General features: G+C 55.2%; 5 protein-coding genes and 1 long non-coding RNA gene across 24 annotated transcripts in view; 2 read left to right on the forward strand and 4 right to left on the reverse strand.

Annotated features, from left to right (window-relative positions):
• Positions 1 to 2,798: 2,798 nt before the first annotated feature.
• DRC7 (dynein regulatory complex subunit 7) lies at positions 2,799 to 21,049 on the reverse strand. 4 transcript variants are annotated; one of them, XM_036117521.2, is made up of 18 exons: positions 21,007 to 21,049; positions 19,583 to 19,786; positions 18,991 to 19,165; positions 17,757 to 17,882; positions 16,556 to 16,708; positions 14,064 to 14,222; positions 12,887 to 13,105; positions 11,853 to 11,981; positions 9,718 to 9,790; positions 8,670 to 8,798; positions 8,351 to 8,479; positions 6,899 to 7,119; positions 5,984 to 6,199; positions 5,262 to 5,372; positions 5,067 to 5,177; positions 3,926 to 4,120; positions 3,163 to 3,302; positions 2,799 to 3,067 (listed from the first exon to the last, which is right to left on the reverse strand). In XM_036117521.2, the coding sequence occupies exons 2-18, from the start codon at positions 19,768 to 19,770 to the stop codon at positions 2,974 to 2,976; spliced, it is 2,568 nt and encodes an 855-aa protein (XP_035973414.1). In that variant the 5' UTR covers positions 19,771 to 19,786; positions 21,007 to 21,049; the 3' UTR covers positions 2,799 to 2,973. The 4 variants fall into 4 exon arrangements, with proteins under 4 accessions (XP_035973414.1, XP_035973413.1, XP_035973416.1 ...); XM_036117520.2 differs by having other exon boundaries at positions 16,556 to 16,750; XM_036117523.2 differs by lacking the exon at positions 16,556 to 16,708.
• Positions 21,050 to 25,296: 4,247 nt separating this feature from the next.
• On the forward strand, positions 25,297 to 28,942 carry LOC144380228 (uncharacterized). The gene is made up of 2 exons (XR_013444170.1): positions 25,297 to 26,340; positions 26,709 to 28,942. It is a non-coding gene; the product is annotated as an uncharacterized LOC144380228 (long non-coding RNA).
• Positions 26,914 to 46,461, reverse strand: ADGRG3 (adhesion G protein-coupled receptor G3). Its single transcript, XM_036117532.2, has 12 exons — positions 46,292 to 46,461; positions 42,326 to 42,488; positions 36,203 to 36,338; positions 34,603 to 34,749; positions 33,659 to 33,793; positions 33,072 to 33,111; positions 32,873 to 32,973; positions 32,628 to 32,740; positions 30,295 to 30,575; positions 30,000 to 30,093; positions 28,361 to 28,644; positions 26,914 to 27,026 (listed from the first exon to the last, which is right to left on the reverse strand). Exons 1-12 carry the CDS (start codon positions 46,350 to 46,352, stop codon positions 26,914 to 26,916), a joined length of 1,668 nt encoding a protein of 555 aa, XP_035973425.2. The 5' UTR covers positions 46,353 to 46,461.
• A 2,673-nt stretch (positions 46,462 to 49,134) lies between these two features.
• On the reverse strand, positions 49,135 to 86,348 carry ADGRG1 (adhesion G protein-coupled receptor G1). 4 transcript variants are annotated; one of them, XM_078062801.1, is made up of 14 exons: positions 86,236 to 86,348; positions 60,597 to 60,694; positions 59,617 to 60,039; positions 58,834 to 58,966; positions 58,089 to 58,236; positions 57,392 to 57,523; positions 56,944 to 57,060; positions 56,684 to 56,729; positions 56,329 to 56,432; positions 55,173 to 55,291; positions 53,444 to 53,712; positions 52,309 to 52,417; positions 51,645 to 51,913; positions 49,135 to 50,467 (listed from the first exon to the last, which is right to left on the reverse strand). In XM_078062801.1, the coding sequence occupies exons 2-14, from the start codon at positions 60,658 to 60,660 to the stop codon at positions 50,337 to 50,339; spliced, it is 2,064 nt and encodes a 687-aa protein (XP_077918927.1). In that variant the 5' UTR covers positions 60,661 to 60,694; positions 86,236 to 86,348; the 3' UTR covers positions 49,135 to 50,336. The 4 variants fall into 4 exon arrangements, with proteins under 4 accessions (XP_077918927.1, XP_035973421.1, XP_035973422.1 ...); XM_036117528.2 differs by lacking the exon at positions 86,236 to 86,348 and adding an exon at positions 79,208 to 79,444; XM_036117529.2 differs by lacking the exon at positions 86,236 to 86,348 and adding an exon at positions 69,344 to 69,571.
• A 26,246-nt stretch (positions 86,349 to 112,594) lies between these two features.
• ADGRG5 (adhesion G protein-coupled receptor G5) lies at positions 112,595 to 130,986 on the reverse strand. 12 transcript variants are annotated; one of them, XM_036117537.2, is made up of 16 exons: positions 130,839 to 130,983; positions 130,681 to 130,724; positions 129,903 to 129,985; positions 129,037 to 129,411; positions 124,427 to 124,528; positions 124,159 to 124,237; positions 123,692 to 123,757; positions 123,347 to 123,518; positions 122,594 to 122,704; positions 121,746 to 121,859; positions 120,103 to 120,255; positions 119,245 to 119,366; positions 118,729 to 118,997; positions 116,673 to 116,790; positions 114,122 to 114,399; positions 112,595 to 113,726 (listed from the first exon to the last, which is right to left on the reverse strand). In XM_036117537.2, the coding sequence occupies exons 5-16, from the start codon at positions 124,488 to 124,490 to the stop codon at positions 113,626 to 113,628; spliced, it is 1,647 nt and encodes a 548-aa protein (XP_035973430.1). In that variant the 5' UTR covers positions 124,491 to 124,528; positions 129,037 to 129,411; positions 129,903 to 129,985; positions 130,681 to 130,724; positions 130,839 to 130,983; the 3' UTR covers positions 112,595 to 113,625. The 12 variants fall into 12 exon arrangements, with proteins under 12 accessions (XP_035973430.1, XP_077919206.1, XP_077919205.1 ...); XM_078063080.1 differs by having other exon boundaries at positions 130,826 to 130,983; XM_078063079.1 differs by having other exon boundaries at positions 130,808 to 130,983.
• A 4,199-nt stretch (positions 130,987 to 135,185) lies between these two features.
• Positions 135,186 to 138,250, forward strand: part of CCDC102A (coiled-coil domain containing 102A) — a 22,007-nt gene continuing 18,942 nt past the window's right edge. The window contains exon 1 of one of the 2 annotated variants that reach the window (XM_078063663.1): positions 135,186 to 135,386. The gene's annotated coding sequence lies outside the window, so the exon portion shown is untranslated. Of the gene's footprint in view, positions 135,387 to 135,767; positions 135,881 to 138,250 lie in introns of those variants that run through there. The other variant, XM_036117551.2, reaches the window with a different exon arrangement.

The following is a 138,250-nucleotide window of genomic DNA, read 5'->3' on the forward strand; positions in this document are numbered from 1 at the left end:
ATAGTTCGTACTTCTTCCCTTTAGTCGGGAGGGGTGCTGCAGTGGCCTCAGGACCTTGCCCCTCTTCTTTGGCTCAGACAGGAGACCTACAGGGAGACGGAGACTGATCCCGGGTCCGAGCCGCGAGCGGAGCCCCGGAGCGCTGCACCACGGCTGCGGTGTCGGTGAAGGGATGCGTGGGCTGCTCCCTTAAAAGGACCACCAACTAGAAATCCGAGAAAGTCCGGCTTTATTGGACTCGTGGGTAGGGTGGGCTTAGGGAAGGGCCGTAACTGGCTGGAGCCTGGGCCCCACACGTGGTTGGGCCGCTCGGGAGCCGCTTAGGAGGGACTGGACCCCACAGGAGGTGCCCAGGGCCTGGTGCCTAAAGACCCCCGAAGCTCCCCGTTTATCCGCCAGCCTATCACTGCAGCTCGGGGCAGCCTGAGCTCTCGTAACGCCTCCGACAACTCTAAGAGTAGGAATCCTGTTCCCATTTACGGATAAGGAAACTGAGGCCTGGATTAAGGCGCTTGTAATAGGCCACACGACCAAAAAGAATGGTGTCGGACTTGAACCCTTGGTGTTAAAGCAAAGTCTGTGGGTTTCTCCACTGAACTGCACTCACTCCCAGAGAGGCAGAAGGTCCACCCCTCACGTTGTGCTTTTGGGGAGTGGGTTGAGAGACGTATATGGGCACTATCAGAAGAGAACTAGATTAGCAGAATAAAATCCGATCAAGCCTGTCCACTCTGTATTTCCCCCTCAACTTTTTATTGTGAAAAGCTCCACAGAGAAACTTGAAAGAATTCTACGATGATGTATAATAGTTTAATAGTACAGTCCACCTGGTGGATAACCCAACACTTGCTAAGGTTTTCCGTATTTGCTTTGCACCATGTAGGTGTTTTCTCTGAGCGATTTGAAAGTTGTCGACATCAAGACATTTTACCCCTAAATGACACGAAATACTGAGCATGTACCTCTTAAAAATAAGGCCCTTGTCCTACACAACCATTGTATCCCCACACCAAAGAAAACAGAATTCTCTGAAATCCAGTCCAGATTTCCCCAATCATCCCCAAAAGCTATATAAAGTTTTTTTTTTCCTAACTCGGAAATAAACAAGATTCACCACACTTGGCTCTTTTAAGCTCATTCTGTTTCAGTCCCTCATTTTTTTTTTTTTTTAAATGACATTGATCTTTTGAAGAGATTGATTGGGCCTTTTACCTTGTAGATTGCTCTATGTTATGATTTTTGTCTCACTGTTTCCTGCTAGTGTCATTTACCTTGTTTCTTTCCCTCTGAATTTTTTGCTAAATGGAAGTTAAAGCTTGATTAGGTTCAGGATCAGCATTTTAAAACACTTCATATTGAAGTATAATATACCTACCCCACAGGGCATGTACTATAAGTGTAAAAGTGAGTTTTCACAAACTGAACATGCTCAGGTCCAGAAGACCATTCCTAGCATCCCAGAAGCCCCCATTGTGTTCCCTTACACCCCAAGAGAGACAACTATTCTGATGCCATCAATTAATTAATTTGCCTGCTTTTTTTTTTCTATATAAATGGAATCATGCAGCATGTACTTTTTTGTATCTGGGATCTTTTGATATTGCATATGAGGAATCCAATGTGTTATTCCTTGTGGTTATAGTTCATTCATGTTTTGTAACCTATTACTGATATTTTAGGCTAGATCACTCTTTTTTTCAGGGAGCTGTCCTGTGCCTTGTAGATGTTTGCAGGATGTTGAGCAGCATGCCCAGCCTCTACACACTAGCTGCCAGTACCACTCTCATACCAGTTGTGACAACCAAATAGGTCTCAAGACCACAATTTATGTCTCCATTCTACTACTGATGGGCATCTGGGTCGTTTCCAGCTTGGTACTAATACTGCTGCTGCCATGAACATTCTAGTACCTGCCTTTTAGTGGATGTATATGTGTATCTTGATTGAGTTGTTCATCATTCTTGGTCACTGAATGGATGGATGAATAAATGGATGGGGGAGGGTGGATGGGTGGGTGGATGGAGCAGAACCTAGGAGCAGAATTGTTGAGCCAAAGTTTAGTTTTACTAGATACGGCCAGTTTTCCAAAGTGGTTGTATAGATTGACCCTTCCACTGGGAAAGCTATTTGAGAGTTCCAGTTGCTTCTCATCCTCCCAACTCTTACTCATTTTATGCATACTAGTGGGTGTGTGGTGGCATTTCATATCCCGGTTGACTAATGAATTTGACCCTTTCATGTGTTTATTGGCCACTTTTTAAGCTAACATTGAGTGCTTTCTACGTGCCACTTCCAGTCCTGCCTGCTTTACAAGTCTTATTTAAGACAACAGTGCCATCCCATTTCACAGATGGCTACAGAGTGGCTGGTAAGATGCGGAGCTGGGATGCTGTTCTTTGCGGTCTAATGTGGAACTCCCGAGTTCTGGAGCACGCACCTTGGCCTTGCCACTCGCACTCTGTCATCTGGGCCACCCTGGCCACGTTGTTGAGATCTAACCAGTCGTTTGAAGGTGGCCGTGGGACCATCTGCAGAGGTGCCGCAAAGACTCAACATTCCGATGGTGGGAAGGAGAGGGAGCAATTGAGGAAAGGGGCCAAGGTGGGTGGGGAAGGGCGGGGGGAGGCTCAGGCTATAGACAGAGAAGAGAAGGAGAAGCCTCCGCTGGAACTTGTGAAACATGAGGTACGGACGGCAAATGAAAAGTGTGTTTATACGCAACTAATGAATCGTTGAACACTACATCAAAAACTAATGATGTACCATATGTTGGCTAACTGAACATAATTAGAAAGAAAGAAAGAAAAGTGTGTTTATTTACAGGAAAGTCCTAAGAAGCAGGAGAGACAGGGCTGCTGGGAGGCGGGGTGGCGGTGAGGTCGGGCGCCGGAGGGAAAGGTCATGGCTGGCTGTAGAGCGCACAGGGGCCAGGCCGTGGGGGCGGGTCCTTGCTCTGGCAGCTTCGGCCAAGCATCAGACGAAGACTTTCAGGAACTCCACCAGGCGTGGGTCCTTGTGGAGCTTTTCCTCCAGAGCCAGGTACTTGAGCGGGGCCAGCTCCTTGTGGCTGAAATCAGAGGGAGGAACGGGAGGTGGTGAGGGCTCACGAAGCTCCAGCCCAGCCTCCCGAGGGTCCTCTCCCGGCTCCCCGCCCCCCCTCACCGGTTGAGCCGCTGCTCCAGGATGCGGATGCGGAACATGGCCTGAGAGCAGTAACTCAGGTACCAGTCCTCGTCCTCGGCCGTCAAGGTCACCTGGTTCTCCTGGTACCACTGCTGCTGCTTCTGCAGCTCCTGGGTCTCCTGCGGATGCAGAGAGGAGAGCGCAGGTGGGGTTGGAGAGGGCTGGCCCTCACCCAGGCTGCCCACCGAAATCCCGCTGGTCCCCGGGCAGCCTCAGGAGGGCTGGCCCCGCCGCCACCACCCACAGAAGCCAGAGCGGCGGAGGCGGGGGCCACCAAATGTCTCGCGTGGGAGCCAGTGGGGACATGTTTAGAGGGATATCGTGTCCAGGAGGAGCAAGGCTCAAGACAGAGACTGCCTTGTGAACAAGTTTCCAACGTTTTCAGAGCTTGTCTGCAAATGAAGGGCATTACACGCCCCTGGTGCACAGCATAGAGCTTGTTGTGAAGATTAAGTGGGATAATGCATGCAAATCACATGGTGTGTAGCAGAAAGAAGTGGGACAAAGACTAGGAGTTGTTGTAATGCATCCCCCTTCCATCCACCCACCCATGTCACCCACCCCTCCATCCACCTTTCCACCCAACAAGCAAGAACGAGGAAGGACAACTCCGCCTTTTGGCAACTCTGAGCACTGATAATATTCATCCCCTCACCAGTCCCTCCCAAGTGTTGGGGATGGTGAGCAGACAGCCCCGGGTCCATTTTCTGGATGCGGACCCGGAGGGGGGCCCAGGCCGCACCTTCTCAAAACGGGCCTGGATGAGGTTGGCCTTGTCGATGAGCCGCTGCTTGAAGTCACTGAGGCACTCGTCCTTGACCCGCATGGCCTGCCAGCGCGTCAGCTTCTCTCCCGGCGGGAGCTGGGCCAGGAACGGGGCCAGGTAGTCCAGCTGGGCCTCCACCTGCCGCAGGTGCTCCTCGTGCATCACACGCTCCTGTGGGCGGTGTTGGCGGAGTCAGGGCGCCAGCGCGGGCTGCAGAAAGCCCCGGACCAGCTCCGCAACACGTGACGACCCCCCACGAGGCCTTAAATCCAGATCCCGGAGCCTGGCGCCTCTGGGACTGAGGCATCAGAGGGGACCTCTGTGCTGTCCCTCATAGCCAACTCTGTCTGACGTGTCACGTCTCTCTGCCTGAGCCTCAGCGCGTCACTCACGCTCGGCACATGCTTGCGCAATAAATGGTAATAAATGGTGGTTATAGCAATGTTAAATCGAAAGCTGCTAATAACCCCCTCCCTTTTCACCCGGGGCCTTATGGCCTGTGTTGGCAGATAGGGGTCAGTGAGGTTGGAGATGTGGGGCTCAGCCCCCATCCCCCGAAGTCTGAGAACCAGTTATCTAATGCCCTGTCCTGCCTCGCCAACCCCAAACTATTTTTAGAAATCTCTACTTGGTTGGTGTAGGGGATTTAGAAGCTGGCCCTGAAAACCCCAGCTGCGACTTGCAGCCTGAGGGTGTAACCCAGATGTCCTGTGCGGCAGGTGCCCGAGAACCCAGGCTGTGGCCAGAGTCTGCTCGCTGGGGTTATGGGCCCAGGTCCTGACCTTGAGGGGAGGCCTAGGTGGAGGTGGGTACAGGATTTTCCTTCTGTCCCCATGCAGTAGAGGCCTCAGCTTGGCCATAACCCCTGGGGGTGGCAGGGGTGTGGGGGAGACCTGATCTGGATCCTGCATGCTCTTTGGTGTTCATCAGAGAAATGGCCGCTCAGCAAGGATGACCACAAGGATGACCTTGTGGATGGATGACCACACTGACATCAGGAGCGTCATCCCCTATAAAGGGCTTCCTGGTAGAGTCCCTAATCATCCTCACCACCCTGGAGACCTGGGGGGGGGGGGTCCAGGAAAAGCCAAGGCCGGGGCCAGGGAGTAAGGCTCACCATGGCCTCCCGATACTCTTTGCTCTTCTCATTGCGCTTGGTGTCATAGATGGAGATGGTCAGGGCGTGCACCTCCTCCTCCTCCTCTCGAAGCTTCAGGATCTCCAGCACCTGAATCAGGAAGTGGGGGAGAGCATGGTTAAGACACCCTCCACCCTCGCCACCTCCCACCTGCCCACACTCCCATGGGACCACCTCCAGCTCCGACTCCCAGGCCTGATGTCTGGACAACTTCTCCTCGTTCTTCAGCTTCATCATGGCCTCATACTGGTAGAGCAGCTTCTTGGTGTGCTCCATGGGTTCCACCTGGGACGACAACAAGCACAGTGACACAGTGATGGGGGTCACAGCAATGGCTAAGGTGATAGGCAGACTCTGGAGCCAGACTACTTGGGTTCAAATCTTCCTCTGCCATTTTCTAGCTGTGTGACAACAAGCAACTAGCTTAACCTCTCTAGGCCTCTATAGTTTCTTCATCTATAAAAACACAGATAATAAAAGACGACGAACTGGGGGCTCAGAGGGACTAAGGAACGTGGCAGGAGGGGGAGGGTTTAAATGAGGAAAGCCAGCCCCGCAGAGGTGGTAGGACTAGGACCCTCTCCTACTCCAGTGTTGGTCCCGGGATCTGGGGACGGCTCTGTCCAGGCCTGGGGGGGAAGGGACAATAAGGAGTAGTGTTGGCCTGCTGGGTGGTCTTTCTTGGTAGGAAAGGGGAAGATTTTCAGAGGAGCTGCAGAGACCAGGGGCCCCAGATGGGAGCTCATGATTTTCCCAAGGAGCGGAGATGAACTTCCGGGCTGGGAAGCATGCATTCCCATCCCAGTGTTCCCAAGTGGCGGGGCGGCACAGAGGGCCCCGGGACCTTCTCCTCGCCCACCCCAGCCCGCCCTGCCAGGCACAGCCCCCAGACACACCTCAAAGCTGATACACATGTCCGGCGTCATGATGATCTTGTTGCCCTTGCTGTCCACCTCCGCGCGCCGCAGGAACTCGCGCTTGGAGGCCGTGATGCGGTCGTCCCAGCAGTGGTAGCGCACCTGGATGCGCTCCTCCGGGGTCAGAAACACGCGCTCGGCCACGTCCTCATCCGCGGGCTTCTCGGGGTTGCGCGAGAACCGCTCCGTGATTTTCTGGGAGGCCAGAACATCACAGGATGGGAGGTAGGAAAGGGGATTTCTGTGCGCACCCCTGAGGGCGGAAGTAAAGGACACTCAGGGACACTGGGCTCCGGGGTCTTTGGGGGAGTTTATGTGGAGCAGCGCTTCCTAGCCAGACAACAGCCTCCCATGGCCCGGCCACCTCAGCCCTGTGTGGGGCTGCATTTCTTCTCTAGCTCTCTCCACAGGAGTCTATTTGCTCACCTCCAGAGATGGGGAGCTCACCACCTCTCCAGGCACCCTGCTTTATCACTAAACATTCCTTACTGCTAGGAAGAGCTCCTTTGGTATACAGGAACCATGAAACACAGTTGCCAAACCATCCATTTGTAATGATGTGGACAAAAAAGTGCACAATTTAATGTTAAGGGAGTGATACAGGGATTCTACCTTCATACACACACACACACACACACACACTTCAAATAAGTTAAAGACTCCCCGAACCAAACCTATTAAGACATGATAATATCTGAGAGACACCCTTCTGAGTGTGCCTTATTATAATAGTAAGGAAATAACACACTCCTGGCCCAGTGGCGGAGGGCGCAGTCTGGCATCAGGCAGCCTCAGGACTGTAAAACAGGACAGGGCCCTTGGGAAAGATGCGGCTCCAGAGTTGGAGCTGTCCCCATCCCAGGGTGACCTTAGCCTGCCGGAGAGAGAGCTCACCACCATTGGCCGGGGGTTTGACTCTGCGCTGTTCAGAGCCAACTTCTTGACCCTGTCCCCGAAATCCACGTGGCGGTAGGAGAGGAAGTCAGTCCGTCCCTGGTAGTACTCCGTCATTGTCTTGGGCGTCTCCTCCCGCTTTATCAGGCCGTCCACACGGGCCGTTTCGTAAAACTCCATGACGCGGTCCATCTCAGGTTGCATGGACTTGTACGAGTGCACTGTGGTGGGAGGCGGGGTCCCGAAAGTCAGCGCAGTGAGACCAGGCGCACTGGCCACTGGCTGGAGAACCCGACCCCAGGCCCCAGGTTCTGGTACCACTCCTTTATCTCCAAAGTCTTGGTACCTGTGGGGCCCGATCGGTGCTTGCTGCAGCCAGGCCGGCTCCCCCAGCCCCCATCCCCCCCCTTCCCAGCACACACAGGCCAGCGGGGCTCACACTCGCCACTCACTCATTGTCCATGAATGCTCATGGATGAGCAGGAGTTATGTAACCAATGCTCCACTGCTGGGTGTTTAGGTTGTTCCTAACCTTTTTGTTATTATAAACAACACCATGGTGAACATTTGGAGCATGCATTTTTAAATTCTTGCCCACTATTTGCTCGGGACAAATTCTCAGCAGTAGCGCTGCTGGTCAAAAAGCGTACTTTTTTTTTTTTTAAGATTTTATTTATTTATTTGAGAGAGAGAGAGAGAGAGAGAGGGAGAGCATGAGTGGGGTGAGGGGCAGAGGGAGAAGCAGACTCTCTGCTGAGCAGGGAACCCAATGTGGGGCTCGATCCCAGGACTCCGGGATCATAACCTGAGCCACCCGGACTCCCCAAAGTGTACATATTTTAAAGCTATTATTATTTTGCCCAACTGCTTTCCGGAAAAGTTGCGCCAATTTGCTGTCCCATCAGTAGGGACAGGGAGCAGCTCTCTGCTGCTTTGCTCATGCCTTGTGGGACCATTTTTGTCATCTTTGCAACATGAGGCTTGTGAGACGGTCCCTTATTGATTTCCTTCCTTCCTTCCTTATATTTCAACCACCAAGTGAGATTGATCATTTTTTAAGATATATATTGACCCTATGTTTTTCTTTTGTGCATCCTTGGTTAAGGCTGTTGATTCTCTCTCAAGACATGTCCTTCCCTCACTTCCCCGCCTCTTGGGCTCATGGCCACACCTCTGCCCTCTGCATCGCCCTTGTGGGGACATTTGTTGGTTTTGTTACTCAGCATTCTGACCCCTTCAAATGTGGCCCCTACTGTGTGCCCAGCCCTAACCACAGAATGGGCATGTGGCCCTGGTTTTTGACTTTCCTGGAGGGACATTTGTCACATTTCCCTGGATTTTCTGCGCTTCCCCTCACCTCCCACACATCTGATTTGCTTAGGCAGGAGGGGCGGTTTCTGTTGCTTGCCACATCCTGGGCTCCCCGCTGGACTGGCAGTGGGGTCCACTCACCACGCAGAGCCTGGGGATGACCTGGCTTGAAGTAGTCGATATTCAGGCCTGTGCTCTTGTTGATGTGTTTCAGCTCTAGCATGTCCTCCCGGTTCTGGTACCACTCCTTTATCTCCAAAGTCTTGGTACCTGTGGGGCCCGATCGGTGCTTGCTGCAGCCAGGCCAGCTCCCCCAGCCCCCATCCCCCCCCTTCCCAGCACACACAGGCCAGCGGGGCTCACACTCACACCAAGAGACCGGCAGTGACGTGCCCAAGGTCACACAGCACGCTGGGGAACCCAGCTCTCCTGCCCCCGCAGCCGGGGCTGCCCGCCTTACACTCCAAGTCCTCGTAGGTGGTGAGGCGGCACACGAGGCCGTTGCTGTTGAGATATGGCGCCCACTTCTCCAGCTTCGCCCTCTTGTACTGGATCACCTTCTTCCCATTTGGGCAGCGGGTCTCGAACACTGCAGACACAGAGTGGGCTGGGGTCCCTCCTCCCCAGATCGGGGGACCAGAGGGCCGACTCCGCCCAGCCGCTCCTCTGGTCACTGCGCTAAACTCCTCCGGGCCCCAGGCCCGCTCCAGGGCGGCAGAGGGAGGTGGTCAGCAGGGTAGCTCCTGCCCTGGGGCAGTTCTCAGGTTTGAACCTGAGCACGGGAGCAGTGCCCGACGACGCCACTCACTCACTGCCCGGCTTCTGCCCGGGTAGCTCTCTCGGCCGGAAACACCATCCCCTCCTGCCCTTATTGGGCTGACTTCTGATCCCTCAGAACTTAGCTCTGGCTCCTCCTCCTCCTGGAAGCCCTTCCTGCCCACCTACTCCCAGCTTCCGAAACCAGGGGCCTGGGCTGGGTGCTCCTCCCCTGGTTCCCATGATGCCCTCTCTAGCCCTTCCCACTCTGTTGGAATAGCCTGTGCCCTCCCTGTGGGCCAAGGCACTCCCAGACAGGAGCCTCAACGGCCACTATATGCTGGCATGGAACTCCAGTGTCCCTGCCCTGCTGCTTTCTCGGCCCGCTCCTCCCTGGTCCTGACACCTCCACACCCTTGTGCCATCTGGGTACTATGCTGCTTGGCCTCCTCCTTGGGGAGGGGGGTGAGGGGAATGACCGTGTCCTGATCCTCCCTCCTTTATTACCCACACTCCATCACCCAGCTCAGGTTAACCGAGCCCCCTCCTGCACGCCAGACCCATGTCAGGCCCTCAGCCACAGGGCTGAGTGCCTGAGGCAGGAAGGAGGTGGAACAGAGTCCCTGCTCAGACCGGGGTGCACCCGGGTGCAACAGAAGGCAGGAGTGGTGGAAATGAGGGGCTGGGGCAGCCTCTGCTGACTCCCCCTGAACTGGTCCTGGGGAGGCGGGGGAATACAAATGCTCAAATACCTTCCGGAGAGATCTCAATCTTCTCCACCCATGAGGACGGCATGTCAAAACTCTTATCCTCATCCTCCTTGCCCTGTTGGGAGAGGTGGGGAGGGGGCAGGCTCTTGTCAGGGCTGGGCCTTGGAGCGGAAGCTAGAGGCAGAGCCTCTGTCTTGTGCCCCAGGGCCAAGCCACAGTGGCTGTCAGCTCCCCCAGGGGAGCCAGAGGTCCCGGGCGGTTCTGACCTGGTAGAGAGGAAGAGGAGGTGGTTCAGGAGCCCTCCCTCGACTCACCCGGCTAGGACAGCAATCCCCCGCCCTGTGTGCCCAATCTTCAGTCAGTCAGCATGGGCACCGGGCACAGCCACAGGTCCTTCCTTAAGACAGAGGCTTCTGGAGTCAGGTGCCCCCAAGCCCCACCCTCCAGGACCCAGCCCACACCAGCTAGGGGTTCTGGGCAAGTAAGTCCCTTAACCGCCCTGAGCCTGTTTCCTACCTGTTAACCAGACCCAGGGGAGGATTAACGGATAGAATGTATATAAACCACTTGAGACACTGCCTTTCTACTGTTTTTTTGTTTTTGTTTTCCTTTTCGAGCCTTAGTTTGCCTGTCTGTAAAATAAGGCCCTCTTTACACAAATGGTCCTCAAGCTGGGTAACCACAGAAACCTCAAAGAGTTTTTCCCAATTTAAAACTCTTCCACAAACATTGCTCACATCTGGGGGCCAGCAGGGGGCGCCTGTGCCCGGAGATTTACTGCCAAGGAGGCTCTCCGGTCTCCAGAAGTGAGGATGCTCTATCAAGCTCCTCACAGCAACGGTCTCATTTTATCCCCGAGCTGTCCGGAGGATAGAGAACAGAGTCACTGTTCAGAACCCACCCTTGGGAGCCAGTCAGATCTCCGGTTCAAGCCCTAGCTCTGCCACTCACTGGCCATTGACCTTTGGGTAAGTTACTTCCCCCCTCTGTAAGTCTTCCCATCTGTAAAACGGGATGATGATAATCATAAACAATAACACTAACACCCCCCTCACCAGGTGGTTGTAAAGATTTGGACAAGTTAATTCAGGCTAAGCTCCTGCTAATTCAGGTTAAGTGCCTACTGGGCTGAATTTTGTCCACCCAATCATGTCCTGAGCCGCAGGACCGCAGAAGGTAACTGTATTTGGAGATAGGATCTTTCAAGAGGTAGTTAAGTTAAAATGAGGTCATTAGGGTAGGCCATAATCCAATGTGACTGGTGTCCTTGCTTAAAGAGGAGATGAAGACAGACATACAGAAAGATCACGTGAAGAAACAAAGACCGCCATCTACAAGCTAAGGAGAGGTGCCTCAGAAGAAGCTAGCAGGCTGACACCTTGATCTTGGAGCTCCAGCCTCCAGAACTATGAGAAAATTAATTTCTGTTGTTTAAGCCCCTCAGTGTGTGGTACTTGGTTAAGGCAAACTCTAACCACCTGATAGCCCTAGTCCTGTTTCTGTGGATATCATTGATCCCATTTGCCCCCCCCCACCCATTTTACATACAGATGATGTATGATGAAGCTCTCCATGATTGGGAAGTTTGCCCAAGATGTCACAGCCAAGAGCTAAGGCCTCTGGGCCCCTGACCCCCAGGCACAGGTCCTCGAGGGGACCTCCTAGAAGGGCTCCCGACTAGGAGATGGGAGAAGGATGCTGATGCCATGGGGAAGGCCCCAGACCAATGAAGGGCTGAGAGGAGAGACAAGAAAAGCCTGGAAGCATGTGAGGGGGATCATGGTGGCTATGCAGGAAGGCCTGGAAGTGAGCCCAGGGCTTGTGGTCAAGGTCTTATCACCCCTATTGCTGGGGACATGCCCTTTACAGAAACAGGGCAACCATCAACCAGGGTGGACTCTATGTGGGCCAGGAGACCCAGATGCAAGTCCCAGCCCTTCCCTACCCCACTGGGGGGTCCTGGGCAGGTCAGTGGACCTGTCTGGGTCTTAGTTTGCCCATCTATATAAAATGAGAGCATGGTCCAGGCCCCTCTGCTTTAGGGAATCAGTCTCTCTGGCCCATCCCCCCATCCCCCAGTACACATACACGGGGTGGGGAATTGGTCAGGTTGGCCTGAAACGAGACAGGGTATGAAGCCCCATCCCACCGCCCAGCCCCACGCCGCTGAGACCCACCAGGTTCTCCACATCTTCATCATCATTCATCCCGTCCTCCTCGTCCTCAGCCACAGACAGGTGGGCCTTATCAGTCCCCAGGAGCAGGTACTCCCACCTCACAGGGTCTCCCAGGTCAAAGACCAAGTCCTGATGGGGGAAGGACCGGCTGAGCACGCCCCAGGGCCAGCACGCCCCCTCCTGTTCCACAGGGAACAGCTGCACCCGAGTAGAGGAGGGACCCGGGCCTGGGGCTCAGAGGAGCAGAATGTCGGCTCCCGGCAGCCTCCGAGAGCGCACGCCCACCTCATTTCAACAGGGAAACTGAGGCCCACCCCATCGCCCAGACTCCCCGTGAAGAAATCCCGCTGTTGGTCTCCGTGAGACTTGACAACCCTCTGGCCTGGGATAGGCCTGGGTGTGGAGGTTATCCCGCACGGTCAGGGGAGCGTCCCAAGCAGTGTTCGGAGCAGATGGAAGCCAGCAGGATTTTACGGGACAGGGAAATGGAGGGTTTGAGAACGGGCCGCCTCACGGTTTTTACCCGTGCCGGGGAGGAGGGAACTGGGTAGGCACACGAGGAATTGCACGGAGGCAGCAGGTGGGAATTTCTCTTCGGTGGGGTGGGGCTCCCACCTGCTTTTCATCCAGCCTACCTGAACTCAATGAATTTCCGTAAATTGGACACACCCTGGTTGCCTGCACCCAGATCAAGAAATAACACATTGCCCACATTCCAGAAAGCCCTCTTGTGTCCAGTTATGACCCTCCCCCAAACGTGTGCATGTATTTCTAATTTATGTTAAGTGGCACTGAGTTTTATATATATGTATACACACAGACACATGCATATACGTATGTGTATATGCATATATATATTTATGGGAATTCATTGAAATGTACACTTAGGATGAGTGCACTTTTCTGCATGTATGTTGCACTTCAATACATTGTTTTTTAAAAAAATCATTCATATAAACTAACAATCTACATTTTATAAGGCTACCCCCATCCCAGGACTGCCTGTCTCACCCGCCCCGCCCCGGGCCCAGTACCTTGCAGCCGTTCCAGCAGTCCTGCATGTTGACCCAGTAGTTCTTATGGTTCCAGAGGCTCTCAATGCCCAGGAAGTGGTCATCCCGGGTGCTGTAGCTGCGCCCCGTGAATGGGTCGATGAAAAAGCTCTCAGGCACCTCACGCTTCCCCGACAGCACCAGGACCCAGGCGTGTACCCGTAGGCCATGCAGGGGGTCGATCTTTGCTTTCTCCACCTCCTGCACAGGAAAGGTAGGTGACCAGGGGCCGATGGGTGGGAAGGGGGTGTCAGGGGCCCAAACATCTCCCCAGGGCTGGGGAACCAGCAGGAGAGCTGAGTTCTGGTCCAGGGTGCAGGTTTGGCTGGCTGCATGACCTTGAGGACATCACCCCACTTCTGAGCCTGTCTTCTTATTGATACAGTGGGAGAGTCTGAGTTTATCTGTAGTTTACAAACTGGGCCCTTTGGAGCCCTAGAGTATCTGGGATTTACTGGCTTTCTGCGTTGCCATTCTGGGTGAGATTTCATCCAAAGGAAGGTAGGGGGCACTGTGTGGCTTCCTTGTCTGCTTCCCTCTGGAAGAAGGGTGACTGTGTCATGTTCATTATTACATCCACAGAGCCTGGACGAGAGGAGATGCTCAGCAAATACTACATGGAAGGAAAGGAAAGGGAGGGAGGGAGGGAGGAAAAGAGTGGGAGAGGGGGAGAGATGAGAGTATGGATGGATGAAATGAGAGCCGGGAGAATGGATGGGAGGATGCATGGGAGGATGAAGAACAAGGATGGATGGATGGGAGGATGCAGCAGGAAGGATAGATGGGAGGATGGATAGGAGGATGCAGAGCTGGGAGGATGGATGGGAGGATGCAGAGTTGGGAGGATGGATGGGGAGTGTTTGCAGGTAGGTCTTTAGGGAAAGAGTCTGGAACCAGGAGAATATCAGAGCCCAGCATAGAATGAATGGGCGGCCTCACGCAACAGAGCTCTCTGATATTAGAAATCCATCGCAGAAGCTGGCTGACCACCAATGAGAGATCCCCACATTGCTGGGCAGAGTTGGGGGATGGCAGGGTATGGAGGAGGGGATTTGACCTGGGGTCCACGAACACATCCCCTCCCCGACCTGTGTCCGTTCTCAGTCGCTAGCCGCCTCTCCTGGAGAGCTGAGCACGGGGGCTGAGGATGTGGACCCACCAGGAGGCGCTGTTCCTCCTCCTTCCGCCGCTTCTCCTCCTCCACTTTGATCTCCTGCTGCTTCTTCATCTCCTGCTCCTGCTCAAACCTGCTGCTCAGGTCTCTGGGCGGTTTAATGGCGTACTTCTTAGGTGGTACCTTTTCTTCCTCCTGGATCACCTGTCACCCAACGAGAGAAAAAGGATCAGCTGCCCTGCATCGCCTGCCCCTCGGACCAGGAGGTCACAGCTGCTCTGGAGCAACCCCCACCCCCCACAGGCTTTCTGGCCCTAAATGCAGGAGTCTCAGCTCCCACGTCCCTAACTTCAGGCCCTTCTGTAGAATGGGATGGGACCAGTAAGAACCTTCTCCCCAGGCTTGTTCTGAGAAGCAAAGACAGGAACACGCCCATGTGAGGTGCAAGGCACAGCAGAGATTGGGAGATGTGATTTGCTCCCCTTCGTTGCCCACGGCCCTTACAGACTACGATCTGGATCCGACCTAGAAAGCGGGCGAATTGTCGGGAGTTGGATTTCCCAGATTCTGTCATTGGAGGGTTTCACATGCTGACTTAGAGTTTGCTGGGCTAGGAAGGAGAAGAAAGCCTGTGTGCATGTGTGCGTGCGTGCATGTGCGTACGAATGTGTGCTGGGTGGCAAGAAAAGTGCTCAGGGCAGAACATCGCAGAGGCTGCAGATGTCACGGGGGCCTGTGACAGTGAGGAGGGGAAAATGGTGAATCTCTGCAGCTTAGAGTCAGCCAGAGGGGGCTCAGCCCATGGCTCCATCGACCAGCCAGGCAGTGTCGGCCACGTTGTCCCATCTCTCTGTCAATCTCTACATACTTGTCTGCAAAATAGGAGTGATAATGCCCACCACACAGCGCTATTGGGAGGAGCAACCAAGTCAATGGACACAAAAGTGGTTTATAGACCCGAAAGTTCTCGGCATCTAGTGGCTATTATATCATTTGAGTTATTAAAGTTTTGGCTGATGTAAGAGGCCCATGTGTGAGCTTACAGGACTGTGCAGCCAAACGCAATGAGGTTTTGTTCCATCTTCCTGGGGGAGGCGGACCTGAGGGAGCAAGACTCCCACCTGGTGCCTCCCTCCCCCGGAGCACCTGCGCCAGGCCCCCGTGGTGCTCACCCACGTGTGACACGGTGCACCTGCAAGCTGCCGGATGCCCCAGGCCCCTGGGTCATCTGCCCCGAGATGCAGACACCCCCGGGGGCTTGACTCTGATCACAGAGTCCCAGAGTCAGTCCAGTCCACAAACAGCATTTTTGTCTGTACTGTGGCTATTTCTCAAATGCAAAAAGTTGCTTTTTGATTCCTAAAATTAAATTAATTTAAGAGTGCTTTTTGGAGCACCTGGATGGCTCAGATGGTTAAGCATCTGCCTTCGGCTCAGGCCATGATCTCCAGGTCCTGGGATCAAGCCCCCCTCAGGAGGGAGTCTGCTTCTCCTTCTCCCTCTGCCTCTCCCCCTGCTTATGCGTGCTCTCTCTCTCTCAAATGAATAAATAAAATCTTTAAAAAAAAAAAGTGTTTCCTGTGTCCACAGCAGCCTCTGGCCATTTGGGGGCTGTCGGTCAGCAGAGAGAAAAACACGACCCGCACCTGCTGGAGGGTTGGTGATAATTTTTTGCTGTTAAAAAGGGGCCTTTTGAGGGCGCCTGGGTGGCTCAGTTGGTTAAGCGACTGCCTTCGGCTCAGGTCATGATCCTGGAGTCCCTGGATCGAGTCCCGCTTCGGGCTCCCTGCTCGGCAGGGAGTCTGCTTCTCCCTCTGACCCTTCCCCCCTCTCATGTGCTCTCTCTCATTCTCTCTCTCTCAAATAAATAAATAAAATCTTTAAAAAAAAGGGGGGGGCCTTTTGAGGGGGTGCCTGGGTAGGTTAAGCGTCCAACTCTTGTTTTTGGCTCAGGTCATGATCTCAGGGTCTTGAGATTGAGCCTCGCATCAGGCTCCGTGCTCAGTGCGGAGTCCGCTTGGGATTCTCTCTCTCCCTCTGCCCCTCTCCCCCACCCCCACTCTCTCTCAGATAAATAAATAAATCTCTTTAAAAGTGAGGGGGGCTTTTAAATTGAGGGGGTGGAGGGAAAAAAGAGCAAACAAAAATGTCCATTTGTCTGGTTTTTCCTTACATGAAAGCGGCTGCGTGGATTTTTATCCCACGAGTCGGGTAAATCTGACAGAAGTAAGACAAGCCATGCAGCACTCACAGCATTCACCCCGTGGGGAACGGTAGCTGAAAGTGAGGTACGACAAGGGAAGGGGGGACAGCGGTTTGGAGAGCTGGGCTGTGTGTGCCTAGGTGCCGGGGACAGACTCACCGCGGCAGCCTGCAGCTGCTCGGTGCGTGGCCGGGCGGGGCCGGGAGCCGAGGGGACGCACTGCGTTAATGGGACAGGAGTTGGGACAATGGACCTGAGGGAGCAAGACTCCCACCTGGTGCCTCCGTCCAGCAGAGCACCTGCGCCCTCCCAGGGCAGCACGAGCGCCGCGTACCTCCTCGTGCTTCATGGTGAGCGGGCACACGTCCCGCGTCAGGTCCATTCGGCACAGGTCCTGCGAGCCGTAGCCGTTGACGCAGTAGGCATCGTAGCCGGCGCCGAGGAGCAGGGAGCAGAGCAGCGTGCTGAAGTCGAAGCAGTTCCCCTTCTGCTGCGTGAGCACCGCGCTCGAGGAGTACAGGTGCGAGGGCTGGCCGCAGACGGCCGCTCAGTTCGGCCAGCCCCGTGGCCCCCACCCGCCCTCCCCACCGGCCAGCAGCTGGGCATTAGGGCCAGTGCGCAGGCTGGACCCCCCATCCCTCCCCGGGCTCCCCTGCTTTGTCAGGTTGGGGAGCCTGCTAAGAATGGGAGGGGAGCCACGGCCCGTGTGTAGAAAATACATTCCACATTTGCCTGTCATTTTAAGTGGCCGTGGACTTCCTGATAGGAAAGACCCTCTGGATGATGGAAGCTTCTCGTCTAATGCTCTCTGATTGGTCATTTAATGGTTTTTATTCCAAAGTCCTCCTCACCTTCTCTTCTGATCCTTTCCTTCTCTTCCCTTTTCTCAGTTCTCCACTGTGTACCTATCCCTTTCTCCCTTGCTCCCTCCATTCTCAGTTGGGAAACAGACTGAGCTGGACAGAAGCCCAAAGATGGGGCCGGGGGTCACAGGCAGCAGGGCCCTCCCCCTCTCTCCTTTCTCCATCTCCTGAAGTCTTGAAAGGAAGACTCTGGGGGCGCCTGGGTGGCTCAGTCGTTAAGCGTCTGCCTTCGGCTCAGGTCATGATCCCAGGGTCCTGGGATCGAGCCCCGCATCGGGCTCCCTGCTTGGCGGGAAGCCTCCTTCTCCCTCTCCCACTCCCCCTGCTTGTGTTCCCTCTCTAGCTGTCTCTATCTCTGTCAAATAAATAAATAAAATCTTTAAAAAAAAAAAAAAAAAAAGAAAGGAAGACTCTGAAGGCAGAAGGAAGCAAAGGAGGCAAAGAGGTAGGAGCCAGGAGACCAGGCTTGCTGTGTGACCTCAGGCAAGTGGCCATCCCTCTCTGGGCCATTTCCCCACTCCCCACCCCGGTGGGAGGGTGAGCTCTGAGGGACTCAGACCAGATAGACTATGGGCTTTGGCCTGAGCCTCACTGAGCCCCCTTCTCCCTACCTCCCTGGCTTCTCATCCTAAGCCTCAAGGGCCTAAGGCTGCAGCCTGGGGTGGCACTTACCGGCTGAAGGGGATCAGGCAGGGGCACCATGGAGAGGAAGTCTGAGACAAACTGGGCACAGCTGTCCCAGTTGTAGAGCTCGGGGTAGGGCATCAGCGTGGGCCGGATGGTTGTGCTCACGAACTTCTGCGAGGGGAGAGATCACAAGCCCCAGAGAGGGCATTCTACCTGGGGGAGGCCGGCGCTCCCTGGAAGCCAGAGCCCTGGGTTGGGGGGGGGGAGTGGAGAAGGCTCTCTAGGCCTCTCTGGGCCTCAGGCTCCACTCAGTGCCTCAGGAGTTGGAGAAAGGGTTCCCTCAACACCCTCCAACTTATTCATATTCTTATTCATATAGAATGAGCTTGCACCCCACTGAGCGCTGCCGGACCAGGCACCACCTCCTCACACCCCAACGGCCCTGTATGTCAGGCCCACTGGCAGGTGGGGAAACTGAGGCTCTGGGAGGTGAGCTGACTTGCTCAGGTTCACAGGCAATAGCAGCGCTGGTCTGTCTGGCTCTCGACCGCCACCCAGGGTGGGAGAACGAGTGCTACCAGGGCCCTCGAGGGGCTTCTGTCCCCCCGGGCCCCGTGGTCTGGGGTCCCAAACGGCACCTCCAGGGTCTCCCTGTAGATGTGAGGAAGGCCTGCCAGCACGGGATCTCCCATGGCCCCACCCGGGCAGGCTGGCTGACTGCAGCAGCGGAAACGCATGCGGGATTACCGGCTCAAGAGAAGGGGGGAGCAGGGACCTGTATGGTCGCTGAATTTCACATGCTGGCAGCTCATACAAATGTTCAACATCACCATGTGGACCAAGTAAAACAGCCTGTGAGTCCCCGTCAGCCTATGGGCGGCTGTTTTGCAAACCTTGCTTTTATCCTCTGCCATTCCATCTACTGATGGAGAAACTGAGGCCCGGAGAGACTCAGGACGTGCCTGGGTCACAGGGCTGGAAGGAAGGAGGCCAGTGCTCAGGTCCCGGTCCATTTCATCTTATTTCTCTGCCCTTCCCGGGACAGAGCTGGTGTCGGGGGTTGGAAACTGCGCCAGGGGTCCAGCCGCCCCTTAGTTGGGCGTGGGGTCTCCAGGCCACCACCAGCCCCCCGGGGTGATTCACATCGAGCCTGCTGGGGCCCACTGGCATTTGAGTTTACGCTGTCCCCAGATATAAGCTCTGACCCACGAGCTTTGGCCCACCTCCCTCCGCCCTCCACCCTGCAGCCCCTGCCCGCCCCTCCACAAGCCTGCCTTACGGGCACTTCGCACTCGTTCAGCGGGTGCAGGAAGAGGGGCACGCGGTCCGGGCACAGGTGGCTGTACTGACGGGCGAAATTGTCTGCCACCTGCAGCAGGTGCTCCTCCCTGAGCGTGTTGCTTTGGTAGGAGAGGGGGAGCTTGGAGATGTCGAAAGTGTCCTTGGCAATGATCCTGTGCCCACAAGAGGGGAGGCATTAGCCCGGGTGAGGCTAGGCCTGGCCCACGGGGAGCCAACCATCCACCCACCGTAGCTGGCTCTATCCCTTCCTCCTGTACTCCTCACAACTGCCCAGGACGGATATCACTATTATCATGTGCCCGTTTAAATAGAGAAGGGAACGGAGGCCCAGAGAGGCTGAGTGACTTGCCCAGGGTCACACAGCTCCTGAGGGGCAGAGAGGGGACTCAGCCCAGGCGGACAGAAAGCAGAGCCCTCACTCGAATCTGCTTCCCTCTACATCCGGTCCTGCCTCCCAACCCTGGCGCCGCTATTCTGTCTGGCTCTTCTTTTGCCCGGCCCTGGTCTGACCCTCGCCAGGGCTGCCCGGCCCGGAGCCCCCCACCCCCACCCCCACCCCCGACACGCACGAGGGCTGCTCTGGGATGACGATCTCAATCTCTGACAGCTTCTTCTCCAGGTCTCTGAGCATCTCCTGCGTCATGGGCGGTTCCTCCCTCCGCATCTCCACGGGCCTCATCATCTTCTCGCCCCTCTCGGCTGCCTCTTCCCGCTCGGCCTCCTCCTCCTCCTCCACTTTCTCCTTCAGGACCTCCATCCCGGCACGTCCCTGGCTGTCTCGAGACAGAGTCCCCGTGGGAAGGATAAATGCACTCAGAATGGGCCCCTTCTGCCACCAAGACCACCTGTGTGTCTGGGAGGTGGTTTAGAGGGGGGAAGCGAGCCCCTCTGAAACTCTCCATCAGGCAGAAAGTCTTGCTTGGTGCCAGCAGGTCTGTGACACCTTTCTGACCTTTGTAGATCTCCCGCTAAGACAAAGACAGAGCAGGCGGCCGGTTGAAAGCTATGGTCAGGGCTGGAGCAGGTGGCCCAAACTTACCAACACTGCTTTATTTATTTTATTCATTCAACAGTATTTTCTCTTTATGGCAAGTGACGCTAATGCGGTAGGGATTAGAGAAAAAAGGAAGGAAAGAGAGGTAACATCACCAAACTTGGAGCTGAGACATGGAGAAGGCAAGGGCAGGCTGTCACCAGGCACCTGGACAAGGGGCAGGTGTGTCGGGGGGCTTAGTCAGGCCAAGCCCTGTGTCGGCCCACAGATGGAGGTCACAGAGAATGGCTTGGTGTGGGGAGAAACCCGCACACATTTGGTGACCAGAAGTGTCAGGGCTGAAGTAAAGGAGATAAGACACTGAATTGGGTTCTTCCATTACAGACTCTAAGAGGCAGTCACTGCTTCGGTACCCACTTTGCAGATGAGAAAACTGAGACCTAGAGAGGTTAAGTGCAGTGCCTAAGGTCTCAGAGCTAGTAAGTAGCAGGTCTGGGGTTTGAGCCCATATATTTATGGCTCTGGAAACCACACACTTCAGGGCCTACTGACATAGGGAAGCCCTACAAGGGGGGGGGGAGGGGAGAGGTAAGTAAAGAAGATGTGGGGAGAAGGCCAAGGTGTCTGTGGGCAGCAGGGGTTACAGCTGTGACAGGCACTGAGACGGGCCCCGAGCCCAAGGTCACAGAACATCTTTATCAGAGGTGGAGCTGGGCCAGAACCTGCCACACGTATTCCCCACACCCGGCTGCCCTGTCTGCTATGGCCCAGTTTGGGGAGGGCAGACCCTGCCCAGAGACCCTCCCCACCCCACAGGCCCTTTTCTGCACCCCTCCTTAGCAGCAATCCCACACACACACACACACAAACACACACACACACACACACACACACACACACACACACACACACACACACACACCCCTTCCTCAGAAAGATCAGGGCTAGAAGCCCCCAATCAGAAAAAAGAACCCTTCCCACCTCCACCCTACTTCTTACCCTGCCACCAGCTACCTCAGGTCCTCTGCTCCCTCCTCACCCCTCTGAGGACAGCCGGTGCCATCTGTTAGCCCATCTCCATGGCAACAGCTTTCGAAGCGAGGGCGGGTTCTGGGAGAGGAGGCTTCTGGGAAATGTAGTCTTCTGTCACTGTCCAGGTCTGGCCCCAGCAGACCACCTGTGGTAGGTCCCTCAGCAAGTGACTGGCCGGAGGCAGTTTGTGCCCGCTTGCAAGAGCTGATTGTTAAAATTTCAGAAATGTCTGCGAGCCAGTTGACAAACTGCCATGATCACTCATTAAATTATAAAAAACATAAATAAATAGATGATGTTAAAAGCAAAGTTAATTAAAACTCATCACTTTTTAATTATTTGACTATTTTACCAGCGTGTATGTTCTTGAAGTTTCCTATGACTAGTGTATCTGTATTCTCCCAGTGGAAATGTTATATAATGGCGAGCTACTCTGAATTTCCTCCCAGCTTCTCTTCAGTGATGTCATGTCGATAACTTAAAATTAGCAAATGTTGGGATGCCTGGGTGGCTCAGTTGGTTGGGGGTCCGACTCTTGATCTCAGGGTTGTGAGTTCAGGCCCCACGTTGGGCTCCACGCTAGGCATAGAGCCTACTTAAAAAATTAAATTAAATTAAAATAAAATAAAATAGGCAAATGTTATAGACCAGGGATTTTCCCCCCACTGAGCCCGTTGTTAAGCACTTACCAGGACATGCCTCGGCCTCTGCCCCATGCATTGTCCGTGTGGCCTTCATCAAGACGGATGGAAACCAGTGTGGGTCCTAGCGTGTCTGCTTATCATGGTGGAGCCTTGTGTTCTCCTCCAGGCTGGGCCTCTGATTTCATTTATAACTCACGAGACAGGGAAAACTTACCCAGAAGGTTAGTGGCCCATGGAAATTAATTTTAATCTTTCAAATTCAGAAGAAAAAATGAATAAACTAATGATAAGTATATAATTATGAGTCCACCCTGGGTTATATTCATCATTGTACCAACGCAGTCAAAAAAATATATTTTTACTTTTTTGTTCCTGGGGGAAGGGGCCCGTGAACGTCGTAAAGCAGCCCTGTGGGGCGTGGTGGGAGGGGGAGTCTGGAGAAACACCATCCTGCAAGGTTGGACAGTTGCTGCTACTTGGGGGAGACATAGCAATCGCCTCAATTCTCAAGAGTAAATAATGATTTTAAATTCTGGCCAGAATATTACTCAGTCATGAAAAATACAGTGTGAAGGCTAAATTAAGCTGAGGGAAAGGTCATGGGGCAGTGTGTCCTACGATTACTTCTGAGGATTTCCCTTGGGGTGAGGGTGAACAAGGAGGAGGGAAAGGTAAACAGCTGGTGCGTCAGGCTGATCTCATTTCTTCTCTATATTTATTTATTCCCTTTTATCCCTATACCCATTCCCATTCTCTGACCTTCACAGGCACCCATTCTGATCCATTTTTTTCCCCCAAATGAGCACTATTTTGCATGCTGCTGTTTTTAACTCGTGTACATGATATTGTGTTAATACCGCCTCTGTTTCTTTTATTTTCACTAAGAACTGTGTTTTTAGATCCATCCATGTTGCTGTGTGTCCACAGTAGGGATCCACTCTATTCTCCCAGTGATGGACCCCACCCCCAACCCCCTTTGCCACCAACGCCTTCTTTTCCACTGCAGATAATTCCACACATGTCATCGGCCATGTCCCTTTTAGACCTGTAAGAGTGTTCCTCTGGGAGGGGCTCCTGGGTGGCTCAGTCGTTAAGCGTTTGCCTTTGGCTCAGGTCATGGTCCCAGGGTCCTGGGATCGAGCCCTGCATCGGGCTCCCTGCTCAACGGGTAGCCTGCTTCTCCCTCTCCCACTCCCACTGCTTATGTTCCCTCTCTCGCTCTCTCTCTCTCTCTCTCTCTGTCAAATAAATAAATAAAATCTTAAAAAAAAAAAATGTTCCTCTGGGGTAAAGAACCAGGAGCGGGATTGCTAAGTGAGTGGCTGCACCCGGTTTTTCTCCAGGCCATGAAAGCTACACTCTACCCAACTTCCACAAGCCCTGAGACAGCCTAGTACCCTCGCCCCACACCCAGCAGTTGACATTATCCAGCTTCCTATCCTGCCCTTTGCCAGTTTCATACAATGAAGATACAGTGGGGTTCCCCTGCCATCTTAAAGTGCAACTCTGTGATTGCTGATGATTTTAAATGTGTCTTCATGGGCTAGCTTTTTACATTTAGATAGTTCATTCTGTGAAATTGCCATTTAAAACCTCAGCCCATTTTTCTCTATTAGGGAAGTACCCCTGTTTTGATTTGCAGGCCTTCCAGATGTTAATCCCCGGTTTCAGATGTTGCAAATACCTTCCCGCATTCTGTCCCCTGCCTCCTAACATTGCCTATGGTGTCTTCCATGGAACAGAAAACTTTAATTTTGATGTAATTAAATGTACTGGCTTTTGGTCTGATGTTTTGTGCTTGTGATTTTTTGTTTGAGAAGTCTTTCCTTGTCCTTAGGTCACAAAAATATTTTACTACATTAACTTTATCATTTTGCCATTCCATCGAGAACCTTTACTCTGCCTGGAGCCCATCTCTGGATGAGGAGTTAGGTAGGGATCCTGTTTTATTTTTCTTCATATAATGAGCCAGTTTTCCACCATCATCATCAGACTATCTGTCCCTTATTGCTGATGCCACTATTGTTGTGCCGTAAGACCCCCAGTGTGCATAACTCTGCCTCTGAGCCCTTTGTTCTGTTCCACTGGTCTTCTTGCCTATCCCTGCTCAGACCCCATGTTGGATTTACCACTATGGCCTCATAATATCTTTATATCTGCAGGTCAAGTCTTCTTTCTACTCCTTTCATTAAGGTTGACTTAGCTGTTTGAGGCCGATATGCCTCCGTATGAAAGTTAAAGTGCATTTTGGGGAAATCTAAAAAAAAAAAATCATTTGAAATCTTTATTGGAACTGCATTATAGTCATAGGTTAATTTGTGAAGAATTGTTGTCTTTTGATATTAAGTTATCCATCTGGGAGCACAGAGCCAGTAAGTCCTCTTATTTCCTGTACATTTGTTATAACGTAATGAAAAATACAAGGAATGAAGAAGGTGGGGCAGAGCGGGAAGAACCAGGCGGGGAGGCATGGCGGGGGGTCCTCCTTGCAGATGACCACGGTAGTCTGGAGCAAAGCTGTGGCTCAGTCAGTTTCACGCTGGGCCGGGGGTCCAGACACCAGGCAGCCCTCCCGGCCAGGATCTCCTGGAAGCCTTCATCCATTCTGTGGGGCAGTTACTGCTATGTCTGCTTTCTGGGCTCAGTAGGTGAGGAATTGGCCCAATGCAAGTTGCAGAGGAAGAACGTGGTCCAGACGGGCCGACCTCAGAGTTCGTGCCTTTAGGCTGGCGCTGCCCACCTCTTAGATTGCTGCTATGGTCGTGCGGTGCTAGTGGAACCCCATCCATCCGCACTGGGCCTTGGGGTGCTTTTTTGCCAGAGCTCCACCTGGCCCTAGCACGTGCTCAGCTTGGCACTCGGAGCCACTTATAGGGTGACCCCAGGTAATGAGGGACCCCAGCCCCTCTGCCCCTGCCTGGTCCTGGGCTAAACAGCCAGTGGAAATGGACACATCCCCACCATTAACCACATCTCCCCATCTTCCCTCTCCATCAGCACCAGGAAACCCAGGCCATTCAGCCATTGTGGTTTTGTGCCTCTGCATCCAACTGGGAAAGCCGGAGCCCAGCGTTTCCCTGGAGACTCAGGGATCGGGGCTGAGGCAATAATTCTAGAACCCAGGAAATGCTCTGGGAGGAAGCATGGGCAGCCCAGGGAAGCCCAGCTCTGCAGCAGCCCCGCGTGCAGAATCGCCTTGGGCAAGTTGCTGGACCTCTCCAGGCCTCCATTTCCTCCTCCCACACAGGGCTGGCCCACTTGGCAGGGCTGCAGAAGGAATCTGGAAGGGAGCTTTAACCCTTCATACCCCTCCCATGTTACACACAGGTCTCAAAGGTTCATGGTTCACACAAAGGTGCCACCTACTCTTTCTTTAAGCCATGGGGGTCTCTAATACTAGGCTCTTTACTTGTGTCACCTCACTTAATGCTCTCAGGTCGAGGCAAGAACTTGATGATCCCCATTTTATGGACGGAGCTACTGAGACTCAGAGAGGTGAGGAGACATGCCCAGCATCTCACAGCCCCTAAGTAGCAGAGTCAGGATTTGAACCCAGGCCTGTCAGACACAGAAGCAGCTGTGGACCACACAGGTTTGTGTTCAAAAACTCTGAGACTTTGGGGTAAGGGAGCCCAGCCCTCCAGCGTGAGAAATAGATGTCTGTAAAAGTAAGTCCCCAAACCCACCAAGCTTGTCCACAAAACCTGATATAATGTGGCTCCACTCTTGCAATTGTCCACACCCTAGAATTTCTCTTCGACTTGCATAAAGCAGGGGCCTCTGCCTTCCTGTCTTGCATCCGTTTGCTGGGTGGGAGGAGGGAGAAGAGAGGGCATTCACTCGGCACCGGCATCGGGGAGCAGGAGGACGGCTGGAAGCCCAGGGGCTGTGGGGGACGGTCTCATAATAGTGGTTTCTCACCTCTAGCAGGTGCTTGACTTCGGCAAAGCACACTGGCAAGGACAGGGGTGAGTAGGGAAGGTGAGATGTCCCCAGTGGTGGGGAACTTAAGGCTAGAGGTGGGGCATGATCGTGTGGGGCGGGGCCAGCCAGGGGGCTGCTGTCTTTCTGTCCCCTCCACTCTTTTTTTCTTTCTTTGTGTTGGTTTATCTATTCATTCCGTCTCTCTGTCTCTCTCTCTTATCTCTGCCTCTTCTGTTTCCTACTGAGGAAACCAGCACGATGTTGCGAAACGGAGGCCCAGCCGCAAGAGGTGACACATAGCCACGCCGGGTCTGGCCTGAGACACTCCCCTGGCTCAGAACCCTGCCCGGCCGATGCTAAACTCACTCCTCCAGCTATTTAGCCAACAGGTGTTTACTCGGGGCCTGAACCGTGCCAGGCTCGGGCTGGGCTGAACTGGTGAGTGAGGCCGACGTGCCTCCTCAATTGGAGCTCAGATCCCGGGGGAAAGCCTGCCCTCTCTCTGCTCAGCCCCGCCCGCTGCGCCCCTGCCCTGCCCCTCGGCCCTTGTGTGTGCAGAGCTCTGGAACATTTGCCCTCCAGCCTACGGCGACGGTGACGGCAGATGAGAGGTCAGGCCACACAGGCGGCCGTCAGAGAGGGGAGGGGGCTGCTAGTCCCCACTACTGAAGAAGTGGCATTCTCTGAAATTCCGTGTCCCGGGACAGCCGGAGTGTTGGCAGCCCCCTGAACGGTAGGGGCTCACGCGTGAAGACAGGCCCAAAGCTCTAGTCCACAGCTGCCCCATTGCCTGAGCGGATGAGGGCAGGCAGCCAGAGGGTGGGGGTGTGGGAGGGCAGTGGCCAGAGGGACGAAGGGGAGAGGCTGGGCTCCTTCAAGGGGCAGCGCTAGCAACAGACTCCACGGGTACTGAGACCAGAAGGTGGCCAATGGCAGACATGAGCTGCTTTGCTATGAAGGCAGGAGGTGGGGGTGGGGAAAGGGGGCGGTTCTGGCAGGGGTCTTCTGGTGGGGGTAGGGGTGGGGCGGGGCCACCGCTCTGCACTGGCAGGGCTCTTAGGGGTTTCAGAACCTTAGACTCCTGCCCTCCTGGATTTGTAGACTTTAGCACCCATCAAAGTATCTGGATGGAACCTTCGAGCCTGGCGGTCCAGCCTGTTCCCCATCTCCTCCCTCCCCAACCACATTGTACAAACACGGAAACTGAAGCCCAGAGGGAGACGGGGAGCAGCCTGAGGTCACACGGGGAGTCAGAGCTGAGTCTGGAATGTGCGGCCGGCTCCCAGCCTGACCCCACGGAGGCCTCCTATTCGTGAGACGTGGTGTGGACCTGGTTGACTCGGCCCGTGCCAGAAGAGGAGGCTCCGGCGCTCCGGCTGGGGAAGTAGAGCGTGGTGAACCAGCAGAAGATGAAGACACCTGTTGGGAAGGAGAGGGTTATTACGGGACGCACACCAGCAGGGAGAAGTGGGAAGGTGGCAGGTAGAAAAATTATAGTAAGCACAGAAATCGATAGAAAAGTCAAATGCCGTGTGGGCTTAAAAGGAATTTACAACTCAAACCTGAAGCAACCATAGAACTATTGAGACACATTCAAGGGCAGTTCAAGTGTACTAAGGACTGTTGGGTTTAGGAGGACTCACACTCAGTTGAGACAACTCAGTAGAGTGAAGAAGTGTTCAGGCTTAAATATTAAGGGTGACCTCTGGAAGAATAATGACACCGTCTAGTTTCAAGGTGCGTTCCTCCCCAGCCCCGGGATGTCCTGAATGTGGACTCATGATTCTTCCCCGGGGGACTGTCTATGTCCCCCACAACCATTAGCTTGGTTACTCATCACAAAATCTGGTGAGAAAAATAACAGCGTTGTCCCAGCTTTAAAGATGATCAGAGGGGCTGAGCGATTTGCTGAGGTGGTAAGTGGAACCAGGGTTCAGGTCTGGGTCTGCTTATCCCCAGGGCTACCAAACCACGATGCCACATAGCCTCACGAGGCTCTGGGAGCCAGCCCTGTTTGGGTGGGCCCCCACCCACTGGCTGTGAGACTTTGACTCAAAGGCAAAAGCACATCTTGTCCCTGCCTTCTCAGCGGTTTCTCTTAGTCAGGCTGTGATGCTTCTTAAGGCAGTGTGTACGACACAGGAAGTGAAGAGGAGCGAAGAGGAAGGGGGAGCCGTCACCACACCCCTGCGGGGGTCAGGGAGGACCCCTGTCGATCATTTCCTCCACTAATCATGTCCTTCTGCAATCACAACTCCTTACAGACTGTCCATGTCATGTGCCCATCATGTCACATGCCCCCGCCCTCCTGGTCACAGCTGATTGGACCAGAGATGGACACCTTGCCCACGATGGCCTGATCCGATTCTTGACTCTCCTAAGAACATGGACCAGGCTGAATCAGACCACCCTCCCCAGCTAGAGAAGGTCATGTCGAATGGAAGAAGCCATTTGGGAGCCTGGGTAGGAAGGGGCCAGCGGAGAGAAGGAAGGAGAGTCCACAGAGAGAAGAAGGTGAGAGAATACACACAGCTCCAGAGCAAAGATAGAGAAAGTATCTGCTTTGGTTTGGGTGGCTTTTCCTGGCCCTCGTACCAGCCTTCCCGCCCTGGGGTCCTTGGGACAGCCCTGGATATTTGAAACCAGTGCCCTTGATTTGAGCCAGGCTGAGTGGAATTCTGTTTCTTGCCATCCACCAAAACACCCCCTCGCAGATGAGGCAACCCATCACCTCCCTGGCCCAGGAGCCTCACCTTGCAGGGAGTTGAAGAGCGCAAAGACATAGATGGTGGACCGGCCCAGGGGCGTGAGGATGGCCAGCCACCAGGTCGCACCCACCAGGCTCGAGAGGCCCAGCACGGTGAAGACCCCCTTCCAGTTCGGTCCCTGCCCCTTCTGTGCTGTGGCACTCGGCAGAGTGAAGATCTTCCAGGCCACCAGGCCCAGGACCACGGCGCTGAAGAGGAAGGTGACAAGGAAGTAGCCGTGGACGGTGATGTAGAGGACGGAGACAGTTGCCTTCTCCCGGAACCAGCACCTGGCGGAGGCAGATGGCTGCCGGGGCTGGAGACGTGCCCCCGCCCAGCTAGCCCCCGGCAGTCTTCCCTAACCGACCTTCTGTGACCAAAAAGACCCCTTCCCCCCACTGCCACCCACCTACCCCCCATTGTCCTGCGAAGGGGCTGTCATGAGGCTCCAGGCCGCCATCTCTTTAGACCGGGGAGTGCAAAGCAGCCAATTTAGCCCCCAAGACATGTTGTGTTTACCCCACATTATGTTGTAAAACAATTGAATTAATGACCACCCTTTAAAAAGTGGGAGATTTGGCATAAGCATCCAGATTTATGCTTGCTTTTTTTTTTTTTTAAGTTTTTATTTATTTGAGAGAGTGAGTGAGCAAGCATGAGCAGCGGGAGGTGGAGGTGGGGGGTGGGGGGTGGGGGAATGGAGAGGCAGAGGGAGAAGCAGACTCCCCGCTGAGCAGGGAGCAGGATGCAGGACTTGATCCCAGGATCCCAGGATCAAGCCCCGCATCTGAGCCAAAGGCAGACGCTTAAACACTGAGCCACCCAGGTGTCCCTCTGCTTTTCTTATAAAAGCATACACCTGGCAGCTCTGTGGATGCCCTCCCGAGGGACATTAGATGGGTATGTGACTGCCCGTCTATTACAGTCCCCACCTGGGCCACCGCATGCATTTATGTTACCTCCCCAGCCCCTGTGGTCCCTGCACTTGAGGCCCAAGGGCCAGGACCAAGACTCCACCAGCTTCTCTCAGCACAGAGCCATGGGCCCGGGGCAGGCACCCTGGGAGAGGCTCAGCTCAGCTCCATGCTTCCTGCGTTGCAGGGCGAAAGGCCTGAAAGAGTATGTCCATCACCCCCCATTGTACAGATGAGGAGACTGAGGCCCTGCGAGAGGCCAGGCTAGCCCACGCAGCAAACTCAGAGGCAAAGCCTAGCTAGAACCAGGCCTGCCACCAATGGTGAGCAGATTTTGTCCTGCACAAGGACCTGGCTGAGGGGATGGGTGAGGCTAAAATCCAGCTCACCCTCCACTCCCCAGGCTGAGCCCCTGGCATGGCAGGTTGGCAGAGTGGGGGTGAGGGTACCTTTTAAAATTTGCCCAAAGGTGCCATATGGGCTGGTGGTGGCCCAGGCTAGAGCAAGGCATCCTGCCTCAGCTCGCTCTCTCCCTTCTCAGACCCCCTGTCTCATTGCACCTTTTTCTTCTGGTCCTCAGTTTATCCCTCCAGACCATGAGCTAGCTGGAGGATCCTTTGCCTTGATGTAGTCTCTCTTCCCAGCTTTCCCTCCTCTCCCCACATCCCACTGACCCCGATCTGTGCAGCCAGGAGCCTGACATCACCGCTGCTCCCCCAGCCCCCACTCACAGCTCCAGCACGGTGGCGTTGCTCTTGTCGCGGATGGTATAGCGGCCGTAGCTGTCCACGCTCCCGGTGCCAAAGACAATGAGGGCAGGCAGGCCTGGGCGCAACGGGAGGACCTATGGCATCGCTGGGGCTCCCTTGGCATGTCCTCCTCCAAAATCCCCTCCAGCTGCCCGCCCCTCAAGCCCTGAGCCCGTGTGAGAGAGGGAGACCCCTCTGGGCCTTGGCAGCTCCCCACGGGCCCCTCCCGCCCCTCCCGCAGCCAGCCATGCTCCCCGCCCGCCCGAGCTGCACCTACCCCAGCCCACGAAGCTCAGCTTCAGGAAGTAGTGCCCTAAGTAGGTGTTGAAGACCTTGATGACGAGCAGGTAGAGGTGGAAGGCTTCCAGGCCCATCCAGGTGAAGGTGCAGAGTAGGAAGTAGTGGAAGACGGCCCCCCAGGTCCGGCAGGTGGCGTCTGACTGCTCGGGGCTGTGCCCCACATTGAAGAAGAAGGCAAGATTCAGGAGAAACAAGGTCATGCTCAGGGCCACATGGATCTTGGGGGCATCTTCCGACTTGAACCTCTGTCGGTAGAACCTGCAGTGGGAAGGGCCGATGAGAGGCGGCAAGAGGCCGGGCCGCAGCTCCTCTCGGGGAGGACCTGCACCCCAGCGTCCCCACCCCACCTCCCCTGGTCCACCCCTGCCAGCAGCCAGAGCGTGAGTGCCGTCAGGCTCGGGGTTAGGAGCACTCTCTCTTCTGGCCCACACGGCCCCGGGGGGCCCACATGCTGCCGGCCTCATCCCTCCACTCCATGCTCTGGCCAACCCGCATACTTTGCAAGTCCCCGAATGCATTCTGCTTTTCTACCCCTCCCAGACTTGTCCTCTACTCTTCTCTCTGCTCTCAATGCCTTTTCCTACGCTTCCTTCAAAACTTCCCTGGGCACTTCCTTCTCAGGAAGCTGTCTCTGAATGCCACTTAGCCAGGCTGATTTGGAAGTTTCCTGCAGCGCAGGGTAGCCCCCTCCCCTCCCCTCTGGCTGTGACCTCGGGCTAGCACAATAGGCAGCAGGGGGCCCTGTGTGCATTGGTTGAGTGAGTGGACGAACCTATCTACTGGGCAGAGATACAGGAGGCCGGGACGTATGTCAGAATTCCTAGCAAATCGGATCCCGAGGGCTCTCACTGGAGGGATGGGAGCCCCGGGTGCCTGGACAGGAGCAGAGGCCTCCTGTCCACCTCACCTGAGATGCCAGGGCCCACCCGTGACAGTCGGTGACGAGTCCTCCTGGCGCGCCAAGCCCGGCTCACGAGGTCCAGCAATGCGGCCGGCTGGCAAGGCATGCTCAGCTTGTTGGGGGTGGGGGCTCTGCTCCAGGCCTGGGCTTGGTGGGGGGCAGGGGTGGCACTGCTCATACTCATGCTTTAGTCTGAGATGGAGGGGGTGAGGCTAGAGGGGGCTGCAGCCCAGGACCGGATGGGGACAGAGGCAAAGAGGCACGTGGAGAAAGGCCATGGGAGGGCCCCAGACTGACGCAGGAGATCCCAGGGCTGCTCTGTTCAGCCCCGGGTCAGAAGCCTGGGGTCCAGGGCAGCCTAGGGCATGGGGCTGCTCGCACAGGCTCCTTCAAGCAGGCCGTTCCTGTGGGTCCCTCAGCCCTTGCCGGGACCCAGACAGCCTGAGCACAGGCCACACTGATCTCTGCCTGTCCTGCCCCTGCTCCTCCTTCTGGAAACAGACCTGGGTCTCCCCGAGGAGCACGCTTTCCTGCTCACAGTCCTGATGTTTGGGTGAGGCCGGCCCTCTGTTAGCTCAAACCCAAAAGCAGGCACACGACCTGGCCTGGCCAGTCAGTGTAATCCATCCCTTGACCACAGCGGCCTGTGCAGTCATGGGCACACGACCCAAGTTAGACCAGCAAAACTCCGCTCTGGTATACACGGGATAAAATTGCATAGAACCACACACACACACACACACACACACACACAAATGCATGTAAAAAATTATGGAAGTTGTATTCTAGTTACTAGCACTGTACCGATGTCAATTTCCTGGTTTTGATACGATACTACAGTTATAGAAAATGTTATCACCAGGAAAAGCTGGATAAAGGAACCAGGGGACTCTATACAGTAATTTTGTAATTTCCTGTAGGTCTATAATTATTTCAAAATAAAATGCTGAAAGAAAAAGGCTTCAATGTTGGAATTTCATTTAGAAAATTCGCTGCCTAGGCAGCTAAGAAGCTGTGAGGCAAGCCCGGGGCTCCCCAAGGCCCCTGAGGGTGAAGAAGCTGCTTGACATGGCTGACAAAGGAGAAAGCAAAGTTGGGAGAAGCAGAGGGAGAGCAAGGCCTGGGGGCATGTTTTGAGCCCCTGGATCCAACCATGCGTGAAGGGCGCGCCATTCCATGAACCACATATTCCCCATTGTGTTTCAGTGAATTTGAGTTGAGTTTCTGCCACTTCCAACTGAAATAGCTCGGACACATTTCAATCCCCAACCCCATCTTATAGATGAGGAAAGTAAGGTTTGGAGAGGATATCAGTATAAAGCTGCACAAGCAGGGGGCTTTCCGGCCTGTTCTGCTCCCACCCTTGAGGAAAAGAGGGAGACGCGGGGTGGGGGTGGGGGATCACCCACCTTAGGACAGCGTAGAGGACAATGGTAAAGGCCAGGAAGATCAGAGAGGCTCCACAGCCAGCCTGGGAAATGCGAACGAGGGACTGCACGGTGGCCCGGTCCAAGATCGGCTTCTGTGGGCGACCCCCCCGAACCGGGACCCCATCAGTGGGAGGCCAGGCCCCACACATCCCAGAGGCCCTGGCCCCTGCCAGGAAGCCTCAGTGCCTCCAGAACTGCTGGGATCAGGGTGGGTGGGCTGTTACCAGCAGCAAAGCGAAGAAGGTCAGATGGTCACAGCGACAGACAGTCCTCTTGGCTCTGAGCTCCGTGGAGCAGCCCGTGGAAGACCAGTCTCCTGCTGACCCTAGAGAGGAAGGGAGGGGAACATAGGAGAGTATATGGGAATATGGGGGAGCGGAGGGGACCAGAGAGGAAGGAAGGGAGGGGAGAGGCTCTGCCTACCTTTAGTCACATCCCAGAACACGCAGCTGAGGGCCATGTTCTGAAACCAGAGAGTGGGAGTCAGGGTGGAAGCAGGGGGAGGTAGGGAGAGAGGAGAGGAGGGTGGGGGGAGGGGAAGGGAGAGGACAGCGCGCCCCCCCCGCCCCAAGTGTGCACTGGGTAGAAAGCAAGGCTCACCCCGTGGATCACGCAGGAACATCAGGTGCCCCACTTGGTGTGCATGGATCAGCATGTGAGAGGTGTGGACACGGTGGGGGGCTGCAGGGGGGTGGGTAGCATGTCTGTGTACGCGCACCTTTAGGGGAGCACGTATGTGGGTGTGTGTGATCCCGTGTGCGCACTCATGGGTTTGCCAGGTCCTCGGTGCACCTCGGTAAGCACAAGTGGGAGGGTGTCTGGAGGTCGAGTGGACATTCGTGCGCAGGTGGCATGTGTCCCTGGGTGCACCTGTGTGTATGGTCTTAATGGCCGGGGGGATGTGGAAGACTGGGAGGTGCAGAGCCCTACACCTGTCTGCCCATATGCTTGTGGGTGACCACCCGCCTGTCTGCCCCTCAGTAGCTGCCAGACTTGGGTCGGGGGCTCACGGTGGGTAGGCGCTGGTGGGAGAAGGTGATCTCCAAAGGCTCAACCAGCCTGCTGACAGGTATTCTGCCCAAACTCAAGCCCACCAGGCGATTGTTCAACACGTGGCTGCCATTCTCCAGGCTGAGCTGGGTGCCCTGTGGAGGGAGATGGGGGGTCAGGCTTCAGAAGGGGCTGTCCCAACCCAGCCCTGTTGGGAGTTCCTAGGAACCTCCAGGACCCATGGCCCTTGCCTGGAGAGTAAAGTCTGTGGCTAGGGGACCAGGGGACCAAGGGGTCATGAGCAACCTTCTTCCTGCTGCCCCCTGCAGTCTCCTGCCCGGGCTGGATCACTGTGGGCCCTACACCCCAGGCCAACTGGTTGCAAAGCCATGCACCCAACAGCTCTCCTTTGCTGGCCCCAGAGCTCCTCTGCCCTCTTAGCTGGAGGAGTACAGGGCTGGAAGAAAGATCAGCCCCAAATGGAGGGCAGTGAGTGCCTACACCAGCATTCATGGTGCACTGGATCTACACCTGAGTGGATCACACACCTCTGGGGATGCATGCCTGGGACACATTTGCAAGGTCACGGTCATACAGGAACACACATGACTGCATGTACTCCAGGACTATGAAAGAATATGCATGTTTGTCCATGCACAAGGACACACACAAGGGGACACGAACGCTTGGGATACACATACAAGTCCAAGGACACTGGTGTGTGGGATCCAAACATCTGAGTGTGTGTGACCAGTGTGAGTCTGCAATGCACAGACTCCAGAGACAGAAGTCCGGGGTGACCTCGGGCTGATTTAGAAACGCTCTCCGCAGGCTCATCACCTCTTCCATCCCCATGGGGACCCACAGCGAAGACTCCAGAGAAGGCAAGCTGGGGCACAGGGCCCTGGTGAACTGAGCATTGACCCACTGAGCTGCCCTGAGCCTCCTCCAGTCCTCTCCTCACCTTGAAGAGATTCCCCGGACTGATGTCCAGGACAGTGATGGCCAGCGAGACCTCCGACCTGTTGCTCTGCAGGGATTCAAAGAGGCTCCTGGGCAGCCGGACTCTGTCGGGGTGTTCACGCTCATCCTCTGTCACCTGCCCTGGAACCTGGGAACCACAGACCCCGGAGCTCCCATCTTACCCAAGGGTTCCAGCCCCCAACACAAGGTTCTTGCCATTCCCCCACTTGGGAGGGGAAACTGAGGCACTGGGTGGAGGGGCAGCACCTGAGAGCATCACTCTGAGAGGCAGGACACTCGGGGGCACACTGCAAGCTCAGCTCTCTCCAGGCTGTGAGCCCCCAGACAAGCCACAGCGCTCATGGACCCTCAGTTTTCCCACTAAGGAGAATGGGGCTAACCAGGTGCCTGCATGACCACGTATCGGGGTCAGGCTCAAAGTGGGCTGTGAAGGTCAGTTTGCAAGTGTGGGGGGAGGGTCTGCTGTGGTGCACTTTAGGCCAGCATCCTGACAGCCCCTCTGCTTACACAGGGCTTTAGGGTCATGGTGTCTGGGTTCTGACCTGGGAATAACTGGAAAGAATAAAGCTCCCAGGAAGAGAGACCGCGAGAGCAGAGGCGGAAATGACAAAACTTCACACGGAATGTGATTTCCACCCCCGCCCAACAGCAAATTTTGTAAAAGCTAAGAATGGTGAAAATAGTAAAATAAATCTCACTGGTGATTTGTTCGTTCTTGACCTCGCTGCTACACTGGGGCTGCAGCCTGGTCCCACCGGGTCCTGCCTCAAAGGCATCCCATGGGCGCTGGAACAGGGGGAGCTAAGGGTTGGAGGCAAGGGACCCAGCTTCCTCCTTCCCAGTCTGGGCCCTTGTCAAAGGACGTGGGACGGTCTCTGCGGCCAGCGGGTGCCCCCACGCAGAGGGCTCAGCCTCTTGGGTCACATCAATAAAGGCCCTATCTTTCATGTCCCCTTTTCCAGACAGACCTAGAAGGACCTCGATGAGAGCCAACATGCCTGCCGCCTGAACTTCCACGCTCAGCTTCACCCCTTAAGGGGGGCTGCACCCTCCCTGCACCCAGCACTCCCTGTACATTATCTCCCATAACCTTGAAAGTGGGCAACACCGGCACCATTTTACAGAAGGGGCAACCGAGGCTCAGAAAATTTCGGTCGTGCACCCAACGTCACATTAGCTGGTAAGGAGCAGAGCTGGGACTTGAATCCAGACCTGTGTAAATCTAGAGCTCATCTTACAGATGAGGGCTCTGGGGCCCAGCGAGGGGAAGGGGTTTCCTGGAAGACACCTAGTGAGGGGGTGGGGAGTCCAGGACTGGAATCCAGATCCCCTGACTCTCAATTTGGTGATCTTCCAAATTGTACCAGCCTCATGCCCTGGGTCATCTGTCACCCGGATCCACCCATCCAAGCAACTCAGTAGCATCTGTTAGCAAAGTGGCAGAGCACTATCAAATGGGACATGCGAGGGATAAATTTTGGTGGGCACCAAGCGCAGACCAGGAGTCTCTCAGAATTCTGAAAAATATGTCTGAAGGAAATGGAGCCAGAACCAGCCAACAGGGATGGGGAACTCTTCACCTGGGAGGGCGTCAGAGAGAAGAACAGGTCTTCTGAGATGTTGGTGCTGACATTGTGGACAGCAGCCTTCAAAAAAGACATATTCACTATGCCCGACTGACTCTCCAGCAGATGGTACTCGAATTTCAGCCAGTACCTGCAAAGGGCCAGGGATTAGGGGGCAGGTGGGGTCTTGCAGGCTGAGTTACCCATTCCCCTGGCCCCCAGCCTGGATGATGGGAGAAGAGATGCCATGGGCAGCCACCATCAGGCTCTTGGGGTAGGAGGGGTGACTCAGAATATCAAAGGAAGGACGCTAGGATCACTGCAGAAGGGTGGCATGGGAGCAAGCCAGGCTGGTTTGGAGGGATTCCAGCCAGGGGTCCCTCTGAATAGTGTATGTGTTTGTCTTTTTTTGTAACAAAATATATATAACATAAAGTTTACCATTTTAGCCATTCTAAACTGTACAATGCAGTTGTACAGTTTACAATGTTGAATACACATTGTAATACATTCACAATGTTGGGTGACCACCACCACTATCTAATTGCAGAATATTCTCATCACCCCTGTCCCCATGAAGCAGTCACCCTTCCTCTCCTCCCCCAGCCCCTGGCAAACACTGAGCTATGAATCTGCCTATTCTAGAAGTTTCATATAAATGGAATTGTACGGTCTCTGGTCTTTGTGTCTGGCTTCTTGCACTTAGCATGGTCTCAAGATTCATCTCTGTTGCATAAGCATGTGTGAGTATTCCATTCCTTGTTAGGGATGAATAATACGCCGTTGCGTGGATAGACCACATTTTGTGAACACATTTATCCACTGATGGGCATTTGGGTTGTTTCCGCTTTTTGGCTGTCATGAACAGGGCTGCTTATATGTAAGTCCAAGCTTTTGCTTGAAGACTTTTTTGGAATTCTTTGGGCCATATACTTAGGAGTGGAATTGCTGGGTCACACAGTCATTCTATGCTTAACTTCTCGAGGAACTGTCGAACTGCCTTCCACAGCAGCTGTACCAATTGATATTGTCACCACCCACGTTTGAGGGTGCCCATTTCCCCACATCCACACAAACGCTTGACATTCCCCATTTTGTCTTGTTTTGTTTGCAATTGCCGCCATCTTAGTAATTGTGAAGTGGTATCTCATTGTGGTTTGAATTTGCATTTCCCTAATGACTCATGATATTGAGCATCTTTTCATGTACTGATTGGCCTTTATATACCTTTATATATTCCTCTGAGTATCTCCAACTGTGGGATGATAATTGTGTGGCATGAGTGCCAACCCGCACTTATTGAGTGCTAACTGCATACTGGGAATTCGCTCTTTGAAGGCTGAACTCTGCAGCAAATGACTTATGGCAACTGAACTGGTGTTGGAAGCACAGGGAACACAAAAGTTAATTGCCATTTATTTTATCACGGCCCCTGTGCCATCAGCTAAAAGCAACACTCCCCTTCCCCCACCCTCCACCACCTGCTTTCCATGGTATTGAAACTTCTCCGTGGCCAGAGTTCCTTTTCTCAAGCTAGGATCCTAAGATGTACTGCCTACCTTTCCTTAGCAATTCTCAACAGGTGAGGGCTGAGGTAGAAATGGGAAAGAAGGGGAAGAAAGCAGATACAGCCAGATCAAGGTTGTTGGAAAGGAGTAGCTACGGAGGGCTTGACAGGGAGACAAAAGGGAGGCTTGTATTTTCATGTATTTTTGAACAGTCGCAGTTACCAAGGGAAGAAACCCAAAGAAACCACAGAAAAAATATTGTACAGTATAAAGAGTAAACCATGCAAATATGTGCAAATGTGCTTCGGTGGGGTGGACCATTAGAACACCATCCAGCCAGAAACAGCGGGATGAGATTGTTGAAATCTGTTGATTGAGCTACATGAAGAGTCTAGCTTTTATTTACCTTTTAAAAATCTAAACAAAGTATTGTGACTTTCACTGTCACCAAATATAATAGTGAATTATAACTGCATATACATGTACTTAATTGTATTTCTCTCTATATATAGATACACACACACACATATATATACACATAGATATATGCACTTAAAAAATTCTTTGGCCTCACAAAACAACACAATTACCTTTCTTGAGGGAAGATTTCTTGATCTGGTTCTCAGAGCACTTAAAAAAATTATTTTAGTTGTGAAATGTAAGATATAGTCAGAAAGTCTAAGGCATAGATGTAAAGTTGAATTTTCAATGACAAATTTGACACCTGCTTAAACATCATCTTCTTTGTCTGATATAGTTACGCAGATATGTTTGGTTCCTGTTTGCATGATACGTGTTTGTCCACACTGTCCCTTTTTTTTACATTGTAAGTGGTGTGAGATCCAACAACTTGCCTTCTACCTAGGAGGGGATATCTTGATGTTCTCCAGATCTCTGAACACCCAGAAAATTCCCTGAGGTGATGGGCCCCTGAACTCTTGTGGGGTTTATTTCTCATCCTCTAGGTCACATTTGTTGTCCTAAGGCATCTTAACTATTTGCCACTTTCTGCTCATCAGCTCCAATCCACATGATGTTGCCAATATAGTGGACCAGAGTGATGCTATGTAGAGTGTCAAGATTAATAAGGTCTCTGTGGACTAAGTGATGACAGAGATCAGGAGAATTGACAGAGCCCACAGGAAACCGTGACAGTCTATTGTTGACTCTGCCAGGTCAAAGTAAATCATTTCCAGGAGCCCTTGAAAACTGGTATAGAGAACAATGCATTAGCCATGGAACGTATCGATTGCCGGGGGTTGTGTTGATTTCCTCTGGGACAGCAGCCGCAATTGGACTCACCACCTGATTAAGTGTAGGCTAGTTCACAGCCATTCCCCAACATCTGCCTAACTTCTGGTGAGTTAAGATAGGCAGTCATGGAGTTATGATAGGCATCACCACCCCTGAATCTCTCAAGTCCTTTATTGGTGGCGTTATTCTCTGCAGTTGTCCCCAGGGGATGTACTTTGGTTTCTGTTTACTATCTTGGTAAGAAGACATTCCAGGAGCTTCCATTTAGCCCATCAATGGAATGCCCTCCCAGAGGCAATTAAATGGAGAAAGCATTCTTTTCAATAAATGGTGCTGAAACAATTAGACACCCAAATGCAAATAATAATAATAATAATATAGTTAGACATCTACCTCACACTGTGTATAAAAAATTAACTCCAAATGTATAACCTAATTATAAGAGCTAAAACCACATACACTTATAGAAGAAAACTTAGAAAATCTGTAGCTGGATGAACATTTCTTTGATATGATATTAAACACAAACACACATTTAAATTTGACTTCCTCAAAATTAAGGGCTTTTGATCTTCAAAACAAAGGAAACAAAGAGGAAACAAAGAGACAAGACATACACTGAGAGAAAATATTTGCAAATTGACATCTGATAAAAGACTTGCGTCCAGAATACATAAAGAATTCTTAAAACTTGGGGCACCTGGGTGGCTCAGTCTGTTAAGCATCTGCCTTCAGCTCAGGTCATGATCTTAGGGTCCTGGGATTGAGCCCCGCATCGGGCTCCCTGCTCAACGAGGAGTCTGCTTCTCCCTCTCCCTCTGCCCCCCTCCACCTGCTTGTGCTCTCGCTCTCTCAAATAAATAAATAAAATCTTTTAAAAAAAAGAATTCTTAAAACTCAGTAGTGAGAAGACAAAACTCAATTCAAAAGAAGAGGGAAAGATTTGAGTAGTCATTTCACCAAAGAAAAGATACAAATGGCTCATCAGCACATGAAAAGATACTCAACATCACTGGTCATTTGTGAAACACAAATTAAAACCGCAGTGAGCTACCACTTACACTCGGGGGAGGGCTTTAATAGCCAAAAGACTGACAGTGTTGCAAAAATGTAATAGAACTACAGTCGTTTTTCATGCTGATGGGAAAGCAAATGATACACTTTGAGGAACAGTTGGGCGTTATTTATAAAGCGAAGCATATCAGATATCCCAGCAATTCTGCTCCTAGGCATTTACCCAAAAGAAATGAAAACACACGTCTCCAAAGATTTGAAGTCAAATGTTCATGGCAGCATTATTCACAATCACCAAACTGGAAACGATCCAAATGTCCATCGATCGATGAATGAATAAACAAAATGCAGTATGTCCACACAATGGAATATTACTCAGTAATAAAAAAGGACAAACTATTGATACATGGTAATGTATGAATATAACTCAAAAACATGGTAAGTGAAGGAAACAAGACTCAAGAGACAGTATGTTGTATGATTCCCTTATAGAAAATACCCAGAAAAGGCAAATCTATAGAGTAGAAAGGAAATCAGTGCTTGACTGTGGCTGGGTATGTGAGCAGGGATTGCTTGCACACAGGCATGAGGGTCCTTTGGGGGCTGATGTAAGTGTTTTTAAAATGATTGTCTTAATGGTTCCATACACCGTATCATATACCATAAATTATTCAACTGTCCTCTAACAATGTATAGACTGGATAGTATGTAAATTGCACCTTCATAAAGCTATCAAAGTTAATAAAAAGAAATGAGATACCACTATATCCTTTACAGAATGGCGAAAATTAAATGACTGATAATACCAAGCTTCGCAAGGATGTGCGGTACCTGGGACTCTCACAGGTTGCCAGTGAGAGTATTAAGATTCATCATACGTCTCCCTTTGACATCAATACCACCTCTAGGTATTTACCCAAGAGAAATGAACATGTGTGTTCATGAAAAGACATGTACAGAGATGTTCATGGCAACTTTATTCATAAGAGCGCCTATTAGGGACGAAATATATGTGCCCTCCCCGCAAATTCATATGTTGAAATGGGTTGAAGCCCAGACCGGCCTCATGGGGTTGTGAAGGTAAAGAAGGTAACTTGGTTAAGTGTTCGATTTGGGAACAGAATCCACATCTCCTGACCCCAGAGCCTCACTTTTCCCAAAGTGCTTATCCCCACCGTAAGGCAGCAGAGAGAGGAGCTCCCAGAACAGCCTCCCAGAGCTAAGAAGCCTACTGAAGCAGTTTCAGGTGGGGAGAGCAGTGTTTTCAGGCCACGGACATGATGTAGCTCAATCAGATTGCTGTCCTAACACTGAGCCTGAGAACACAGGGTTTTCATTCATTTTTTTCAACAAACATGCATCGAGTGCCAACTATGAGTTTGTCCCGAGTATCTTGGAATGATGGCCAGCTTTGATTCAAAGGGAGAGGAGGAGAGAGGCAAAAATATTTTTGGAGCTGATTCTTCGAGATGTTGTATTCTAAACCCCTTCTTCTCCCTCATCCCCTGTCTCTTAACCTTTTGGTCTTATCAGTCTCTTGGTCTTATTGATTCTACATCATACGATATTTCTAATCCATCCCTCCTTACCAGATGTACAGTGCCCATTGGTGGTGATGGTGGTGGTTCAGCCTTCACTCCTACCCAGACCACTGTGGTTGCATCCTATCTGGTCACGTCTCTGGCATCACCACCCTTGTACCCTTCCCTGAAACCTGAGCAAACTTTCTCAAATGCAAAATTGACCACGTTCTTCCTCTGTTTAAAATGTGTCCTTGCTCTGCCCCCTCCCAAATTGGTATAGCTTACCTGACCCTTTACACTTTGGTCCCTGCTTATATTTCTAGCCTATCCCCTACCCAACCCACCTCCCCATTGTTGCCTCCATCCCCAGCACTTCACCTTTTCACATTTCAAAGCACTGTCATTCTCCCCCAATACTCCCTGAAGTTCTGATGCCTGTAGCCCCTAACATTGCTTGGATCCAACTAGAAAACTCCTATGCAGTCTTCAAAGCCTTTTCGTGAGTCACCTCCTCTGTGAAGCCTTGGCGGTCTTCCTTTCTTTGAGCTAACTTGGCACCTTATCCACCCTTTTCTATGATCGCACTCTAGAATCATCATCATTTGGGCCCATGTCTGACCTTCCACAATGGTAGGGATGGGGGCTGATTCATCTCTGCATCCCCTGGATCAGAAAATTCTCAGTGAGTGGATGCGAGGGAATGTGGGTGTCAAACAAGAGGGTGGAAAGATGAGTTAGGAGCAGCATTTTCAGAAGCCACAGGGGCTGAGAGCTTGGTCCCTTCCTAACAGCCTCCCTACCACCCTCGATTCCTGTTCTAGCTCTGAGGGCCCTCTTACCTCTGCAAGTTTTCCAGGTCACAGGGTTCATTCCTTGACTGTGTGCACTTTGTGAAGCAGTCAGCAGTGTTCTCCAGGTGGAAAGATTCATACTGGTCCTCATTGATGAGCCCCAGGCAGACGTTTCTCGGTTGCTCATGTTTGTTGCTAAAATTTTCCATACCTGAAGGAGGGATGCAGAAGGTGTGAATGGGCTGGGTGGGGAGGCAGCAAGGGCAGGGTGTTGGGGGTAAGATGCTCAGGCTACAGGGTCTGGCGATGTGGGCTAGAATTCCAGTTCCATCCATTCACACTATGTGTACTTGAGCTGGACTCACTCTCCCCGGGCCTCAATTTCCAAGGCAAAAGGAGATATGACCTCCCACCTCATAGGCCCAGTGGGATGCTTTGGGGAAAGTGTGTACAAAGGGCTTGGCACATGGCTCTGTAGATTAAAGCATTCATATGTTAGTCCTATTCCCCTTTAACACCTCCTCCAGGGAGTCTGCTGGGCTTTCCACAGTTGTTCCATATCAGACATTCCAAAGCCTTTGCAACTGTGGCCTCGTGGTATAACTCTTGGGCGTATTCTGTCTCGGTTTGCCTCTTTCTCCTACATTCTCATTATGACCCTCACAGGCTGCCTCCTGGGGCAGGGAGAGAACATAGAGGGCCCCTGGAGCACAGTGACTTGAGCAAGGGCACCAGCTAGCAGGGGGCAGCTCCAGGACGACAGGCCAGCTTTCGTGACTTCCAGTTCAGTTCCCCTTTCACCTGGTATGGGGATGGAATGGAAGTGGGGAGTCACTTACCAGCTGTGTGACCTCAGGCAAGTTACTTAAACTCTCTGAGGCTCCCTCTTCTCATCAGCCAAATGGGACTAATAATACCTTCCTTGTGAGTTTGGGGGAAGATTAGAGAACATCCATACACATAAAGGATATAGCTCATCATAAATGTTCAAAGAGCCAGTGTCATTTACTCCAGGAGGCGAGAATGTCACTGTAAAACTATTTATATATTTGTGTATTTACATTGGATGTATATATATGTCTACATAGTTACCTATCTCTCAACAAAATTAATACAGGCACAGTTTTTTTTGAACCGTACACAAGACCACAAAATGCAAAGTAAAAGTCCCCACAGCTCCCAGCTCACCCTCCAGAGTTCACAACCTGCAGCAGCTCGATGCACAACCTTGGGGAAATTTTCTATACATAGGCAAGTATTTTGGTGTAAATCACTTAAAAATTTACATGAACGCGATCACTTAGCAAGATGTCTTGAGGAGCTTTCCACATCAGCACCTACTGATCCCTCTCCTTGATACTCTTTTTTTTTTTTTTTAAAGATTTTATTTATTTATTTGACAGAGAGAGACACAGAGAGAAGGAACACAAGCAGCAGGGCTGGGAGAGGGAGAAGCAGGCTTCCCGCTGAGCAGGGAGTCCGATGTGGGGCTCGATCCCAGGACCCCGGGACCATGACCTGAGCTGAAGGCAGACGCTTAACGACTGAGCCACCCAGGTGCCCCCTCTCCTTGATATTCTTGCACACTATTCCACTGGGCGGGTGTTGTAGCACTTTTTCGATTGGTCCTCTGTTGGTGGGCTTTTAGGATCATCAGTCTTTTTTTTCTCCCCCCTATTCTGAACAACACTGCTTACATCTTTGTCAGCTTGGGTTAAGAATTCATAGAAAACATTACGATCCTAGGAATTTCTGGGTCAAAATGTATGAACTTTTAAAAAGGGGTAGGTAAACGGCGCCTGGGTGGCTCAGTCGGTTAAGTGTCGGACTCTTGCTTTCGGCTCAGGTCAGGATCTCAGGGTCCCCGGACCGAGCCCTGAGTTGGGCTCTGTGCTCAGCGGGGAGTCTGCTTCAGATTCTCTCTCTGCCCCTCCCCCCATGTGTGCATGCTCTCTCTTTCTCTCAAATAAATCTTTAAAAAAGAAGATATTCATGACACTGTTTAATGGGAAGAAGCAAATGCTAGATGAGCATGTATGTAATAGGATCCACGTTTGCTTTTTAAATAAAGGAGGAAGAGGGAGAGAGAAGAGGGAGAGGACAAGGGGGGGGGGTTGCCGTTCTCCGTGTAATCCTAGCCCTCTGCATGCCTGAGGGGTTACAAATGGGTGCTGGGGGGCACCCGGACCGGTGTTAACAGAGCCTCCCTCCTGGCGTGCCATGAAATTTCAGGGCAGTCATATATGTGAAGGCTTTGGCAAGTACAGAAAAGATGACTATCTTTTTTGGGATTATTTTTTGAAGACATTGGAAGCATTTAGCCCAGACAGAGAGAGCCTGGCCCGGGCCTGGGCGGGATGCTGCCAGCCCCCCACCTCAAGACCCGCGCTACCCTCCCCCATCCCGCTCTGCCCCAGCAGCTGGCCTCCAGGGACCACCTCAATCCAGGTTCAAGTGGGGAGCGGGCCGGCAGTCAGGGGCGGTACCTGCCCGTTCCTAGGGCTCACCACCAGGGGCCTGCTTCTCTCTGCCGTAGCCACACCACCCCAGCACAGAGCCTGGCACGGCACAGGAGTCCCCATCGGTGGTTTCGGAATGAATGAACCAATGGGCAGACCCATAAATGTCCACCAAGGAAGCAGACTTACCTCTACATATAAGCCTCTCAAGGCTCCTCGGGCGACTCAAATGGCTGGCACTTTGCCCACACACCCACATCACCATAGGTAAGCTCAGTCACTCGGGGGAGCCTGGAAGTCCCAACCAGGGTACTCACGGCTTTTGTGCAGGGCCCAGCGTCCCTGTGAAGCCCACTGAGGCCGGACGATAGCCACTACTGGTTACTGAGTTAATGAATCTGTCAAGTGTTGCCCGATGGCCGGCTCCACCAGGAAGACAACACTGCCATTTTGCCCCTTTTTCTGAGCCAGGGACTGAACTTTGCACTTCACCGAATCTCGCAACATTTGAAGTTTCTTTGTGTGTGTGTGTGTGTGTGTTTAAGATGTTATTTATTTATTTGAGAGAGAGAGAGAGAGCATGAGAGAGAGAGAGATATCATGAGCGGGGGGAGGAGCAGAAGGAGAGGGAGAAGCAGACGCCCTGCTGAGCAGGGAGCCCGATGTGGGACTCGATCCCAGGACCCTGAGATCATGACCTGAGCTGAAGGCAGATGCTTACACCGACTGAGCCCCCCAGGCATCCTGAGAAGAAGGTTCTTTGAAGCCCAAAGAGGTTGATCCATGTGCCTAGAGCCACATGACCCCCTGCTCGGCAGGCAGGCAGGATGCCCACGGATTAAGAACAAAACAGGAGGAGCACTCAGGGCACTGCGATGGGAGCACTCCCTCTGCCTGAGGGGGTCACTGCTGACATCACAGGGCCCCAAGGAGGGTAGGTGAGAGCTGACCAGGTGGGCCAGGGGTGGGCTCGGCTTTCCCGGGCGAAGGATAGCCAAGGGCAAGGCCTAGGGTCCTCAAACTGCTCTGGAGAACCACCGCATGTGTGTGTGCAAGGCTGACAGTTGGGGGGGGGTCTTATTCCGGGAAACTGGGGGCTGGGGGGCCATTGCTGGGACAAGGAGAGGGGAGTTGGGGGGGTCAGGTTGGAGGGAGCCAGACAAGGGGGTGAGGGAGGACAGTACAAGCCCCAACTGGCCTCAGCCTCCAGAGCATCCTGACCCCCTTCCCCAGAAGCTTGGAGGCCAGCTGGATAAGAGTGTGTCCGGGGCCCACCAGTGTCCCAGAGCCAGGCCTGTCAGGGAGCCACGGCCCAGAGTAGGGGAGGAAGGAGCTCTGTGGGGAGCACAAGACACCTGAGACCCAGTGCTGACCCAAGTTTATCAGGACGACAGCTAACTCAGAGGACGAGGTGAGAGAAGACGCCGAGGCCATTGGGGTGGCTTCCTTGGACGGACATGCTCTAGACACCCCCACCCATATCCACTTCCCCGTCCCTGGCCCTGAGTCTCCCAGGCCCCCTGGGCTCCCAGGGGATAAGGAGCCAGCTGCTCACCTGAGGCCCAGGGCAGGAGGAGCGAGAGAAGCAGGACCCCCAGGACCCTGGGTGTCATCATCCTTGGACAGTCTTGCCCACCTGGCAGAGCCCTGCGTCTGAGCGTCCCTCTGGTCCCAGGCTCTGTGCTGTGGACTGCCGCCCCTCCCCGCCCCCCCGTCCCCCCCGCAGCGCTTCCTGTGGCCTTTCTCCGCCTTCCTGCTCCATGCCACCATCGGTTGGGTTGTGAAAGGCGAGTGTGGGGAACTGGGCTGCGTTCCTGTGTCACCCCACCCCATGACCGCCTACAGAGGGGGCTGCTGAGCCCACCCAGGGACGCTTCTGGGGGCTGTGAAGTTGGGGTCCAGCAGCCACAGAGGCCTCCACACCCAAGCAGACCCCTGGGGAATGGTGACGAGCACAGGCTTTGGAGTCAGGCACTCCCAACTCAGACCCTCCCCTCAGTAGCTGGGGGCCTCTCTGATCCTCAGTTTCTTCTTCTGTGAAGCAGATACAGCAATAGGGCTGCCATGTAGGGCCATGTTGGGGTTTGAGGAGACCTGTAACGTGCCAGGCACAAGCCGGCTTTAGGGATGTGGGTGGTGCTCACGCTCCTTCGCTCATGCCTGTGGGTTGAACAAGACTGGGATTAAGCCCATGGCTGCTGGGGACCTAGGAGGAGAGGAGGACCAGCTCCATGGGCCACAGCCTTCCCTGCCCAGACGGGGTAACAGGAGAGGTGGGACGGGGTGTGCAGGAGCATGGGCTTGGGGGCTGGTCAGGCCTGGGCTGACGTCTGTCCTGGGCTGTCTGTCCGGGCCCCCTCGTGGCTGGGTGAGCTTGGGCGAGCTGTCTGCCGCTCTGAGCCTCTCACAAGACGTACAAAGAACTCATGAGATGCGAGTGGAATTGTCCAGACCGCTGGGCGTGGCCACGGTCCTTATCTCTTTATGATTGTCAGTACTGCGCAATTACGGTCCTAGTGCCCATGTGGCCACTGGTGGCCCAGATGGGAAGTGGGAGCAGCAAACACACATGGGGGGCGGCACAAGGGAAGGAGAGGGGCTGACCACTCGGGCCCCAGCTCTGATGGTTCTGAGGAAGTTGTGTGGATGAGGCCAGGTCCGTTGGCGTGGTCCCATGGTCACTGCAAGATCAAAGGTAGAGAGCACCCCGCCAAGAAGGTGCATCCTCCCAGCATCCCCCCCGCAGGGCCTGAGCTGGACGTGCTCTACCCTGGGGGTCTGAGGACCCACCCAGCCCCTTCCCCTTCCTCCCACACAGTGTCCACACAGGATTCAGTTCCCCACTGGGCCCTCTGCGCCTGGGGAGGGCTGGGGAGAGGACATCGGGGTCACTCATGGGCCGTGGGTGGCAGGTGGGAATCTGGTGTGGGGCCCCAGGCACTTCCTCTGCAGGGAAGGCTTGGGGGCAGATGGGAACCACGGGGCCTGTCCCGCCTCCCTCCCAGGGGCAGCCAGGTGAGGTGAGATGGTGGACAAGGGTTTTGTGAACTGCGACCTGCTGGCCCCACTGCTGGAGACCCATCCTGGCACCAGGGCCCTCAAAGGGGCTCACGGGGGCCTGTTTGTGAAGGAGGGCCTGGAAGGAGGGACCCAGAGTGTCCAGCACACCTGGAAAGACGGGACCGGGAGGCTGGGAATGTGGCAAAGATAGCTGGGCAGGGCCAGGGTGAGCGCCACCCCTTCTAGGCCCCACCGGGGCTGGGGACAGGCCTGGAGCCATGTACAAAGCCCTGGGCCCCCCAAATTCCAGGGCAGATGGAACTGTAGCTCTGCTTTCTGCCACCTCCCACCACCACCGGCTTGTCCCAGTGGCTCCACGTGGTCTCCAGTCTCCAGGGCCAAGGCCTCCAGGCTTCTGGCTGCTTCAGTCCGTTTTCCATGCCAGAGCGACGTCTCCGCTCGCAAACCTGGTTGTGTCCTTCTGAGAACAGCGGTCCTGCTCCCCAAGGCCCTACAGCCCAGTGAAGGGCACGATAAGAACCATCGGGTGGCCCGCCCAGCACCTGTCCCGAGAAGGTGGGCTCCAGCCCAAGAGCCCTCCCTGCTACCTGAGCCAGCCTCAAAAACAGCACCTAGTGTTCAGGAGTTCTTTGAAGGGGGACAATTTGTTTGAAGGGTGTGCTCTCTGCCTGGGAAAGGGGGCTGGGTCCTTTCCCTCCCTGAGGATGGTGGGAGGTGCCCCCCAGGCCTAGCCCAGCAATGGGGCCCCACGGGACCTTGTGGAGACTGAGAGGTCTGTGAGGAGGGGGCTTCGCCTCCGTCCCGTCCAACTCCAGACCCCGGTGCCATTTTCCCCATCCCACCATCCCCCGGGAGCAGCTGGAGGCCGTGATGGGAGGCAAGTCTGATCCTCTCTTCTCGCAGCCCACCTTCGTCACCCCGGCCCACAAACTCGCTCCAGACATCACGTGACCAGCCAAGGGCTGAATTCTATCCCCACATCTGATTTCTTTGGCCGGTGAATTTTTTGGATGAGCCAAATTTTTCATTCAGGGGATTTTGTACCCGCACAATCTGGATTTCTGATTTATCATAAAAGGAGGGTGGTCTGGCCACACGGACCGTCATCTCTGCACCCCTGCACAGGACAGCGGGTGGCTGGAGCCGAGTGGCTTGGCATCTCCACTCCACCACAGACCCCAGCATTCCCCACTGCCTCCCCAACCCTGACGCCAAGTTGTCCTTTATCCAACCCCCATCCCCCCCGCCCCGCTAGTCCTGGTGGATAGTTTCCAGCAGTTGATTTTTTTCACACATGGCCTTCTCTCATCTCTGTTTCCTGATTGGCCCCAAGGTGTTTGTATCAGTGACTCTTAATAAAAGCACAGAAGAAAGTGCTCCAAATGTTTACAGTGGTTTCTTAGGTGATAACAACAGCTGATTTTTTTTTTCTGTGTGCTCTTCTACAGTTTCCAAACTCTCTACAATGAACATCTACTTCTTTAAATTCAAAAGACAAATGAGATAGTGCTTAAAAAGAAAGTCCTCCCCCGTCTTTAAGACTGAGATCCAGATCAAATGTTGTCTCCTACAGGAAGTCTTCCTGGATCCCCAGCCAGGAATGGTGGCTCCCCTTGTAGTTCCAGCCCCTTAAGAGCATGTTGGGCTCTAGGCCAGGGTCGCGGGGGGAGGCACGCTTCAGTCTTCCCGGTACTGGGGCAGAAACAAATCCGCACTGCTACGCTCCACAGTTCTTGCCACAAGAGGGCTTTGGGAGAGGCTGAGGGTCCCTGGGAGGGGTGGGCTTGGCAGTGGTGAGCAAGGGCGATGCAGCTTATAGAAAGGCCCAGATGGACAGACAGACCTAGCCCAGCCCAGCACGTCCAAGCCTGAGTCAAGGGCAGGCAAAGGCCCGTGCAGTAAATAAAGGTTTACGGCAGACAGCTCTTGGAAACCACAACCCAAAATACAGCCCTGGAATCAGGACCCTGCCCAGGGCTGAATGGGGGGCTGGAGAGGGAGGGCTGGAGAGGCTGACAGAGGGCCCTGGGCTCAGAGGTAGAGGAGTTGCTGCTATGCTCCGGGAGGGGGCTCTCCTCCTCCAGGGCTCTGGCTCAAAGCTCTGCCCCAACCCCATGCGCCCTGAGTACCACTCTCAGGCTAAAATGACAGGACTGCAGAGTGCCCTGGGGGCGGTCACCGGAGACAGATCGGCTATAGCGCAGGGCCCAGGATGCTGCCAGGCCTCACAGGACCTGACCTTGGGGCTCATGGGCTCCCATCCACAGCCATGAGGGCTGGGCCCAGCGGCAGTTGAGTTCAGACCGGCCTGCAGCCCCCAGTTAGGACGGCAGGGGTACGGTCCCACTCCCGAGCCCCTTGTGAGCTGGACCGGGGCACCGAGTAGCCCGCAGGCCAATTCAGAAGGCCCAGCCTGGGAGTCTGGCAACAGCCCCCTTCTCCCAAGGGGCTTGGGCCTTCTTCTTGAGTCTCTGGCTGACCCTCAAATTGTCAGGCCTGGCTTGTGGGGGTGGCAGGTGGGGGTGAGGAGAGGCCGCATCTCTGTTTCCTCACGCAGCTCCTGGCGGGTGGCTGGTGGCCTAGATGCGGCTGGACGAGGTGCTGCCCGAGCTGATGGGGAGCCTGGCACTGTCCGAGCTGTTCTTCAGTGGGGAGGGCCCGCCCCGGGCCTGCAGCCGCATGGACCAGTACCAGAGGAAGATGAAGAAGCCTGGGGGCAGTGAGGGGGCACAGGGTTCAGCAGGCGGGGGGCGGCCCTGACCCTTCCCCCCCTCCCTACACAGGCTACCAGCACCCCTGTGATTTGGGGGGGACCCCACCATACACCAGACACTGTGCAATGGCCTGAGCCCCATCTCATTTTATTCTGTCAAGGTTCTCAAGGGGTCAGGCCTATTCATTACTATTCTGCTTCACAAACGAGGAAACTGAGGCCCTGGGAGGCAAGGGGCCTTGGCTGAGCCAGGAGTTAAACCCTGGTGTTCAGGCTCCAGAGTACCTGTTTAGGCACCTCTGGGCCAGAACAGAGGGGTGTGTGTGTCTGTGTGTATCTGTCTGTCTGTCCTTGGGTGGTGGGGGTGTGCAGAGGGTGTAGGTAGAAGGACCCTGCTGGCACCAAGCCCCAGCCCTCAGGAGCCAGCCCCTCTGCTCCTCTCCCCTCCTCCCTGCCAACTACCCTTCAGCCTCGCTCCCCCTCCCTGTTCTTCCAACACGCAGCCTAGTGCTAGCTTCAGGACCTTTGCTCTTACTCCTCCCTCTGCCTGGCACGCTCTCTCCGTAGGCCAGACCTCCTCAGCCTGCGCCGCACACACGCCCCCCGGGGCACCTGTTACAATGCAGCTCTGATTCGGCAAGTCTGGGGAGGCCAGAGTCCCCGCGATGCTGATGCCCATGGGCCCGGGAACACACGTGGAGTCCCAAGGCCCTCGATCTCTCCCTGGCTGGACCCTTCTGTTGTCTTCAAATGTCTCCCACAGAGGCCTCCTTGGCCACCCTTCCCAAAGTGTCCACCAGCCCAGCCCAGCCCAGATGGTTCATCACATCGCCACCGACTGCCCTCCTCTGCGAGATCCCCTCAGATGGCTGCAGGCTTGCTCGTCACGCCTGGTCTTTCCCACAGGAGATGAGCTCCGTGGAAGGAAGGCCCTCACCCAACCAGTCCACAAATGTAGCCCCAAGGCTTAACACAGGGCCTGCACAAAGCAGGTACTCAACAAAGACTTGTCAGCTATGGCCTGGGGGCCCCCATTTTACAGACGGGAAGACTGAAGCCCAGAGAAGGGAAGCCTTCGGTTTGGGTCCATACCTTCCCTACCCCGCGCTCCACGCGTGGGCGCCCTGCCCGGGGCCGGGAGGGGATGGGGGGGTGGGCTCTTCTCCACGCCTACCTTGGAAGGAGGTGATGATGCTGAAGAAGTAGAGAACGACAAGCTGGAAGGTGCCCGAAGCAAAGGAGAAGAAGATCAAAGCCCAGGGCAGACCGAGGACCAGGCTGAGGCCCAGCAGCGTGAGCACGTGGGGCCACTTCTGGGCGTGCGGACGCAGCCTCAGGATCTGCGCCACCATGGTGCCCAGCATGGCCGTGTTGAACAGAAACACCAGGCTGAAGAGGCCCAGGTTGGTGACGTGGCTGACCAGGGAGTCCCGGATCCAGCACCTGGGGGCAGAGATGGGAGGGCTGAGTGCATGCTGGCGGGGCTGGCGCGGTGCTTCCCGGGCTGAGGACGTGCGCCTCGGGGAACCCAAGCCACAGGGGGCCGCCTCCAACACCGCTGACGCACGGGGGCACGTTACTTTCTTTCCAGTCCTCCGCGCCTTCATCCGCTCCAACCTCTATTCCCACTCACACAAAGCAACCCAGGCGCCGCACAAGGTCCCCGGCGAGGGACGGGCAAATCCAGGCCTGTGCTTACCCTCCCTGACCCCCCAGCCTCCGCCAGGCCGACACCTCCAGCAGCCCTGGCTCGGTCGGCGCGGCCTCGGCCCAGGCCGCTCTCTGGCCTCTGCCCCCCGAGGCCCGTGTTCCTGAGCCCGCTGTGCTCAGCCACTCACATGGAAGGGTAGATGACGCTCTCTGGGGTCCTCTGCACGGCCAGGATGATGGGGCCGTAGGTGTTCACGTCCACTACAGCCACCAGCATTACCAGGAAGATGGGGAAGCCTGCGGGGCCGCAAAGCATGGAGCTCTGTCCCCCGCCCTCTGGCAAGACCCTTCTCCCAGGCTTATATGCAGCTCCGTGTGGGGAGGGTCCTCCATGATCAGACTCGCCCCTGCCCCGCTCCAGTTTGGGTTTCCCATTGAGAGCCCCGTCTCCGCTGACCTTCCACCATCCCCCTCACCATCCCGGGGGCCCGTGGGAGAAAGGGCCTGCACTTCCCGCCGAGGGGCAGGACGTCACAAGGGGAGATGGGAGGCACAGACTGGGAGGGTGGGGGACAGCTGAAGGGGGTGCTTCCAGAGTCTGCACTGGGCCTTAACTTTGTCCACGGGCTGGAGCTTGAGAGCTCTCTCCAGAAGGGGTCACCCACCACCAAACACCTGGGTCTTGACACAGAGCCAACTCTGAAGGAATTTTATGTAAATCGATGGAGTGAACCAAGAAAGGGCCAGAGGAGAAACGGGGGGGGGGGGGGCAGCAAGTTGGGTGAGGGACATGTGGAGCCTGGCAGGCCTGTGCAACATCCAGAAGGACTTGCAGTGTGCCCCCTGGGCCTCCAGGTCTGACTGAGAGGTCTGGGCCATGGGTAAATTGGGTGGTCTTGGCCAAGAACAAATGCCAGAGCTACAGGGAATCTGTTACCTGAAGCTTAGGAGGATCCACAGACAGAGCCACTGCCAGGCTGAACTGGGTGAGTGGAGGACTGGATGACAGCCCACTCCTCCCCCAACTGGGTGCCTTTGAGCAGTGCACAACCTGCACATCCATACGCGGTGGCTCTGTCTGCAAACCCCGCTTTTAAAAGAGTGAGCGATGTAGAGAATATGTGTTTCTTGGGGCAATGCTCACCACTTCATCTTCCTAAAGGGGACCTTAGCCCAGCCCAGGTGAAGAACAGCTGAGGATGGGTGGGTGAAGGAAAGAGTGAGGGAACAGCGAGGTAAGCAGAGAAGTGGAACCAGGTGCCTGCATTTTACCAAGTAGAAGAGGCAGGTCTGGGGGCCCACCAACGCCCTCTCCCAACTTACCCCAGCCCATGATGCTCAGTTTGAGCAGGTAGCCAGGGACATAAGTGCCAAAGACCTCGACCACCAGTCGGTAGAGGTTGTAGCCCTCGAGGCCCATCCAGGAGAGGCAGGCGAGCAGAGAGAAGTGCAGGAAGATGGCGCTGGCGCGGCAGCCAGCCTCAGAGCCTGTCAGGGCCACCGGCTCACTCAGCAGAAAGCTCACGTCCAGCAGGAAGACCGCTAGCAGCAAGTTCATGTGCACTTTGATGGTGTAATCCCGAGGCTTCCTCCTGCACAGGGGAGGGGGTGGGGTCACCCAGGTGGCCAGCTTGGGAAGGTGGGGGGCAGCACTCCTCCACCAGGCAGCCTTCCCAGGGTATACACGCACACACACACACCCTATCCTATCCCTATGGCTGCAGCCAGGTCATTCCCCACCTGTCCCTGTGCACCTACTGTGTGCCCAACACCCACAGGCTCGGGCACCGTGGGCACATTTAACAACAGATTTAGCCACGGACAGAGCAAGCAAGACAAATCCAGCCACTATGATCAACCAGATGCTCCCAGAGTTGGAGGGGAAAGACTTTGGATTTGCTGCTGTTTTGGAGAATCCATGCCACCCGTGTTCTGTGTCCGCCTGTCTGTCTGCACAGCCGTGTGTCTGTGAGGCTGATTGTGTGTGGGGGGGGTCCTGTCTGTCTTCAGGTTTGCAAGTCTGTGTGCACATCCCAGCGCCCCTCCCGCCCCAAGACTCTACCCGATCCAGGGCACCTTGGGCATTTCCTCCCCCGCCCCCACGCGGGGACCTGCGCTCTGCCCGGCACCACCCACCACCTGTGCCGGAGGGCGGGACGGGATAGCCACGCCCCCCACCCGTGCGGACAGCGACACACCCCGCGTGCTCGCACCCACACCCCCACGCACACGGGCCCAGGCCCTGACTGCAGGTGGACCTCAACTCAAGCCAAGCCCAGTCTGACCATCCAGACCGGTCCACGCGGCCGGTGTGAGGATGGGTGCGGGCGCTCCTCACCCCACCCAAGCCTTTCCCTGGGGCTCCTTCTTCCTCGGGCACCCAAACAACAGAAGTGGAGTGCCAGAAGCTTCCATGGGGGGGATGGGGGAGGCTTTGTCAAACTCCAATACCCGCGGGGGCCGGGCCTTAAATCAGACACCGGACAATAGGGCGCTGGAAGGATCTCTCCACAGTGGCCACCGCTTGGCTCCCGAAACCGAGGCCTTGTGGACCTGGAGCCAGCCTGCCTGGGTGTAAGCCTGCCTCGGCCACTTCCTCGCTGTGTGACCTCAGGCAAGTCCCTTACCCTCTCTGAGCGCTCTTTCATAGGGCCCTTGTGAGGCCTGAACAAATTTCATGCATGTGAAGCACTTAGAACGTGGGAAGCTCCAGGAACATGTTGACCATGATTACAATTGTCACCATCGTATTATTATGTGCCCCCAGTGGTGACACATCTGATTCTTCAAAGGCAGAAATCTAGATTTTTATGTCACTTCTCCCCATGTACAGTGTTGATAATAAAGTTTGTAAGTGTCATGTCATCCAAACACCACAGAGCTGAGGAGGAGATGCAGCCCCCGCCTCTCAGGGCTCCTTCCTACAACCCCACATGCATTTTGGGGTGCGTCAAGCCAATCTCCAGGGTGGGTCTCCATGGTCGTGGGGTCCCGGCTTAGAGGCCCGGAAGGAAGGTTCTCCCTACCCCCGCCTTTCCCCGGCCGGCCCTACCTGTAGCAGAGGTAGGTGGCGATGGTGAGGACGCAGGCCAGAGCCGAGATGACGCAGCCCACGTAGGATACGACGGTCAGGTAGTGCTTGTGTACGGCGTCTACCTCCACAGATGGGGCCTGGGTCCACGAGACAGGCGGGGCCTGGCCTCAGTGTCCCCAGCTTGACACGGAGGGTTTGTCCCAAGTGAAGGGACAACCTGAGCTCCCCGGGAGGGGGGGCTCGGGCATCTATGAACCACCACCACCCCGAACCTAGCAGAGGGTGGTCCCGTGAGTGCATTCTTCGGAAGGAGAGAGGGTCTACAGTTTTCACGGCATCCTCAAATGGGTCCCCACCCACTACCGGCAAGAAGCCTCCACTAGAGGGCGCCTGGGTGGCTCAGCCCGTTAAGCGGTTTAAGCGTCTGCCTTCCGCTCAGGTCATGATCACGGGGTCCTGGGATCAAGTCCCATATCGGGCTCCCTGCTCAGCGGGGAGTCTGCTTCTCTCTCTCCCTCTCCCTCTCCCCCTCCCCACCGCTCGTGCTCTCTCTCTCTCTCACTCTCTCTCAAACAAATAAATAAAATCTTAAAAAAAAAAAAAAAAGAACCCTCCACCAGAGAATCCCTTTTCCGGCCTGGCACTCATTTTTTTCTATAATGTTCAACACTGGAGTGAGCACCCCACACCCAGGGAGGGCTGGGAGACCACTCCAATCCCTCAGAAGTCGGGTCCCAAGATTCTGGGAGAATGAACCTAGGACACAAAGCTTCTGTGATCTTGGGGACACTGAAGTCCTTTGTAAGGCCCTCCACAATGGGCCTCAGTATCTCCTCGAGGGCTCTTTGGAAACATACTTGTGCCCCTCGCCCAGCCTGTGGAATCAGAATTCTAGGTTAGGGCCAGGAATCTGCATTTTTATCATGCACCCAAATTTGGGAATAAAGAGCAAAGGTTTTAGTGACCAGCTCTTTTACTTACTAGCTGTGTGACCTTAGGTAAATTGCTTAAGCTCTCTGAGCCTCGGTTTCCTTATCTATAAAATAGGACAGCAGCAGGAGACGCCTCGGGGGCTGGTGCGAGGAACGAATGACATATATGTGAAAGGTGGCTGGCACGCAGCAAGAAACCAACCCAGGGTAGAGCTGCACGGGGCAGGAAGAGGACCACTCACCATGAGCACTGCAAAGTAGGTCAGGTGGTTGCAGAGGCAGGACGTCTGCGTCTCTCTCCCGATGGTCTCACACCCAGCATCACTCCAGCTCCCCGGGCTGCTCACTGAGGAAGGGTTCCATGGGGCTCTGATCAAGCCCAGTCCCTCAGGACCCCACTGGACCCCCCGAAATGCATAATTGTGTCACTTTTCTGAGCCTTTACTTCCCCTGGCAAATATCTAGTCTGCCATCATTCCTTCTTCAAAGCCCATTTTCTCCAGGAAGCCCTCCCTGATTAACCCCATCTCCCCGACTCTCCAGGACCCCCTTTCTCCTCCAGATACCCACCCAGCTCAGAGACCCCTCCACACTCACATGTTGGGTCTTCAACCCAGAATACGCACTGGAGAGTCACGTTTTTCTGTAGGGACAAGAAAGGAGAGTGGACCCCATCACAGCCCACTCCTTTCTGGGCCAGTTGGAGGAAGTCAGTGTCAGGCCACCACCCCATGTGGACCTGACTGGCTGAGGTCCTCAGCCAGCTGGTCATTTTGTTAAAGACAAGTGACTCAGGAGGCAGGGCAGAAAAGACAAACAGGGACCCTTGTCTCCTTGGCTGATTTGTCTGCACTCACCGGCTGTGGCTGGTGCTGGAAGGTGAGCACCACGGGCTCCGAGAGGTTGGCTACTTTGGTGTTCTGCACGATGATACCCAAGACCTTCTCACCCAGGACTTGACTGGAATTCTTGTCCTAGATACATGGGATGGGGGAGGAGAGGAAGTGGGGAGGGCTCAAGGCTGAGAAGGCCCAAATGTCCCCTAGTTTCTCTAGACTCCTGTCTCTCCCCCACACATTGCTCTGAGATGCTCAGTCTCCCTCTGGCAACAGTTCTTAAACATGTAGTCATTTACACTGTAGTGAAAACAACATAATTTAGCATTCTCCGGGGGGGATTCGCATGTCACAGTCCAGTTTCTGCCCTTACAAGGAAAGGCTCTAACTTCTGGACGAGGGCGCTTGGCTCTATGCCCGCCTTCCACCTCCCCATCAGACAGAAACTGCTTTCCCCAGTGCCCCCCACCTGGAACAGGGCTTGGCTGCTGAAGTCCACCAGAAGGAGTCTCTTTTCAGCCTCCCCTCTCCGGCCTTTGGTCTTCTGGAAGAGCGTGCGGGGCAGCTGCACCGAGTACTCCTGGACCTCACTCTGCTCCTCCTGCAGAGCAGAACCCCTGTGGGGCTCAGCCGGGGGGGGCTCCCAGGTCTCTACGCACCCCCGCCCCCCAACACCTTCCTGGATGCTGCCACCTCGACGCCCGCCTCCTCCAGGAAGCCCTCCTTTCCTTGGCTCCAGCCCTGGCTGGGGAGCCTGGTGGGTAGAGCCCAGGGCCCTGGGGGGCAAACAGGCCTGGGAGACTGCTGTGCCACCTGGGCTCCCCAGGGGGTAGCATGAGGGCAGCGTGGGTGGCTCCCGGCCGCTGGGCCCACGCAAGGGGCAGTCTCAAGGCTGACATGCACGTACGGGCGCTTTGGGTCTTCTGTTCCCACGGGGATACTATAGGAGCCCCTGATGTCGGTCCCCCCGCCCCCGCCCCATCCCCACCACTGTGCCAGGAAGGGTCCTCTGCCACGGGGCAGCCGCTAACAGGGGATTCTTTAGGCCCGAGCCCTTCCTTGTCAGCACGCATCTGGCTCCCAGAGGCCCCGGGGAGGGGAGGGTTCACGCCTCCACATCTGTTTCCTGCCCCGGCCAGCCTGGCCCCCGGCCCCTGACCCCTGACCTCGCGCCTGGAGTGGATGTGCAGGTCCTGGAAGCTAGCTGTGGGCTGCAGCTTCCACACCGTGGCGTTGACCAGATCCTCCTCGAAGGACAGCATGTCCCCTGGGAACTTCACAGAGGTCAGCTTCGACTCCAGGCTCTGCAGCCTCCTGGCAGGGGGAGAAGGGGCGGGGAGGTTGATCCAGGCGGACAGGGACATGGAGCTAGACGGGGACTCTCGGCAGAGACACAGGAAAGAGGCAGGCAGAGACAGGGGCGGGAGGGTCAGGGGGCAGCAGGGAGGGGGCACGAGAGAAAACAGCCCTAGGACTGGTGCTGCTGCGGGGGACAGAATGGCCTGTGGGCGAGTGGGGGGCGGGCTGAGAGGAAGCTGGAACATCAGAGCAAACAGGAAAGGGGGCGGTAATCCTGAGCACCAGGTTCCGGGCCCAGCTCTGCCTGGACTGACCCGCTCTGTGGCCATGGAGCAGCCCTACCCAAACCTGGGCCTCAGTCTGCCAAGCTCTCAAATGGGCTGGTCAGTTCTCCTTTCTTGGTGGGGAAGAGGGCTTGGGTGGCTGGCTGGGGATGGTGATACTTGTTTTTACAAAGGTCAGGGGCTCGGCCTGCGGGGCTGGATTTCGATTCTCCTCAAGGAGGAGGTGGCAAGATGAGGGCAACGTTGCAGCCCCAGGAGAGGCCTCCATCCTGCCTCCCACTCCAGGTCGCTGCCCTGCCCACATCCAGGTCTCTGGGGCCACACTTACTGGCTGGCAAGGGTGGACGAGGGCCTCCTCGAGTTCTTTCCGGGGTGCCTCAGAAGCTGGTTGAGCTGCTCAAGGTCCCTTTTCAGCTCACACATGTCCACTGAGGCATTGTGGGAGGCCTTCTGGGGAGGATCTGGAGGAGGGGACAGACAGAGGCCCTGAGGCTACGCTGGGAGCCAGGTGCGGGCCACACCCCTCCTACTCCCATTTAACCCTCTGGTGACTGTGAAGGCCTCTCGCCCCGGTTTTATAGAAGTTGAAACTGAGCCTTCAAAACGTGGGGTGGATCCCCCAAGGTCACCCAGAAGTCGGCCACATGCGGGCTCTGCCACACGGAACTCCCAGCAACTCCAGCCCCAGCAGGGCCAGCCAGGACACACCTGCCCCGGTGCCCTTCTGCCCACGCACCTGGAGCTGGGAGGGCCCACCCCAGGAGGGCTGGGGGGTGGGGGGCTTGTGTGGCCTCTGGTTCCTGACACCCACTCCCGTCTTTCCACGCTCGCTGCTCCCACCCTGCACAGGCCTCATCTTCCTTCACCTGGACCTTCCCTGCAGCCTCTGGATGGGACTTCGCCCCTCTGCCTTCACCCCTACCTTCCCACAGACCTTCCTGAAGCACACCTTGGATCACACCCTTCCCCTCCTCAGACACCTTCAATGGCTCCCCACTGCCTGGGAACAAAGCCTAAGCTCCGTGACCATGACCGGTCATTCAGACCCAGTCCACTGCCCAGCCTCCAGGCCTTTGTCCACGTTGTTCCTTCTGCCTGGAAGTCGCCTTACTGTGGAAGGAGAAGGTGAAGCCGGCAGCACTGGGCAGACTGGTGTTCTGGGGGCTCCACCAGGAGCTGACAGAGGTGGCGAGCAGCGGGGGGCCCTGAGCCAGGCTCTCCTTGTGGTGGCGGAAGCACAGGAGTCCAGAGGCTTGGTTACTCAGCAAGAAGTCGTTCTTGCCATAGCGAAGATGCAGTATCCCCACATGGCGGTTCCAGTACAAGCAGAAGTGGTAGAGGCCCCTGGGGTCAGGGAAGGGCTGGGAAGCCGGGAGCACTGCCAGGAAGGGAGCATGAATTGTGAGGGCTCCCTCTGAGTTCTTGATGGAGATGTGCAGCTCTGACGTCTGCTTGTAATGGAGGCTGCTCTTCTGTGTCTGGTTCCTCTGGCCACAGAAACGGAAGTCTTCACGGGCGCCCCCGCCAGGGGTACCTGGGGAGGTAAAGACTACAGATGGGACTCTGGGGCAGGGAGCAGCCAGGGGCAAGAGAGGGGTTTAGGCCTTGGGCCCAGAATACTGGATCCCAGTGCCTGGGATCTACATACGTTCCAAGGGCCTATACCTCAAAGGTCTACAAAAATGTGAATGTGCCCTACTCACAAATTACTAGCTTCAAATTATGAAAAGAACTAAAAATTAATAATAATTTCAAAGGCAAAAAACATTTTAATAGCAACAAAGTACTTCATGAGGCCATGCCTGCCATAGACGGTTGTGCAGGCTGTGCACTGCACAAGGATGCTCTGGCTGCAGAGCTGAGTGGGGCCAAAACCCAGTCCATGTTTCCCACCCCAAGCTGTGCACTGTGGGGCTGCATCTGCATAAAGAAGGGATGCCTTTTTCTGCAAGATACCATCCACTTGCTAAACTGTGTCTAAAGTCCCGTGCCTGCCCAAAGGGGTTAGTGGATATGCTGGCAGCTGTCCTAGACGTGGGGGCATTGTAATGTATGTCACAACAGTCCCAGGGCATCCCCAAGATAGCCTACCTTGAACCAGGAAGAGCAGACCTAGCAGGAACAGCGCCTTCTGCCGCAGCACTTGGGCGGCCATCTTCCTCCCCAAGGTCACCCTGAGAAGTCAGCACCTGAAAGAGGCCAGGAGTGTTAGCTGGGGCCAGATCTGCAAGGCGGTTGGGCCAGCCCTGCAGAGGGGGAGGCCGGTGTAGCTTGGGTGTGGGATGTGAGGTAAGGAAGCAAGTGTGGAAACAGCCCGTGGGTCTCCCCAGAGCTGCCAGAAGCTGAGCATCAAGGGGCAGTGGCTGTCCAGAGCCTGGCTGAGTTCAAGTCCTGGCTCCTCCTCTCACTTGCTGCATGACCCTGTGCAAGTCACAGAAAATGGGGCAAATAATAGTACTTTCTTCTAGACCCAGCAGTGATGGTGTCATCTTGGCTAGAATCTGGTGGGGAAGGCTCCACAGCACCATCTGGAACCACCCCCACCACCCTGCCCCTCCAGGCCTGGAGGAGATGCAGGAAAAAGGGGGCTCTTCGGGTTCTCCTCCAGGAACCTCACCATCATCATCCCCAAGACCCAGCTCAGAGGACACCTCCTTCGGGAAGCCTTCCCCAACTCCTTCTACAGTCAGTCCTGGCCTCCTTTGGCTTCCCACCACTGGCCAGGGCCTCCCCTGTCCCCCAGGCAATGCAGGATGGTGCAGTCCCTCCTCAGCTAGCGAGGCAGCTCCTGGCCCATCTTTGCCGACAGAGCTGAGTGCACGGGGGTTGCTGGACAAAGGCTGGGCAGTTGGACGGGTGAGTGAAATGAAGGATCAACGGCCCCGCAGCGCCCCCTGCAGGGAACGGTGGAGAAGGGTGCTTCCTGTCATGACCACCAGGGGGAGCCAGTTCCCAGGGCGCCCCCCGCCCCCGCCCCCAGCTGGAAAAAGGCTGACCGGGAGACACTGACAGTATGGCAGAAGGTCCAGTTCCCCCCTCAGCCCCACCCTGGTGTAGCGCGGGCACTTCTGCCCCTCCATGGCCTCCATTAGCTGAACACCAGTCTGCCCGCCTGTGTTCTCCCACCGCACCCCTGTACTTGTATTCATTGTCACTTCAGCTCTGTGAAGTGGGCCCTACCATTGGCCCCTTTCCCAGACAAGGAATCGGAAGCCCAAAGGGTTAAATGACCTGCCCAAGATTATTCCAGAGGCCAGGGCTTTCCCTGCCTGGTCAGGACTGTGGTGCCTGGCAGGAAACTGCATGCCTGGCACTGAGAGAGAGAAGCCAGGTGGCCTCCGCACGGCCAGCTGGCCCCGCGACTGAGCGCGGCGCGGACACACACACAGCCTCCTTCAGTTCATGGGGAACTGCATGTGGCTGTGGCGACACATGCCATCATCTGCCACAAGCCAGACGAAAGGAAGCCTGGAGACCTGGGTGCGCACGAGACGTCTCAGTTTAGGGGAAGCCAAGGGGCTCCCAGGAAGAGGTGGCTTTTGGACAGAATATTGGAGGGTAGCATTAAAGGGACAGGGGGCCCAGGCAGGAGCTCACTGTCTTCGTCCTTGAACTAACCTGACCCCCTGAAGCTAGAGCCAGTCTCCTATGTCCCACCACGCATAATGGAACCCCAATTTCAAGGGCCTTGTCAGTCCAGTTATTAGTCAACTGGGCTCATCATCTTGCCTCTGTGGCATCACAGGACCCCTTAGAAGAAGCCTATGAAAGTTTTTTAGGGAACGGTCACTGTCAACCAGGTTGTGATTTTTAAGGTGTCCCTCTGTGTTCTCCTCTCTGAGCATTTTGGCCCCTTTTGTAACTGCATCCTGCTGCCTCAGACCAACGGGAGGAAACCCAGCATCCGGAGACAGAGCTTTGTCCCTCCTGGAGCCCCTTCTTTTCTCCCCCTCCTGCCAGTCCCCGCTGCTAGCTACCTCTGATCCCCGAGACAAATGTCACCTCCCCCAGGCAGCCCCCCTCTCTGCAACCACTGCTCTATACTCGTGAACTCATAGCTGACAGATTACTTATGGATTTGGTCCAGATTCTCCATTTTATAGTATTTGCATTCAAGGCCCAGAGAGGGCCAATGGCTTCCTGACATCACACAGCAAGCAAAAACGGAGCTGGCCAAAAATCCATGTACCTCTATGGCCTGCTGACCTTCAAAGTGAGCTACCCCTGTTGGTAGACAAGGGCCCTGGACAGGGCAGAGTCATCCACTTCGCATCAACCCTCCTGGATTGAGCTTTGAGAGCAAAAAGGCCGAGACAAAGAAGTGACCTTCCAGTCACTGGAGGGGCACAAGCGAGGTTGCACGAAGTACACAGAGGGCATTCAAACACAGACGAGGAACCAACTGTGACTCTGACCCTTCCAGGCTCATCTCCACTCTACCCTGGCCACTCCAAGGTGGACCACGTTGTCCCCATGGGCATTCTTGGGATGTGAGTGGGAGGGTCTGCCTGGCTTCCTTTAACCCACTCAAGCAGTGGAGTGGACTCTGGAGCCAGACTGCCGGCGTTCAACTCCAACTTCTGCTCGCTAGCTGTGTGTCCTTGGGCTGGGTCCTCACCCTCTCTGGTCCTCACTTTCCACATCTGTACATGAATTGATGCTTATAAAGGACTGAGAACACGGCCATGCATGCGGTCGGCACCATAGGTGTCAACTACATATCTCTGTGTGCTTTCTGACTGGCTTATGCCTGCCCTAAGTCAACCCTTGGGCCTGTCACAGAGCCCTACTCCCTCCCTCCCACCTTCCATGCCCCCTGCCTTGTGGCCCTGGCCAGCTCAGCCTCTAGAGCACCTTGACGGGAAATTCTTAGAGCATGAAACTTTCCTTCCGGGAGCTCAATGGGAAGACTGGAACCCCACCCAGAAAACCTCCGTCCTTGCAGCCCTGACCTCTGGACCCTCTGAGGGGTAGGAGAGCGGGACCAGGGACAAAGAGAAGATTCCAGCCCCTACCAGGAAGGGGGAGGGCACTGCCTGGCTTGTCTGCTTGGCACCTTCCCAGCCCCATTTCACACTTCAGAGAACCCTGCCCACTCCCGTCGCACCCTCTTCCTTCCCTCCCTCCCCTGCCTGGGGGAGGGGCGGCCTGGGGGGGGACTATGGTCTGCCCCCTGTACACACACCCGCCGCCCTATGCAGCCGACTCTGACGCGGTCAGCATCCATGACGGGGGCCACACTGTCCCAGCACCTCCAACAGGGCTGCAGAATGCCCTGGTCACCACCCCCGGAGTCCCCCACTTGACTCAGCCAAGGAGGGAGGGGTCCTGTGCTCTGGAGGCTGAACCCCAGACCCAGGAGCCAGGGGCCCACACGTGGACCTCGACACAGACTACACGGGCGGAACCTAGTCCCTGGTCTCTGGAGCCGCGGACCAGCAGAGCGGGACAGACCTCGGGCGTCAGAGAGTCCTAAAGCCAAGCATCGGTGCGCAGACTAGGCTTCGTCAGACCTCACGCAGCACCGGCCAGAGCCAGGGCGCCGCCGAGAGGGGAACTCCAGCAGCACGGCGACGATCACAGCAGGAGCGTCACTCCGTGAGGCTGGTCCTACTGGTTTGCCATTTTACAGACGAGGAAACTGAGGCTAGGGAAGGGTTATCTGATCCAAGATCACCCCAGGTGGAGCCAAGACACAGACATGCGTCTCACCCTAGAGAACTCCTTGCAGAGCTGGTACTGGCCGAGGTCCTAGAGATGCACGCTCCCCCCGCTTTGGGAGACCCCCCAAAGAAAAGGAGATACGAATGAGGGGGCAGCCAAACCACCAGCAGGTGCAGACAGCTCCAGCCTGGGAGAGAGGGTCTGGGGGCCAAGTGCCCCAGGAGGGATCCCCTCCCACCTCCCCTTTTGGAGCAGCTGCCCTTGACTTCCCGCCTTCCGTAAACACACACAGGGAACAGAACGGTCTGGCCCAGCTTGACACAATGGGGGCCACCATCACAGGGTCCCCGGGGACACAGGCAGAGCGGAGGGTGACCAGGACTTGTCTTAGCCCACACTCCCCCACCCACCCCCAGGACTGGCTGGGCCCAGGAGAAGGAGCTCTGGCTCCCGCTCAGACCCAGCCCTGCCCATCCTCATGATGGGGGAGGGGGCACTGGGCAGGGGAACTACGGCTCACTTTCTCCCCCCCGGGGGCTTGAGTCACTTCCTCTGCCATCCGTGTGGAGCCACGAGTCACCGCTGGCCCAGTCCAGGCTCCTGGAAAACCCATTTCCTCGGAGGACAGAGGTGGAAGTTGAGTGGACAGGACCTGGTCGGCTTGGGGTTAACCCTTCATAGGCCCAGACCCGCCCCCCCAACTGCTTTTCTTCTCCTTCCCATTACACACACTGTGGACGTACCATCCCCACCTCCACGCGGGCCCTTTGCCTGGAATGCCTTCCCTATCCTTATGACAACCCAACCCATCTGTTGAGACTCAGTTAAGACACACCCTCCCCATGAAGTGTTACCTAACCACCCATCCCCTGTCAGGATTAACTACATGTTTGGGGGGGGTGGGAGGGTAGCCACGCCCCACCCTCCACTCTCTATGCCCCCCCTCCCCAGTGCCATGAGAAGTTCATATCAGAGGTGCGCAAACTTGCCGGTGGGTCAGAACCACCCCAGGGAGCTCACGAAAATGCAGACTCACACGCCCTGCACACTGAGGATCAGAGGCAGCAGGTCTGGGACGGGGCTCGGAGTCCGGCTTTAACAAGCGTCCCATTGATTGACGTTCCGAGGGCTTGGAACCACTGGGTTCCAAGCCTGGGATAACGGTAGCCGTGTTTTCCAGAGAAAGTCAGAGATGAGGGGGGCCCAGGCCCAGATCATTCAGCTGCTGAATGGCATGGCCTGGACTGGGGGTGCCTCTTGTCCACCCACTGGCAAGAACACATTGCCCCTCGATGGTTCACCTGGTGCTCAGCAGGGTGCCAGGAACCTGAAAGGGGCTTCCCAAAGGACAGAAGGGAGGAGGAGGGCCAGGGTGGAAGGGGAGCCCTGGAGTGGGTTTTCGGGTGTGAGCCTGATCTTGCCTTCCTTGGGGGTGGGACAGAAGGAAGAAGACCCAGCCCGACTGTCCTGCCCCAGCCTGGATCCTTAGCTGCTCTCCAGGAGGGGGCAACAGGGAGCTGCGGGCTACCCCCTTGAGCCTGGGGCAGAGGGCTTAGGAAAGAAGGATGTGACCCAAGACAGAGACAAGGAGACAGATGGGTGAGCATAAAGCCTTGAGAATATAAGCACGCATGCGAGTGTGGGTGCGTGCACACGCGCGTGTACGGGTCGGCAGGGGAGCACGGAGAAAGCAGAAGAAGGCTGGGAGTGGGGGCTGGTTAGCTCTGCGGAGGAGGAACAGAGGGCTGCTCAGACCTCAAAGGGCAGCCAGGGAAGGCAGTTAGAACAGAAGAGAGTGCAGCACTCGCAGGTGCTTCCTCCCTGGGGGTGGGGTGGGGGGCCGAGAAGACCCTCCCCTGGAGCTTTCCGAATTATTTGAGAAAGTAAATCTTACTTAGAAACACCAGCTATCCAACAAACCAAAGGAGGGACCCTACCACACCTGGGAGGGCCCCAGGGCCACGCCCCCTCCTAGGCCAGCCCCACCCCCACCCCAGACCCTCACTTCCCTCTGCTCCCATTCTCCAACGGGGTGGCTGAGCTCAGGCTAGGTGACCACCTCGGCTCGAGGTTCCCCCTGGCAGGGCGTTCCGGGCTGGCTAGGGAAAGCAGTGACTTCAGTTTGCAGGAATTCTTCTACAATAAAGGAGAATAAAAATTAAGCTAACCGCCTGCCCCCAGAGGCTGGAGGATGGAGGATGCCAAGGTCATGCCCACTCACTGCCTGGGGTGAGGCTCACATTCTTGCACCAGACCTGCTGGAGGGCCGTCCCTGCCCGCATGGCCCCACCTCCCCGCAGCTTCTGGTCTGGCCTAGTCCGTGGGCAACGACTCCCTCTGTGTACCCAGACGGGCCCTGGCCTGGTGGGGAGACCGAGGAAGGGGAGACGCAGAGAGTTCTCTGCTAGGATGGGAGGAAAAGGTCTGTCCGTGTGAAAGGACCCTGAGTCCTCCCCCAGAGCCTTATCCAGAGCCACCCACCCTGCAGCCTGCTCTGTCTGGCCCCAGACCATTCACTTAAGAGATCTCAGAGAGGCCAACGTACAGTCACGCAAGCAGACGTGAGCCCGGGCTTGAGTGTTCCTGCGTCCAAGCCTTTCCACACACGGGTCCTCCTCCCTGGGATGCCAGCTTTAAGCTGTGTCTGATGCCCCGGGCCTATCCCTTCTCTGGGACAGTCTCCTCATCTTTACCAAGTGGTAACTTGCCAGAAGCACTAGTTCCCAAGTTAGAGAAATACTGCAGGCCCTGCTCGGTCTTGTGTATTAGCATGTCAAAGGCTCTGATCAGTCCTGCAGAAAGAAAATCCAGAGCTTGGTTGGGCTTAGATTCCCAGACCACTGTGATGGTATGTCCTTTTTAGCATGGGCACCTGTTATCAACATGAGAAACAAGCTCTCAAAAATCTTGAGGCCACACAGTAAGAAACCTGTCAGCACCCTCCCTCCCAGCCTCCAGCCCCTCCCTGCCCCTCAGAGGCCATTAGCTACCATGAGATGGGCTTCGGGAGCCATTTAGACTGTGAAGTTCCCCCTGTCAACTCATCACCATCCTTGACACTTCCAGGCAAGAGGTCCCCGGGGGGAGCCTGAGGTATATGCGGCCCCATCCAACCTCCCTTCGGCCGGCGGGAGCAGCTCTTGGGGAAAGGGGCACTGCCAGCCCTGTCCCTAGCCTGGCCCTTCCATTAAAGTCAGCCAGAGCCAGCTGAGCCCTCAGCCTCTCCTCAAGCAGCTGGGACACTTAGAAGGCTGGAATTGAGAGGGAGGGAGGGAGGGAGGGAGGGAGGGATGGGCAGAGAAAGAGAAAGAAAGAGGCAATATGAGCATGCCAGAGCTTTTAGAAGCCGAGAATCAAAGCCTCTTAGAATTCAAGAATGGATTATAGGGACTTTGAACTTAAAAAGGGATCAGGAAGGGTCCCAGATCTGGCCCAGGCTGGGGTCGGGCTCAGGCGCCAGGGTTTTTCGGGAGCAGTTCAGGGGACCTGGTGTCAGCTCTATGCTCCTGGCACAGTGTGGGGCCTGCCCCCCTGCCCCAGTCTCCCCGCAGCCCTCTTCCCAAGGAGCTGCTGAGGCTGGGCTCCAGGACCCCAGGACACGCACCAGTCAGCACCTGCCCAGAGAATGCAGATGCCCAGAGCGGGGATGGCAGGAGTTAGATGTGCTCGGTCCAGAACTAACTCTGCAGCCAAGTGGCCCTGGGAACTTTTGGCCAGCCTGTCCCCTCTCTGAGCCTCAGTTTCCTTCTGTGGTAAGTGGATGACTATGATCCCTGTCCCCATCTGTCTTCTCTCTGGGCCAGGGCCTCTGGATGCTTCCAGGGAAGGGCAGGGCTTACACCCCAGGTGGCAGCGAGGAACAAAGAAGGTGCTAGGCCATCTCCTCCTCCTGGCCAGACTGTCTTCCCTCTCAAACCACAGGCAGACCTCAGCTGGCTGGATTAAGTGTCCCTTCCCCATCTGTGTTCCCACACTGCCCAAGGCCAGGCCTACAAGGTCAGCCCAGTTAGCACCCTGCTCTGGGGGCTGCAGATCAGCTACTCTGGACCTGGCCGAGTGCCCGTCTTTGGAGTATAAGACCCTCGTATTCCCAAAGCCAGCCACGAACCCTCCCTTTCTTTCCTCCTCCCCGGATCCCAGATCCCTGGCCCAGAGGTGCACGGGACACATGGCCAGGTGTCCTCCCCCCAAGAAAGCTGGGGGCCTGGGCAAGGCTGAGGCACCAGGCCCCTGCAGGGAAGGGCAGTGGAGGCACAGACCGGATTCCATCCAGCTCACTGAGCACACAGCACCGCCGTGTCCTCCAAGGCTATTTGCACCACCCCCCTCCCACCGAGGGCAGTGTGCTCACCCCCTCCAGCAACACAGCTAACATCGATTAAGCTCTGGGAAAATGCAAGACTCAATTCTAAGCTCTTTACACAAAGGAACACATTCATCCTCCCCAAAACCTTAAGAGACAAGTGCCATTATGCTCATTTAACAAATGAGGAAACTGAGTCCCCGGAAGGTAGAGCTACCCGATGGGGACTGCCCAGCCAGCCAGGGGTGCACACGAGATGCTACCCCAGGGCCCGGCTCCAGAACTGATGCTCTCGGTTTTGCGGCCCGTTTCCCCTTGACCTTACCTGACTGTTAGAAAGCCTTCTCTTTCAAACTCACAGGAAAGATGCTTCCAGATGTGTCTCCTTGGGGTTCCGAACACCCTTCCCCTGAGGGCCCAGGTGACCCCCGTGCCATGGCTCCTGAAAGCCAGGATTGCAGCCTCCCAACACCCCTCAGAGGCTTATCTTTATTCATTGACGGTGCAGCCCAGAGCTCGAGTGTGACTGAGGAGCCCTTACCCCCCAGCCACTTCCTTCTGGGGCCGCTGTTTGAATCCCCCTTAGCGTGGCATCTGTGCCTCTCCCCGGGTCCCTGGTGCCACCCAGCTCCCCCCCCAAACCCCATCCATCAGCTCCCCTAGCAGTGCTGGAGAGAAAGGGGAGATGGGGGAGAGGGATGGACCGAGAGAAGAAAGAGAGGGGGAAGGGGAGGGAGGTGGGAAGGAGCAGGGGTAGGGGAGGCAAAGGAGTGGGGGGAGAAGAAGGAAAAGGGAGGGGGTGGGGGGGGAGGGAAGCAGGGCCAGGAATGAGAGGGATGGCGGGAAGAAGGGAGGATTAGGGAAGTCATACCCGGGTTCCTCCTTTGTGGCATCGAGTGGACTCTAAGTACACAAAGCGCGTGAACGAGTGAGCGAAGGGCTGGCCCGTCTGCGGCTGCAGGCTGCTGGGGCGGTGGATGGGTTTCTGGGGAGGAGGACTTTGAAGCGGAGCCAGCCCAGCCCCTGCCCCCTCGCTGGAGCTTCAAACAAAGCGGGCAGCCGGGAAGACGGGCTGCAAGCCCCAGCCACCAGCCTGGGAGAAGGGGCGCAGGTGAGAGCAGCCCCTGGCAACCGTTGCCCTGGCAACCGTTGGCAGCTGCAGGAAGGGAGCTGCGTCACTGGCGGGCTCCGACCCAGCACCGCACAAGCGCCCTAACTTGTCCGGTACCCAAGTCTCCTGACTCAGATGCTGGCCGGGCCCAGCAAGGAGCCGGCAGGAGGAAGGGCAGGGTGGAGGACGGTGGGTTACGGAGAGCAGCGGGGGACACCTGCCTAAGTTTGTCAACATTGACTTTAAACCAAATCCTTTTAGGACCCGGCGGGGGCTACCCTTGTGACCAAAGATGCCTATCAGCAGCTGCTTTTGCCCCTGGAGGCTGCCAGCCTGTGGCTTTGACCTTGTCCCAGGCTGGACACCCCTCCAGCCCTCATTACTGGCCCTCACAAATACAGAACGTGCATCATACTTCCCTAGAAGCATTTTAGGGGGACACCTGCTCCAAGAAGCCTTCCTAGATTGCCACAGCCCACCAGGAATCTTCATTCTGAGTTATCCCTGGGGCTGGGGGGTTCCCCCGGCTTCCTCCCAGACAGTTCCCTGAGGGCCAAGAGTGGGTCAGATCCTCCTTTCCGTGCTGCAGAGGAAGTACCCGTGCGGAAAGGCAAGAGAACACAGGTAAAGCTTCTGAAACCCCCTCTATGTGCTAGGTACTACACTAGGCATTTTGGAAATCTATTTCTACCACTCTCCAAGGTTAGCCCTATTGAAGCTATCTTACAGATAAGGAAACAGAGGCTCGGGGAAGTGATGTGACTTGCTCAAGGCCACCTAGTTGGAACTTCAAGATCTCTCCTGAGACACGAAGACATCGAGACCAAACGTCCATCTGACGCTTGACAAATCCTGCCCCCCATCCAGTGCACATCCAAACTTTATTTGATCACCTCCAGGGACAGGGAGCTCACTTCCTCCCAAGAGGGCACAGCCCTCTGACCTCTAAGAAGTCCTTCATAGCCATTGAGTCAAAGGGGAGGGGACATCGAAGACATGGGGTGGCCTCCACGTGCCAGACAGGGCAGGGAAGAGAACCAGGGGCAGACGCCTCTGCCGGGGCCTATGGCTCCAGACCAGCAGCAGATCAGGAGACAGGGTGGCGCTGCTCAGGGGGCTAAGGGGCTAGGGTCTCAGCCAAGCAGCTATAAACACTTTCCCAGAACAAGTGGGGAACCCCCTTGGCAATCACACTCAAAGGGGACCGAGGGGCTTTGCAATGGTTTCTGGCAGAGGCCATGGGAAAGGCAGCAGGGGCTTGGGGCCAGGGGGACGCTGTGCCCACGCAGCCTCACACCTCCTCCCGCCCCCCCCTCCGGCCATGGACCGGAGCCAGCAGGCGGCTTCAGTCAGGACGCAGCTATTGTCTTGCTGCTGGCCCAGAGCTGTGTCCCATTCAGGCACTATTTTTGGCCCCCGGAGGAAGAGGAAAAGAAAGCAAAGAAAGGAGTTGCTGTTCTCGGTGGAACCTTCCCCCAGAAAGGATTCCAGGGCCTGCTGGGCCAGAGAAGGCAGTCACTGTTGGATCAGAAACTTCTATGCTTAAAAAGAGCTGGCAGGGGGCTGCAGTTCAGGGGAACCAGGGGAGGGCATGTGGGGCACCCCTGGCCTCTTACACACACTTGGTGCTCACTAACTGCAGGGACACACCGAGAAACAGAGGCACAACATCGCAGGTCCCACCCAACGTCGCCGAGCACTTGTAATGACAAAAATACTTACAATAGCTCACAGGTCATTGTTGTCCAGAGCCAAGTCTCTGCCAAAGACATTGACAATGCTCACGGCACTGCCGGCCAGAACGGAGTGTGGAACAAAAATGATGAGGCTCATTTTACAAATCACATAGCTGAGGCTCAGGGAGCAGCGTAACTGCCCAAATAACAAGCTAGTGACCCCACACACCCCCACCCCCACCCCGCCCCTGTCCTCCCCCGACCCACCCTGCTTTTACCAACTCCAGCACATTAGCCTCCTTTCTATCAGACACGCCTCAGGGCCTTTGCATGTGCTTTCCCTTCAACATAGCACATCCAGGAAAGAATGTTCCCTGATTGGTTTCTTCTCAGTCCTTATTTTGAATATCTCCTCCCCCAAGAATCCATCTATGATTAGCCAGCCAACATTATCCTCCCCATCATCACCCTCTTCCATGCCACCTTATCTTCTTAACTTTACAGCACTTAACGCTGTCTGAGATGACCCTCCAATATGCTTACTTATTTTCCATTTCTCAGCATTTACTGTCTGGCTCACCGCTTGTATTTCCTGTACTAGCTCTGTGTCTGGTCCATAGTAGATGCTGCATGACTGCTAGTTAAATACATGAATGAATGAGACAGAGCTGGGATTCTAACCCAGGTCAGACCGGCTCCAAGCCTCTTCCCAGTAGGAGCCAATTCCTGATGCTGTACTTTTGATCCAAAAGTGCTACTTGGGGCAGGGGGTTCCAGCACCGAGCCATCCTGACTCCCCAACCTCTGAGTAGTGGCTCAGGGGCATAAACATCTCTGCCAAGTGCTTGGCAAGAGAGGGACTCCCAAGACTGTGCACAGCTTGAGAGTAGGGATAGGACCCTAAATGCCAGCCTAGCATTTCCTCCAATACACAGCTGCCTGGTAAAGGCTCTGAAAAGTCCTGCAATGCAGAAGCCTGGGAGCCCAAGCCTTTCCTAAATCACTGGGACGGCAGACAGACATTCAAAGTTGCTAGATTAGATGATGTCTGAGATCCCATCTGAATTCGTGATCACGGAACCTGGGCTTTTCTCTTGACACGAAGGCCAAGTTACTACCCCCAGGCCTCTTGACAACCTTCTCCTATGGCCCAGGGCTAAGAGGGGACCCAGGGAGGAATTTGCCATGAAGGTGGGACCCATTCCCACTGCTGCAAATGCTAAACTTCTATCTGGACTCCTGTGGGCCCCCCCAAGGTGCAGTGGGGAGGGGAAACCATACATGTCTGTGGCCAGGGAGGATCCTGGGGTCTAGGAAGCTGAGGGTAAGCATATCCCAAGGGCCAGCATGCAGAGACTCACAAGGCAGCTGGAGCAGGGAAAGGAACCACGTGCGAACACAGACCATATGGAGCGCACCTAACCTCCCGTAATGCGTGTGCCCGCCCACTCTATGAGGGTGGCACTATTATGCCCATTTTACAGCTGAGAAAACAGGCTCAACGGGGAGAGAAGCTGCTTGCTCAGGGCTACACAGCTGGTAACTGGACCCCAATCCAGTTCTGTACACTCCTTTGCCTGCGCTGTACCCCCTGCTCTGCATGACACCCCCTGCCCTGGACTCTCCAGGACACGGAGAGGAAGCGTCCGCCACTCTCGGGAGGTGGATAGGCAGGTCCACGAGGCTGCCCTGCACCCGAGGCCTCGCAGCCCAGGAACAGGGGCTGGGCCCCTTCACCTCTACACCCACGGGGGCTGTGAACACTTCTACCCACCCCGGACGGCAGTTACTGAGGCTCCCAGCTCTGCGGGAGAGCGAACCCGAGGGCCGGAGCTGAGGCATGCTGGCACCTGCAGCATCTCTGTGCGGAAGCACCGGCCAGCCTCCCAAGGACGGCTAGAGACGGGCACCGCTCCCCCGCCTGGCTCCCCCTCCGCCAGGCCAGGCACCAGGACCTCGGCATCCTTGGCTCCCAGCCCGGGAGCTGGCGAGCAGTCCCCGCCCGTCTGGTCTGGGCTGTGCGCAGAGGTGGCAGAGCCCAAGAGGGCGTGGCAGGTGCGCCACAGACGTAGGATAAATACAGATTTGAGGAAACCGTGTGAGGATTCCTCCCGGCCCTGCCCACTGCGCACGGCTCTCGCCAGGCTCCATCACATGCAGGTGTGTGGGAGGGGGAAGCGCCACAGGGCCAGGAACACCCCTGCCCAGGCACGGGTCCATTGGATAGGGACAGCAAGGGGCAACGTCAGCTCCCTGATGACTTGGGGTGCATGTGCCCCCTTCCTGACCCCTCCATCACACCCTCCAGTCCACTCCCGCCCCATCCCCGATCCCTGATCCCCAGTCTGATCCCCGTGTGCCTTCCACCCAGCCCACTGGATGATTGGGAGGCCAGTGGGAGCCTCCCAAAGATGCCACTGGATGGCGCTAATGGTGGAAGTCCGGGCACGGTGACAGGCAAGGCTGTGGAGCTCCCACCTGCCCCCTCAAACATCGCCTGATGCCATTCAGATGACCAGCGGGCTGGCTGCTCAGGGGCTCAATGCCTGGGGACAATGTGGGACTTGGGCACCTCTCCCACTCAGGGCCAGAAAAGCTCGGGGCTGGAAGGAGCCGTGAAGAACCCCACCTGCTGCTCAAGTTCCCTCTACAATTCCCTGCCAAACTTAAACACTTGCAGGGATGGGAAGCTCACTCCCTCAAATGGGAGCAGCTGTCTGTGGTGCCATGGCCTGGGTTCAGGCCTGGGTTCAGGCCCCCACTGACTGTCCAGGGAACCTCAGATCTGCTTCCTCATCTGTGAAATGTAGATAAGGATTCAAATCTCCAAAGGCCAGCAGCACCCGAGACTGAATGACGGTCTTTGTAGGCAGTGAAACTATAGGTACTAGAGGTGGGGGGGGGGGTTGTTTATGAGTCTCTCCAAGGGTTTGGCACATGGCCAGATGGTGACAGAGCCTGAGGAGCAGTGGGCAGAGGGTGCCAGGCCAAACATGACTCAGTTGCTCCAGCTAGCCCCTGGGGCTCACCCCTCACATTTGTCACCATGAAGACAGGTGGGTCTAGACAGTTGTCCCCCCACCACAGGGTCAGAGACCCAGGGTGCTAACCACAGAGTGCACCCTGAGAGCCATACTTGTCCGGGGACCCAGAGGGGGTCAGCCACCCAGCGCAGGCGAGGGGCCAAGAAGCCAAGGAAACTCAGCCCAGCAGAGAAGCAACCAGAGAGTGCTGCCCAAGGAAACAAGCCCAACTTGAACTCAGGCCTCCCCTGCAGGCCCAGGACAATGGCCAAGCGGGTCAGGACTTGGGTCACAGAGAGGAGAAGGAGGGAGCCCCATTCTTGAAGAACTCCATCCCAGCAGATCAAGACCCCATTGGATGGGAGTGTCCAAGGGCCCGCATGGGCTCTGGGGGGCCTGGTGCCTTTCCCAGTGACGGCATGGGAGCACAAAGCGAATGCTCCTGGATAAACTCATGCTGCTTCCTGAGGTCTTGGTGGTGGCCCAGATCAGTGGCAATGACAATATCACTTATGGTGTGCTCACTTAACCTTCTCAAGGGACCATTACCAGCGTCACTTTAAAGATGAAGGAAACAAGGCACAGAGAGGCTCATACACCTGTCCAAGTTCACACAGTTAATAGAGCTGGGACAGAACCAGACAGCCCAGTGCCACCACCTTGGGCTGCCTCTCCCGGGGGCACAGCCAAGCTGGGTGATGAAGGAGCAAAGGTCTGGGACAGCTCAGCGTGGGGCTCTTCTGCTCATGGGGCCCTAGGCGGGCAGCTGTCTCCCCTAATCCCCCACAGGGTCTCATAGAGATATTAGAGACTTAGGTGTCCTCATCCCCATTTTACAGCCTAAGTAATGAGGCTTTGATTGAGCTGCTTGTTCAAGGTCACTGTTCCAGGATTTGAACCTAGTTCTAACTCAGCCACCACGTGACCCTGAAGACAAAATCTTCAGCCCGGGTTTAGAGAAGACCTCTCAAAGCTGCACCATGAGCTACGTACACACTTCCCACGCAGGGGTTGCTCCAGATACCAGCAACCACCCTGCCCGGGGGTGGGACGCTCATCTCTGTGTATCGTGGGGACACTGAGGTCCAGGCGGGTGACAACCTGGGGCCCCTGGGGCCCTCTGCTTTCCTGCGTGGGCCTTGAAGGACAAAGCCAGGGCTTCTGGGAGGGGGAAGGCAGAGACCTGAGGACGGGGCAGAGAGGCCTGAGAGGTGGCTCGAGTCTCTAATCGTTGCTTATCTGGAGTTCACTGAAGTGGCCCTGAGCCCGGGGGGGTGGGGAGCCGGGCTAGAGCCATTAGCTGCAGGGAGCCCGAGCAGGGCTGGCTTCCGCAGCGAGCCCCCCCCCACCCCGGCCGCCTCCCTGTAATGTAGAGCCCTGTCCACTGATGCCTAGAAGCTCTGCCAGCTTCTCTGGGGCTCAGCCTTTATCTCTGCCTGCCTGGAACTGCCACGCGTACCACAAACTATCTGAGCCTGAGCCTGAGCCTGCAGCAGCTCAGGAGCCTGATGCCCACCCCATGACCTTCCCACCAAAGCGCCACTCAGGCGGGAGGGGGAGGGCGAGGTCCTGCCAGAGCCCAAGTGGCCCCAGCTCTCCACAGGGGGGAGGCAGGATGAAGCCCCCCCCACCCCCTGGGTTGTCTCTGGGCCTCAGCGCCTCCGTCTGCCCGATGTGGAGATCTTAGGATAAAGACTAACTTACACGGCGCAGCCCTGCTCTGCCTGCTTTCCTGCAATCACTCCTTCGTGTTTACAACAGCCGCCCAACGGCGACACTACTGTTACCCACCTTTTCCAGATGAGGACACTGAGGCAGACGCCCACGTTCACACCACCAGAGATGAACAAAGCCAGGGTTCTCCGCAGGCAGACGGGCCTTGCTGTCTCCGTGGGTCCTGACACCCTAGTAGAGCACGGGCTCGGCAGGGGCAGGGCTGGGGTCGAGACAAGGGCGCACGCTCTCTGGCACCCAGCACGGAGCCTGGCCTGGCCCGGGGGCCCCCTCCCGACTGAGGGGGCCGGGAGAGCACGGTGGGCAAGATCGCAGACTCTGGAGCCCCAAAGACAAGCAGTTCCTCATGGGTAAGCCTCCCGTGCCTCAGTGTCCTCGTCTCTCAAGTGGACACATCAGGAGCACCTTCCTCGCGGGAACGAAGGGGTGTGCAAAGCGCTGAGCCCAGGGCCCAGCAGGGTCTGAGGGCAGGGGAGCTCCAGGATGTTCTAGCTCAGGCCAAGCCCCCGGGGAACCAGGGAGAGTTTGGGGCTTGAGGGGCAGGCTGGCCCCGGGCAGGGGTCAGAAATTGTGTGTCCCGAGCTCCTCCCACGCCCTTGGCCCCTCTCCCCGGCAGTCCAGACCTGACCCCAGAATCTGCGGGACTCCCCGAGGGCCTCAAGGAACTCCCGGTGAGGCATGAGGACCAGACGGGCAGAGGGTAAGCCCGGAGGGGTTCGAGGCCCAGCCAGCCCCTCCGCACTGTCTGAGAGGCCCCTTTGTGCCAGCCCTGCCCCACTCCCCACTTGCCATCTGCCTGGTCCCTCGGCTCCTGGTTCCCTGACTGCTGTTTGCTCACGTGACGCCCCATCTGCTGGGAATCAGAAGGCAGGGTCTGGGGGTGCCAGGCCCGACATCCCCACTGCCTCCTCCATGCCCTGCCCCTGACTCTTCACCCCTGCCCTGTAGGAGCCCACCTGTGCCTGCATCCCTGGGAGGGGCCCCGCCCTCACCCCCACACGCAGCTCTGCCGAGGACCGAGGGAGCTGTGGCCCGGCTCAGCGGGAGCACGGAGCACGGCCCACGAGGCCCCCTTCATGGCTGAGCCTGCCTCCCCCTCCCGTCTTTGTCACGCCGGGCCCCGCTAGGAAGGCGATCCCCCCAGCACACAGACCCTGCCTCTTTCAGCTGCCCTCCCTTCAGCCGGGCGGCCATCTCCCCCTCTGTCCCCACAGCCATGAAGCTGCCTTCCAAGCACGAGTGAGCGATGAACCCCACAGCCTGGGCTTTGGGCAGCCAGGCCACCCCGTCACAGCCTTACCCTCTCCATCTTGCGGGGGTCACCCGGCACCCGGCTGACCTGGCTGCTGGCCTCAATGCCATCCCTCCGCCTGCAGAGCGGAGTGAGACCTGCCGGCTGGGCGCTCCAGACCCCATACAGTGACCCATGGCAGGTCTCCAGTGCCATCACCTGCCCCATCTCCCCGCTCTCGTCCTTCCCAAACCTTTTCCATGCGGTGGCCTCTGCCCAAAACGCCCCTCACCCCATCTTCATATATGTGCATCCACCCTCTCTCCCCTCCCCACCGGTCTCTAAGCTCAGCCGGGTCCTCCCAGCTCAGAAAGCTCTTCCCCTCTACGAGCAACATTATGTCACTCCTCAGCTTCAGATCCTCACTGTCTCATTTAGCGGTGTCCCTGACAAGGCGGGGTGTCGCAGCCAGGCTGACCAGCCCCCGTCCAGTGGCCCAGGACCCTGAAGCCCGCATCGGCAGCGCGCGCAGGCTGCCTCGCACAGCGTCTCCCCCGGACTCTCCCCAACAGGCTGTGCCCGGACTGGTGTCCTTCACAAGCTGACACTCTTGCAGCCAAGCCCCAGGGCCACAGGAGACAGGACAGCTAGCATCACCCCTACACACCCATTTCGCAGCTGGGACAACTGAGGCCCAGAGAGAGAGAGGCAAGGCAAAGTGCTTTGACTGAGGTGGATCTGTATCTCAGATCCCCGGGGTCCTTGCAGCCAAGGGGGAGTACGTCTGTCCCCCAAACTAGTCCAACCTCTGGACACTGGCAGGGGAGTTCCCACAGGACCCTGGCCTGGGCTCTGGGGAACCAACTCAGCAGCTGGTGGCTCTCACTGACAGGAGAGGCTTCTTCCCACTCAGTCTCCAACCCCAAGAAAGCGCCTCTGCCCTCAGGGTACCCACAGTGAGGGGGCAGGAGCTTGGCTCAGTCTGGGCCACCCAGGAGTTCTAAGACACCTTAATTGTCTCATTCATTGCCCCCCCCCCCCAGGATATCAGGCACACAGAAGGCACTCAATAAGTGCTTGCATGAATAACTTCCTTGGCCCTCTGGAGACACAAAGGCTCTTCCGACCCACCCCACCAAGCAGGATGGGAGTTGGGGTGGAGGGGTGAGAGGTGCCTGTCTCAATATAGGCACCCCCCCAACCCTCCTCAGTAAAACGAGCACCAGTCCCTCCTGTGGGGCCACGGGAGACCCCCGCTCAGTCCCGCAGGAAGGAGGCTGGTTGGGGAAGAGGAGAGAAGAGGAAGCAGTAGACCCCCCTCGCTGGAGCAGGGCGGGCACTGCGGTAGCGCCTGGGGAGAAATTCCTATCAGTGCCACACAGATAGGAGCACCGGGGTGGTGGTTAGCGGGCAGGGGGCTCCGGCTGCGGCTTCTGCTCCCCTATCTATCTGCCCCTACTCCCCTGCACTCTCTCTCAGACCCCACGGCTGGGACCGCAGTGGCCTGTGTGGTGAGGAGCCAGACTGCCCTTGACTCACTTGGGCACCCTGGACCCAGCCCTGGGCATCTGTGGACAAAGCCCTTCCTCCCCCAGGCTGGACCCTGGCCCTTTACTGCTAGACTGGATACATGACTTGGGAGCCTCAGTTCCCCCATCTGTGTAGTGGGAGCAGGAGCGGACCAGAGAGCAGACCCCAGTTTGCTGGACCTCGTGACTATACCACCCTGAGTCTCAGTTTCTCTGGTAACAAATGACTAGTGGCTCTGAGAGATTCCAGCCTCTGGGGCCCCATCCCCTTCTGAGCCACCTCCCTGTCCATCCTGGCCAACCCTGGAGACCCCACACCACATAGTCCATCGGGGCTGGCTGCCACCGAGAGACCTCCCAATTCCAGCCTACCCTCCACCACACACACCGCATCCTTCCTCCTTCCCGCTGTCACACCCTTGATCTGGTACCTGGTGCCGGTGGAAGGTCCTATGTGGGGCCAGGCTGCTGGAATGCCTTTCACGATTCACCTCGGAGGCTTCACCCAGCCACCGGGGTCCGGGTGCCCCCAGTGGGCGGGCTGGTGAGCGTGGGAGGCTCCCAGCTCCTCTCTTGTGGCAGAGCAAGGCGGGCAGGGAGCTGCGGAGGCGGCAGCGTGTGTTTGCGGGGGGGACGCCCCCTCCTGCCCCAGCCGGGCTCCTCCCTCTTCCCTAGCTTGGCTGGGATGACGGGACCTTACGTGAGTCACGGATTTCTCAGAGGGAGGCTGGGAGGGGGCAGGGCCAAGAAAGCTCTGGCAGTGACCCTGGGGGATGCCCATGACTCAGCGCTGGGCAAGGGGGCACATCAGCCTCACCACCCATCCAGGCAGACAGGTGCCAGGCTCCGTGGACAGACAGCCCCTGCTGGGGATAACTCTGCCTCCCCGCCCTCCATCTGTCGCTTCCCCCCACCCCCGGGGCTCTTCTCCCCCAAGTTCCCGCAGAGAAACCAGGGTTGCCACGGCGACAGGCCCCTCAGATGCTGCCTCCCCCCCACGCCAGGCCCAGGCGACAACTGCCCCTTCCTGAAGGAGAGTCCAGCCTCCTTGGCAGCAGACAGGAGCCGGCGCTGACCGGCAGAGCGGAAAGCACTGGAGAAGGGGGGGCGGGGGTGTCAAGTGGCTTGGCATGTGGCCACGCAGAACTGACCACCTGACCGCCTGACCTTGAGCTCTCCTTGAGCCTCAGTTGTCACAGCAAAGGGACCTATCTCAATGCTCCCCAAGTTTCAACAATCCAAGACTCCCGTTCCAGATTCTGAGACCCCGGGGGTACATCTGCTGGGCCAAAGGGGAAACTGAGGCCCAGGTGAAGAACCATTCCCAGTGGCTTCCAAAAGCCCAAAGAGAGAAATTTGGAAATGGGCTAATGCCCAATGCATTCCCTTCTGGCCACTGGCCTCTGTCAGAGGCTCCCTCCCACTGCTAAGGTTCATAGCCACCCTGAGAGTCCGGGAGCTCCAGACGGCTCACAGCCCACCCTGCAGGCCTGGAGCTCCCTGTCTTCCCTCATCCCTACCCGATTCCCAAGTCAAAGGTGCCGTAGGAATTTCACAATATAATGAGGGTAAGTGATGACAGCAACAATAATAACAATAATGATTACATTTACTGACTATTTACTGCATTCCAGAATCTTCCCTCCCACCATCACCATAGCACCACAGGGCAGGGGTGAGGAGGAAAACATGTTGCTCAGGCCAGTGCCCGGCACTTGATGAGCCCTCAATAAATATTCGCTGTGAATGTGGTGATGAAGAGGGGAGAGCAAAAGGCAGAGAAATGCAGCTCAGAGAAGGGAATTCACGTGCCCAAGGTCACCCAGCTGGGAAGTGGCACAGTTGGGATGGAGGCCCAGGGAGGTCTGGCTCCACACAGTGCTCCTGACCACTCATGAATCCAGCCTCCCCGGACCCCTGGCATGGGGCCTGGGCACATCAGATGCTCAGGGCACTGCAGACCCCTTCTCTCGTGCAAGGATCTGCATTCTAGAAAAGGGACATGGAAAAGTCCCCTGATGCCACATGAATAGAAGCTTTTTAGGCAGTCTAGGAGGCCAGAGGTCCGCTGTGGGTGAGATGTACCCCTCACCCGCCTACACAGATCAAGCCACAGGGAGAAAGGCAATAAAGTGAATGGTGAAGGGCAGGGAGGCCCCCAGGCCAGAGCTTCCAGGAAGCAGTGCTGTGCTCTCCAAGCGATCAGCCCCCCAGGCGGGCTGTGGCCGATGCCCGCGGCAGGCGGGCACTGTGGGCACTTGGCCCGTGTCTGGCCCACTGTTCCCTCCCAGGGCCACAGTGGGCACTCGCTCGTTGCCAGGGCTGGAGGGGCCAGTTCGTGCTGGGGGGCCAGGAAACAATGGAGCGGAAGTGAGTTATCCAAAAAGGATGTGGTGTCCCTGACATGCAATGTTCCTGAGCAAGTTACCGCCTCTAAGCCTCAGTTTCTCCAAGGTCTGTCCTTCAGGTCCAGGCCAGCTGGCAGCCGGGGCGGCGTCAGCTGTCCCCCGGGGTGCAAGCCAGCAGGAAGCAGTCCCTCCCAATACCCCCCCCCCACAGAGGGTGCGGACCAGCCCCTCACAGGTGGAGTGTTGGAGGCACCACTCTCTCTGCAGGACATCTGAGCAAAGGACACAGAAGCCTGGAGCCAGGCCCCTCGGGCCACCTGGGAAAGGCCTATGCACTGGACTGGCCCAGGACGGAGATAACTTGCCAAGCTCTGCCCGCCCTGTCACCGTCGGGCTTCTCAGAGACCTGCTACGTGCTGGGCACCGTGCCAGGCTCCAGGGCAGGGGTGGACAGCGGGCCCACCCAGCCCTGAGTTGGGCTCACATGAGGGTGACACTGGGAGTCAATTACTGGCATTGCAGAGCTCCCAGAGTGCTCTGGGGGTCACAAATGAGAAACCCAATAAATTACTATTCATCACAATAACACCTATTATTAGTACTAATAACAGGACTGGTAAGAGCTGCTGTGTCCATAGGGTTCCCTGTGCAGGATGCTCTGTTTTAGATGGATTGTTCTCATTTCATCCCCCCAAACCTGTGGGCTGGGTCCCACTGGTATTTTAGAGACACAAAGTAATTCAGCAAGAGAAACCCTGGTTTGGACTCGGGGGCTTACGCCAACAACGTGAGTGGGCTGGGTAGAGGGGCGGTCCAGTGGGGCAGTGGAGAACATAGAGGCAGAGGGAGAGATTGGGGGGGAGACTTTGGTCCAAGAACCCGAAGCAGGGCTAGCACCCCCTTGCCCACGTGTGAAGGTGAGGGGCATGAAGAAATGTCAGAAACTGTCCTGAAGCATGGGGGGCGTGGGAGGGGGTGCAGATCTGGGAGGCAGGGAAGAGGCTGCCCTTGGGTACAGTGGAATGGGGGGGCCCCTGTGAATGAGGGAACCTTCCAACAGGCCTGGAAACACATTGCCGGGCTCAGGGCTGAAGGGCTGGGTCCAGACAGGGAAAGCACCCCAGGGCAGTGTGAGCCAGCCTTGAAGACAGTGAAGAGCTGTGCCCTCCTGTGGGAAGGGTCACGGGCAACCACTGGCTGCCTGGAGGTGGGTTTTTATTGGACAAGAGCACTTCAAGTCCACACGTGTCCCTTTGCGAGCTGAGGGGTCTTGTAAAGCACTGAGCACCACGCCGGGCACACAGTAGGTGGGTACAAATATTGGCCAGTGTCACTGTGGTTATCATAAAGTCAACAAAGGCCTGGCCCTCCACAGTTTGCAAAGTCCTTTCTTTTTTTTTCTTCTTTTTTTTAAAGATTTTATTTATTTGTCAGAGCATGAGAGAGCACAAGCGGGGGGAGGGGCAGAGGGAGAGGGAAATGCAGACTCCCCGCTGAGCAGGGAGCCCAGTGTGGGGCTCGATCCCAGGACCCTGAGATCATGACCTGAGACGAAGGCAGACGCTTAACGACTGAGCCACCCAGGCAACCCGGCAAAGTCCTTCCATGTCCAGTATCTCCTCTACAAAACAGTGATGACTGTTCCCATTTAACAGAGATGAAAACTGAGGCTCGAAAAGAGAAGCTTCCCAAAGGCTCACGGCACATCAGCACCCGAGCCAGGACTTGAACCTGGGTCCTGGGATCCAGACCACGTGCTTTGCGGCCAGACACCTCCGGTTCATTCCCATGGGAAAGCCTCCTGGCCACAGGCGCGGGGGCAGCTGTGGCCCCATGATAACACCATCTCTCGTCACAGCCGCCCCAGGGCCCGGCGTGGATGGTGTTGCCCATATGACTCAGCCTCTCTCACAAAGGGAGCTGTGTGCCCCGTGCCCTAAGCCTGCCTCCCCCACCCACTGCTCATCCCCCGGCTGGAGAAGGAACAAGGAGCCCGACATATCCAAGACTTGGGAGAACACGGGGCCCCGTGGGCCATTAAAATGGGACAAGTCTAATGGAGATTCAAGCCCAGACTTGGGGTGTAGCAGGTTGGTGCCAACTCCAAGGATGGACTGCAAGGCCAGGCAAACAGGAGGGCGGAGACCACGAGGTCCACGCCTGTTTTTCTGAGACCTTATTTGGAGCTCCAAGAACAGACTGGACCCAGTTGGCTCCCTTAGGGGTGAAGCTGAGGCAGGTGCACATTGCACAAACATGCAACCCACATTTACCTGCATCACATTTCAAAAGCTCTGGAGCTTGTGGTCAGGGCTCCTGTGTCTACACCTGTCCCAGCACTGGCCCCTCTCTCCACCCCTCCCCCCTGAAGGTTTGAGACAGAGTCCATGCACCCCTATTGAGCACTACGTGGCAGGCAAGTGACTTTCATTCCCCCCCCCCCCACCCACCGCACAATTCTGCCAAGGAGGCCTTGTCGCATTTGCTGGGGGAAGAGACTGAGGGTCGGAGAGGGAAGGGAGCCAGCCCAAGGTCACACAGGATTTGAGCCAGGATCTAACTTCAAGGCCTTGAAACTCCCCCAGTACCACTTTCCTGGTTCCAGTGGCATCTTGACCTCATACAAACAAGAAGTGGCCTTGGGCCCAGCACAGACAGGCAGGCAGACAGACATCCCCCCTGTTCCTGTCCTGCTGGGAGGAGACCACTACAGAATGTAAGTCCTCACAGAGTTCAGGCTGGCTGGGCATCCAAGGACCACCCCTGCTGACCTCCCCAGGAGGCAGGCACACCTGGGTGGCCAGCTGCCTGAGATAGAAGGTAGACAGAGCTGCCACCCCCTCTTTCCAGGCATGACGGAATGTCTGACCTCAGCCCAGCCCCCAGCTGCACTCGGCAGGAGATTAGATCCAGCCAGAGCAGGCCTGGAAGGTCATTCTGGCCACACTCCTGTCTCTCAGCCATCAGAAGCCCCTGAGCCCCAGGGCAAGGATGGGCCCACCAAAGATGGACCACAAGCTCTCTCCCCACCCCCACTTTCATGCCGGCGAGGCTGGGCCACTCTTGCCATGGGAAACAGGTGCAGGGACAGGCATCTGGAGGCCTGGGTTCCTCAGGGGAGGTCCTAGCCATCTGTGAACATCAGGTCCCCCTTTGTAGCTCAGGGGATTGGAGCTAGGTGGGCTGGGTGGCGCCTTCCCACTTGGCCTCTGGAGCCCGAAGTATAGCTGGGAGGACCGCTCCACCCAAGGGGCCCCGAGGTACCCTGCTCAGGCCTGGGGGAGACCCAGTGACCGGGAGGCTCCAAACTGCCCCTCGCCCCACCTAGACTCCCCCCCCCCCGCCCAGCATGGCCCTAGAGTCCTTCAAATAGCTCCGCATGGGACCTGACACCACATTGTCCAGCTCTGAGCTTTCTGTGCTGGGTGTCCCCAGGTCTGAAATGGGGACACCAGGCCTGTCTCACCAGCAGAGCAATAACAGGGGCTCTTACATACTTCAACGGGAGGGGGGGGGGGCCGTGCGCAGAGGAGACTTCTAACTCCTCCTCCCCGTTCAGACAGGAGGGCTGGGACAGGCCACCAAGCCGATGTCTCCATGGTCGCGCCCCTTCTGTCAGCAACTCCCTGGGCCCTGGACTCTGAGGTTTGGATGGCACCCAGACTTAGGCCAGAGGCCTCTGGTCCAGCAGTGGGGTATTGTAGCGCCCCCGCCGAGGGAGGCAAACGAGGCCCAGAGAGGTGGGGTGACTACCCGTCGGGCGGCACAGCAGTGTACAAAGGCGGCAGGACTTGCTTTGACTCACAGGGACAAGGTACCACCTCATTTGACTGCCAGAGTGTCCCCAGAGCCCCGGATCTCGACTTTGACCTCCCCCGTGTGCCCCACCCCTCCTCCCCCACACCTGCCTATCGGTGCCCAGCAGAGCGCAGGCGCCGATGGCAGGAGGGGAGAGGGGGCCCCTTTCCTCACCCGGGACTCCAGCGGCCACCACTTCTCTCTCAGGGAAAGAAAGAGCCGTGGAAAGCCCGCAGAGCACCCGGGCTCCGGCCCCAGGAGACACCCCAACAGCTTCCAGAAGCACTGCCTTCTGCACGTGCCTCTGTCCCAGCAGCCGGGGTCTCCCCCTAAGTGCGGGGGCGCAGATGGCTCGGGAGGCATAATGGAGCGGCAATGACAGCCACTCACTAGCAGGGGCTAATTAACAGAGGGAACGTGGGGGGCCCATTTTGCTGCCCACACACCCCAAGGGAGCCAAGTTGGTAAGGGCAGAGCTGGCCAGAGGCCAGGTTCCTCCCACCTCCGGCCACCCACATCTGTCTGGCTGGCTGGCACGTGGGGCTGGAGGACCAGGAGGGCTGTGCCCCTTGGTGGCGGGGGACACCGCTGCTCCGGTTCCTGTTCTCACACCGTGGCCCTTGCCCAGCCCCCTCGGGGTGCAGACAGGGAAAGCACCCAGGGAAGGAAGCTCCCAGGCCTTTCCCTCCATGATGGCTCTCCAATCCCGGTGTGTCCTCGGCCACCAAGTAGCAGTCTCATCACAGAGACCTGAGGGACTTGGGGAAAGGCTAAGAATCCTGTGCTAGCCAGACAGGGCCGGCATGCCCCCAGGCCTGGGCCCTGTCCCCTCTGCTCAGCTGACCAAGGCAGGCTGTCTTTCTCTTCCTTGTCAAAAGTCAAACAACCTGGGTCAACCTGCTCCCAAACCGGTTTCCCTCGGGATCCAAGGAGGAAACAGGCTCTGGGTGCTGGGGGACAAAACAGGCAGAGGCCGGGTGCCTGTCTCCTGCCTCCCCATCCAAGCCCTGGGGCTCGCAGCCCCACCTTGGTCCTCAACCTTACGCAGTCTCCCGCACTGCCCCCCGCCAGCCTCCCTGTGCCAAAACGACCAGCCCACACTCAGAGCAGCAAGGGGGAACCCCAGGACAGCCAGGGCCTCCAAACCTGCCCAGAACCCTGAGCAGACCAAGGGCCGGGCCTCCCACATGCCCTCAGAGCATGGAACTAGACCTGAGAGCCTGCCAAGGTCAAATGGGCCAGGCTGGGAGTCTAACTTTGCCAAATTTTCCTGCCCCGTCCTCCACCATAAACAGCGAACAGCGACTTCTTACCTCCGAGTCTCGGCAGACCCCTGGCCGGACCCTGCTTCCTCCCCTTCTACCTCCTCCCAGGGCTCACGGGCACCCAGCCTGAGCTTGTCTGGGCAGGCTGTCCCAGGTAAGGCTCCGCCTGCCTGTCTTGAATTTCCGGCTGGCTGCCACCTCCCTCTCTCATTCCCGGATTTCTCTGCAGGGCCTGCCCTGGCCCCCCTGGGTGCTGAGTGCCCCGCACCCTCGGCCTCAGCCCTCCATGGGTTTTCAGCACCTCCACCCAATGCGTGGGCTGGCCCGCCCGTGGGCCCTGGATGAGCCTGGGGGAGTCACTGTTCGGGGGTACTGGCCCGCCCTACGTAATCACCACCTCTGTGAGTGGCTCCCCGAGCTCAGGCCCCACCTGAAGCCTGGGCCCAGGCTTACCTGGCTACAGGGAAAACAAGTCAGCAGCCCCAGAGCTGGCGGAGGTCGGCGGTAAGGTGGTGCTGCACGGGGATGGGGAATGGGGTACCCAGTCTCTACCCTCAGAACCTCCAGCCTCCTGCAGGACACAAAGCAGGAACTGAGACAGACAAAAGGTGGGCACAGGGACGGGAGTTTCGTCCTAAGGAGGGGTTGGGGGCAGGTACCCCCAGGGGGTGTAGAGGCAAGTAGTCCAGACAGGCTCTGCCCCATCCCAGAGGCTCCCATGGGGGCCCTGGGCACACCCCTCCCAGCCTGCTCCTGGACCACTGGCCCCCAGCCCTGCCTGGCCAGACCTTGCCTCACCCCTTGGCCTCACCTCAGACCAGCAGTTCTCCAGGGAGGGGTCTTCTCAAAGTTCTAACAGCCAGGAACCCCCTCCCCCACGTGGCTTCTGATCCCAGCCCCCACCCCCAGTATCCCCAGTCCTGACATCTGAGACACCCCTCCTTCCAAGAGGCCGTCCAGGCGTGGATTCATTCAACAAAGTCTGTATCCTGTGCCGCTGTGGGCCACCCTGTGCCCTGGGAACCTCTCCTCACCTCTCCCTAGCCCATGTGTCCCCCACAGCCCCCTGGGCTCCCCCTTACCTGGGACCCATTCCCCAGTGTCAGAATTCTTCCTTTCTTGTCTGTGTGCCCTGCCAGGTCACCAAACCCAAGCCCCAGCACAGGGCCTAGTGTAGAGAAATCCTGGGTGACTTGTGGGTGACAGAGGAAATGTGGGAAGACAAAAGGGGTGACGGGCGGGTGGGAAAACGGACAGGTGAAGGACTCAGCCATACATTTAGCGCATGCTGATCAGGGGCCTATTGCGTGCCGGGCACTGGGGATGCAGCAGTAAACAAAACACAAAAATCTCTGCCCTCTTAGAGCTGGAGGCGGAGATAGATAATTAATTAATAAGCCAATAAATATGAAATACATCCAGTGGTAAGAACTACAGAGCAAAGTAAAGCAAGCGGAGGAGAAAGAGACAGAAGAGAAGGTTTGGTTTCTGTCCTCTCTGAGCACAGACCGGATGTGGCAAGGGAGGCAGACTGCATGATGTTTGGAGTGAGGGCATTCCAGGTGGCCTGGACAGCACATGCAAAGGCCCGGTGGTGGGTGGGCACTTGGTGTGCCTAAGGAACAAGGAGGAGGTGGGCAGAGCTGAACCAAAAAGTCAAGGTAGACATGAGGGAGGTGAAGGAAGGATGGACAGACAGATGGACAACAAGGGAACAGGGTGGAGCCGGGTCTACAGACGTGTTGGAGAACACCAATCCCAAGGGAGGACCTATCTATTGGCCACAGCTCAGACCTACTGGAGTTGCGGGTCCCCAGATCACCCCCAAGCCCTGTTCCCCTGGCAAATTGCCAAGGGCTATATGGCCTCTGCTCTGCCCACGGGCATGCACGCCCGCTCGGCTCAGCAGGAAGCTGTGGGCCCCCTCCGCCCATGGGCTGAGCACAGGGCACCCCAGGGAGACCAACAGGCCTGCAGGAAGACAGCCTGACTCTTAAAGCCCCAGGGTTTCCCCCAGGGCCCTGAGAGCTGCCCCGGTGACCCTGACCTGAGATGCCACCCACCCTGATAAGGACCCCGGGGGAGTCCCAGTTCGTGACTCCTGTGCTCCCAACACCCATGCTCCATCCCACCCCCCCCACCCCACTCTGCCCCCAGGGCCCCTGGCAGTGATACAATCACCAAGCTCCGAGGGGAGGTCCACCCTCATTCCCCGGGGCTCTGGGCGGTTGCTTAACCTCTCTGTGCCTTAGGTCATCTCTTAAATGAGGACAGCTGCCTTCGCCCGGCTTGCCTTCCAGAGGAAAAGGGGTGGGATCAGCAATGTGCCCTGCCAGGGAACGTATCTGTGAGCTATCTGTGGAGCATTTGCAGGCCTGGGGGCTTGGTCTCCAGGAGCCCCCCTCCTCCACCATCCAGGACTCCTCACTCCACCCTATGAGATAGGAGACACTTTTTAATGCAGGTTTTACAGGTAAAGGTGGGAGGTGGGGGTTGGGAGTGCTAGGTAACACATCTGAGGTCATACCCAGGAGGTCTGATCCAGGACTGGGGCCCTTTGTCTGTCCCCGGGTACGCCCAGCCTCCCTTTGCTCCCCACCCCCCAGCCCTGCTCAGTGAGGAGCCTCAGGAAACGCAGAATCCTTTATCTGGATAGGAGGGAAGTGTGGAGGGGCATGAAGGGCCCCCAGCTCTGACCTCTCCCGCTCTTTCTCTGGGACCACAGGCTCAGCCTCCACACTCCCTCTTAGAGAGAATGCTGCCCACAAAGTCAAGAAGTGAGCTCCCCATCTCCAGGGGGACCCAAGGAGGAGCTCAGCTGGGGTGTCACAGAGAAAACACCCGCCACATCCGTGGGGAAGACTAATTGGTCTTTAAAATCATTTTCCACTTACAGGTTAATTCACGAGAGCTATTTTGTACTACTTCATGTTTTTGTTCACTAACCTGATATTCACAGAGTAACGACTAGGTGCCAGGGCCTTATGTTTTGGAAAACACTCCTCACTGTGCTGGGATGGGCTTTCCCTCTTCAGAAAAGAAGGGGGGGCGCCTGGGTGGCTCAGGCGGTTAAGCGTCTGCCTTCGGCTCAGGTCATGATCCCAGCGTCCTGGGATCAGCTGGAAGCCTGCTTCTCCCTCTCCTGCTCCCCCTGCTTGTGTTCCCTCTCTCTCTGTCTCTATGTCAAATAAATAAAATTAAAAAAAAAAAATCTTTAAAAAAAAAAGAAGGGGAAAGATAGCCAACAGTGTTCCCTTGCTTCCCCTGATGAGTTTATTCTCCACCGGCTGCATCTTGTGGTCGCTCTCCCCTACCAGGTTCAGCCTATACCTGATCATCCACCTGCACCCTGTCTGGAGATCAGTCCTGGGTCTGCCACTCCCTGGCTGGGTGGTGCAGAGCAGACCAAGGCCCTTCTCTGAGCCTCAGCATTCCCCGTCTGTGAAATGGGGATAATAAAATAATAAACCCATCCTACAGTGTTTTCAAATGATTGACATGAGGAACCAGGGCAGAAACCACTCTGAATTGCACTCTGCCCACCAAGACTCATTTCACCATCCCAGCAACTCTGAGGAGTGTCTGCCCCCATTTTACAGGTGAGGAGACTGAGGGCAACCCAGAGAGTCAGAGCAATTCATGCAAGCCCGTGTGACTCGATGGCATCAGGCCACATCCTTAGCTTCCGAGACATGTATGACCAATCCTGGTGCAGCCCCGAGGGGCCTCTCCAAGTCTGCCCCATGTCAAATTGATTCGGGTCTACTTGGGGTTGGTATTGGGTCAACTGAGTCATCTCCTCCTGGGGCGTTTTCCGCCAGGCCTCCCCATGTCTCCTCAGAGTCAGCCCTCGCTGTATACAAACCAAACACAGGAAATGGGTACAAATGAAATGTCAAGGCCATGTGGGCAGGGAGGCTGCGGGCTGAGAACAGCACAGCTCGTGCTGGGCCTGTCTCTGCGAGAAGCATCAAGAGCATCTCACCCTAGCCCCAGTGTAGGGCTGGCTTGCCCATGGGTCTCTTCCTGGGACCAGGTGTCCCTCCTCTCTCCTGACCTCCCCAGCCCCATCTCTGCCTAGAGAAATTTCACCCACGCACCCACCCCCATGGCCCATTTCAAATGTCCTCTCTTCCAGGAAGTCCTCTGGGAGTTATCCCATCCTTTCCTATAGGAAGTCAGCCTCTGAACCTCTGAACCTTAAAAGTCCTGCATTTTACCTACAAGAACACTAACATCCAACTCTCTTGGTGTTTGTGCCAGACCCTTTCCTAAAAAGTGAATGGGTTGACTCATTTAATCCCTGTAACAATCCTATGAAGGAGGTACTGTTATTATAGAAGAGAGACTGACCCCCAAAGAGATTTAGTGACCCATCCTAGAGCACATTGCCAGTTAGTGGCAGAGCTAGGATTTGAACCCACAGCTCTGCTGGACCATGATCTAGCCCTATGTTGTGCAGCTCCTCAGTAAATGTATTTGATTCATTCATTCAACAAACATTTTCTAAGTGCTAAGTGCCAGGCCTCACACTGGCTTTTGCAGACAGGAGATAGACACCACCTCTGCCTTCACGGAGCTTATAGTTTGATGGAATGAGGGATAAAAAAAAGTCAATGAAGTAATTAAGTAATTCAATAGGTATGAAGCCAAATAATGACATATAATGTAAAGACAATGAAGAAAGCAAACCAAAAAACCGAAGGGCAAAGGTGGTCTACAACAGGGAACCTGCTTTAGCCAGGTAATCAAGGAAGGCTTCTTGGAGGAGGTGACATTTGTAACAAGGTCCTGATGGATAAAGACGAGCCAGCCTTGGAAAGAGTGGGCCTGGGGCACAAGGAACAGCATAGGCGAAGGCATGGAGAGGGGAATGAGCTCAGAGTACTGGGGAAACAGGCGGTGAGTGTGGCTGGAGCAGGAGGACAAGAGAGATGAGGCCAGAGAGCAGCGCTGTGAAGACAGGGATGGAGGTGTGATCTCCATCCCCGGCCAGTGGGATGCCACGGGTGGATTTAAACATGGGGATGAAGGGATCAATATACATTTCAAGGAGAGTAGCTGAAGGACTAGACTCTGCCCTGATTAGGTCAAGGCTATTGGTCAAGGCTGGGTCAAGCTGCCTCCCCTGCACCCCCGGCCAGGCCCGGTCAGGAATTCAGCTGCTAACACCACAGGGTCCTAATAGAGAGAGAGGTACCGGGCACCAAGCAGGAACCCTGCAGAAGTGCCCTGGGGCGGAGCGTAGGGTGGCCCCCTACCCCGTCTGGGACTCTGGTCCACCCACAGAGCTGGAAGGCAGGCATCCGTCCGTCCATCAGGCAGTCTGTCTGTCCATCTACCCATCAGCCCTCTGCAGCCTTGGGTCCGGAGCCACTCCCCCGGTGACAACTGGCCGTCTGAGTACTGTTCGGGCACGAACGCCGATCTCTTCCTTGACGCTGCCAAGTCAGACAAAAGTGAAATGACAAAGACATGTGAGAAACTCACTTATTCATCAAGGACATGAGTGCCTTTCTGCAGAACTGGACAATAGCCTTCACGCCCTGGAATGCTTGCTGACGTGGATCCCGGATTTTGAATGCACTGCGGAAGGGGATAATCGCTTTCAGTCTTTTGTGCTATTCATGATGTAATGACCACAGACCCAACACGCTGCAATGAGTGTGCCTCGGGACCGTGTCCTCTGCCGCTGTCTGACGTCTCTCTAGACAACCAACAGAGCAGTAGCTCAAGGCCCGATGGGTAGCATTGGCTGGTCTCCGCGGTGTAAGTACGTGCACGTGACCAGCTTCGGGATACAAGCGCTGACCGTGGACTTGGGATAGGAGGTGCCCCAGCTCACCACGCTGCGGTATCTCTGTTAATACCAGTACCAGAGGCGTCGGTAACCCCGGGAGCCCGGACGATCCGTGCGCTGGGGCCCCCGGGATACAGGACCGCAGGCTAGGTGGCTTCAACAACAGAAATATATCGTCCCCGGCTTCTGGAGGCTGGAAGTCCAAGAGCGAGGTCTCCGTAGGCTTGCTTCCTTCTGGGGGCTGCGAGGGGGAATCTGTTGCATGCTCTCCCCTCGTTCTAGCGTTGGCCATCTTTGACATTTTCGGGCTTCTAGAAGCGTCTCCCTGATTTCCGCCTTCATCTTCAGGCGTCTGTGTGTCTATATCCACATTGCCCCTGTTATAAGACACCAGTCCTAGTGGATTAGGGTCCACCCTAAAGAATTCATAATAACTTGATTACCCCTGGAAAGACCCCCTCTCCAGACAAGGTCACATCCTGAGCCACAGAGGGATAGGACCCTAACATACGGATTAGGGGGAGGGACACAACCCAACCCTTAACAACAGATGCAGCAGAACATGACATAATAATTAGGAAGTAATGCTTTTGATGGCACATTATTACCATTTTTAATATAATTTTAAGTTTATGTGACTTGATTCTTCTTGTGTGTATTTTAATTGGAAATATAATTGACATATGAGGTTATATGAGTTTCAGGTATACAACATATTAATTTGACAAATCTGCACCTTCCTCAGTGTTCACCACGCTCAGTGTAACCACCAGCTGCGGCTACCCAAAGCTACTACAGTGTCACTGTGCGATTTCCTTCTTCACAGTGGCTGCATTTAACAGTCAGCTCCTGAGAGCCCATACAAGCAGGTTCCAGCACATCAGAGGTCCTGGCCACTGCCCTCAGCCCTGTCCCAACTTCCCGGCTGACCTCCCTGCAGGCTCAGAGGAGGGACAGGTCAGGAAAGTTGGGTTAGCTCCTGTAGTCTCCATCCCCCAAAGCCTGCTCTCCTCCCACAGAGGAGGGGCTCCTGAGAAAAGGATGCTCAGCGACAAGCTGTAGTCACAGGGCTGCCCCACCTGACCAGCCAAGAGAGGAAACAGTGCAAGTGCCCAGCACCAGGAAACGGCTCAGAAAGCACAGCCAGCTCTGTCCCCCTAGGGTGACCAACTGTCTCCATTTGCCCGGGGCAGCAAATAGACCACCCCTGCTTTAGCACTAAAAGCTCTGCATCCCGGGAAACTGGGACAAACGGAGACAGCTGGCCACTCTCACCTCGTGGTCACATGGCCACAACCAAAATAAAAGTGCTTTTCATGCTAAACTCGGTGAAAATAAGCAGAAAGCAAAGGTGATGTCTCTCCCTGTCTCGGGAGTTTGTCTGCTCTGAGGCAGGGACGGTCCCCAGGCTACTCAGAAACGCCCTGTGTAGACTGAACGATGCTATCGCTTGTGTGTTTCTAGGTCAAGCCCAGAGGCGGCAGGGTTGTGGGAAAAGGAGAAGCAACTTTGAGGGGTGGGTATGTGCGGGACCCCGGAGCTGGCTCAAATCTTTGCTCTATTGCACACTAGCGGTGTGACCTTGGAGAGATGACCTAACAGCTCCGTGCCTCAGTTTCCCCAGCTGTAGCCCGTTCCTACGTCCTGGGGTGGTCACGCAGCCTCAGTGAGAGTAACCACAGAAAGCAGCGTCTGACACGGAGCAAGCACGTCAGCAGCGCTGCTGGGGAGCAAAGCCCACTGCTGGGATTGCGGGTGTTCCTTTCAATTTCAGAGTTTTTTCCATTATCGCTGTTCTAATGTAGTTTGTACAGGAAGAGCAAAACAAAACTAAAACCCTTGGTATCTATGCGCATCAATGTCTATAAATAGAGCCCGAAACCATGTGTTGGGCTGTGGCGGAGGGCACCCAGACGCCGGGGCTGGCCCAGAGCATGTCACTGCTGCAGGTATGTGTTTAGAACAGCTGACGGAAGCAACTGGTGTCCCTCTAAAGTTATCCAACCCACGTCAGCCCCGAAGCCTGAGAGGGCAGCTCGCTGGAGGGAACAGGAGGCGTGCGCACAGCTCCGGAGTCAGAGAGGGCGTCCGCGTTTGCGGGGCAGCCCAGCACGGGCACGACGCAGGTCCGCTTTCACAACCAGCACAGATTCTCTTCCAACTTGGGGCTGTCGTGGCCCCGGGGGGTGGGGGTGGGGGTGTGAAGGGTCTGTCCTATTACACGGAAGGGGCAGCCACGCCCCCCCAAATGTGCTTTTCCACTTGTCTGAGCTTCTGCCCCGATGGTTAAGTAAGTCCTGTGTGCGGCAGGGTGAGGGAGGGGCCTAAGGTGCAAATGAAGGAGGTGCTCGCTGTCAGATGCCAATGACCCTGACCTCCCTCTAGCCCTCTGTGACTCTAAGAGGCGGACTGTTATTATCCCATTTCATAGTCAAGACAAAACAACATATAAAGGGCTCAGAGCAGCAGAGGTTACTTGCCCTGGAGAGCGGCAGAGCCGAGATTTGAACCCAGGCCTGCCAGGCTCCAGCACCTACGGTTTAAGCACTGAGCCATCCTCCCCGCTGAGCACCGGGACAACTGGCTAAACCTCAGGGGGCCGGCGTGGCAGAAAGCACCCCGAAACTGAGTTTGCAGGCTGGAACCGGGGTCCCAACTCTGTCCAGCTTGCTGGGCGACCCTGGTCAAGCCCTTTCTTTTCTGCGGGCCTCAGTTTCCTTGTCTGCAGCAGCCGGTGGCAGGACTCACAACTGTAGTGCCCACCGGGGCCAGGCGAGCCAAGCCAAGCCAGCGAGAGCAGGTACGAAGTGGGGCGGGGCGAGCACGGGCCATCTTGGGGGGTGACGCTCAATTCCAACAACCGTCCCTTGAAGGGCTTTGGCCCACTGTAGCCTGATCCTTCAGTTTTTCAAGAGAAGCCAGAAACCTGATTTTTAGGTGAAAATCTAAGTAGTAAAAGTTGAGAATGAATTCCAATGGATTTAAAGCCCTTTGAGAATCAGTCAAAACCTATTTAGGGACAGACACCACCCTAAGTGGGCCTCCAGATGACAACCTCTAGATTCTAGGGCAGACATTTTGGGCATTGGCCAACAGCCACGTGTCCCTTCTAGAGGAATAGAGCCTCAGGTTTTAGCGGGACCCATAGCTCCTCAGAATATCACCCCCTGGTTCCCTGGCTGCTAAGTGTGGCCACGGGACCAAGCACCTCCGTCTGCCCGATGTGGAGATCTTAGGATAAAGACTAACTTACACGGCGCAGCCCTGCTCTGCCTGCTTTCCTGCAATCACTCCTTCGTGTTTACAACAGCCGCCCAACGGCGACACTACTGTTACCCACCTTTTCCAGATGAGGACACTGAGGCAGACGCCCACGTTCACACCACCAGGGATGAACAAAGCCAGGGTTCTCCGCAGGCAGACGGGCCTTGCTGTCTCCGTGGATCCTGACACCCTAGCAGAGCGCAGGCTCGGCAGGGGCAGGGCTGGGGTCGAGACAAGGGCGCACACTCTCTGGCACCCAGCACGGAGCCTGGCCTGGCCCGGGGGCCCCCTCCCGACTGAGGGGGCCGGGAGAGCACGGTGGGCAAGATCGCAGACTCTGGAGCCCCAAAGACAAGCAGTTCCTCATGGGTAAGCCTCCCGTGCCTCAGTGTCCTCGTCTCTCAAGTGGACACAACAGGAGCACCTGCCTCGCGGGAACGAAGGGGTGTGCAAAGCGCTGAGCCCAGGGCCCAGCAGGGTCTGAGGGCAGGGGAGCTCCAGGATGTTCTAGCTCAGGCCAAGCCCCCGGGGAACCAGGGAGAGTTTGGGGCTTGAGGGGCAGGCTGGCCCCGGGCAGGGGTCAGAAATTGTGTGTCCCGAGCTCCTCCCACGCCCTTGGCCCCTCTCCCTGGCAGTCCAGACCTGACCCCAGAATCTGCGGGACTCCCCGAGGGCCTCAAGGAACTCCCGGTGAGGCATGAGGACCAGACGGGCAGAGCCCTGAATTTCCTCACTGCCCCCACTCAGCCTGCTTCTCTCCAGGCTAAAGAGGTCTTTAGACCTGGACTCCTATGTATTCATCCCATGGTCGCTGTGTGACCTCCGGCAAATCACTGCCCTCTCTGGGCTCCTCTCCATTCTAGACCCAAGGCCTCCTGCCACAGTTTCTGATTTAATTGGCTTGGAATGGTGCCCAGTATTAGTCATTTTTTTCAAGCCTCTCCAACCAGGTAAGTTCAGTGTCAAGGAATGGGAGAGGGTGGTGCTTATTTTCTAAGGGTCTTGGGTATCAGGAGCCCAGCCCTCCACCAGCCTCAGTCACTGGTTCAGCCTGTGGTGTCGGGTACGTGGGACAGTGATCTGGAAGGCAGAGGCCCCAAGGGGTCAAAGTCTAGGCCTCTCAGGGGTAGAGAATGAGACCCTTGGCTCCCCAAACACTAGCATGCTGCACCTGCTGTTCTGTAAACACACCTGCTCCCGCCTCTGAGCAGCGGGACACCTCAGGGTGGCCTCCTGCGGGCACCCCACCAGGGCCACCCACGCCGGCCACGCTGAGCCTCCACCACAGTGAGAAGGCCAGGAGGGCGCCACAGTCACCCATGGGGTGGGCCACAGGGCGTCCCAGAAACAGCTAGGCCCTGGGGATGCACAGACCAGGGGTCCGGTAACCCTCCATCACCAACTTGAAGGGAGCTTGGGCGAGTAAGTCCTTTTTCGACTCTGAGCCTCAATAGGCCTCGACTCAGCAACAGTGGGATGAGGTGCTCACCCCAGGGTCCAACCTAGAGTCAGAGCAGCACAAAGCCTCGTAACAGGAAGAGAAAGAAAAAAGAGATAAGCTAATTTTACTTTTTTCCAGGGCTTGCAGAAGTCAATACATAATACCCACAGTTAATAAATCAAGAAATAGCTGTATAAGCATGTTATTTATTGCTCTGGAGGCAACAACCACATTAACTCAAACTGTTAGAGTGGTTGCCTTTAAGGAGGGCGTTGGCAGGAAACTGGGCCTTTTGATAAGGCTTTTTTTTTTTTTTAACCAGTTCATGTTCTTTCATGTGTATTTATTATAATTATTTATTAAAAGTGACTCAGCCTGTCCAGTGTTGTTTTGGGAGGTCAGCACTGCTAACAGAAGTATTTGGGGCTTTTAAGGCCAAAATAAAATCAAGTGCCCCAGTTGCAGAGTCAGGCTGCTGGGGTTCAAATCCCCGCTCTGCAACTGACTTAGCTGGGCCACCCTGGACGAGTGACTTAACCACTCTGTGCCTCTTCTATAGGATAGCAATAATAATAATCCCATGCTACTGGCAGATACAGTAAGGACTCCATTTTTTGGACCATTATCACTATATACCCTGCCACTCACATACACCATTGTTTCACAAACACATGATTATTACACTAGGCATCCTGTTTGCCACTTGCTTTCTTTTCTCTTGCCGAGATATAATGGATATCGTTCCAGATCAGGACATAGAGTTCTATTTCATTCTTTCGAATTGCTACAAGATTTCCACTGCACAGAATAGAAAGTTTCTTTTCCATAACCCCCTTTTGAAGGAAATGTAGGCAGTTTCCAGTTTTTAGTAAAACACACTTTGCGGGAATTAACACATATTTTGGGACACACAGGTGGCTATTGCCTGATGGATAGATTTCTAAAAGAGAGATTGCTGGATTGAATTGCATAGAGTTTATGCAATTCAAACTTTTATAGATACTGCTGAACTGTAGTAGCTATACTTTAAAGTAGTACCTTAAGGGGCGCCTGGGTGGCCCAGTCGGTTAAGCGTTTGCCTTTGGCTTTATGATCTCAGGGTCCTGGGATCAAGCCCTGTGTTGGGCTCCCTGCTCAGCAGGGCGTCTGCTTCTCCTTCTCCCTCCCCGCCCCCGCCCCGCTTGTGCTCGCTTCCTCACTCTGTCTCAAATAAATAAATAACATATTTTTTTAAAAAATCTTTAAAAAAAATGTAGTGCCAATTTAGGCTCCCATCAACACTAGCGGAAAGTGCCCATTTTCCCCTACCTGTATCAATGTTTGTTTAACTTTTGCTCATCTAGAGAGGGGTTTCATTGTTTTAACATCCCAATCTGTAATTGTGAAGGATTTTCATAACTTCATTATCCATTCGCATCTCTTCTTGTGTGAAACAAATGTTCATAACTTTTACCCATTTTTAACTGGGCTTTTTGTCACTTTCTTATTGATTTATAGGACATCTTTGCATATTAAAATCCTTAATTCTTTAATACATAGGAGGCAATATCTTCTGGTGGTCTGCTGCATGTCTTTTAGCTAAATTCTCGGTGTCTTTGGTCACAGAAAGTGTTCCATTATTATATAGTCAAATGTAACATTCTTTTATGATCTCTGGCTTTCATGTCTTGGCTTTTTCTGGTTAGAATTTATAAAAAAAAAAAAGTCTCCTCTATTTTCCTTTAATACTCTTACGGTTTTTGTTTAACATTTAATCCATCCATCTTTAATCCATGTGGACTGTTCATGTATGTATATATGGTATGAGGTAGGGATCTAATTTTGCTTCCTTCTAAATGGAAGGCCAGTTGTCCCAACAGCATTTATTAATTAATCCATCATTTCCTGGCTGACTTGTGATATCCCTTTCCTAAATGTAGCTCTCTGACATTTTAAGCACCCTTGCTGTGGCTGGCACTTGGCCGAACTCGATAAATGTCGGCTTTGGGAGCAGCTAAAATGATAGCTGAGTAGGAATCAGCACATACAATAGTGCAGTGAAGTACAGGTCTCAGAACTCAGACGTGGCAACAAATATGAGTGGTTCCTGACACAAATGAATATTTGTGGTTTTGGTTTTGATTTTGCTTTCAAAACAGCTTTATTGTAATACAATTTTCACATTTTAAGTGTACAGGTTGATGACAAATGTGTACACTCATGTAACAAACACCCCAATCAAGATATAAAGCATCTTCATCTTTCCAGAAAGTTCCTCCATGCCCACTTTGCAGTCAACCTCCCCTCCATCCCCACCCCAAGGAACCATGATTCTTTTTAAACTGTGTGCATATAGCACATTGATAACATTTGCAGAGAAATAAATAACCCACAGCAGCATGAGCCTGTTGGCTCGGGAGGAAGGCCAACTTCCCCTCTGGGAAAGGACTTCTCTCTTGGGGCGGATGAAACCCTCCCTGGACCTGTCTGGTTAAGAAGAGAACGGGTAGCCCAGATCCGGTCTCCCCAACTTCAGGCAGGCAAGTTCGTTCTCATTGTTTTTTTCCAAATCTAGAAGTCAAATCTGCCAAATATTTACCTGGTATTTTCTTTTAGATCTATAGATTTTTTTAATGTCATTCAAAATGGTAGATTTTACAAAGAAGGCACAGTATCCCTGTGTTAAATGATCGGAGTCACATGACATAATTAAAGGCTGTGTATGAAGCTAGGGATGCCTGGCTGACTCAGTCAGTAAAGCAGGCAACTCTTGATCTCAGGGTTGTAAGTTCAAGCCCTATGTTGGGCGTAGAGATTTAAAAATAAAATCTTTAAAAAAATAAAATAAAGGCTACGCATGAAACTAAGATTAAAAATTAATCTCCCTATGTCTTCTAAAACTACGTTAACATTGCCTCGTGGGGAGAACCACAGACAAGCAGCAGAGAAAAGATCCGGAACTTAGAGAGTGGGGCTGGTGGTTTGAGGGGCAGGAGTGAGGCTGGAGGGGACAAGCTGGCCTCAGTGTGTCTGAGGGCTGAGGGCTTCCTTCATCTCTAAAGCAGTGGACTTGCTGCGAGAACAGACCTGAGTCCAAACGAGTCTTTCCTGCCAGGCCGTGAGGGAGTCAGGCAACAGCCCCTTAGCTGACAGGTTCTGGGCCCTTCCATCCATGAAAGGAAATTGGTATTTGAGGGGCCACTCAAGGGGAAAATACTTTTGGAGTCAGACCCACCGGGACCCATTTGTACTTAGTTCTGTGACCTCAGGGAAGGGAAGAGCCTTGCTGAGCCTCAATTTCCTCACGGGCAAAATGAGCATAATAATAGTACTTCACCGGAAGAGCTGGATAAGCCGGGGTTTGCAGCCTGCCCCTCTGGGCACAGCACTGACTCTGCGAATGATAACCACTTACCTTCGATTTCCTCCCAGGATCGAGGGGGATGCAAATCCACAGATTTCAGCCTTTGTCCAAGTGACTAAGTGGTTAATAAAATCAGTCCCCGTTGAAAGAAGTGGCTCTGGAAGTCATCCGTTTTATTAATTAATTGCTCATTAAGGTCTTCCTGTTTTGCTAATGGGAGCAATTAGCTGCCTGCAGACTGGTGGCCCTAACTAAATGATAACTAATTTGGGGGTTGGCCTGGAGGCCGAGCAGGATAAGGGTGGGGGGGGGCTCCAGGAGGGGAACTCCAGCATCTGCTCTGGAACCTTCTGCCAAGGCCTCTTCCGAGTTCTGGCTCCCTCTGGGGTGGAGGCCTGGGGCCTGCGAAGGCCTGAGAGCAGACTCCAGCCCCTGAGGCCTGGCGGGGGCCGGTGTGGGGGGGGGCGGGGGGGCGGTGCATCGGTGGGCTGGGAATTACTTTCTGCATCACGGAGCACAGATGCAATGGCAGGCCCTGGTAATCCTACCAGCCCTGCCACGTGGGGGCTGCTCTCCACCCACAGGTGAGGAGCACCGGCACTCGGAGAGGTCCGACAGTAGGGCGGCTGGGCAGCCGTCCCTGGGCTCACACTCTGCGCCGCCTTTCCCCTGCAGTGGGGGCAGGTGGAGACCAGGGCCACGCGAGGGGACGGCCAGGTCAGGCGGAGCCTTTATCCACACTGTCGCCCGGCCTGTTTCTTTCACGGGGGACCGAGGCCCAGAGAAGGGCAGGGACCGATGTGAGGCACGGAGTGCAAGGCCAGAAGCCAGGTGCCCTGCCTCAGCTCAGGGACGTGTAGACGGAGCAGAAGTCAGAGGCCCAGAGAGGAAGGCCCGCCTGCCTGGGGCCCGCCTGCCGGGGGCCCCCCCAGCCAGAGGGCTGCAGCACATTCTCACCCCAGCTCCCTGCCCTTCCCCCTCCCTCCCCCGTGGGAAGCTACCAGTCCTTGGGTAACACCTTCTCAAAGGCTGTGAGGTGTGATAGCTGTTGGTTTGAGGCTGCAAGTTCTCAAGCCTGTGGATTCCAAGAAGACAGCTTCAAGCATCATTCCACTGCACATCCCCAACCCTGGCAGGTCCTCGAGTGACTTCAGCATCTGCTACCCCCAGACCTCCTAGCGTGACCCCGGGGGCTTGGTCACAACGTCCCTCACTGGTCAGATGGAGCTGGGGCCGAGGGGAGGGATGCCTGGCCCTGCCTCTGGGTTCACCAACAGGGAAACCGAGGCCCAGAGAGAGCACAGACCACCGCTCCCTGGCGGCAGAGCTGGGCTAGAGGCCTGGAGTGTTGCTGCCTTCCGGGTCGGGAAGCCAGTGGCCTGCGAGGTGGCTCTGGCTGAATCTCCGCCCTCTCTGGGCCCCCGTTTCTCATCTATTAAATGAAGGGGTTGCACTCGATGAACAGAGCAAGAAGAGCGGTAACACTGTGTCCATGACCTGCATGAGACAGTTTTTATCATCCCATTTTTTAAAGCAGATTTTACAATGCTTACTACGTGCCAGGCCCGTTCTTAAGGGCATTGCAATTATTCACTTGTTTATTCTCCTATCAACGCCATGAGCTAGTTACCACTGTGGTCATCCCCATGCTGCAGATCTGAGAACGAAGGCATGGAAAGGTTCGGTGACTTGCCTGAGTCATGGGCGCGGGCATTTCCACCGGCCAGCCTGGCTCCAGAGTCCATGCTCCTCACCAGCCCACCATACCGCCCCCATTTCATGAACTCTCCATGGAGAAGGAGGCAGGAGGAGGTCTTCGGGGCAGTTGTTTGGGGGACAGGTGGACAGGGGAGAGGTCAGTGATAGATGTGCCAGGAGCTGGGGAGTCAGACTTCACTTTCCCACCTCCCGGAGGAAGGGCAGAGGAAGTAGGATTTCACAGCACCTATCTGCTAGAGACCCAGGGCCCATCCATCGGTCATATGGGGATGAGCAGACACATTTTTCAGTTTGATAGGGAAAGGAGATGAAGATTCTGAAGACTTGGATAACTCAGTTAATACAGTAGATTTAATGAACATAAATAGAACACTGCACACAGCAATTACAAAATACCCATTTCAAGCACATTGAGAACGTGTATAATCATGGCTCATATTCTAGGCCATAAAGCAAATCTCAGTGAATTTCCAAGACCTTAAATCATTCAGATAATGTATCCCTGACCCCAGTGTAATTAAGCTGGACATCAATATATAAAAGTCCTAGAAAAACGTTGCTTACCTAAACAGACTTAAATAGATAAAGAAATCTTGAACGATCCTATACATTATATAACTTGTATCTATGGTAAAAATCCTCCCACAGGGCAAACTCACGACCAGAAAGCTTCACTGGCAAATTCTATACAACATTCCAGAAAGAAAAAATAATTCCAAGTTGGCCCAACTCTTATAAAGACTCAAACTCATTTTATGAGGCTAGCATAATCTTTTTTTTTTTTTAAGATTTTATTTATTTATTTGACAGAGAGAGACACAGCGAGAGAGGGAACACAAGCAGGGGGAGTGGGAGAGGGAGAAGCAGGCTTCCCGCCGAGCAGAGAGCCGGATGCGGGGCTCGATCCCAGGACCCTGGGATCATGACCTGAGCCGAAGGCAGGCGCTTAACCACTGAGCCACCCAGGCATCCCTAGCATAATCTTAACACCAAAACCCCACCAGGCAGCCTGAGAAAGAAAATTATAGGCTACTCTCTCTCAAGAATTTGGATGCAAACATCCTAAACAAAATATTAGCAAACTAAATCCAGGAGCGCCTGGGTGGCTCAGTCAGTTAAGCATCAGACTCTTGATTTCCACTCAGGTCATGATCTGAGGATAGTGAGACAGAGCCCTTTGTCAGGCTCTGGGCTGAGCGTGGAGCCTGCTTAAGATTCTCTCTCTCTGGCTCTCCCTCTGCCCCTCCCACCCCCACCCCACTCGCACGCAAGTACTCTCTCTCAAAAAAAACCACAAAAAACCAAACCCTAAATCCAGTAACATATAAAAGGGTAATATTATGATAAAGTTAGATGTAACCAATGCAAGGTAGATTTAATATTAGAAAAAAAATAACATAATTCACGACATTAATAGATCAAAGACAAAAATTCTAATGATCATTGCAATACATACAAAAGAGATGCTTGACAAAATTCAATATTCATTAATGATTTAATAAGAAAAAAAACACCTCAGCAAACCATAAATAGAAATGAACTCACTAAATCTGATAAAGATTTAACAGCAAATGTTAGATTTAAGGTGAAACAGTAAAAATACTTTCCCTTTGAGACTGGTAGCTAGATAAGGAAGCCCACTGTCACTACAGTTCTCTGATATTGCTCTTTAAAAACTAACCTGTGCAGGGCACCTGGGTGGCTCAGTCGTTAAGCGTCTGCCTTCAGCTCAGGTCATGATCCCAGGGTCCTGGGACCCAGCCCCGCATCAGGCTCCCTGCTTCTCCCTCTCCCACTCCCCCTGCTTGTGTTCCCTCTCTCGCTGTGTCTCTCTCTGTCAAATAAATAAAAATAAAAATATTAAAAAAAAAAAAAAGAAATGCAACAATGAGATACCCCGACTCACCCAGCAGATGGCCAAAAATTAGCAACACTGAGTGTGGCTCAGGAGCAGTGGGAACACTCCCCGGGGCTGGGTGGGAAATCGGCTCAACCACTTCAGAAAACCGGCATCGCCTAGTAAGGTCGAAGATACCATGTGACCTGGAGCCCAGAAATTCCGCTCCCAGGTACATAGCTTGGAGGAAAACATGTATATCCGTGCACCACCAGCTACAGAGGAGAATGCTCGTGCATTGCTTGCAACCTGCAAATATCCCAGACGTCTGTCCGCAGGAGGCTGGGCTCACAGCTTGTAATGCTCACCCTGCAGGAATAGCACGCAGCCATGAACATGCATGACCAGTGTCTACACACAGCAAGGCAGATGGGTCCTACAAATATAATGTGTGAATTGAGGGAATGTGGGCTTCTGTTTACATAAACTTCCCAAACAGGCAAAACCCAAACCCTACTGTTTAGAGATGCAGATCCAGCTGGTGAAAGTAACAATAAATGTGAGGAAGTGATTCTTCTAAATGTCAGGATGTTTCTCTCTCTGGTGCAGGGAGGGGCGTAATGGAGAAAGGGGCCCCTGCTGGGGGGTTCTGGGGGTGGTGCTTACATGGGGAGATGCTTTTTATCGTTGTTGTGAAATTGTGTGTATATCCTGTATATTCTCTATGTTCACAATATTTTTCATGTTTAAATATAAATAATTAAATAATTAAATCACTAAGACTGCCGCGCACACACACACACACCCCACCCGTTCTCCCTTCCCGGGCTCCCCGCCCCAATTACACACAAGCTGTTCCAAGGACCCAGGACCCCAAGGTAGCAGCTTTGATGACTCCCAACCCCAAACAACTTCCAGTCAGGCCTTCCATCCTGGGGGTCCACCTTCCAACCCCTCTCTGAGCCTCGCCCCTCCCTCCGTTCCTGCTGGGGACGACTGGGGGTGGGGAGGCCCAACATCAAACCCGGTCCACCCAAGGACGAACCAGACACAGCCACTCCTCCCTGGATGTATTTCCAACCTGTCTCCACTCTTTTGAAGTGACCCTTTTGAAACACCACTTGGATCAGGAACTCTCCTGGTCAAAGACCTTCAGTATCTCCCTACTGCCCAAGCTCCATGACTGAGCCCCTTGTCCCCCCTCTGGTTTCCCTCCTGCCCCTCCCACCACCACCCTGCCCACCAAACCCACCCGCCTCTCTCTCTCTCTCTCTCTCTCCTTTTCACCCCTCAACCCCAAGCCTTTGCCCGAAACCCTTCTCCCCCTCCCCCTGTCTCACCCTATTCAGCACTGAGGCCCCAGCTAGAAATTCCCTTTCACAAGAAGCCTCCCTGCCTGGCTGGGTTAAACCCCTCACCCTGCCCCAGCAACCCTGGCCTAAGGAAGCAGCCAAGCCCACAGGCTCCAGGCTCTGGGCTCTGGGGAAGCCGGTGTTCCTGCAGCCCAAGCCCCTGGTGTGAGGGAACGAAGCCAGGACTTGCCTGAGCCGGGCTCCCACTGCTGGGGACAGCTGCACGGAAGGTCTGGGGTGCCTCTGAGACCCAGCTTCTCAGCCTCAGGTCAGCAAAGCTCCCCCCGGGGCCAGGAAGCCTGGGGAGGGGCAGGAGAGAGCGACCATGAGCGGCTGAAGGTGAAACCAGGCGTCTTCCCCCATTTGCCTTCAGGAGCAACATAAGCCTCCCAGATTTTTGTTTAACTCAAGGGCCTTCTCCACAAATGACAAAGGAATGTCCTGCCCTTGCAGAGGATGGAGCCTTAGAGTCTAATGTGATGTAAAAATTAATAATGAAATGCAACATTTTTGCCCGACCCCCAAGTCTGTCCACACACATCCTGCTATTTTATCACTGCCTGGTACAGCTTCTGACCCACCAGACAGTGAGCTTGGGGTGGGAGCAGGAACTGCACCTCTCTTAATGGGGTGCCTCCAGACTGAGCAAGTCCTGGCTCAACAGAGGGTCTCAGTGCCCGGGGGATAGACAGAAGGTAGATGGACAGATATTGGATGGATGGAGGGAGGGAGGGAGGGAGGGAGGGATGGATGGGCAAATGGGTGAGTAAAAGCATGACTGACAGATGGGTAGATATTAGGATGGACAGGTGGACAGATAGATGAATGGATGAAGGATAGGTGGATGGCTGGATGGTCAGGTGGAAGGCTGGAAGAAGGGGCAGATAAATGAATAGATGAACAAATGGAAGATAAAGGAAAAATGGATGGATGAACAGACAGAAAGATGGATGAATGAACAGACAGATGAATGGACAAAGGGACAAAGGATTTGTGGGTGAAAGAATGGTAGACAGACCCATGGATGGATGGACAGACTTACCAAATTTCTTCTTTAACAGAGGTAGGAAGCCAAGGAAGTCAGGGCTTCAAAGGAATTCTTTTTGGAAACACCCCCACCTTGCTGCTGGCAAGAAGACAGGTGTCCCTGCTGTCCTCTGCAGGCCACCCTAGGGTGCTGCGACCAGGCAGAAAGGCAGACAGGGTCAACCCTGACTCCTGGTGGTCGCCATAAGAATGACCACCCCAGAGCCTGTCTTGGCCACTCTGGTAGTGACCAGCCAGCTGGGGAGCCCACCTTCGCTCTCACCCTGGACCCTGACCTCCTGGCTCCTAGGCTGAGGCTCCCATCAAGATGTTCTTTTTTTTTTTTTTAAGATTTTATTTATTTATTTGACAGAGAGAGAGAGATAGCGAGAGACGGAACACAAGCAGGGGGAGTGGGAGAGGGAGAAGCAGGGAGCCCGATGCGGGGCTTGATCCCAGCACCCTGGGATCATGACCTGAGCCGAAGGCAGACGCTGAACGACTGAGCCCCCCAGGCCCCCCATCAAGACGTTCTTAGACACAGCCCGCAGAACCCATGGTGCGCACGGGGCCAGACCAGGCGTTCACTCACGCTCTGGAGGGCCTACCATTGGCCAAGCCTGGAGAGAGCTGCCGAGGACATCCGTGGACAGGTGACGAATAACAGCCCACATCTAAGCATTGCTAATCATGCCGGGCCATGGACCGGGCCAGTCACACCTTTCTCTCCCTGATCCCTCACACCAGCCCCAGAAGTAACATCTAGAACCATCCCCATTTTACAGGTGAGAAAGTGAAGTCCCAGAAAGGCCAAGAGCCTTGCCAAGGTCTCCGGTGAGCCAGGATTTAAATCCAGGGTGTCTGGGATTCCCCCATCCTTGTTCTCTGCCTCTCTGACAGACCCTGCTGGGGTAATAATTGTGGTTGACTTTTTGGGTATCCACGGTGGGACCACAGCATGAACACACACATATAGTCTCTGCCACAACAGGACTTGCCCCCCAGTATGGTCACTCGCATCCCCGCATTGTTCAGCACAGGCTGGTTTGGATCTCGGTTCCGGCACTGAAAAGCTGTGTGACCTTGGGCAAGTCACTTAACCTTTCTGAGCTTCAGTTTCCACATGGATGTAACAAGTATGAGAATAACTCCTTAGCTCACAGGGTTGTTAGGAAAATGAAATGAAATATTATATGTAGCGAGCATCTGGTCCATAGTAAGGGTTTCCTCTCACCATTAAGAAAGAGAAAATGGGGCTCAGAAAAGGGAAAGCCTGAACATTCACACGTATGACAATTCCCGACCTGTATATTTACTTACATGTTTGTTTTTTTTAAAAAAAAAACACAGTGGAATCACATCACCCTTCTTAGAAACAACCCCCGTCTTCTGCTGCCTTCAAATAAAGTCCAAATTCCGGAGCCCCCTCTCCTCTTCTCCTTCCTCACCTTCTGCAGCGCAGAGGCTTCCTGAATTGTGTGGGTTTCATTAACTTGCTCTTAGGGTGATATACATGCTTGGATTTTATTTACTTTTGTTGGTTTTGCAATTTATGAAAAGAGCGTCAGACTGTATATGGTCCCCGGGACTTGATTTTTTCACCACCTGATACCCACACCACGTATCAGGTTCACCTGCATTATTCCAGCATTTCTGCGATTGTAAGCAGTGCCGTCCGTCATGAACATCCTTGGGCTGCACAGGTCTCAGGGTGTACATGCGAGAAGGCTTCCTCTTAGAATCCTGGGGGCAGGATGACTAGGACACAGTTGTGCCAGGGTCCATCTACACAGAGAAATGACAAACTGTCTCTCCATGCCGCTTGAACCAATTTGCACTCCTACCAGCAGTTTTGAGAGCTCCTGTTGGCCCACATCCTCGCCCACATTTAATAGCATCAGACATTGGACTTTTTACCAATCATAGGGGGGAGAAAGTAACGTGTCACTGTGGTCTTCATTTCCAGGTCCCTGGTCCCCAGAGAGTGTGAGCATCTTGCCATGTTTTCTGACCATAGCTGTTTTATCATTCATGAAATGCTGGTTCATGGTTTTTGCCCACTTTTCTCTTGAGCTGTTTATCCTTTTCTGTTAGTCCCACTATTTGTCTGTTTAAAGATTTATTTATTTATTTTAGAGAGACAGAACAAGTGCAGGGCGGGGCAGAGGGAGAGAATCCTCAAGCAGACTCCCTGCTGAGCGTGGAGTCCAACTCGGGGCTCGATCCAATGACCCCTGAGATCAGGACATGAGCCGAAACCAAGAGTCCAATCCTTAACCAACTGCTCAATCAAGGAACCCCTGTTTGTTTGTTTTTTAAATAGGCTCCACACCCAACATGGGGCTTGAACTCACGACCCTGAGATCAAGAGTCACATACTCTACCCACTGAGTCAGCCAGGCACCCCTAGTCCTGCTCAATTTCTTTTTTCTCCTTCCTTAACCTTTTAAAAAGCTTTTTATGTGTTTGTTTTCCTATCCTACCCTTTCCTCTCTATTGAAATGAAATGTATACATTCCAGTTTTATTTTTTTTAGTTGTTACCCTTTAACTTTTACCATGCACATTTAATTAACAATGTCTAATGTTAAACAATATATTTACCCACCCCCATTCCTCCCAAGTGCAAGGGAGGAATGTTTAGAACACGTTGCCTTGGTCGCCCCCCCAAACACACACGCATATACTATTTTCCAGCATTTCAGACCTGTTTTTCCTCAACATCAGAAATAAGTCATTATTCTTTTACACAGATGGTTTTTGAATTGATGTTACCTACATTTACCATTCTATAGGTTCACCATCCCTTCTTGCATCTCAGGCTGACTTTCTGGAATTATTTTCCTTCTTGAAGCACCATCCTAGGGAAGTTTCTTTGGATGCACTCTCAGCTTCTGGTTCCCTATAAATGTAAAAATAAATACTTTTTTCTTTTCTTTCTGTTTTGGTTCTTGAAAGGTACTTTTGCTGGGCCTCTCTCTGAGTTGACATTCATTTACTCTTATTACTTTTCAGAGATCATTCCAGCCTTTTAGCTTCTGTTGTGGTTGCTGGGAAGTCGGCTCGAGTTCCGTCATCCCTTTTTGGATGATTTGTCCTTTCCGACGGCCTTCAACATTTCTCTGCCTTTGGCACTCTGTGGTTCCAACAAAATGTCTGTAATGCCTGCCTTTCTTTTGTTTATTATGCTTCAGATACTTCAAGCTTTCTGGTGCCGTGGATCTGTTTTTCACCGTTTCTAGAAAATTTGCAGCCATCATGCCTTCAAATGCTGCTTTTTCTCCATTCCCTTTATCTTCTACTTGCGGGATTCCAATATGTGGGATCTTCTCATTCTGTGTTCTGTCTCTTTTAATCTCTCACTCGTATTATCCACCTCCTTTTCTCTCTCTTTGCTGCATTCTTTATATGCAACTGCTGGCCCAGGAATTCTCTACCCAGCTGTTGACCATTCACTAAATTTCAGATTTTGAAATTATGTCCTTCACTTCTAGAAGTTCCATATCTTCTTCTCCCAGATCTCTCTCTTCATCCCTACTTGTTTTATATGCTCCCCTTTGTGACTTTGTCCTGTCTTTTTTTTTTTTTTTTTAAGATTTTTATTTATTTGTCAGAGAGAGAGAGCACAAGCAGGGGGGGAAGCAGGCTCCCCGCTGAGCAGGGAGCCCGATGCGGGACTCGATCCCAGGACCCTGGGATCATGACCTGAGCCGAAGGCAGACGCTTAACCAACTGAGCCACCCAGGCGTCCCGTCCTGTCTTTATTTAAACATGTCCCACGTGGCTGCTCTGTGTTCTGTCCCCGGGGGTCCACTTGTGGTGCTCCTTTGGTAACTTGCCTTCTTGTGGCTTGGTAAGTCTTGTATGTCAGCTCATCAGCTGGTCTTACTCTGCCAGGGGTCCTCCTGGTCTACCTGGGGGAAGTTTTGCTCCACATTGAGTTTGCTTTTGCTCCTGCTAAGAGCAGAGGGCTCCCCAACCCAGGACCGTCTCCCCACCCCGCCCCCCTTGAGAGTTTTTCCTCACAAAAGACACAAGCTCCCATCTTCCCCATCCCTAGATCCCAAAGGTCACTATCACCATGCGGCCAAAGCTCCAGAGGACACTGGCCTTGGGACTCCCCAAGCAAGCAGCCCTCAGGCCAGCTCACTGACTCTCTCCTGCCAACTCCATGGCCTCTGGGTTCACCCTCCAGCTCCCTCTGCTGGAACCCAAGCCCCCAGCTCCTGTATTCCCTCTCCCTCCTTTATCTTTCTTCATAGAATGAGGCACCACTAATGATATCATATTGATTTGCTAAATGGCTTATTGGATGTCCCCCCTCCCATGTGGTGGCTTGCTCATTTACCTGTGCAGTGTCTGGATGGGAGAAGTGCCCCCACAATTACGTGATGCATCAGTGAATGAATGAGGCAGTGCCCACCCCCACATGCTCTCAGGCTGACAGGTGAGACAAAGCAGGAGACAGAAAGAACTAGTGCCATGGGGGAGGGAGGGCTCGTGGAGCCGAGAGAAGACCCCACCCTAGATGCTGGAGGTCAGGGGCAGCTTCCTAGTCCAGACACGAGGAGGTCAGGGAGGGGTACAAAGCAGAGAGCTTAAGGTTGTGTTGTCATCTTTCCACAAATGAAAGGCCTGAGGGACGGTGTTCCAGGCGAAAAGAACAGCTTATGCCAAGGCCTGGAGGAGAGAAAGAACCTGCCGGAGGAACATAGTTCAGCGTGGCAGCTGCGAGGAGGATGAGGAAGGAGCGGTGGGCGATGGGCTGGAGCAGAGGGCCTTTCGAGCTCCTGTGGGGAGTTTGGCAATGAGGAGGGACAGAGCGTGGAAGGGGGTCGGCAGGGAAGGGTGTGATCGGGCTGCAGGGTGGAAATTCCCTCTGGCTTCTGAGTGAAGGGGGGACTAGGAATGGGGAGGCGGGGAGGCCAGGGAAGAGGCTCTGCAGTGTTGGAGGCTGGACCAGGGTTGATCCCAGGGTAAGGGCACAGCACAGGGCAGACCCCTCAAACACCCTATTTGACCTTGGCTGGAAAGGGGAGGACTGGGGAGGAGCCTGGCGCTGTCAGCCTGAATGTGAGGGCTTGTTCAATTGAAAGAGGGGCTCCCCAGTCAGCACATATGGGGTTCATTTGAAGGGTAAAGAGTACACACCCTGGACGCCCACACTGATGCTCCTTTACAGTAGGGTTGTCAGGGGCGTCTGGCTGGCTTGGTTGGTTGAGCGTCTGACTTCGGCTCGTGTCATGATCTCAGGGTTCCCGGATGGAGCCCCACATCGAGCTGCATCAGGCTCTGCACTCAGCGGGAAATCTGCTTGTCCCTCTCCCTTTCCCTCTGTCCCACCCCTGCCCCAGCTCATGCTCTGTCTCTCTCTCTCTCTAAAATAAATAAAATCTTTAAAAAAAATAAATAATAGGTTTGCCAGACAGCAAAAGAAAGGGTTAGAAAAGGGGCGCCTGGGTGGCTCAGTAGGTTAAGCGTCTGCCTTGGGCTCAGGTCATGATCCTGGGGTCCTGGGATCGAGTTCCCCCTCCTGTCATGCTCCCTGCTCAGCAGGGAGTCTGCTTCCCCCCCTTCTCCCTCTGCCCCTCCCCACCCCACCCCCGCTCATGCACATGCTCTCTCTCTCAAATAAATAAATAAAATCTTAAAAAAAAAAAAAAGAAAGAAAGGGGAAAAAAGACAAGTATAGGATGCCCAGCTAAATTTGAATTTCAGATAAACAATGAATAATTTTTTAGTATATGTCTCCCAAATTTAGCATTCTGTATTTTAACTGGCAACCCTGCTTTCAATCCCCACCCCATCACATGCACACACTAGGCCTTTCTGATACAGCAGCAACTAAACAACACAGAAACCTCTAGTACGTGGCCCCCCTGGCGTCCATTTGTCCTCCTACCCATTCCATCTTCCCACTGGTCTGGAAGCCCCCCAAGAACTGGGCCCAGTGCCCAGTGCCCAGGCTAGGCCAGGCCAGGACCCTCCTGGGAGTGACGAGAGGGCAGGGAGTCCCAGCAGGTCTCCCCCATCCCTGCCCCCCCGTACCCGGTGGGGCATTTCTGGGAAGTGAACCCTGCCTAGAGCCCGGACCCCCATGATGCTCAGGGCCACAAGCCTGGCCCCATTTCCTGGAACTACCAGAACCATCCCTTGTTACTGTGGCCATATCCTCCCTTGGGTGGCCCTGGGCTTGGTAGAGTCTAAGAAGCTGGGCCTGAACCAGTGGGGTGGGCCAAGTCACAGGCAAGGCCCAGCTGGGTCACCACTTCCTGGAGCTGCTCAAGACAGGGGCTGGGACTTCCCATGATCCCCCTGCACCCCACTGGTGTGGGAGCCCCCCCACGGCCCAAGGTGCCTGGTACCGCTCAGGACAGGGCTTGACCAGGACAGGGGGGCTTGGATGGGGACTCTCATCACCCTGAAAAAGGTGGGGGGACACTCTGTCTAGAGTCAGAGCAGAGGCCACTCTAGGGAAAGTGGGAGAGGAGGTGACAGAGCTGAGGGACAGCAGGCGTGCCTAGCGAGGAGCTGGGCCTGTCGGGTTGAGCAGACCCGGCCCTGGACCTTAGATGGCTTGCCCTCTCAGTCGACTCTGTTAAAAATAATAGCAAAAATACGAATGATAACAATAATAATTATCTATTGAGCACTTTCTACTTGCTAAGCCTCTTTCTATGGATTCTTTTCTTCGTCTTCAAAATAGGCACCACGACTGCCCCTATTTTACAGATGGGAAGACTAAGGCACAGAAAGCTTGAGTGGCTTACCCACAGTCACATAGCTAGCAAGTGGCAAGGCCCTTTGAGCCCAGGCCGTCCAGCTCCAGAGCCTCCGGGCCTCACCAGCAGGCAAAGGGCTCTCCGCATCAGGGAATGAACAGAGGGCAGAGGATCCCCCCAGGAGAAAAGGGATCCGGCTCCAGTACCCTCACCGTGCCATCCAAAGTCATTATTACCTGTCTGGCGGCCTGGAGCGGGGCCCCGAGAGCCTCCCCACGCCCACCCATTCTAGTGCCCCATATGCCCAAGACCCCAAGAGCCAGAGCGAACAGCTGCGTCGGGAAGAGAGAAGTGGCTGTGTAAACAGGGCGGGAATCCTCTCCTCAGTCACTCAGCAGGAGCAGTCCTGGAAGCAGGGCCCCTCCATCTGGTGTCACGTCCCCGGACAGGTGACAGTATTTCCAGATCGGATTTGGGAGCCAATGACTTCCGAGCACGGGCCCAGAGCTCCCCCTGGTGTGCAGCCTGGGAATGGAGCTGGCTTCAGGAGCCTTCTCCCTCTGGGCCGGACAGAGAGGTCAAGGGCGATGGTGATTCTCTACAACGGGAGCCTGAGCTTGGGTTTGGACTCCATACCCTCACACCTACCAGGGGCAATTCAAACCTACCCAATTATCATATGGCCAGGCCCCGGGCCCAGCTGGCTCAGGTGGAGGGGAAAGAGGCTCTGCCCTCCTATCCCCAGGAAGCGAGGGGAGGCAGAGCAACACCCAGCGCTCTGGGCCTGGGGAAGCCGTGGAGGTTGAGAAGCCTCCCTGGAGGCCGCAGTGGCCTCTGGTGCCCAGCAGCTGGCCTGCCACCTTCTCTGGGGGAGGCCGGAGTCTCGGGCTGCAGGCGGCCTGAGAGGCCACGGCTTCTGGGCGAGGAGGCCCAGCCTAGTGCGTCGTCTGGGAGGAGCTGAACGCCTCCATCTCCGCCTCCGCCTCTGCCTCGGAGCGGCACCTCTGGGAGCAGAACCACAGGAAGAGGAAGAAACCTGCGAGCGAAAAACAGGTCAGTGGGAGACTGGAAGGAGCGATGTGGGGCCTCACCCAGAATCCAGGGACTTCCTCAGTGGGGCTGAGCTGGGCTTCCCTAAAGCCCAGGAGTAATTCTCAGAGTCCCTCACTGTTGGAAGCCAGGAGGGGCAGAGCATAGAAGCTGGACGACCAGTTGTCAGGAGGCCAGAGGGCGCCTTTGTGCAAATTAGGAGGACATGCCCCTTCCTGTGGACAGAAGGAGCCCCAAACCAGCTTGGCGGGGAGCGGAGCGGCAGCAGGGGCTCGATTTCAGCCCCTGACTCGCCCCCTTGACCTGAAGCCTTGAGCAGTCAACATTTGACCGGCCGAACACTACCCCCAGGGCTTCCTGCACGCCTCCCGCGGGCCCTACCGTAGAGTGAGTTGAAGGTGGTGAAGAGGAAGAGCTGGGGCAGCAGGAAGACGCCAAAGGAGAAGAAAGCCAAGGTCCAAGTGGTGCCCAGCAGCACGGTGAGGCCCAGCACCGTGAAGCTGTCCCGGCAGGCCCGCGTGTTCAGCACCTTGTCCCGGGCCCGTAGCCGATGCAAGACCCGCAGCGCCCAGACCAGCACCACCAGGTTAAAAAGGGACGTGAGGCCACCGTAGCCCATGACCAAGATGTTGTGCACCAAGGGGTTCCGCACCCAGCATCTGCAGGGGAGGGGTGAAGTGCCAGGGTTGGCGTGGCTCCCCAGGCCAGGGGGGCGGGGGGCAGGGAGGTGGGTGGGGAGACCCTGGTCTCTGGGCCTATGGACGGGCTCCTGAACCTGGTCCCGTCTCCCAGCCCAAACCCATTGTTTCTTGTCTGACCACACGTGTGGTGAAGTTCTGGGCCCGGCTTTCCAGCCAGGCCACCGTGTTAGGGCCCACCTTGCCACCTCGGCCCCTGGCCTGAAGCCCCCCATGTTCTCCTTTCCAGCCACATGGGGCTCTCATGCCTTTACCCACCTGAAAACTCTTCTTCTCCTCCCTTCTCCGTCCTGCCTCTCTCCCCTTCCATGGCCCCCCCAGCTGCCCACTTGTCCAATACTCTTTCAGATCCATGGCCCCGGGGCCCTCTTCCCTGGAAACTTCTCCTCCCACCCACCACAAGGTCAACACCATCTCACCACCATCTCTGTGCAATGGGCGCCCTACCCCAGGACCCCTCCCCACCTAGAAGGGGCCCACACTCTACGCTCCGAGCAGTGAACAGCTGTGGCACCTGGGGGCGGCTTGGTGGAGGGGTGAGGACTGAGGAGGAGAGTGAGCAAGAAGACGCCATCAAGGGCCGAGGAAAGAGCAGAGGCCTGGCAGTGGCCCCAGCCCTGCTCCTAGACCCTCCCTGAGGTCTTCACGCCCTTTGTGTCCCCAAGACACCCAGTCAGGCACCGTGTCATATGCTTTCCGCGGATGAGCCCATTCGCTCCTCATGAGGACCCTACAAGGCAGGTGCATAGTCATACCCGCCCTGCAGAGGAGGAAACTGAGGCTCGGGCTGAGGAGCACACACTAGTCAGAGGCAAAGGTGGGACTTGAAGCCCCACGCTCCGAGGCCAGAGCCTGTGCCCCTGTCACAGCCCCCTGCTCGGGCCCCCGCCGTGAGCTCCTGCCTCGGCAGCCACAAGGGGCCTTGAACATTATTTGGGGGATTTATCCAAGGGGCTGAGTGTGCTCATGGATCACTCCTTTTCACAGCTACGTAACCATCCGCAGGCGTGGCTCTGTCGCAACCTATTAACCGCTGTCCTGCCGGGGGGGGGGGGGGGGGGGGGCATTGGAGTTCCTTTCAAGGGTTTGGTTAGTGCTGTCTGTGTTCAGGAACACAAACAGACATCCTAAGGGCTTTTTAAATGCAGGAGAATAAAAGTCACAAAACCCTGGGGGAGAGGGAGAGGGAGGGAGACTCAGAGAAGCGGGTTCTTAGAGTGGGGTACTCCGTGACAGCCCAGCAACACCATGCTTCCTGCCCCCCCCAGTCCTCCAGCTCCTGGCACACAGTATATAAAAACTACACGGCTAAGGAGCCCGAAGTCACACCTCCTCTGAGAAAGCAGCCTGACCCCCACAGTGAGAGGAACGAACCCCAACCCGCTTCGCTTCCTGGAGGCTGGGAGGGGCAGTGGGGGGGCCAGGCTCTGGAGCCAGCCTGCCTGTGGCCAAGTCTCAGCTCTGCCATGGACCACCTGGGTTTCCTTGGGTGGGGTTCTTCAGCTGCCCGTGCCTCAGTTTCCCTAACCATAAACAGAGGCTGACAACAGGACCTCCTCCTCGCTGCGAGGTTTAAACAGGAGATGGGTCTGCAGGGGTTCATTCAGCTATTCTCCCTATGTTGGCTATGAGAACCTTCGTAACAAGAAAAAGATAAATGTCTTAGGGCACAGGAAGAGGCAGCCGAGTCTGTCGTGCAGACCCCCCAGGCCGCCCGATGCGCACACACAAGCTGAGCCCTGTCCCTGGGATGTCCCAGGCCCCGCAGCACTCTCTCTGACTAGGAGGGTCTGAGGGCTGGCAGTGCTATGCCAGCCACAGGTCGGGAGCAGCGGAAGTCTGAGCGAGCACAGCAAGGTGTGGGAAGGGAGGGCAGAGTCCAGCGCAGGCTGAGCTCCCTGCTCAAGGTCAGAGAGCAGGAGGGGGCGCTGGGCCGACCTCTGTGCTCCGCCGGGAGGCAGAGGTGCTGCCTCCCTGGCCTTGGAGGCCCATGAGCAGGCACCAGAGTTCATGCCGGGGCTCCCTAGATGTAGCCAGCCTAGAACAACAGCCTACCTCTGCAGGGGATCCAGCAGAAGGGGTATGGCAAAGCACCCTGGCAACCACCCCTTCTCTGAGCCATGGCCCCCTCCTTGCCCCACAGCCAGGGCCCTTCCTACAAGGACACCCTGTTCAGAGCCCCTGGGCCCTTCTGCCAGAGCCAGGGAGCCTGCCACAGCCCTGAGAGCACTCACATGGACATGTTCTGGAAGCCCGTGCCATTTCCCTGGCTGTCGGAGAGTGGAATTGTGTGGGGTCCATACACTGAGTTCTTGACAACAAGAAGGAACAGCACCAGGAGGGCCGGGACTCCTGAGAGGTGAGACAGAGGCTCAGCACATGTCAGGTGACCCCAAAAAGGGCTGGTCATGCTAAAACAGAATTCCACTGAGCAAGCAGGGAGGGGAAGGGACTGTTCAGAGGCCCTAGCCTCTGCCATACGGTCCAGCTTCAGAGCACTTAGCCTGGAGGTCTTAGAAGAGGCTGCTCTCCAAAATGGTGTTAGTGAGGGCTCTAGGGTGGGATGATAGTGGCAGTGGTGGTGGGGAGATGGAGCTAATGGGACAGAGGGTTGGGGGAACTTGTGAGGAAACTGAGATAGTCAAGAGGGGCTAGGATGGGGATAGAGGTGCCAGTGATGGTGGTGCCAGAGAGAGTGGGGAAGACGAGGATGAGGATGGTGGTGATGATGGAGGCGGTGGTGAAGGTGATGGTGGAGTCAGAGGTAGAAGCAGTAGATGGTGGTGTTGGAGGTAGACATGGTAGTGATAATGGCGGAAGTGATGGTGGTGTTGGAGGTGGTAGTGATGGTGGAAGTGTTGGAAGTGATGGTGATGGAAGTGTTGGAGGTGGAGGGGATGGAGATGTTGGAGGTGGAGGGGATCGAGGTGTTGGAGGTGGAGGGCATGGACGTGTTGGAGGTGGAGGGCATGGACGTGTTGGAGGTGGAGGGGATGGAGGTGTTGGAGGTGGAGGGGATGGAGGTGTTGGAGGTGGAGGGGATGGAGGTGTTGGAGGTGGAGGGGATGGAGGTGTTGGAGGTGATGGTCATGGAGGTGTTGGAGGTGGAGGGCATGGAGGTGTTGGAGGTGGAGGGCATGGACGTGTTGGAGGTGGAGGGGATGGAGGTGTTGGAGGTGGAGGGGATGGAGGTGTTGGAGGTGGAGGGGATGGAGGTGTTGGAGGTGGAGGGGATGGAGGTGTTGGAGGTGATGGTCATGGAGGTGTTGGAGGTGGAGGGCATGGAGGTGTTGGAGGTGGAGGGCATGGACGTGTTGGAGGTGGAGGGGATGAAGGTGTTGGAGGTGGAGGGGATGAAGGTGTTGGAGGTGGAGGGGATGGAGGTATTGGAAGTGATGGTCATGGAGGTGTTGGAGGTGGAGGGCATGGAGGTGTTGGAGGTGGAGGGGATGGAGGTGTTGGAGGTGGAGGGGATGGAAGTGTTGGAAGTGATGGTCATGGAGGTGTTGGAGGTGGAGGGGATGGACGTGTTGGAGGTGGAGGGCATGGAGGTGTTGGACGTGGAGGGGATGGAGGTGTTGGAGGTGGAGGGGATGGAGGTGTTGGAGGTGGAGGGGATGGAGGTGTTGGAGGTGATGGTCATGGAGATGTTGGAGGTGGAGGGCATGGAGGTGTTGGAGGTGGAGGGGATGGAGGTGTTGGAGGTGGAGGGGATGGAGGTGTTGGAAGTGATGGTCATGGAGGTGTTGGAGGTGGAGGGGCTGGAGGTGTTGGAAGTGATGGTCATGGAGGTGTTGGAGGTGGAGGGGATGGAGGTGTTGGAGGTGGAGGGCATGGAGGTGTTGGAAGTGATGGTCATGGAGGTGTTGGAGGTGGAGGGGATGGAGGTGTTGGAGGTGGAGGGCATGGAGGTGTTGGAGGTGGAGGGGATGGAGGTGTTGGAGGTGGAGGGGGTGGAAATGTTGGAAGTGATGGTCATGGAGGTGTTGGAGGTGGAGGGGATGGAGGTGTTGGAGGTGGAGGGCATGGAGGTGTTGGAGGTGGAGGGGATGGAGGTGTTGGAGGTGGAGGGGATGGAGGTGTTGGAGGTGGAGGTGGCAATGGAGGTGTTGGAGGTACAATCGATAAGAACAGTAGAGTAGAAAGTAGTGGTGAGTGTTGACAGGGATGATGAACCGTGCTCATGATGTGGTCACTAGGATGAGGAAGAGAAGAGAAGGGCAGGAGGGGGTAGACGCCCTATCTGGCCGGAAGCCTCAGGAAGCAAGAGGGGAGGGAGGCTCTGCTTACCCCAGCCCACCGCACAGAGCTTGAGCAAGTATCGGTGGATGTAGATGTTGTAGACACGCCCAAGGAGGAGGTAGAGGTTGAAGCCTTCGATGGCCATCCAGGTGAGGCAGCTGAGCAGGGCAAAGTGCAGGATGGCGGCCAGCGCTGTGCACGCTGCCCCAGACTCGGGGGGCGTGGCCAGCGCAGGACTCAGTAGGAAGGCGACATTCAGGAGCAGCACGGAGGCATGCAGGTTCATGTGGATGCGTGTTATGGAGTCACCCTGCTTCCTGCGGGTGGAAGCAGGGCCTTCCGTGGCCTGGGGACATCACCCAGGCCATGCCACCCCCTCATGGACACACAACTGAGGTTGAGGGGGGCAGGGACAGAACAACAGCCACACGGCAAGGCTGGTCTCCTGCCTCCCAGCCTCCATCCCCGTGAGAAGCCCACCGCCCTCTGGGGCTCAGTTAGGTAAGAAGGAGGGGTGCTGAGCAGCAGTGGGTGGGCAGGCCCGGCATGGGGGCAGGGGCGTACCTGGCTTGGCAGTGCAGCAGGGTAGTGAGAAGTGAGGCCACAATGGAGATGCTACAGCCCACCAGGGAGATGTACGTGAGAGGCGCCAGCAGCTCTACTGGGACCGGGGCTGGGGACAGTTGCTGCAGGAACGAAGGGGGAATGGGAGACAGAAGCACGGAAATGCCCTCCCCACGGTGACAGGGACCTGCTAAGACCTCACCTCCAAACTTCCCTGTCTCACCACAAACCTCACCGTGGTCCCGGCTTGAAAAAAAAAAGCCCTGGCAGACACAATGGCTTTTGCCCCCCTCAACTCCATCTCCCCTTTCTCTATGAGAACCTCCCCTCCTTCACTGTCTACGCACATGGGCGGTCCCACTGTGTGTAGACAGGTGCACCAGGCCTGACTTATCAGAGCCCCCCCTCCTCCTGCCCAGTGATTGGTTGAGGGATGGGAATGTGACACACTCCAAGGCAGTGGGACTCTAATCTCAAGACTAGCTGGCAGAATTGGGTAAGAGAAGCTCTCGTTCTACTCGCCTAAAAGCTAGTAGGACATGAGCCTGGATCTGCTAGCAGCCAAATTATTAATCTGTGGGGAAATCCTGTCTGAAGGCTAGGCCAGCACAAAGCAAGCACAGTTGGGAGACAGAGCTAGAGCCCTGTCTTGGTGATACTGAGTGTCTGGATCAAGCCATGCCTGAAGCCTAACATAGTTTCTTCAGCAACATGAGTTCATAAGTTTCTTTTTGCCTCCTTAAGCCCATCTGAGTTGGATTTTCTGTCCCCTACACCAGCCTTTGCCTGCTCCTTTTGCTTAGACATGGGGCCCTTTATAGCTTTGACTCCCCTCACCAGGACTGGATGCACACATACCATGAGAACAGCAAAGTAGCTGAGGTGATTGCAGCGGCAGAGCACCTGGGAAGGTGAGGGCTTCTCTGTGCGACAGCCCTCGGGGCTCCAGAGCCCCCAGTAATGTTCGCTGGCTCCTTCCTTCCAGAAGACACAGGTCACCGTGTAGCCTTCCTAAGGGGAGAGGCTGGGGTTGGGTGCATCCAAGGGGTGTGGGGGATGGCCGTGGGTCAGAGTCTGGAAACTGTAGGGGCCAAAGTTGATTCAACTGCACCCTAGTCAACATTTTACCAGATGCTGGCTGGGCTTTGGCATCAGACAGACCCAGATTCCAGCCTCACCTCTACTCTGGACTCTCAGAGTGACCTGGGCAAGTTGTCGAGCTTCTCTGAGCCTCAGGTTATTCATCTGCAAAATGGGATCATCTATACCCAAGTCTCAGGGATGGTATTAAATTACAGTCAGTGAGGAATCTTAAGGGTCCAGCTCTGGCAGGACAGTAGGTGCTCTATAACCAACTGTCCCCTTTTCCCTCCTTCCCATGGGGAACAACAATGGTGCAGACCCACGCCCAGTGTGGGGGAGAGACTCACATGCAGACACCCTGAAGCCAAGCCATGTGGGTGGACGGGTGGGGGGAATGACACAGGCAGTGCCATGGAACACCTCTGAGGAAAGAACTTTTGCAGGGGCAAAGGTTCAGAGCAAAGAAAGGAAAGGATGATGGAGAAATTGAGAGTGCAGCGCAGTCCTGAAGAGGCTGACAGGAAGTCAGGGCAGACCGTAGAGGCTCTGGGCTTTTCAGGAAAGCCAGGGCCAGAAGAGCGGAGGCGTCAGAGCTTATGCCCACCCAGCAGCCCTTCTCCCTTCCTCCAGGATCAGCTTCTGCACTTCTCTGGAGGACCCACGCCTCCCCCCACGGCAGGTCAGATGAATCCAGCCCAGTCCCTGAGCCATGTGACCCGGGCCTGGCCAATCCACACGTTCCATCGACCTGGTTCAGAGATGGACACGTGACCCAGCCGGACCTTTAGGACTCCGTTCTGGGACCCTGGTTTGCACTGATGAGGAAGAGCCTGCTGGGAAGAGGGGATAGAGGTCCAGCACTTTAGCTGCCATCTTGCCAGAGCAGAGAGCCAAGGCAGGAAACCATTGCTGAGAGATGGAAAGAGGCTGAGCCAGGATGGCATTATATCAGTCCCTGGATCCAGCCATGCCTGAAGCTTGACAGCTCTGGACATTTCATTTATGGGAGCCGATCAATTCCCTTTTGTGCTTAAGCTGGCTTGACTTGGCTTTGTATCCCTTGCAACTCAAAGAGTCCTGCCTAGGGGGCGCCTGGGTGCCTCATCTGGTTAAGCTTCCCACTCTTGATCTCAGCTCAGGTCTTGATCTCAGGGTCCTGAGCCCAAGCCCTGCATTGGGCTCCACGCTGGGTGTGGCGCCTACTTAAAGAGAAAAAAAAAAAAATCCTGCCTACTGCAGTAAGTAAAAGCTTCTCTCTGATTTCTTTGACAGGAATTTTCAAACTGTGATAGATTTGAAATTGTTTGTTTTCAAAATGCTTCCACAGATTTGGGTTTAGTCAAGCCAAAATTCAACAGGAGAGCCACAAGGGGGCAGGGGTGAGGTGGAAATGGGGGCACCCGCCCTCCCAAAAGTACCAGGCTTTGGTTGTGCCAGAAGCTGATGTTGATCGGCTCGCTGAGGTTGCTCACGTGTCCATGACCCAGCTGGGCTCCCAAGACATAGTTATTGAGCAGAGATGAGTTGATATTCTGGAAGGACAGCAGAAGAAGGGCTGACTGCAGGGGACACAGGGAGAGACCGGCTGAGGGCTGAGAGCCCCTCTTCACCAGCCCCTTCCCCCAAATGAGAGCAAGCAGCATGCCTGTCACATGTCCAGCATGGGCCAGCCTCGCAGCCTTCACATACGCTGTCCCCTCCACCTAGAAAGCTGTCCTCTCCCCCCAACTCTCTGCCATGTGTTGAGTGTATTCCAGCCTCCATCCTAACTAACCATTATCCTAACTCACTTTCTTTTTTTTTTTTTTTTTAAAGATTTTATTTATTTATTTGAGAGAGAGAATGAGAGAGAGAGAGCACATGAGAGGGGGTAGGGTCAGAGGGAGAAACAGACTCCCTGCTGAGCAGGGAGCCCGATGCGGGACTCGATCCTGGATCTCCAGGATCATGACCTGAGCCGAAGGCAGTCGCTTAACCAACTGAGCCACCCAGGCGCCCCTATCCTACCTCACTTTCAAAGCCAAGGTTAAAAGGCACCTTTGTCTATCTCCCACCTAGGGACAGGAGCACACGTAGGTTCCCTATAAGTGGGCCTTCCCACCATTCTCCTCATACTGAGGCCCAGAAGGGGCAATGGCTGGGTGCACGATGGGCTGGTCCCACCAGGTGCCGGTCCCTGCCCCAAGGCCAGCCAATGGCATGGATGCCCACAGTGCCCTCAGGAAGGGGCCGGCGCCCACCCTGCTTGGCCCACCAAGGCAGTGACCTGGAAAAAGTAGTCCGTGAAGAAGTAGACGCAGATGAGACGCAGCTCCCTGGGGGGGGCCCTGCAGGCGTCCTGGGTCAGCTCGGCTGGGAACTGCATGGCATGTGAGACCTGCGGAGGGGCACGGACAGGCTGAGCCTGGTGTCCACGGCCTGCAGGGCCAGCCCCAGTGCCTTCACTGCCCCCCACTTCTTACGAAGCCTGCCTGGCCTTACCCCAGGCATTTCTTTTTTTTTTTTTTTTTTTTAAAGATTTTATTTATTTATTTGAGAGAGAGAGAATGAGAGACAGAGAGCATGAGAGGGGTTAGGGTCAGAGGGAGAAGCAGACCCCCTGCCGAGCAGGGAGCCCGATGCGGGACTCGATCCAGGGACTCCAGGATCATGCATGACCTGAGCTGAAGGCAGTCGCTTAACCAACTGAGCCACCCAGGCGCCCCTACCCCAGGCATTTCATTCCTCCTAGCCACCACCTAGGACCCTGGATTCCCTGGCCTCTCCCACTGCTGCCTCCCCCACCCCCCACAGACCTGCAAAAGCAGGAAGAGGACGCTGCCCTTGAGGGGCCACAGGGCACCCCCTCCCATCATTCGCATGAGGAACATCAGCCCCATTTTACAGAGGAGGCACCTCACAGCTGTGAGGCCAGACCAGATTAGTTTGGGTGGGGGGAGGGGAGTCCAGACCGTAAGCCCATGGAGGATTTCTGGGGTAGAGGCACTGGCTGCCCCCCGGCCCCCCGACCACCTCTGACCTGGGGGACCCGCTCCTTGGTGGCGCTGCTCAGTGACAGGCCTGCGAAGTTGCAGCCCAGCTTGAAGATCAGTGACTGGATGGTGGGCGTCTGCAAGGTCAAGTTGCTGCCCCCGAAGCTGGCGTTCAACAGCCTGCACTCCAGGCCCCGGATGAGGCTGAGGGCGAGAGAGCTGACCAGGGTCCGCAGTGGGCTTGAGGGCGGGAGCTGACCAGGGTCCCCAGGCGGCTAGAAGGGCGGGGCCTCCCCCAACCGCATCGGCCTCTCGCATCTCCGGACCTCTGAACACAGCGCCCCTGGCACCCCCTTACCTCCCCACCCCACTCATCCACGCCTCCTGATTACCTCTCTTTCTGGTCCAGCTTTGTTGACACCTCCTTCGGGAAGCCTTTTCTGGCTTTTCTCTGCTGGCTGAGTGAAATGCCCCATGGTCCCTGTGCTTCCCTGGCCACTCATCAGCACTATCCCCTCACCCGCAGCTGCATGGCCATTAGATCACAGACCCTCGAGAGCCCGATTCGAGTCTTGCAGCTCCTTCCCAGAGAAATGCAGAGACCCAGGATTCTGCACCGGGTTTCATGGCATCCATAGTTAAAGACCCTCAACCAGAGAGCAGACTTGATGAGGGCAGGACATGTTTATCCTGCATCTCCAAAGCCCAGTGCCAGGCACACAGTAGGTACTCAATAAATGCATGTTGAATAAATGATTAATGGTCCACACTGGACAACCCCGGACCACTGATTCAAGGCTCGAGCTGGGGGTGGGAGGCACAGCTGAATCCGGGCGGACAGGAGGGCCTCCTGACTCACTCAGCAAGAGAAGTCGAGTTGCGGCTTCTGGCCATCACCTCCAGTTTCTCCATCCAGAGCAGGGGTTCTTGGGATGTCTCTGTGGAGCAAGTCAGATCTCCACTTCGGCCTCTGTCCCTGGGCCTTCCACCCCAGCCTCAGCCTTGCTGCTGCCCCAGGAGGCCGCAGTGCCCCCTTTCAAGCTCCCTTGGTTCGAGGCATCCCCCTTCCACATCACAGCCAGGGGCCCAGGCTAGGATTGCCCCCCAGCTCAGCAGAACCCTCTTACCCATTGTCTCACTCTGAGAAGTCATGAAGCATAGGCAGAGGAAAAAGGCCCCCCAGCAATCCATGTCCTGTGCCCAGTCTCTTCCGAGAACTGGCTCCCACCCTAGAAAAGATGCATGTCATTGTCATTATAGTAAGAGAGTGACCTCTCACTTCTAGGTGTCTGGCATGTCCCAAGGGTAGGACATCTAGCATCTTAATTGATCCTTGTTACTCCTGCATTTCACAGATGGGGAAACTGAGGTTCAGGGCGCAAGTGGTCTTGCTCTGCGTGAGGCCCCCTGAGCCAGGTCTCTATGACTCCAGAATCCCTGACCATTTGTTCAGAAATGCCAGCCAGTTGTAGCACTGCCCATCACTCCCTGTCCCCAAAAATGGCCTCTCTGGGGGCTTCTCCGGGGCCCTGACTTCACCCAGAGGGGAAGCTGCTTGGGAGCAAGCAACATGGAACCCTGTCCAGCTCTGTCATTGATCCACCATGTGACTTTAGGCAAGGGTCTGTCCCGCCCAGCCTTCGTTTTCTGTGGTTTTAAAAATAAACTAAGAAACTTCTGCTTAAATATAGCAAATTTATGTCAAACCCCCTGAAACTCCACTAAAATGAGAGTGAGTGAATAAAATGGGCACAGAGCCAGGAAGACAGAACAAGGGGAAAGAAGACAACAGCAGGCAAGAAATGTTAGCAAAACTCTGGAGGCTCCAAAGCAGGTGGCCACGTAGTCCTACATCGAGCAGACCATAAAAAGTTGAACCTGAGTTCCTGCAGTGGGGAGAGGTGTGGAGTGAGGGGAGGGGAGAGGGGAGGGGACAGGGAGAAGCCTCACAACCCTGGGAACACTTGAGAACTAGAGGCATCGAGAACCTCTGAAAGCAGGGATGAGGGATGAAGCCAAAAAAATGGGAGATAGACGCTTATGAGTCTCTTTTTTTTTTTTTTTAAGAGAGAGAGAGAGTGTGCATGAGCTGGGAGCAGGGGGTGGGGGGCAAAGGGGCAGAGGAAAAGGGAGAGAGAGAATCCCAAGCAGTCTCCACGCTCAGCAAAGGGTCCAACACAGGACTTGATCTCACAACCCTGAGATCATGACCTGAGCCGAAATCAAGAGTCAGATGCTTAAAGGACTGAGCCACCCAGGTGCCCGGTTGTGAGTCTTTAAAGTGACCAGCTGGGGTCCCAGATCTCCTCTGCCACCTGGGGTATCCAGGACCACTGTCACCACCCTACCACCCTCAACCCCACCCCAACATAAAGTTCATTCCCTGGAGACAGTGCATGATAGAGAATCTGAGGGGAAGGGTGGGATGCCATTCAGGTATAGAAAAATTAAGCCATATTCCTTCCCCACCTCCTCCTCCACTCAGCTTCCAGAAGCCGGCAGCAGCCAGGCAATGATGTTCTAAGGCAGGAGAAAATTCTTCTCTAAAGAACTGGCCATTCCAAGAAAAGTATCCTATAGCTACAGATATTTTGGTGTTCCTCGGTGAAATGGCCAGGACCAAACTTAGGTTAAAGCTTTCCCAATCATCAACCCTGACAAGCAGTTACACTTTAGTGCTGCACTCTTAAAGATGAATGGTCAACCAAGGATCATTAGTATTTTAAAGCATACACCCCCATCAGAAGGCTGCTGGAGGATGCGCTCCAAGAGAATGAGGGAGTAAGTCATGAAAGACAACATAGGGTATAGGAAACCCCACCAGAGAAGAGATGAAGCTACTCCCCAGAAAATGTGGGAAGCTACTCCCCTGGTTGTTGGTTGGACTACAGGACCAGGGTATAGCCTGTCCAGAAGGCAACAGGAGAAAAGAAGTTTCCAGGATGGAAGCCTCAACAAATAAAAGGAGGAGGAGAGTATGCAGATGAATTGGATGAAGTGTACACAACATCTTTCTGTACTATTTTTGTTGCAACCTCCTGTGAATTTATCATTGTTTTCAAAAGTCAAAGTTCAAAGTTCAGTACAACGGCTTGCCATTTCACTATCAAAAATCATGATGTCCATAGTGACATAAAAAAGGAGCACCGTGTATCACTGCCTAGAAAGAGCCAGCTGAACATAACACACATAATGTAATCACATGCATGGAAATTTATGCTAATATACATGTTTAGGCCTAGGAGGGTATCTAGAAGAATGGTCGCCAAAATGTTAATAATGTTATATGGGGAGGAGGATTCCTTTCTTTTTTAGGTTTTCTGTAGAGTTCGAATTTTCTACAGCAAACATGTATTACCCTCACAACAGAAAAATAAGTCTTTAATGCTTAGAATTTTTTATGCTCCAAATGACTACCATTATGGAAAAAATAATGGTGGCATGTTGTTTATGAAAAACAAAAAACATGTTGCAAAGCAATGTAATCCAATCCTTGTAAAAGTCCCATTTCTTATATATGCAAGCTCTGAAAGATGCGGGGGTCACTTGTGGGTGGTGAGGTTTGGAGTCTACTTGTTTTGGGTGCCCAGATTTCCTAATGTTACCCCGTATGTTATAGTTACACGTTTCTCAATTTTTATTTACTCTTCAGATAGTTGTTGTTGTTTGTTTTTTAAAGAGGCTCCACACCCAGCATGGAGCCCAACGCAGGGCTTGAACTCACGATCCTGAGATCAAGACCTGAGCTGCGGATCAAGAATCAGATGCTTGACCGACTGAGCCACCCAGGCGCCCCTGCTCTTCAGATAGTTTAGAAATTTACATCTTTCAAATCCAAGCAATAAGTAAGTCCACAAAGGCATAAAATGCAAAGTATTCCTGCCTCCTGTGTCACCCAACTACTCCCTTCCCACTTAGTCACCCCCAGATAACTACTGCTATTAGTGTTTGGTGAATCTGCCCAAGTTTCAAATAAACATAAGCATATATGATTCTCCTCATCTTATATGAAAAAAAAAGTAGCACACTCACTACTGTTCTGTACTTCACTTTTTTCGCTTGAAAATACATCTGGGGGAGCTTCCCGTAACCGTACTTAGAGTTTTCACTTTCTCTTCTCCAACTACATAGGCTAACGCTGGAGGGATAAGCACTAACTGATGCAGCAGGTGCCCTCAGAACAGCTGGCTGTGTGGTTTCCGGTCTTTGGTTCCTTCCAACAGTGCAGCTGTCCTGACATTTCCCACGTGTGCAAGTTCACCATCTGCCCATTTTTATTTTATGTTCGACTCTTCCTTACCATCTTCTCGAAACTCTTTACATAGCAGGGAAATTAGCTCGTTGTCTGTGAGTTGCAAATATGTTTCCTAGTTTATCATTTGCCTTTGAACATTACATATGGTCCTTTTGTCGTGTAGAAGTCTTTTTTTATGTGTATAATCAGAATTACCTGTATTTTTCTCTTTTGGCTTCTGGATTTTGAGTCATAGCTAGAAGGGCCTACCCCGCTCCAATTACAAAGGAATTCTCCTAAGTTTCTCCTAGGACTTTTGAGGTTTTATTGTTCACATTGGAACCCCTAGTCCATTTGCATCAATCCTGAAGTACAGTATGAGATGGGGATGTGAGGTTTTTTTCTGGGTGGTCCCATCCATTTATCTTAACATTATTTAGTAATATATGTGTTTATTTGAAAAGAGAATAGAAGGGCTCCTGGGTGATTCAGTCGGTTAATCATCTGACTCTTGGTTTCTGCTCAGGTCATGATCTCAGGGTCGTGGGATTGAGCCCTGGTCGGGCTACGTGCTCAGTGGGGAGTCTGCTTGAGAATCTCTCTCTCCCTCTCTCTCTGCCCCTAACCCGTGCCACCCCCTCTCTCTTTCAAATAAATAAATCTTTTTTTTTTTAAAGATTTTATTTATTTCACAGAGAAAGAGACAGCGAGAGAGGGAACACAAGCAGGGGGAGTGGGAGAAGGAGAAGCAGGCTTCCCGCAGAGCAGGGAGCCCGATGTAGGGCTTGATCCCAGGACCCTGGGATCATGACCTGAGCCGAAAGCAGACGCTTAACGACTGAGCCACCCAGGCGCCCCTGAAATAAATAAATCTTTAAAAAGAGAGAGAGAGAATAGAGACTTTGGTTGGAGTCATAGAGTGCTGGGTTCCTATTCATTTGGTCACTTGGTTATTTGGCCGTGTTACCTTGGGCAATTCTCAGAACCTCAGAGAAGAGAGGAGGGAAAAGATTTGACGAGACAAGGGAAGCACTGAATGAAACAATTTGAAATGTTTCAGATGAAAAGATTGAGGGCACAATAGGGCAGACTGGATCTTGGGTCATCTTGTCCCCCCCCTCACTGTGTGAATGGGGAAACTGAGGCCCAGATCATAATGTGGATTTGACCTCCAGGGTCTGGACCGTAAGGACTGGACCCCAGGCCCTTGGCCACCCTGCTCTGTGTCTACAGAGGGAAGAGGGGCCTGACCCCACGACCAGCTGCAGAAATCAAGGCTGAAGAAGAAGTGACACCTCCTTCAAGTACCCCCAAATAGCTGTGGTTTCCACTCCCTTTCCCAGGGGCAAACCACAATCCTCACTTCTGCTTGAGACTTCCAGCACCCCTGTCCCCAGCCCTTCAGAGAGGCCACCATGCATTGTCACCCCACACCCTTGCCCCTCTCACCATCCACTCTGCAGCTCATTATCTGGGGCTCCCCGGGAAACAGAACTCCCTTACCTGATGTCCAGAACGGTTCCAGTTGATCGTGGGGAAACTGGAAACCGCACAGGGGTTTGCCTGGGGTTACGGCAGGCCAGTGGTCAAGCTGGGACTCAAACCGAGAGCTCCAGGCTCCAAGTCAAGTGCTCTCCCCACGCTGTGCACTGCAGCCTCCCCAAGATGGTTGGGTGGCTGAGTTGCTCTACGGATGAGTAAGACTCTATCTAGGCCAACAGACAGATGAGGAAACGTGCAGAATGCAGGCCAGAGCCTTTGGAAGATGCAAATTTGATAACCATCTCCAGTATTCAGTCCCTGGGCCGTGACATTGGGCAATAAGTCCACTTCTCCATGCTTCAGGGTTTCTCGTCCATAAAATGAGGCCAGAGAGACCTATTTCCCAGGGAGAGAGACTCAGAGACATTTCCACAATCCCCACTACAAGCTTAGGGCTCTGACCCAAAGCCCCAGCCAGGGATATATCTGAGCATAAGACTTGGGACCCCCTGCCTTCTTCCCTGGGGCTGACCATGCATGCCCCCCCCCAGCCCACCCTGTCTCCGACAGCACCAGGCCTGCTGAGCCAGTCACACCCCTGTACGTGGCCCCTCTGCCCCTTCCAAACAGCGACTCCTGCTAGACACGGGCTGGAGCTCCCGCCGCTGGCCTCACCCCGGCCTGGGTGCGGAGTGAACCGGTGGTCTCTGCAGAAAATCCCTGACAAGTACCATTCTTAGCCCCATTTTACAGGCAGGGAAAGGGAGGCCACGCCAGGGCCCAACACGGACTCTGTGACCAAGCCAGCCCCAGAGCCATTTCCCTGAGACATAATATCCCCAGGCTCCAGTCCAAGTCACTCAGAGAGGAACGGCACGTTTGCTCACATTTGCCCAGCAGAAACTTCATGCAGGCCCTTGTCATCCGAGGTACAGGTCACCGGATTAACGCCATTTTACCGATGAGGAAACTGAAATCCAGAAAAGTCTAATAACCTGCCCTAGGCCACGGTGGGGAGCTAGGTTTTGAACCCAGTGTCTAACCAGTCCTTAATTTAAATTGCTCTTTGCCTGGGTGGCTCAGTAGGTTAAGCATCTGCCTTCAGCTTGGGTCATGATCCCAGGGTCCTGCTCAGTGGGGAATCTGCTTCTCCCTCTCCCTCTGCCCCTCCCCTCTGCTCATGTTCTCTCTCTCAAATCAATAAATAAAATCTTAGGGGCGCCTGGGTGGCTCAGTTGGTTAAGCGACTGCCTTCGGCTCAGGTCATGATCCTGGAGTCCCGGGATCGAGTCCCGCATCGGGCTCCCTGCTCAGCTGGGAGTCTGCTTCTCCCTCTGACCCTCCCCTTTCTCATGTGCTCTCTTTCTCTATCTCATTCTCTCTTGCAAATAAATAAATAAAATATTAAAATTAAATAAATAAGTAAATAAAATAAAATCTTAAAAAAAAAATAGATAGATAGATAGACTTCTACATTCCCAGAGATTTGGGAGTTGCCACCAGAGAGTGAAGGGAATGAGGGTGGGTCCCCAGCTGGCTGCCCCCAGGATGTCACCAATCCTGGGCCCGCCAGGGCAGGGACATGCCCGGTGCCTGCTGGGGACCCAGCAGACGAGGACAGAGAGCTGGGGGAGCGGGGAATAGAGCCGCACGGTGGGGGCTGACCTGAGGGGTCGCTGCCGTCCAGCTGCTGGGCCGCTACCACCGTCCTGTCCACAGGGAGAAAGGGAAGTTGGATGTGTGTGCTGGGGCCACTCAGCCCCGGCCCTCAGCCCTCCCCTGCTCGCTTCACCCCGTGCGGGCACGCTACACCACACTCTCACTTCACTTCTTCTTTCCCCCGTCAGCAGCCTTTTTGCTTCCTCTGAACTCGTAGCTGGGCAGGGCACCCCTTCAAGAGGTGCTTGGTGTCAGTGGGGAGAGGGGGGAGGGCTGGTGCTCGCGGCTCCCGGCAAGGTTTCAAGACCCACCTCCGCTCTGCGCCTCTTCGGCCTGTTTCCGCACCTCCAGACAGGAGAGAAGGCGCCCCGCCTGACCTAACAACCAATGAGACTGAGATAACCACGACCTCAGGCAAAGGGCCGGGTCCGACTGCCTGGCCTCAAATACCAGACCTGCCATTTACTGGCTGGGGGGCTTTGGGCAAGTGACTGAAACTCTCTGAACCTCAGTTTCCCCTCTAAAATGGAGCTAAGACAGCCCCACCTCACGGGGTAGTGTGGCGCTTCCGAGAGCTGCAAAGTCACCAGACACGTGTTTCACGGCTGTGGAAAGGCCTCGCTGGGAACAGAGAGCTCAGGAGATGTGGCCGGGCTGTGGCTGGAGGGCTGGTCAGCCTGTCCTGCTCCAGTTACTTCCCCTGCACAACCCCGAGGGGAAGGGGGAGTGTCTGTGCATTGGTGGGAGGCAGGGTGCTCTCGCTCGCTCAGCCAAACTCCCTGGGAAAAGTCCAAGTCAGGAATGTACTTTCCTACCCCTGGGGTGAGATGGGGATGCAGCAAAGCGGAGAGAGCAGGCAGGTCCCACACGGTCTCTCTCCCCTCTCCCCCACCCCAAGGCCCTTCCGGCGCCGGCCCATGCACAACCCACAGGTGGTAGCTCACTCAGGCCTCTGCGGGAAGCGGAAGAGAGCTGCACCTCAGAGGGCAGTGATATTTGGGGGGAGCACAGACCCACGCCTCCAGGCCCGCTGCTGTGCAGGGACACCTAGGCACCCGGGACCCGACCCCATCCAGCTCCTGCTGGATGACTTGGGCAAGCCCTTGCCTTTCTCTGCACTTTGCTTTTCTGTGGCCATGACCCAGACCGTGACCTCCAAGCCCTTCCTTCTGAGGTCTCCTAGTCACCTCTGCAGTTACAACACCAGCGGTCTTCCTCTTCATGCTGTTTGTGAACCCAGGCAGCTGCTGTCAGGGCCGAGGAGGAGGCCCCGCTCACCCTGATGCCCCTCTATTTTCCACCCCGGGATCTGTGCCGCCCTCTCTATGTCTTGCCTCTGGTGGAGTGCTGCTTCTACCTCACCCTGCTCTCCAGACCCTGGACATCACGGCCAAGACACTCCCCAGCTCAAAAGCCACCAGTGGCTCCCTATTCCTTCATTGACTTCATGGTCTAGCCCCATCCAGCTTCTGCGTCCACCCGGTTCCGGATGAGCTTGCCATAGTCACACCCACCTCCCTGCTCTGTCCCAGCTGTGACACACACGTGTCACCGGTCCTGGGTCCCCTGAGAAGGCTGCTCTGTCTCCAACTCCCCTGTAAAACATTCCAGATGCTTCAGCTTTAGGAACATGCCAGTCCCTTTTTCAGCACCCCCAGGCAGGGAGGAGGGCAGCAGGCCACCTCCCACCCTCCTCTCTGGGAGAGCCGCACACCATCCCCAGGGATGTCTCTCTCCATAGGGGCTCTCCACCCTGTGATCTGCGAGAGGACAGTAAGGGGGACCCCTAACAGGACTTGCCATCAACTGAGTCGCACCATGAAAAACTCATTTTTTTAAAAAGATTTTATTTATTTATTTGACAGAGAGAGACACAGCAAGAGAGGGAACACAAGCAGGGGGAGTGGGAGAGGGAGAAGCAAGCTTCCCGCAGAGCAGGGAGCCCGACGCGGGGCTCGATCCCAGGACCCCAGGATCATGGCCTGAGCCGAAGGCAGACGCTTAACTGACTGAGCCACCCTCGTGCCCCCAAAACTCATTTACTTTTCAGTGTTTTTCAGTCCTGGTTGCACCCAGGAGAAGCCTCCGTTCAGAGCTAAATTTTCTCTAACTCCTCTCTCCCACTGCCCTGTGTCCTCATTTTTTCATTCTTCAAACTTTTATTGGACGAAGAAAACTAGGAAACTGATTTTTAATGATTTTTTTTATTGTGGCAAAATACACATAAAATTTACCATTTTAACCATTTTTTAAGCGTACAGTTCACTGGCCTTAAGTACATTCACATTGCCATGCAGCCATCACCACCATCCACCTCCAGAACTTTTCCATCTTCCCAAACAGAAACTCTGTCCCCATTAAGTAGCAACTTCCCTCCCTCCACCCCCTCCCAGCAGCCCCTGGCAGCCACCATTCTATTCTGTCTCTATGAATTTGAAGTGGAATCATCCAGTATTTGTCCTTCTGTGACTGGCTTATTTCACTTCGCATGGATCAGCCTTTCCTTCCTTTTTAAGGCTGAATAATATTCCTTTGAGTGTATAGATAGACCAATATCATTTATCCATTTGTCCCATGACAGACACTCGGGTGGCTTCTACCTTTTGGCTCTTGTGAAAGGTGTACAATCACGTCCCTGTTTAACAAAGAGCAAGTTTCTAGCTAGTTCTCAGTGGCGTTGTTTGTTTACATAGGATTTATTTTTTCTATTTTCCTTTATTTGTGAAAATCGATGCCGATTTCCTACTTACCCAGAAATACCCATACATCCTACAACATGAAAAGGATGCACAGGAAATGTGCTAGGTATCGATGGAAAAAGTGGCAGCAGGGGTACAAGACAGAACTGCTGGAATGTGGAAAATACCAATCTAGTCCTCCATCGAAAACCCCACTGGGCTGAGCTGGGGAAGGAACCCCCTCAGAGGGCCACCGGGAGGCTGACACCAGTGGGCTGTCTGGGCATGTGGGTTCAGGAACAGTGGTGACAGGGGTAACATTGAGTCAGATCTGGGCTCTCAGACCTTCTGGCTTTGTGACCCCGGGCCTGTCACTTGACTTCTGATTCTCACTGTTCTCAGCTGGTGAGGTGCCTGAAAACTGAGATAATTCCTATGAACTGCCAAGCCTCTGGTCTGTACCCATCTTGGTTCCATGACTGGTGGGATCTCCCCACCTGCTGCGAGGGACATTCCTGGGACTACTCCCTTTCTTAAGAGAGAGGGCCCAACTGCAACGTCCTAACTGGAGCTTAGGTTCACCGCTGACTAAGCCTCCTCAACCTTCTCCAGCCCTCCTGCTGCCTCCAGAAGCGCTGGGAAAGAACCAGGGGCTCTTGGCCCATTCCTGTCCTTACCAGCCATGGGACTTTGGATAAGTCTGAGCGAAAAGCCCGCCCCCCCCCCCCCCCCCCGCCAACCCGGGATCATTTTCTCAGCTTTAGAACAGGGAGTCCCTGTCCTCTGAGTACTCAATATCTGTCTTTCCTGGGCCCAAGGTACACAGAAAGCAAAGACCAGGCTTGCAACATTCATAGTGGTTTCCTCTCCCACAACACCTACCCCCACCCAAATCTGCCTCCATCAGATGCTATCAGAGTTTAACCACACAAATATGAAGCAAATGAACTGACAAGCAAAACTGCACATCTTGCAAACAGTATGGGGTTTCGGGGCCCCTGGGTGGCTCAGTCGGTTAAGGGGCTGCCTTCAGCTCAGGTCATGATCCCTGGGTCCTGGGATGGAGCCCCACGTCCGGCTCCCTGCTCAGTGGAGAGCCTGCTTCTCCCTCTCGCTCTGCCTGCTTGTGCTTTCTCTGTGTGTGTCAAATAAATAAATAAAATATTAAAAAAAAAAAGTGTGGGGTTTCATGAAGTTGATGTGACACCGTACAAAAATGAAGCAGAAGCTGACCACAGAGGAAGAGAACATCACTTAGAAATGACCAAGTCCTTCCAGAGAGAACTGCTTAACTAACAAAGGATTCAGAGTGACCCTTGCGTGTGACACTCTCCAATATATTTGCAAAAATGACCCTCTTTCTGTCAAGAGCCGATTCTTCATTCTAATGTCTGGCTGGTTGCAATCACAATCTGCATGAGCTAAAGCTAATTTTTCTTCAGCACTTTTAGTTTCCTTTTCAAGGCAAAGTCCCAACGCGGTCTGGTTCCCCTCACTATCTCTGTGATGTTTTGGTTATCTTTTTAGAAAGATTCACCGTAGGGGCGCCTCGCTGTCTCAGGCGGTGGAACATGCGACTCTTAATCTCAGGGTCCTGAGTTCAAGCCCCACAGTGGGTGTGGAGCCTACTTAAAAAGAAAAAAAAGAGAAAAAGAAAAAAAAATTCACTGCAGTGGCCTTCCAGGTACAGGATATGGTGAGGAGAGGCGCCCGACCCCATCTCCCGCCCAAAGCGCAGACACCTTATTCCCAAGGGCAGAGGAAGCCCCACAGCCGCGGGGCGCACGCTAGAGCGCCTTACCGTAATTGCCCGGGGACCGCCGGCCCGGCCCTGTCGCCCGCGGTTAGCACCGAGGCACTTCGGAGAAAATCTCCGCCGGGCGGGCCAAGTGCCCCACCACGCTTCTCGACAGGCGTGAGGTTACTCTGGTGAACCCTTTTGTGGTACAAAGGGGAAACTGAGGCCCGGTGAAGGGCAGAGCCTCGCTGCTCCGCGGCCACTCGGCGACAGAGCTGGCACTAGGAAGAACGCAGGTAACAAAAGTGAACACTAGGTCAGCGCGCCCCACGTGCTGAGCCCAGGACAGGCGGTGCCCACTTCTGCTGCGGGGCGCCTAGTACGTCCTTGGCGCTCGGGAAACCTGAGGCGGGAAAGCCGATCCCCGCGGGGCCCCCAGACCCTGCCTTCCGTCCCCCCACCCTCGGCCCCAAGCGGGGGTGGGGCCTCCGGCCGGGACCCGCTCGCTCTCCAGCAGAGCCCTCCGCCCCGGCCCGCGCGCCTCGCCCCACAGTCAGCCTGGTGCCCCCACCCCAGCGACTCGGCGGGCCCGGGTCACACTGGGGCCGCCGCTGGCCGGGGCCCACCGCCCCCGCCCCGCCGTCTCCTCTCCCTCCCCTCCCCCCGGGAGGGAGGAGGAGACTCGGCGGCCCTCCCTCGGCCCTCCAGGCGGCGGCCGCCGCGAGCCCCGTGCCCGCTCCGCCCAGCCGCGGCGGGTCGGACGTCCGGAGCCCGCGGGTCCCCGGCCGAGGTGAGCGGGGGCGGCAGTGCAGGGGGCGGCAAGCCACTGCGTCCCGGGAACTCCCTCCAGACGGCGAACCCGCGGGAGGGAAGGGGTTAAGTTGGGGGCGTGCTGAAGGAGTGGGGCGCAGCGTCCGCAGCAACCCCCAAACTCCCAGCAGAACTTCCTAGCCCCCTCCCCGGGGTCCCCCCACCACCCGGGGTCCCGGACCTCATGTGTGGGGGGCTGCGGGGGTTGGGGGGGAGGGCAGGGCCGCCTTCGGAATGCTGCGGGCAGGGACCGGACGGGAGGGGGGCGGCGGGCGGGGGCGGAATTTGGAACTCTCCCGGGGGACCCAACGTGGTCACCATGGCGAGTGCGGGATGGACGGGCGCACGAGCCAATGGGAGCACGGCGCCGCCGCCCCCGCCCGAGGTAGCCGCCAATGGGGGCCGCGCGGCGAGGTGGGCGGGACCGCGGGGTCAGGAGCCCCCACTGCCCTCCGCCAGCCGCTAGAGGGAGCGGGGCGTCCTTGCCGGACCGGGGCGGCTGGGGAGGGGGCGAGGAAGTGAGGGCCGACGCGACTCATGGCGTGGGAGGGCAGAAAGCGAATTTCTGGAAGGAGTTGGGGCAGTTAGAGCGATGGCTCAGTGCGAGGAGAATGGAGTGGGCCTCAATTGCCTCACCGTCCTGATGATGCCAATGGATGATAGCTGGCAAGCCCGTGCTCCGCCCGAGGCTCCTGCTTCTGTATCTTAAGTGTGGGTTGGTTCGGGTTGGTTCACCGTGACACAGGGTCTGCCCACTTGTTGGACAGAGCTTTTAGGAATCTTGGTAGTGCGTCTCCCCATGGTACAGGCAAGGAAACAGGCCCAGACAGGGCAGAAAGTTTCAGATAATCACACAGCCTATCAGTGGCAGAGCCGGGACTGGTGGGATGTCCTTTCTAGCAGAGAGATTAGTTCGAGGAGTTGCTGAGAGGCCAGCTGGCCCGCGTGAAAGGCACTCACTCACTCCATACCATCTATGCCTGGCCACTTGGCCTGATGCCTGAGGACCCCATCCTGTAAGTGTGCCCAGGGGCATCGTGCCCTTAGGTAGACGTAACCCAGGAGGGGAGGCATCCAATCCCAGCACTCCAGCCCCACCCCCCAGGTCACCCCCACTTTGCTGCTGGTCCTCTGTGTGGATGTGGGCAAGTAGCTGCTACTCTCGGCCCAAGTTGGCCCGTTAAAAAGAATGGAGTTCTAAATGTGATCTGGGACATCTTTGTGGCTCCTCAGTCTGGGATGGGGATACCTGGGACAGGCCAGGGGTGCCTACCCCGGGGCTCAGGTCTAGCCTACAGGCCCTGCTTACCTCCCTCCCTCCTCTCAGTCCTCTCCTGGTGATCCAGGGGCTGGAGCCCAGGCAGCACGTCCGAAGGACAGGTGCCCGCAGTTTGTGGGCTGACCAGCCTTGGACCCTGCATTTATCCAATCAGGCAGTCCTCTGCGGTTTCCTGCTGGGCTCTGCTCCCTGCCCACAGCCAGGCCTGTGGCCATGGGCAGCTCCAGAGCGCCACCTGAAAGGTTCTGGAAGGACATAGGGGGTTTCTGAGTTTGAGGGAAGAGTTGGGCCAACGGGCGACCCCCAAACCCCTCAGCTGGCCCCCATCCAGGCTTCAGCATTGCTCACTTCTCCCACTGGATATTGAGAGTTATCTAAACACGCTAAGGACAAAACACAAAGTTGTTCTCCTGTGGGCCACTTAGGCTACCTCGGGTAAGAGGACTGATCCCTGACCTGGCCATGAGATGACTTCTGGCTTTGACCTTAGCCACAGACAGTTTCAGACACCTGCCTGTTTCGGAGCCTGGCCACAAAATGACTCCTTATCCTTAGGATCACTCAATCCTCCTTCTTCACTAGGGAACCCCTAACTGTCCATCTTCTATCCATCAGCCTAGAAAGCATTTATGCAGCATCTGCTGTATGCTGGGCCCTGTGCTAAGAGCCAGAGAGACCCAGATTTCCTAGTGACTACTGCTGAAGAACAGGGAGGTGCCAGTGCTTTGGGAACACTAACATACTCTGTGTGAAATCAGAGAAGGCTTCCCAGAAGAGGGTCTTGAAGGATGTGTAGGATTTTGCTGATGGAGAAAGAAGGAGGGAGAGACCTTCTAAACAGTTCCACAAGCAGCAGGAACCACTGGTCACTTTCTGTGGACAAGGTGGATGAGGGCCTAGCCTGAGGCAAGAATGGGATCAAAACATTCTAGTTTCTGTCCTAGAGTGGGCCAGCAGCTGCCTGGGGCAATGAGGATGGCTGTGAGACTGGGGTTCAGGAGATCTGAGTCCCACTGGGGGGGGGGACTGCCCAACTAAGGGGATGCAAGGTCATGGTTTAGCCTTCTGCTG

The sequence above is a fragment of the Halichoerus grypus genome, chromosome 15, assembly GCF_964656455.1.
Source record: "Halichoerus grypus chromosome 15, mHalGry1.hap1.1, whole genome shotgun sequence".
NCBI classification, from domain to species: Eukaryota; Metazoa; Chordata; class Mammalia; order Carnivora; family Phocidae; genus Halichoerus; species Halichoerus grypus.

Coding starts and splice junctions, on each gene's coding strand:
- DRC7 (XM_036117520.2), bottom strand. CDS start 19,770: ATGGAGGTCCTGAAGGAGAAAGTGGAGGAGGAGGAGGAGGCCGAGCGG. Junction 8,799..9,717: donor GATTGAGATCTCTCCGGAAG/GTATTTGAGCAT, acceptor CTGTGTCTGCAG/TGTTCGAGACCCGCTGCCCA. Junction 5,373..5,983: donor ACATGTGTATCAGCTTTGAG/GTGTGTCTGGGG, acceptor TTGTCGTCCCAG/GTGGAACCCATGGAGCACAC.
- ADGRG3 (XM_036117532.2), bottom strand. CDS start 46,352: ATGATGACACCCAGGGTCCTGGGGGTCCTGCTTCTCTCGCTCCTCCTG. Junction 33,112..33,658: donor CCCACCAGCGCCTACCCACC/GTGAGCCCCCGA, acceptor CTCTGGTTTCAG/AACATGGCCCTCAGCTGCGT. Junction 32,974..33,071: donor GTTCTGGGATGTGACTAAAG/GTAGGCAGAGCC, acceptor CTTCCTCTCTAG/GGTCAGCAGGAGACTGGTCT.
- ADGRG1 (XM_078062801.1), bottom strand. CDS start 60,660: ATGGCCGCCCAAGTGCTGCGGCAGAAGGCGCTGTTCCTGCTAGGTCTG. Junction 56,730..56,943: donor TCCAGCACCAGCCACAGCCG/GTGAGTGCAGAC, acceptor TTGTCCCTACAG/AAAAACGTGACTCTCCAGTG. Junction 56,433..56,683: donor CTGGGTTGAAGACCCAACAT/GTGAGTGTGGAG, acceptor ACCCTTCCTCAG/TGAGCAGCCCGGGGAGCTGG.
- ADGRG5 (XM_036117539.2), bottom strand. CDS start 124,490: ATGGATTGCTGGGGGGCCTTTTTCCTCTGCCTATGCTTCATGACTTCT. Junction 123,519..123,691: donor AAGCTGGACCAGAAAGAGAG/GTAATCAGGAGG, acceptor GACCCTGGTCAG/CTCTCTCGCCCTCAGCCTCA. Junction 119,367..120,102: donor GCTACTTTGCTGTTCTCATG/GTATGTGTGCAT, acceptor TCGTTCCTGCAG/CAACTGTCCCCAGCCCCGGT.